The following is a 141631-nucleotide window of genomic DNA, read 5'->3' as shown; positions in this document are numbered from 1 at the left end:
AAGCCTGCAACCCAGGCATGTGCCCTGACTGGGAATCGAACCATCACCTCCTGGTTCAACCACAAAGCCACACCGGTGGGGCGTCTCAGATCTTGAATGAACTTGGGAATGGAGGCCTTGCAAAGTGGACCAACAAGACTGTAAGTCTGAGCTTCTGACACTATGGAGGGCCAATCCAGCCCTGAACCAACTGTTACTGGAACTTTTATGTGAGCAAGAAACAAACCCCTCTCTTGTTTGAGCTGTGGTCATGCTGCGTGTTGTCACTCACTAATCCTAATTGATACACCTGCCCACTCCCAGGTGAAGGATTATGATTGGTGTACACCAGTAATTCTCAACTCTGGTTGACTTTTAGATTCATCCAGGGAGCTTTTAAAGAACACTAGGATCTGGGACCCACTCCAGACCAATTACATCAAAACCTCTGGTGGTAGGATCCAGACGTAGGTATTTTTTAAAAGCTTCTCAGCTGGCCCGAATGTACAGCCAGGATGTGAAGAATTAATTTAGGCCGATCAGGACAAACCTCTTCCCCTCTTTCCCAGTTTTTCTTGCAGTAGGAGTGGTTGTGGACCTATTTCTGGCCTGTGATACCTAAGTGGAAATCTGTTGAGACTATTTCTGGGAACACTTAGATTTCTGATAAGAAGGAGAGGATATAGTTGGGACTGTTCATTCTCCCCCCTTCCAGCTTCGAATGCAGAAGCAATGTCCAGAGCTGCAGCAGCCATATGGGTAGTATGAGGCACCAAGGATGAGGATCTCAGACAACACACTAGGCTGGCAGAGTGGAAAGGGAGAGAGCCTCCATCTCAGGGGCATCTCCAAGCAGCTAAACGAATCCCAGGAACTCCTTAACTTCAGAAGCCAACAACTCTTATTTGTTTAATGAGTTTTCTGATTATTGCAGCAGAAAACATTCACGACTGAAACACACATGGGCACAGGTGCTTTGTCAGGGAGGGCACTTTCTAACATTTATCATGTGTACAAAGAATATTGAACAGGGATGTACACAGCAATATTGTTGGTAATGACCCAAACTAGAAACCACTTAAGTATCCATCGACTTGAGAAAGGCTCAATAAATTTAGCAAATTCACATTATAGAATACTATGCAGCAAAGTAAAACAATAAGTGCTCCTTCTCTAAGACATGTTATCTTAGCTCTGTAAGACACTGTTGAGTGAAAAAAGTAAATTATAGGACAGTAAATGTATAGAATATGAAACCATTTATTCTGAAGCACAAACCCATACTCTAAAAGCAGTATTGTATATCCCTGGCTGGTGAGGCTCAGTTGGTTGGGCATCACCCCATGCACCAAAAAAAAAACAACGTTGCTGGTTTTGCCCTGATCGGTTTGGCTCAGTGGATAGAGCATCAGCCTGCGGACTGAAAGGTCCCAGGTTCGATTCTGGTCAAGGGCATGTACCTTGGTTGCGGGCACATCCCCAGTGGGGGGTGTGCAGGAGGCAGCTGATCGATGTTTCTCTTTCATCGATGTTTCTAACTCTCTATCCCTCTCCCTTCCTCTCTGTAAAAAATCAATAAAATATATTTTAAAAACAAACAAACAAACAAACAAACAAAAAAACGTTGCTGGTTTGATTCCCAGTCAGGGCACATGCCCGGGTTGCAAGCTTGATCCTTGGTGGGGGGCATGCAGGAGGCAGCCGATGGATGTTTCACTCTCACATGATGTTTCTCTCTCTCCCGCTCCCTTCCCCTCTCTCTAAAACTCAATAAAATATTTTTTAAAAGCCTCTTCCTTATGCATGTACACACAGAGAGAATATACAATATTATTTTTTTAATCCTCACTCGAGGACCTGCTTATTGATTTTAGGGAAGGGGGAGAGGGAGAGGGAGAGAGAGAAAGAGAGAGAGAAACGTCGACTGGCTGCCTCCCATCATGCCCTGAAACTTAGGTATGTACCCTGACCAGGAATTAAACCAAAAACTTTTGGTGCATGGGACAACACTCCAAACAACTGAGCCACACCTGCAAGGGTAGAAAGAGGTTTTGAAGGAGACAGCTAAATGCCTCTGAAGATTGAGGGCTCTGGTTGGGGTGGTAGGAAACTTTGGCCTTATTTGTAATCTACTAATAAAAGAGAAAGATGCAAATTGACCGTACCTTCGTGATGCCCACCAGCCAATCAGGAGCGAGTATGCAAATTAACTCAACAAAGATGGCAGGTTTATTTGCATACACAGGCGCTGAGCAGCTGGGGGCGGGGCCATGGCGATGACACAGGTGTTCCGCACTGCCCCAGCAGCTCCAGGCCTCTGGGCAGCATGGGAAGGCGGAAAGGTGGCTCCGGGCTGGAGCGAAGATGGTGCCGGCAGCCAGGGGAAGGAAGGCCCATTCTTGCATGAATCTTCATGCATCGGGCCTCTAGTTTACAATATTTTTAAAAGAGAAATGTAATCATTTACTTACTGTCTAATTAAAAATACCCAAGCATAAAATAAAACAAATAGGATTACAAAGGAAACTCATTATGTAGATATATAATAATGATAAAGAACCTTGTAACATAGTACTATGTGTGCTATTTTATTAATGAATTAAATAATAAAATCTAACATTGGGTCAAATAATATCACAGTAGGGATTAGAGTAAATGATATTTCAGGATACCTACCTCAACTGAAATACAGTATGAAAAAGAATTTATATTAGTAACAAAGTCAAGGGTATTACAGGTAGCATTGTAATTTCATTCTACATTAATAATGAAATAAAATGCTAAATTTCAGTGAGGTGTTATGAGGATAAAGATATGATTTTTGGCCCTAGCTGGTTTGTCAGTGAATAGAGCATCCACCTGTGGACTGAAGGGTCCGGGTTCGATTCCAGTGAAGGGCACATGCCTGGGTTGCAGGTTTGATCCCCAGTAGGGGGGGTGCAGGAGGCAGCTGATCAATGATTTCTCTCTCATTATTGATGTTTCTATCTATCTCTCTCTCTTTCCCTTCCTCTCTGAAATCAATAAATCTATATATACTAAAAATATATATATATTTTTGGATTTTCTCCATCCAAGTTCATTGTACTGATTTGTATTCATGGTCACCTGAAGGCTCTTTGGACTCCAGGTTAGGACCCCTGTACTAGATGATGTGTAAGCCTAGGAGACTGACATTCAATTCACCCATCCTCACACTGAACACTCATATATGCTCCATAAGAGCTAGAAGGAACAATCAAGATGGTTTAAACTTCCTCCACAACCCAAAAGACTGGTTAAGGAACTTTTTAAGAGTTCTGACTAAATTTCCCCATTCTCAGGCAGTGTCAGTGAGTTCATCAAGGTCAGGAGAACTCACCAAGCTCACAGGGAGAACACAATGTCCTTCAATGATGGTCTTGTTACCGATTGGTGTTACTGGCTGGGACCTTGGTTCTTTTCATTGAGGCAGAACAGATTTTAAGGTCAACAAAAATAAAAGTAAAGCAACATGGGGTTTATGGAAGATACATTCCAAATGAGGAACAGGTCAGTGGAGAGGGCGTAGGAGCCAGAGGTGGCTGAGCTGCTTTAGCTCACTGGGAAGTCAGAGAAAAGGGGGCCTTGGACATAGGTTCAGGGGTTAGTCTGGGAGGAGCTGTAGCTATCCATTTCTCCCCTGCTTGCAAGTCTCATGGGGTCCCTCAGAGATTGGGGGATTCTGCCTGTGGAGGAAAGGAAGGGGAAAAGGAATGGCATGGGCCTGCCCCTTAGGGATAGAGTGTGAGAGAGCGCGAGATAAGCTCCAAATTTCTGGGCTTGACAGGGGTATTTTCTGGGTGGGGCCTTTCACACGCATTCAGGGGAGATTGACAGAAACTATCTTTCTTCTGGGCATGCCCTTATCTATAATGTCTACAGGAAAACCCACAGAGGGCGGGGTCAAAACCGAATGCAAATTTTATTGTAATTAGTCCAGGGCCCTCGAAAGGTCACATTGGCATTGAGGTCATGTCATTTTCCTCTGGGCTTGCGCCAAGAACCGCTGGCTCCGAACCTGCCGGCTGGCGGTCTGCTGGGCCGCCCGTAGAGAGGGGTCCGAAGGCAATGTTGGTCCGACCCCTGCTCAGGGGGCACACATACCAATGATGGCCACCTTGTTCTCCGTCATGGACCCCAGGGCAGGCCTCACCCCCGCCGCTCATGTCTAACTTCCTACCGAACAGTCATCTCCTCTGCTTGAGTCAATCAGTGCCCTTCATCAGTCCCTTTCACCCTGCTGAGAGCCGCATGTGTCTCACCTCGGTATTCAATTCAGGTCTTCGTTTGCTAAACATAAAATCTGATATTATCCTTTCAAGTTACGTTGAAGTTTCAATATAAATTAAATATAGTGGCTGAAAAAAAAGAAATAAAGAAAGCGGCTGTGTGTTCCGTCAGTCTCCTGGGGAGGGGATAAGTAGAAGAGAACGGAAGGGAAAGACGAGAAGTGTGTGGGGGAGCTGGCTGGAGGAACCCTCCAGGGTCCTGGGACTGACCGGAAGTCAGGGTGCCGAGCCGCTCAGGCTTCGGCGTCACTTCCCTCGCGACTTCCTGCGATGAACATGGCGGCTCTCAGCAGTGTCCGCTGGCTGACCCGAGTGAGGCGGGAAGCGGGCCAGGCCGGGCCGGGCGGGCGGGGGTCGGCGGGGTTTTACCCGGCTCACCGTAGATTTCCGGGCGAGGGTCCAGGCCGACCTCACACACAGGCTGTGTCTCTTCGCAGGCGCTGGTCGCCGCCCCGAACCCTGGGGCATGGAGGGGCCTGGGTACTTCGGCCGTTTCGCACTCCGTCTCGCGGAGCCAGGTAAGCGCAAGGCCCGCTCGGGCCTCGCCCCCTCCTGTCCCCTCCCCGATTCCCCAGCCCTCCCCTCTCCCGGACTCCTGCTCCTACTCTCGCACCATCTCTGATGGCCCCGGTCGCAGGCCGAGGACGTGAAGGTGGAGGGCGCCTTTCCTGTGACCATGGTGCCAGGAGACGGCGTGGGGCCCGAACTGATGCATGCTGTCAAGGAGGTGTTCAAGGCGAGTTGCCTGGGGGGATCAGCGGCAGGGACGATGGGGTGGGGGGCGGTTTGGAAAGAACTTATTTGATCCTGACCCTGTAATTTTTGGGACCTGTCTCTGAAGGCTGCCAGTGTCCCAGTGGAGTTTCAGGAGCATTACCTGAGCGAGGTGCAGAACATGGCTTCTGAGGAGAAGCTGGAGCAAGTTCTGAGTTCCATGAAGGAGAACAAGGTGGCCCTCATTGGTATGTGTGTCCTCTTGCCTATGTGTCATTTAAAATCAAATGAAAAAAATATTCATTCAGCTTCCCTCTACACATATGACTACATGAACTCTCCCTGAGCTCCCATCGGTTCATGACCATTGGTTCCTTCCAGCTGGAACACAGGAGTTGAGAGATCATGTGAGCTGTCTCCGCAGGAATTTGGTGTCCGTCATGGGGCTATATACCATGGGTCGTCAAGTCTTGTTAATTGTGTTTATAGAATGCTACTCTGGCCACCACTTTTCTGTCTTCCCTCTGCTTCCCTCCTTGAATCTCCTCATTCGATTTTTTGGTTGCCAGTTCTGTCCCTGCAGTCCATTATCTGCATCTCTTCTCTTGGAAAGAGCAGCATGACTTTGCCAGGCCCAGCCTTAGCATAGGACCGTAAGTTCTTTATACAGTGACTCTCAGCTTTTCTGCCTTCATTTCCACAGCACTTGTTCTGTGCTATGGACTAGGCTGTGTTAGTGTCCAAATGTATGTACTACCTTGATTTATGCTGTTCCTTCTGCCCAGAATGTTCTGATGCTACCTGTCAGAATCCTCCTCACTCACTGTATTGGTCTCCCAGGACTGTCATAACCAATTATCACACAACTGGTGGCTTAAAATAACAGAAATTTTATTCTTTCACAGTTCTGGAGGTCAGAATTCCAAAGTTGAGGTTTTGGCAGGGCTCTCTCTGAAGGCTTAGGGGAGAAATCTTCCAGCTCCTGGTGGCACCTGGAAGCTCCTGGTGTTCCTTGGCTTGTAGATGCATCACTCCAATCTCTGCCTCTATCTTCATCTGGCTTTTTCCTCTCTGTGTCTGTGTATCTATTTCTACTCCTTTTTTTTTGTATAAGGGCTTGTCATTGGATTTTGGGCCCACCCTAATCCAAGTTGATTCATCTCAAGATCCTTAATTATATCTGCAAACACTATTTCTTTTTTTTTTTTTCCTAACACTTTCTTAAATAAGGTCACATTTATAGGTTGAGGTATAGAATATCACTTTGGGGGTTACTGTTCAATCTACTACACTCACTTTACCTAAGGTCTGGCTGAAGTGCCAGTCATTCCGTGATATTTCCTGATATTACCGCAGGGAATTTCTTTCTGTGTTTCTATGTATGTCATTAAGATCCTTTCCCATGGTTATTTATTTATTTATTTTAAAATATACATTTTTTTAAAAAAACTGATTTAAGAGAGGAAGGGAGAGGGAGAAAGAGATAGAAACATCAATGATGAGAGAGTCATTGTTTGGCTGCCTCCTGCACGCCCCCTACTGGGGATGAAGCCTGCAACCCAAGCATGTGCCCTTGACTGGAATCAAACCTGGGACCCTTCAGACCACAGGCCGGCACTTTATCCACTGAGCCAAACTGTCTAGGGCTTCTCGCATGGTTTTTAAAAACCATGTCCTTTTTATTATCTGTCTTCCTTACAATATTGTTTGCCCCTTGGGGGCAGGAGGTATGTGTTGTGTTTTTGGTTGATATACCTAGTACCTTCCTTACACATAGTCCATACTCAATAATTGTTGGTTGAGAAAATGTCAAATAGGTAGACACAGAAACATCAAGAAAGGTCACAGATCCCTTAGCATTGTTTCTCAACATATTAAACCCAGGTTCTTTGATAACATGAAAAAATCTTCTGTCCTTCTTTTAGGTCACTTTGAGGTTTCAACATACATGTGACTAAAAATAAAAGTGTTAGACAAAATGTTTCTGGTTTTAACTGCATTATTCTCCTTTGCCCCATCCCTCCAGAGAAGTTTAAAGGTCACTGATCGGGAGTGGGAGATGGGAGTCTGGGTTGCATTCTGTCACTGAGGGGATTGGACAGTGATCTGAGTTTCCTTGGGTTTGGCTTGTGCCTGACATTTCCCCACGCCTGCAACTTTGTTTGTGCAGGAAAGATCCACACCCCGATGGAGTATAAGGGGGATCTAGCCTCCTATGATATGCGACTGAGGTAAGTGGTGGGGGCAATGTGTCAGAGGGATTCTGGGGCACCAGGCACAATGTTGATGGCTTTGTCCCACCCCCAGGCGTAAGTTGGACTTGTTTGCCAATGTAGTCCATGTGAAGTCACTTTCTGGGTACAAGACTCGACACAACAATCTAGATCTGGTGATCATTCGAGAGCAGACAGAAGGGGAGTACAGCTCTCTGGAACATGAGGTGAGGTCCCAGAAATTGGGGAGCGCAGGGGTGAAGGTGGGAGAGAGGCATAGCGCCTTCCTTTCTTTCCAGTATCACTCAGCTATTTCTCTCTTCCTACCCAGAGTGCAAAGGGTGTGATTGAGTGCTTGAAGATTATCACTCGAACCAAATCTCAACGGATTGCAAAATTCGCCTTTGACTATGCCACTAAGAAGGGGCGGAACAAGGTCACGGCTGTTCACAAGGCGAACATCATGTGAGGGACATGGCTTTGCGTGGGGTAGGTTCCTGGGAAGGTAGTCCCCTGCACTCTCTTGGCTGAATCTGTTCCTTTTGGCCCATGTACAGGAAACTTGGGGATGGGTTGTTTCTGCAGTGCTGTGAGGAAATTGCTGAACTGTACCCCAAAATCAAGTTTGAGACAATGATCATAGACAACTGTTGCATGCAGGTAAGGCTCTCCTTGTGTGTGTACTCTCTCAGTGCTGAGGGAGGGCAGGGAGTGGAATTTACTTCTCTTCTCCATGCCAACATTTCTCCCTGTCAGCTGGTGCAGAATCCTTACCAGTTTGATGTGCTGGTGATGCCCAATCTCTATGGGAACATTATTGACAATCTGGCTGCTGGCCTGGTTGGGGGAGCTGGTGTGGTACCTGGTGAGAGCTACAGTGCAGAGTATGCAGTCTTTGAGATGGTGAGTGAGGGCACCTCCTCTAGTTCTGGGTGCCCTTCTTCTGACCTCAGGTTCCCCCTGATAGTTTCATCCCATGCCTCCTTTCAGTGTACCTGGCCTAACCTCTTTTCCTTGATCTTAGTTTCTGCATAATGTCTGCTCCCAGTGACTCTGGTCTGCCCTTCTTTTTACAGGGTGCCCGGCACCCATTTGCCCAGGCAGTGGGCAGAAATATAGCCAACCCCACAGCCATGCTTCTGTCAGCTTCCAACATGCTGCGACACCTCAAGTAGGTTGTGGTGGGCGGGAGGAGGAGGCCAGGTGGTGAGAGGGAGCACAGGTGGTGAAATTGGGGCCTGATGAAGGGGGAAATCTCAAATTGTTCCTCTCTACATTGACAGTCTAGAGTATCACTCCAACATGATTGCAGATGCAGTGAAGAAGGTGATAAAAGTTGGCAAGGTGAGTTTGGAAAGGCTGTGGGGTTCAAGGCCTCAGAACTACTCTCTGGGTAACCTGAATTGGGGTCTCCTTTCCCTATAGGTCCCCAGAACATCTGCTCTCTGATCTTGCCCGTCCCTCTCAGGGCTGCTCTTCACCTCTCCTCTCTTGGCTGTTTCATCCTCTAGATCAGCGGTCACCAACCGGTGTCTGCGGACCACTGGTGGTCCGTGAGGTCCAAAAGGTTGGCGACCATTGCTCTAGATCTCTTTTGCCTTTCAGTTCCCATCTGCTATTCTCTTTCCTGCTCCATCCATTGGCTCTTTTGTGGACATCTTTTATTATTTTTTAATCCTCACCCGAGGACATGCCGAGAGAGAAAGATCGATTGCCCTCCTTACATGCCCCAACTGGGGATCAAACCTGCAACCCAGGTATGTGCCAATTGGGAATCAAACCGGCAACTTTTTCGTGCACAGGACAATGCTCAATCAACTGAGCCACTCCGGGCCAGGCTTATTGGGCATCTTAATGCTGAATTTGTAGCTCTCTATCTAGGGGGAGAGGATGGTGATGGAGGAGCAGAGGGAGATAGCAGGCAGGATGAGGCAAGGGTGTCAGTCACCTTTTCCACCCTGGAAGCCCATCCTCATTTGCATCCCCCTGCCATTTTCTTCCTTCTACTTGTCTACAAGGCTTCTCATCCTGTCTCCAGTCTACATTTCCTATCTTCTCTCCTGCTCAGCCTCCCATCCATTCTGTCCAGGTTGCAATATCGCTCTAGTGACTCTGGCCCTCAGAAGACCTGAGTGGACAAGTCCATGTTCTTGCAAACCTAGCAACCTTCTTGCATCTGCTGCATTGTCTTCTTTTTGGCTGTTATCCCATCTTGGACTCCCACTTCCATCACAGTGCCCTACCCCCCTTCATGGGCTCTCTTCTCTTCTTTCCCACGGCTTTTGCCGGTGGTGGCTGTAGGTGCGGACACGAGACATGGGCGGCTACAGCACCACAACTGACTTCATCCAGTCCGTCATCGGCCACCTGCACCCCTATGGGGGCTAGAGCCCCCTTATTCCCTTCAACCTCACGAGGACCATACTACCTACATCTCCCTTCAGTACAGTGGACCAGAGAAGAGCCCTTAAACCTCTAAACCATAATCACCTGGGCAGAGCCTAGGTTATCCTGGGGCTGGCTTCCTTAGGGAAACTATAATGGGGGGAGGGTAGGGATGGGCCCAGGTCACAGGGGTGATGACAATTCTCCCCCACAGGTTCGAACTCCTGACATGGGTGGCTATGCCACCTGCCGAGACTTCACTGAGGCTGTCATTGATGCCCTGTCCCAACCACACCCATGTAAAGGTGTCAAATAAAGCATAAATCAACTCTTGTGAATTTTCTTTTATTGGGACATAGGGGGTGGGTAACTTGGTGGTTATACCCTACCAGGGTACTGTCCATTCTAATCCTCCTGGGCTAGCTTTTGGAGCTTTTTCTTTTTCTTGGAGCTCTTGTTGCTAGCAGCCTCTTCAGGTCCACTACTGAGAGGTTCCTCCTTCAAAGAGAGTTTCCTCTTTTTCTTGAGAACACTCCTGTTTGCTGCCTCTTCAGGTTCACTAACTGGTTCCGGTTTGGTTAAAGATTTCTTCCTTTTGGGAAGATTTCCATTGTTAGCTGTCTCAAGATCATTAACAAACTCCTCTGTGGAAAAAGATTTCCTTTTCTTGGGTTTGGGTAAAGAAACAGGTGGGTCTTCTGTTCCATTCTCCTGAGGAATCTCCTGGAGCTTCTGCTTTTTCTTCTTTTTAGGTTTTTCATTTGTTTCCTAAAGGGGGAAATGGGCATGAAACGGTGTCACTCACTGTATCAACACTCCCAGCCCCCACCCCATTAGAGTTCCAGCAATTAAGTAGGGCAGAAAAACTGGTGGAAATGCCCTAAAGTTGTCCAATGTTTCTGGGATGGCTTTTATATGGATAGAATTCTGGAAATCCGCCCCAAAGGTGACTCCCACTTAAAGGTGGGGAGAGATGTAATTAAGCCCGTAAGAGAAAACCCCACCATGTTGGTCACAATAAAACCACCATGCCTAGTTCCATAGGGGACCCTGAAATACTGTTTGACAAACTGGGTGCTATGAAAATCCCAGGGAAGACACACAGCCGAGAACCAAGAACAAACAGCAGGAATTCACACTACCCCCAGTTGAGGACTCCTGGCAGGCAGCCGAGGACAGAACACACTTGCCCAGGGAACCAGTGTGCTACAACCAGCTCTCTGGGCTCTTGAACAAGTTCTCTCAGCACCTATCTCCTTCCTATAGAATCAAGAGGCAGTTTTAGAGGTTCAAGTCCTTGTTTCAGTCCAAAGGCCTGGACTCAAGACTATGACTTTGAGGTCACATCCTTTGTTCTACTGTTGAAAATCCTACAACCCAGGATTTTCACTCAGGATCTGCCTACTGACCTCACACTCCTCTGGTGTACTGCTGCTGTTTTCTGGAGATGCAAGGGCAATTGCAGCCAGCCGTTTCTTTTCCTTCTTCAAGCGTTTCTTCTCCTGTTTCTCCAGCTTTCTAGTAATCTCAGCAGCCGCTTCCTCTGCCTGGCCAAAGAAAAGTGCTGAAAGGCTCTGAAGACCCCTGACCTAACAGAGGTTTCCCTCCTGGTTTCATTGGATCAGGCTCATTAAATCAGTTTTTTGCCTCCACTCTACAAGGTCAGGCTAAGGCAATTCATCACCTCCAACAGCTAGCTATGCAAAGCCCCACCTAGCAAAGCCCAAACTGACCTGTACCATTGCCTCCTTCATGACCTCCAGATTCTTTCGTGGAATCACTCCAGTCTCATAGAAGGATAGCCGCTCTTCCACTTGTTCTCGAAGCTTCTCCCCAAATACACTTGTGGGTACCTCTGGGTGTGTGTGTGTGGGTAAACAAAGCCTGTCAGCTCCTAAAGGGTCAAACTACTCATTCCCAGTATTTCCTCTACCCTCAGCTTCACTCAGACCCAAAGTATCAACACTCACTAGGTGAACTGCTGTTGACGAAAAATGTTACCATCATTGTAGAAGCTAAGGTATTCAGTCCCCCACTCCCTCCCAGCCCCTTCTTCACAAATGCCACTCCCTCACCCATACCAGAGAAGCAATCAATTCTCGAGGCAATACTGCATTTGTTTGCCAGGTATCGAGAGATGCGGCCTTTGTTCTTGGCAGCTGCTCGGCCAATGAAGGTGGAGTGGAAAATGAGTCCATATTTTGGGGTGTTACCTCTTGTCTTCAGGGCTCTGGGAGAATAACATTCAGTGGAAAGTTTACAACCAGAAATTTCAACCCTATTAGCCAAGGCAGCTCCTCCCCTCCCCTTTCCCTCAATTTCCAGAGTGAGCCTTAGGCTGGGGTGGGTCTAACCACTTCATGCCAACCCACAGCTCCCAAGGCAGAAGGCATCCAATGTCGCTGACCTGGAAACTTGGTCCCTTTGCTGGGCCCTGGGAATCACTCAGACACCAGGACAGGCCATCACCCCCATAGCAGAGGCCTGTATAGGTCAGGATGCCCTGGTTAGCCATCACTGTGATTCCCCAAACAAGTAGTGGACACCAGAAGTGGCACCTGAGTGCGGGCAGGTGCCCTCACTGGTACCTGAACAGGGCCTTTTCAGCCCCAAGGATCTGCACTGTGGATGCTGGATACTTGGCCAGGTTGGTGAGGCTGCCAGCATGAGCAATGAGACGTGCGCCTACCTGGAGAAGGATTCAAGGAATTAGTCACAGAAGCTGGTTTTGCCAACCTACCAGCTGCATAATCCTGCCTTACCTCTTCCCATCAAGTGCACGGGGAAAACACGGTGGATCAAGAAACAGAGCAGTATGGATATATAACTGTAACAGTCCTTATCCCCCCATTTTTGTTTCCTATGACTCACCGCTTCCCCAATTAGGGCTGACAGGCTGGGGGCCACTTGGCTCATCTTGGATCGCAGGTAAGTGTGCAGACTCTGGCGGTACTCTGACAAAGACACCACACGACTGGAGAAGCTTTCAATGTTTATCAAGTCAATGGCTGATATGTCCATACCTGAAGGACACCAAGTAGGAATGTAAGGGCCAGATAGTCAGAGTCCCATACCTTATTTTGGCTGCCATGCTCTGTACTGACCCATGGAGGACCGTGAGGCATCCAGAATAGCCTTAGCCTTGGCCCCATCCATTGTTAGTTCCTCCAGCTCCTCCAACTTTTCTTCATTCAGCTCCCTTCTGTTTCCAATGAACTGAGCGACGCGGCAGTATGTAGCATTGTCATTGATTATCTTCACCAGCTCAGGAAAGTGATACCCATACCACTCCCTGCAAAGAGCCACAATCACTCCCTGGCTGAGCTGCCATGTCTCAAATAAAGCTATAGCCACCATCTACTCTTGGCCCAGAGGAAGTGAAAACAAGTCAGATTCCAAACCTCCTTGACTCAATGTCTCCCCATTCACAATACAGACCAGGCAAAGAGCCCGAGCTGAGGTGTATATGGGGTAGGTTTACTCTGCCTCCTATTTCTGTACAGTCAGTGTAAGCACACAGCCTGTGGTAAGCACCAGGAGGCCCAGCCCCACCCCACATTGTTCTGCCCATAGGAGCCAGTCCTCATCTCAGGATCCAAAATGAGCTAGGCCATTCCTCCCCTTACCTGACACGCATGGAGAAGGTATTGATGTCCTTATCCAGCTGGTCCAGGAGACTAATGGACTGTATAATCATATTGTCCACCCGGTTCACATTAAACTTAACTTTGGCCCGAGAATAGCTGTGTCCCAACCCCAGCTGGGCTTTACAAGCAGACACATCAGTCAGGCCCTTCACCAGGTTGTGGAAGTGCAGACGAACTCCTGGAGGAGGGTAAGACTATGAGCAAGGGAAGGCTCTGAGCTAGCTCCTGCACCCAAAGGCAACAGCCAAGCAGGACCGCTACCCAGAAGCAACCCTAGGCACCCTAATGTTTCCAGAACCCTCCTCAATTAGGTCAAAAATGGCATAAATGCTAACAGATGGTCTCACCTCGAAGAATCTCAGCTATCACACCTCCAGTCTGGCAGTTGTACCCTAACTCCTCTTGTATAGCAGCACCAATCTTGGGGTCACCAACCCCCAGGAGTACTTTCTTCTTTTTGGTTGGCAGGTAAGTTTCCAAGAACAGGCGGAGGTCCTCATGAACAATACCTCAGGGCAAAAAAACAGAGCTCCCACTAACAGACTGCTTAAATCACAAAAGGGATCCTGTCACTTCAACTGTCGGTTAACAGACCATTGGTGCACCAGAGCATGCTGGGACGGTGTGCCTAGATCCCTCCGCTTTTGGCTTTGCTCAGAAGCATAGAGACATCAGTGATTGCACTCAGGGGATTGACAGATTCAAGTCATCACTGCAAAGCCTGCATTAACCAGGGGAGGCACAGAACTCAGGTACAACAGTACAAGTGTGAAATGCATAACTGAAAGCTTAAAACATACCGTGGAGCACCATGAAAATATTTAGTTCCCAATCTGCCTTCTGGGACCAAAAGGTCTAAGACTGCACGCTGAACTATGTGCTTTAAATATTAACATTTAGCCTACCATATCCCCCAGATGTTGAGCTCTGTTAAGACTACTCTAAATTACATCCTGTACACACCAAATACTACCCAGAACATATCAGATTTGGAACAAATTAGCCGAGGAAAGGCAAATACTATCACAAGTTCCCTAGGAAAAGGAACTAGACAATGGCAGGACCTATATATTGGCTTATCTTACTGAACTACCTGGAAGTAGCGTACTCACCTTCAGACACAGCATTGACATTTTCTAAGGCAACCTGGGATGAGGCAAAGGGACAAAAGGCCACGAGACGAACGATGTTGTGGAACTTGCCCAGATTGAGCACGCACTCCTCCACCTGGGGGGATGGAGGGAGGGGAGAAAGGGTAAGTGCCTTCCTTCCTTCGCTCTTGCCTGTAGGGCGCAGTAAAGCGGCGGTTCTCAGCACTGGTCATACATAAGACCTGACTGAACGCTTAAGGGAATGAACCTATCATGGGCCCTAAATCCCGGTTCTGCTCGTCGGTACAGGGTGGGAGAATTCTAAGTGATCCTAAGGCGACTCTAATCACTAAGACAGGTAAGGACCCTCTGCAAAGGAGCTTTCCGGCACAGAGCATACCCCAACGCGCGCGGTCCGCCACGTGGGAGCGCGCGGTGCATGCTGGGGTCGTGGCGGCCCGCGAGCCCACCACTTCCACCCACCTGCGGCTGCAGCAGGCTGATCTCCTCCACCTCCTTCAGCGCCAGCAGCGTGTAGCCGACCGCGTGCTCGAACAGCACGTGCAGCAGCACCTGGAAAGGAAGCCGGGGCGTCAGCTTCAGTGCGGCCCTCGCGTCTACCCGGCCCCACCCCCACGGCAGGCCCAAGCTCAGGCCCGAACCAAGGCCCGAACCCAATCCCAAAACGCGGCCTTCACTGGGCTTGCACACCACAACCACTCCTCACCATGGCGCCCGCTCCTGGCCCGGCTCGCAATGCGGCGAGCGGGCTCTGGCGCGCGGAACCAGGCTCCGGAAGCCCCGCCCCTGATCCCCGCTGACCAATCAGATGTCGGGGACGATACCTTTCCGGGCTTCCGGAGGGGTCCGCCGTGTGGTATCTCCCGGCGGGCACGGGGGTGGCGCGAGTGCTGGCGAGTGGCTTTTTCCGGCCTCTGCGGCAGCGCTCGCGGGCAGGCGGGCTTGGTTGCTGGGGACGCGTGGGCCTGGGCCGAGCCTTGTAGGCTGTAAAACAGTTTGGAAAAACGCTTTTCTGGCTATTTAATAGTCCAGGCCTTCATGTTCTCATCATATAAATGACGGGCCGCAGAGCTAGGTGAAATCCGGACTGGAGGTCCTGCACAGGAAACCGATGCCGAGCTCGCTTTCCGCAGCGCAGGTGACCTCGGGCCCCAGACACCTCCCTGCGCCCCACACCCTTCTGAACCCCTTCATCCCTGCCTCCCACTAAGGGCCGACCCTCCTAGGAGGCCCGAGGGCCGCGCTCCCTTTCTTCACCGGAACGGAAGCGGGGCCTGGGGCATTCTGGCGCAGACCCTAAGCCTTAGGGCCTAAGGAAACGACACTTCTGGTGGCTGGTTTTATGCTTTTAAATAGTATTTTGTGTATTTCTTCTTTTTTTTAAAATGAGGGTGGCAGGCGATAAAGTAGGAAGGAAAGACAATCCCACCTTTTTCTAGGTCGGTTCTTATTCCCCTTGAGCAGAACACACCTCCTTTTGCTCCAACACGTGTTGCTTGCCCCGTTGAAGGGCCCTTAAGTCTTTTTTTTTTTAATTATTTTTTTATTGATTTCAGAGAGTAAGGGAGAGGGAGAGAGATAGAAACACCAATGACGAGAGAGAATCATTGATCGGTTGCCTCCTGCACGCTCCAGAGCCCACAACCCCAGCATGGTGCCCCAACCGAGAAATCAAAGGTGACCTCCTTCCTTGTTCATAGGTCTGGCTCAACCACTGAGCCACGCCCACCGGGTTAAAGGGATTTGTTTGTTTTTAAACTTTAAAAAAACATATATTTCAGAGAGGGAGAGAGAAACATAATGATGAGAGAGAATCATTGATCAGCTGCCTCCTACACCCTCCCTACTGGGGATGGAGCTTGCAACCCCCGCATGTTTCCTTGACTGGAATCGAACCCTGATCCTTCAGTCTGCAGGCGATGCTCTGTCCACTGAGCCAAACCAGCTAGGGCTAAAGGTGTGTATTTTTCTAAAGGTTTTTTTTTTTTTTTTAAATTCCCATACAGAAGTACATTTATAAATTTAATATATTTTATTTTCTTCTTAAGCAATTAAGTTACTTGACAAAATCCAATTACTGAGTTCACTCTTCCCCATCCCCCCACCCCAAATATTGGCCAGTTACCACATTTTAAAAAAAAATATATATATATACACATATATATATATACATATATATATATATATATATATATATATATATATATATATTATTGATTTCAGAGAGGAAGGGAGAGGGAGAGAGATATGAAAACATCAATGATGAGAATCATTGATCTGCTGCCTCTTGCATGCCCCTTACTAGGGATCGAGCCCACAACTCAGGATCGAACCCTGATCTGGTTCATAGGTCTAAGTTCAACCACTGGGCCCAAGCTCACTCTTGAAGCCAAGTATATTAAACTTAAAAATATGGATGGTAAATATTAAAATCTCAATATTGCTTGCAAACATTAAATTCTGTTACATATATCCATTTAAAATCATGGGTCTAAATCAGTTATTCCATTTCACATTTTAAAACGGAACTGCAAAGTTGTAATATTAAATTCTCTTAAACTTTGGTTATAAATACCAAATTAAATAGATGGTTTCAAAATGTAATGGAGAATATTAATGCTATGACTTTGTTTTACTTCATTCTTTCTATAGTTAATACTAAATATTCCTGGAGTTACAGGTGCTTATCTGCTAAGGTAAGGGCTTTCAAAGAAGTCAGAATCCATTAATGTATTGCAGGGTTTAGACATTCTTGACCAGCATTAAAAAGAAAGGATGAAAGAGAATAGGAAATAGTAATACGTCACATAGAGTAAGGGAAGGGGTATTGGTTTGTAGAACTTGTCTCAGCTAAACATACATCTGCATACAAATATGTATGCCCTAGTAAACATATACATAGTATATGTGTACATATAGAAATACATATGCACACACACAAATATGTATAATTTCTGTGGATTAGACTGAGAGTTACTAAGCTGAAAGCTAACATATTTTGGATAAATAAATCTGCCTCTGAGTCAAAGCATGAGGACCAGGAGCACTGATGTGCAAGGGGAGGAGGAGATGAATGTCTCAGCTCAAGCAGAGATAGAACTAATTTATATTTCCTTCGCCTTCTGTTTTTTTCTGCACTCAAAGGATCAGATGATGCCCATCCACATTTGGGAGGGCCAATTCACCAGTTCAAATGCCTATTGCATGCCAGGTATTTCTAGTTGCATGGATACAGTAGTAAGCAAACCAAGTCAGTATCATCGTGGAGTTTACATTCTATGGGGAAGTGAAAAATCAAATAAATAATGTTGATAAATGTTAAGGAATGTTGCATTGTTTTATAGAGGCCCTCAGCGAAGAGGTGACATTTGGACAGAGATCTTAATCAAGAGAGTAATGCAGAGATCTCAGAGAAAAATAAAAACATAACCCTTGACCTCTGACTTCAGAGACTTTATAATCCTGGAAGAATGAACATAACAAAGTGCTAAAATGAAGTAGTATGAGAGGCAGAGCAGAAGGTAATTTGGTGGTGGTGGTGGTGGCCAGTGCTCCCAAGGAAGACTTTATGGCCAGAGGGGTTTTAGGTATTAGAAGAATGTGTAGGTTGTTAAGAGATGAAGGAAAGAGAGTGGAAGCAAAAGCTAGAAACAAGAGAAGAATCTGCTAGAAGTGTAAGAGTCATCCTGGTCAGTAGTTGTAGAAAGACTGAACGATCTAGCATGTAAAATCTAAAACAAGCCTTAAATGAAGGCAGGATGGATTGCTTGATCTGATGAGACTCTTACTCTTCACTAAACAGTGTTTGGTTGGAGATTAATTTGGAGGTGATGTTCCAGCTGAGAAAATGTCCTTCATGGGCAGCAGGTCTGAGGGGCAGCTGTGTGTTTCTAGGCATGTTCCACACTCCAACTTTAGAGCCATGAGGCACCTGAGGCCTTTTCTTTCTCTGTGTAGATAGGACTGTGTATCCATGGGGAAGGATCATACACTGTAGCATCTATAACTCTTTTACTTAGCCTAGTCTATGGCTCACTGTGTCATTTTGGTATAAATTAACCCAGAGTTTTTACTTTGAGCAATGGGCAATGCTAATGGGGACCTATGGACATGGAATGTGCTGTAGTCATGTACCACACAAGGACTGACCTATATATGACAGTGGTATACCATATAGCCTAGGTGTGTATTAAGTTATACCATCTAGGTTTGTGTTAAGTACACTCTATAATGTTCTCACAATGACAAAATTGCCTAAAGTGCATTTCTCAGAACTATCCTTGTGGTTAAACTGAGGATGACTGTTTAAATTCCAGTGACTAGTTTCAGGCCTGGTGGCTCAGTTGGTTAGAGCATTATCCTGATAGGCCAAGGTTTTCGGTTTAATCCCTGGTCAGGGCACATACAAGAGTCAACCAATGAATGCATGAAAAAGTGGAACAACAAATCAATGTTTTCTCTCTTTCTTAAAAAAAAAAAAAAAAAAAAAAAAGTTCCTTCAAGAAAGGAAATTGCATGAAATAACCACAAGATGGCGGCAGTTTACACATTTTGTGAATGAGACAGTTAAAAGGCTTCTAGCAATTAATTCGTTTGCCCTTTTTTCAAATGTGAAAAGAAACCCTGCAAGTCTTTGATAATGAGTTACCCATATATGCAACATTTATTTTTTTAAAATATATTTTTTATTGATTTCAGGGAGGGAGAGAGAGATAGAAACATCAATGATGAGAGAGAATCATTGATTGGCTGTTTCCTGGCATGAGCAAATGGAACCATGACCTTCTGGTTCAGCCGCTGAGCCACACTGGCTGGGCCGCAACATTATTTCCATGGACACAAGAATGAAAGGCATCAAAGGAAGACCATCTACCCCAGTGTTCCTTTTTTTTTGGCTATAGCTTCTGAAGCTCAGAGTTGATTAGAATTGCCTAGGATATAAAGGGGGGGGGGGAATGGGAGATATCTGTAATACTATCAACAATAAAAATATATAAAAAAGGAGTTATAGGGTAAAAGTTTTGTTCAGTTGATGCTGTTTGTGTTCATAACCTGAGTTTGAGGATATTTGATCTTATCCACACCTGTGATAATATTTGTTATTTATTGATCACTTAGCATAATGCTTGGCACTTACTTTACATGTGTCAGCTGGTTGAATCGCCAACAGAATTTGGAGGTTGGGCTTATATGACCCTTATTCCAGATATGATTTGGTGATGGAGATATCTGTATGCTGTATTTACCTCATGTGCCCTAACCATGAGATTGGGCCTCTCTTTACATTTTTCAAACTAATACTACATTGAAGAATAAATTACCTGGTATAGTACTGCAGACAGCTGTCTTCAATAGAAATCCTCAGCACTCAAAAACAAGCCCAGTTTACAAAGTTGGTTGGTACTCATGTACCTGGTGATTTTGCTCTTAAAGATTGTATTTCAGTTTTTGTTCCCTAGGAACTAAAAGGGATAAAGTGCTTACTTGCCCTAGTCTTAGGTTTTAAAGGTATCACTTGGAAACTGTTGTATCACAAATCAGCGAGCTGGACAAGACACCTTAATGAGCCAATTAGGAGTCATCTTTATTGCACGCAGGTTCAGAGCAGATTACCTCTGTCAAATTCTGAACAAACACAGGAGGGAGTATTTCCTTTTTATATTCTTCTAGTTCTTTGTGTAAGTTATTTTTGTAGACAGCTTGTAACTTTGAGTACATACATCTAGCAAGCACCTGTCATATCTGTACAGACAACTTGTAACCTTGAGTATCATATCTATACAGACACCTGGCATCAATATCAGCGTATCAGTTAGATGGATAGCTTGCAAGGTCAGACAATTTATCTTTTCTATTCAAGCAAAAAACAAAGTTATTTTACAGTCTAAAAATAACAGAGTTGACCTACAGAATAAGAGACTGTCTAAGAATAACATAGTAGTTCAAACAGCAGTTTTCCAAAGGAAGGATTACTCTTCTTCAAAACAACACATGGGATTTTAAAATATTCATTTGATAATCTTTGTCTTTTATTGGGAGGTTTTATTACATTAGCATTTATTTGATTTTTAGAGAGAGAGGAGGGAGAAAGAATCATCGATGAGAGAAAGTCATCAATCGGTTGCTTCCTGCATGGCCTCTACTGGGGATCAAGCCTGCAACCCAGGCATGTGCCGTGATGGGGAATTGAACCAGTGACCTCTTGGTTCCTGGGTAGCTGCTCAACTGCTGAGCCACACCAGCTGGACAGCATTTATTTTGATTCCTGATATACTAGTATTTTAAATCCTCTTATATGCTTTCTATTTGGTGTAATTTTTGTTGTTTCTTTGACTTCCTCCCTCCCCATCCCCCTGCGCCCCCCCCCCCGCCCCCGCTTTCTTGGAGGTACAATGAACCTAAGATCACTTTAAAATTTTCCATTTGAGTTTTTTGGAACACACAGTTGGTATGGGAATTTAGATGCTTTGTGTGAGGACTGCCTTGTTAATATAAATTCTCAAGGGAGACCTTTCTCCTCTACTTATACCAAGATCAAGAGAAATAAATGTTCCTTTATGCATGCAGGTTTATTTCTTATTGTTCCTTACAGAGCCTGAGGAACTTTGATGCCTCAGCTTTGGGTGGGGTGCTACAGAGCATATTGGAAATGATTTTACTGAATTGAGGATCACCAGTGTAGTGGGTGCTGTTGGTACCCTGCCCAGGTCCCCTCCCTGGCTGGTGCATCACTCCCCAGTTTCTGTGAATGTGCAAGTCATGGGAAAATCAGGTGCCCAACTTGATCTTCACCAAAAGTATGTTCCTACTTATGTGATTCTGTATGCAATGGAGCTCTTTATGGACATTGAGCATGTAATTAGAAAGAAAGGGTCTGTCTGCAAAATAGCTTCTGACGGATAAAATTCAGTGTCTGTTTCATTTTTCCCCAGTAAGGAATACACAGAAAAACTAGGGTAATGTCACTAAGACACTAGTTATAATTCTCTGGGTAAATTGTTAAGTGGACTTTCTAATTCAAATCATTCTCAGGTGACCGAAAGAGAGAAGGAAGGGGTGAAAGAGAGGGAGAAAGGAAAGAGGGAAGAAAGGAAGGATGGGAGGAAGAAAGATGGTCTTCATGCTCGATGGTCCATGGACAGGCTGCATAGAGAAGTTTTAAGATGGAATGAACTGGAAGCTCAAACCCGAGAATACAGAGATGATAATCTTTAGAGTGTTCCCTAATAACATGTCCTACCTGTAAAGCCACACCACATCAACACCCTACTTCTCTTACCTATGCCTTCTTCCTCTACTCATCTCCCTAGCTCACTGGAAGTTTCCTGTTGCTTGAGGAGCCACCATTAACTAATCCTCTGATGGATGTCTTTGAAAAAACCTTTAGAGTTTTCTTGGTAGAGGTCTTGTAACTATTTGAATTAGGAAACATCCTGTTAAATATGTTCAAAAATTCTTTGTTAATCACCCCCTTCAAGAGATGCAGCCTAATCTTCCCTTTGAGTGTGGGCTAGACTTGCTGATTCAGTTCTAATGAGTAGAAAGTGGTAGAATCAACGGTGTAACTTCTGAAACTAGGTTATAGAGGAATTGTGGCTCCCCCCTTGCTCTCTCAGATTACTTGCTTTGGGGGAAACCAGCTGCTATGTTGTGAGGACACCCCATCAGCCCTATGGAGAGGTCCATGTGGAGAGTAATCAAAGTTTCCTGTTAATTGCAGCAAGGAACCAAAGCCTCTTGCCAACAGCCATGTGTGTGCGCCATCTTGTGAACATATCTTCCAGCCCCAGTCAAGTCTTCCAATGGCTACAGCCCTGCCTGAGATCTTAACTGCAATATCCAGCACCATAGCTGCCCAGGTAAGCCATTCCCAAATTATTATTTTTTTAAATATATTTTATTGATTTTTTACAGAGAGGAAGGGAGAGGGATAGAGAGCCAGAAACATTGATGAGAGAGAAACATCGATCAGCTGCCTCCTGCACACCCCCCACTGGGGATGTGCCCGCAACCAAGGTACATGCCCTTGACCGGAATCGAACCCGGGACCCTTCAGTCCGCAGGCGGACGCTCTATCCACTGAGCCAAACCGGTTTCGGCCCCAAATTATTTTTATTTTATTTTTGAATTGCAGTTGACATCCAGTATTATATTAGTTTCAGGTGTACAGCATAGTGGTTAGACAATTCTATAATTTATGAAGTGATTCTCCCAATAATTCAAGTACCTAGCTGAAACCCTACATTGTTATCACATTATTATTATCATTCCCAAATTCTTGATCCACAGGAAACTAACTGTAGGAGATAATAAATGTTTATTGTTTTAAGCTCTTAAGTTTTGGGGACAGTTTGTTGTGCAGCAATAGAAAGCAAGTATTCCCTCACATAAAATTATGCATCACCAGAACAGGATAATTTGTGTTTATGGTGGGTGTTTAGGTATATTGATAGCCATTAGAAGCCTGACAGTAGTCACTGCCAGGAGTGATGACTGAGGCCTCTCTTGTTCCCTTCCCCAGGGGCTGGCATTATCCCCAGGCAGGATGACTTGAAGGCCAGGTATCAGCGTGGTGGCCAATGTTGGGTCTTGCAGTCCTGATGGCTAGGATTAGATTCTGTTGATTCTTATGTTGAGGTCTCAGGTAGGTTAGTTCGAAACCGGGGTGTATTCTCCAGAAGAAGGGATATGATGCACAAACGTTTTTGGATTGGGGGGTTGGATCTCGGTTCCAGGAAGATGGGGCATCAGCCATACCTTATTTAGTCTTGCCTGGATATGAACTTGGGAGAAATAATTTATAATTTTTCTCACTCCATCCCAGGTTGTGTGTGAAGTTTTGGAGCTGGGCTGGGAAAGGGAAGGAAGTTGGAAATTATTTTAATTGTATAGCTTATGAAATCTCCATCAGGACTTTGCCTGACTTGCAGGGTGTGGGGATTCTCCTGAGAATCTCTGAGGACTTGATTGGGTGGTGGTTGAGGGACAGGACTACTTTTAGGACATGCAGAGACATGGAGTGAGAATGTCCTTTGATCCTGAAGCCGCATGCTCACCTGGGTCTGAGGGCACCAGATAGAAGAAAGGAGGGAACTGCCAGCAAGATAACCTGGCTATTGAAGAGTCTTGGATTGTGACTGTGCTGAGCCTTTGCCCTTGCTGGCAACACCTTCTCAATGGTCAGGCCTCCTGGCTTATGCCGCCAGGAGACATTTTGCATAGAACCCCGTGACACTAGTCAAGGGTGGGGAACTTCCAGCCTTCGGGCCATGTAAGGCCCGCATAATCATTTAGTGTGGACCTGTCAAGGCACTAGGGGTGAGTTAATTAAATGTTTGACCAAATATAGCAAGCTAATTTTAAAGTTGATGGTTTTGTATGGCCCTCGAATGATGTTATAGATACTTAAATGGCCCTGGGCAGAAAAAAGGTTCCCCACCCTTACATGAACACGATGGTCAAGGCAAGGCTCTGCATTGCACCCTTTGCAAAACTCCTCAGAGATTATCTTCAGCTTCTCCTACACCAGTGGTCGGCAAACTCATTAGTCAACAGAGCCAAATATCAACAGTACAATGGTTGAAATTTCTTTTGAGAGCCAAATTTTTTAAACTTAAACTTCTTCTAATGCCACTTCTTCAAAATAGACTCGCCCAGGCCGTGGTATTTTGTGGAAGAGCCACACTCAAGGGGCCAAAGAGCCGTAGTTTGCTGACCACTGTCCTATACAATAAACAGTCCTATACAATAAACACATTCCTTTTATAATTTGGTGCATGAGAAAGATTTTCTGCCCTGAGCAATCTTGCGTTTCCTTCAATTAGATAAGAAGGACTATGTTACTCCCTCATTGCCTTGCAGCTAGGAGGCTCCAGTGCATTTTTGGTGCTTAATGGCATTGGCTCCCCCTCAGACTAGGTTCTGGATCACCATCTTCCCACTCACCATGGCTGGACTTGGGTCCATTTAGTTTTATTTTCATTAGCTTCTTGTACCTTTTATTCTAACCATCTCACCTTCTTTGTATAGAGGTGATGGTCAGGATATGGCACCTGTGCACCCTCCTCCCAGTTGGTGGAGCTGGTAGAAACCAACATGGGTGCTAGGAATAAAGTCTATGATGGTGGTCGCAGCCCTGCCCCCTTCTCCCAAAGCCTGGAGCCAAGGGAAGCCACCATGAGTGCAAGGTCCAGAGCTACCTGCACCAAGATACTGAGAAGGACAATTATGGGGAGACAGGAGGCTCAGCTCCCCTAAAGGGCAGATGAAGCCATGGCCTGAGACTAAGTAATCGAAATCCCCACATTCAATAAGAGGAGAGAGAACGTGTGTGTGAGAGGAGAGAAAACACCGATTTGGGCATGTGAACTGGTGGGACTTGAGGTTCAGCCCCAGGAAAGGTCTCCTCTGAATCCCCGCTGTCAGTGGGGAGGTCTCTGAGCATTCTTTCTAGAGGCTGACCTCCCAGGATGAGTCTGAGGCCCGGGTTGGCTAGAATCTGGTCTGATGCCAGGAGGCCGAGATATAGGGAGGTGACTGGAGGCAGGCAGCATGGTCCTACTGGCAGAACTGGAGGTCCCAGGGCCCTGCGCCTTCTTGTCCAGGGTTTGGCTTTGGCTGCCAGAGTGAGGCATGGTCCCTGGGAAAAGAACCAAGACAAGGATGAGGATATGAGAGATTTTGCTACAGTTTTGTTTTTGTTTTTGTTTTTGTTTTTGTTTTGGTATGGAATAGAGCCCTCTGGAGCTGTCCTGCTCAGTATGTAGATTTCAGTCCTATTTGGTGATTTGAGAAAGGTCAGATCACCCCCAGGCCTCTGGGGACACCTTGGCCTAGCCTTTGCATGAACAGATCTGCTGGAGGAATATGATCTGCTGGCTGGAGGACTAGAATTTGAATGCTGGCCCTAGGCTAGACTCTCTGGACCTGGTTTTCTTGAGTATAAAATTGGGACAATAACAACAGCCTCACAGGTGGCTGCCAGGGTCAAATACGATGATGGAAGGGGCTGTGTAAACTGGAATCAAATCCAATTTCCAGCTCTTTCACGTACTTGTTTCCTTCCCTTCCCCTTACTCCAAGTTAGGGGCAGTTACTGGCTTGTTCTTTACCAGACCCAGTTTCCATTATGGATGGGCGTGGCCTTGACTGAAGTCTAGGCTTTGATGTGCGCCACTTCCAGGCGCGTGTTCTAGGCTCTTCCCCTTGCACTGGCTCGAGTCAGGCGGAGTCACAGGATGGAAGGAGCCAGGGTCCCCGCATCATCACTTGGGAAGAAAGTGGCCATCAAATCGAAATACCCAATTTGGACATTTTGAGTGAGAAGTAAACTTTTATTGTGTTTGAGCCATTAGCTATCTGGGGCCTGTTTGTTACAACAGCTGAGATCATTCTGGTGAATACTTCAAGAAGAGAAGCTAAGTGAAGGCGGGAATGAGACTATTGGAATTTTCAAGACTAAAGGTTGACCATCTTCTTAAGCTCCCATGGATATATTCAGATAACTTTTTTTAAAAAAATATATTTTATTGATTTTTTACAGAGAGGAAGGGAGAGGGATAGAGAGTTAGAAACATCGATGAGAGAGAAACATCGATCAGCTGCCTCCTGCACACCTCCCACTGGGGATGTGCCCGCAACCAAGGTACGTGCCCTTGACCGGAATCGAACCCAGGACCCTTCAGTCCGCAGGCTGACGCTCTATCCACCGAGCCAAACCGGTTTCGGCCAGATAACTTTTTTTTTAAAGAAAAGCAAAAACTGCAGTATTGATTTAATTAATATTAAATTAAAAAAACTTTAGACCTGTAATAAGAATTAAAATTTGAAGAAGGGCAAGCTTTAAAACAGCAGCCAGTAGAGAAAGGAGGGGAAAGAAGTGGGTTAGGAGGGCAGGCACGTTGAGATTCTGGAGACGTTTGACAACTGACAAACCAGGGTAAGTGTCTTGGCTTCTCATGGAAAACATTTTGCACACCTATTTTTCCTTCCATACATAAGTCTATCAGTGTCCAAAAACATCCACCCATTTTTTGTTTTGTTGGTGATATTACAACATAGTATTGCATTTGCTCCATTTTCTGACCTGTGTGGAAAAGTTAGGTGATTTCAGATATTTTCCTCAGCTTCACAATAATAAGCTGCCAGTCAGTCACTCTCCTGCACGCCATGCAACAGGCCATGAGGCCCTCGATGGGCTGCTGGTCTATCTGATGGACGAGGTCTGTAGCTCCACACATTTTGGGAGACTCACCAGGGATAGGTTCTATTGTGACACAGCCGCCTTGGCCTCTTTTTGCAGCATCCACTGGTTTACTTGTGACTTTTACTATTCAGTAGTAACTTGTCCCATTCCAATATCAACACTCAGTACTAGAATACTTGTTATTATCCATTAAAAAATGTATAATTGATTTTAGAGAGGAATGGAGAGGGAGAAAGAGAACCCACAACCTGGTGTGTGCCCTGACCGGGAATCAAACCAGTGACCTTTCGGTGCATGGGAATACGCTCAACTGAGCCCCACCAGCCGGGGCATTATTATTCTAATAACAGAATGTTTGCTAGGGATGTACATGGGTGCCCTGTTTCTCCTGACTAGAGGATCCGGAGAACTGAAAATAAACTGATGGAGGATTTTCATCTTGCAGGGAAATACTGCTATATGTTTAAATTCTTGTTTCTTTTTCTGATAGTCTTGCCTACATGTTCTAAAAGTATCAAATAATTTCTGCACTAAAAATTATAACTCATAAACTATCAGTCATCTCTTGTGCATCTTGTTCAATTCTCACACCAAAGGCCAAAATCACAGCATCCTGGCACTGTTTAATTTTAAAACAGGGACAATCCTTGGAAAATGGGATCACCTCAGAGATGGTCTCTTTCAATTTGACCTTTTCTTACTCCCAAGGTGGAGATGGCTTTTGATTAGTCTCCTCAGAAGCCCTGTGACACTTTGGAACATATGTGGCTGTTTCTTATCCTTTTATTCTAGATATTCTAGTGTTTTCTTTTTAAAGATAATACAAACATGTAGCTGCTAAGTGCAAATCTCCCTATGTGTCCTCCAAAGAAATAATTCAAAACAACATAGAAAACAAATACCTTCCTCATCCCCGGGCAGCTGTGACCCATGACAGCTGACACTTTGAGCATCTTAAAGCGGTGTGGTGGGGCCAATAGTTCTCAACGTTGGGTTAAGTAGCCAGACATTAGAAGGATGTGACATGGAAACTAAGAGACTCAGGAGAGAAAGTGAAGAAGACAAAAATCATTTCAGAAACAACTAAATTACGAGGAACAGAAAGAAGAAAAGTTACCACAGAAGACTTGGAGGGTAGAAATGAGTGAGACAACCCTACAAGATAAGCAGTGCTATTTCCCCATGTTACAGAGGCCGCTCGTTTTCATCAGTCCTATCTCTGTGCCAGGAATTCTGTAAAGCACTTTAACACATGATCCATCGCATTTTCACCGCTGCATGAGGTTGGCACTATAATTCATTCTTGTTCGGCTGCCTCCTGCACCCCCCGCCCCCACTGGGGATTGAACCCGCAACCCGGGCATGTGCCCTTGACCAGAATCAAACCCAGGACCCTTCAGTCCTCAGGCCAACGCTCTATCCACTGAGCCAAACCGGCTAGGACTATAATTCATTCTTATTTTCACTGACCCAACTTCATACAGCTAATAATCACCCTAATTCTGATTTCACTCCCAGATCTGATTTCACAACATATACTCTTTACACCTTTCCAATGTGGCCTTGTAAAAAGTAATCATGACATGGAATTTACCTGCTTTGGTGGTATTTTTGGAGCTGTCTTTAGCTGTGTCCTCGGAATCTCTGGCTGTGGCTCTGTCTTTGACAGATTTATGGCTCTTCTCAACTTCACGGAGCTGCAGGAAAACATTAATGTTGGTCTTGCCCAGGGAAATGGATGTTTGAGCTCAGGATGGTGAGATCTAGTTGGCAAGGACTCCATCTTCAGTTCTTGGGAACTACCTTAAATCGCCTGTTATTAGTCCTCATGACGGACTGCAGGGGGCAGCAGAGCTCAGCTTTGCACAGCGTTTGAAGGCGCACCTGGCCCTGGAGGCTGGAAGCCCTCAATGGAAGTTCAATGGTTTTCTTTATCTGGGCAAGAGACCAGTAAGATTAAGGAAATGGGGATGGGGATGGAGATGGGGAACTGGCTGTGAAGCAGATGAGATTCGTTCCCGTAGAGGCATGGAGGAAGTAAGGAGGACAGGGCCTAGAGAGGGTTTTCCATATGTAGGAGGTGAGGGTGGGGGAACTGGGAGAATGGAAGAGAGAAGTCTGAAGCCAGCTAATGTTGAGAGAGGCTGCCTGAGCTTGGAGGAAACTTCAAAGACCTCCTAGGCCACAGGTCACAGCAATATGTAGTTTTTTAATTTATTTTATTTTAAATCTTTATTGTTCAGATTATTACAGTTGTTCCCTTTTTTTTCCCTCCATAGCTCCCCTCCACCCAGTTCCCACCCCACCCCATACCCTTACCCCCCCCACTGTCCTCATCCATAGGTGTATGATTTTTGTCCAGTCTCTTCCCGCACCCTCCACACCCCTTTTCCCCCGAGAATTGTCATTCCACTCCCTTTCTATGCCCCTGATTCTATTATATTCACCAGTTTATTCTGTTCATCAGATTTTTAATTCACTTGTTGATAGATATGTATTTGTTGTTCATAATTATTTTTATATTCCATTTTAATTACATTGTTATTTCTTTTCTAAAAAAGATTTTAATTGATTTTTAGAGAGAGAGGGGAAGGGAGAGGGAGAGAGAAACATTGATTGGCTGCCTCCTGCACGTCCCCTACCAGGAATGGAGCCCACAACGGGGCATGTGCCCTGACCGGGAATTGAACCACCAACCTTTTTGTGCACGGAAGGATTACCAACCACTGAGCATACTGGCCAGGGTGGCTGTTAAATTCTTATCGTTAATGGAAAGCCACTAAACCACGGTTGCTAGTAACCTGACAGGTCCATCTGCAATCTCCGTGGTAGGCACCAGGGGCAAGAACCAGCGGCCCAGGGCCCACGGGAATGCATGGGCATGTTTCAGCTCCCCATGTGGCTGGGGCAGGTGTGGGCCAAAGTGGTATGAGGGTGCCTGGATGTGGTCAGAGAGGAGAGTGGGCATGGCGGACCCTCATGGAGATCCCTATGGGGTGCGGGGCTGCCGTGAGACCAGTGCGTCTGCCCCGTACTCTGGCCTTGGGAGCTGGTCGCCCGGGAGAGCACCCACAGTTACTGAGGGTGGGTGTTGGGGCTGCACCCACCGATCTGCCCATCTTGCAGATGACCTCCTGCACCAGCACACGTTCCAGTTGGAGATCCAGGCCATGAAGAAGCTTCGGCACAAGCACATCCTGGCGCTGTACGCTGTGGCGTCCGTGGGGGACCCCGTGTACGTCATCACAGAGCTCATGGCAGAGGGGAGCCTGCTGGAGCTCCTGCGGGGTGAGTGGCAGTGGTGGCCTGGGGGCTGCTTTCAGGGACCAAAGTGACACATGCTCGTTGAGGGAGGGGATCAGGAAGGACGCTGAAGAAAGAAAACCCTGACGGCGCACACCATGCACAGGATGCCAGGGGTCTCCTGATGCGTTGCCGGGCCTTTCCTGTGTAAGGAATGTGTACGATATCTGTGATAAATGTGCCATCTGTTCATTGTGAAGTTTGAGGAAATACAGAGAAGGACAAATACAAGGAAAGTCCCCCTCACTCCTGTGGCCATGGCCACCTGAGCGTCTTATCCTCTGATAAGCCCCAGGGTTTCATGTAACACCCAGCCGGATGGTGGCTGCTGCTGAGCTGAGGGCCACAGGGGGCAGGTGTGGCCGTGTCAGAGATGTTGAAACGGGAAGGAATGTAGGATGAGGCCCGGTATGTGATGTGTGCACCTGGGATCCAGTCTTCCTGACAAAGTCTGACTGTAGAGCTGCTCACAGAAGCAGTGCATTGCAGGCAGTCCCATGTCACTGACTGTTCTTCAGAAAGGACATTGTTGATGGTTGACAGGTGTGTTGCCTCCACTTGGCCAGTGGCCTGTGGGATCTTTCTAGGTTTTCCATCTGATGGGTGTCTGTGTACTTACACCCCGGAGTTCCCATCACCCTGCTTCAGATTCCCAGAAGCGAAGTACAAGGGTGTATGAACCTCTTTTGGGCCGACACAGAACGCCTTCTGGAAGGGCTGCGTGGGGGCCGCTGTCCCAGCTTTGTCAGGCCCCCGCCCTCCGCCAGCTCCTCCACTGAGCCAGAGAGGACACCCTGCTGACTCGGCCCCTGTGCCTCTGCAGTCTGATGAGAAAGCCCTGCCTGTCTTGGAGCTGGTAGACATTGCCTCCCAGGTGGCCGAGGGCATGTGCTACCTGGAGTCTCAGAATTACATCCACCGGGACCTGGCTGCCAGGAACATCCTCGTGGGAGAGAACATTTGCAAAGTGGGGGATTTTGGGCTGGCCAGGCTCATCAAGGTGGGGCCCCGGAGGGCCTGGGGCATAGCGGGGCATCCTCTGTGCTCAGAGCTGGGGATGCCCGTGGGACCCCTGAGGGGACAGGAGCTGAGGGCTGCGGCTCTGGGAGGTGGGACACAAGAAGCTGCTCACAGGGCCTTTCAGAGCTGGAGGTGGGGAGGGGGCAGCCGAGGCACTTGGCCAGTCCAGGAGCCACAGGAACCAAAGTCTCTGCTGAGTGGGAGAGCAGGGACCCAGCCTTCACTTGCTCATTCCTTCATTTGTGTTGCTGCCCCAGCTTCTGTGGTTCAGGTAGCAGAGGATGTGCATGGTGCATGAGCTCAGGGTAAACACCTCCCAACGCTTACCCCCCGAGACAAAGTTACTGTGAGACTGTGGAGGACACCTGGGTCAGAACCATGCGTGGGCCTCATGGTCCCTCGGCCGATAGCCACCCTGTTCCTTGCACGTGCCGGGGGTGCATTCTGTTGCTCCTTGCGTGGGCCGCTCGAGGAGCTGCTGCTTCTGTGTCCTTTCCTCATCGAGACGTTTGCCTCCTCACTAGGTGGCCAGCATGGGACAGATCACTTGAGAAGGCAGCTGACTGCGACTGCCAGCCTTTTCAAGTTTGTCCAGTGGTGGCCAGTCAGCCTTTCTTGGCACCTCTGAACTCGTGAACTTGAACCCATTGCAGGCTCCGCTGCAATGGCCATTGTGCTGCTGGGTCATGCTGCCCCATGTCTGGGCTCTGCTTTCCTGACCCTGACTTCCCAGCTCCGCCACCTGTCTGTCTGCTCTGCTCACAAGCTCTGGGTCAGCCTGTCTCCAAGGTGGGCAGCATCCCCCTCTAGTGGTGGCTGTGATGGCCTGTGTCCTAACTGCTCACACTCCAGGCAGGCAGCCACAACCCTGCTCACCATGCACGGGCTCCCCATGCCTGTCTGTGCTCTGGAGGTGCAGGCAGCCCCTGCCTCCCCCAGCGTGTCTGTCATTGTAGGAGGACATCTACCTTTCCCATGACCGCAACATCCCTTACAAGTGGACGGCCCCAGAGGCGCTCTCCCGAGGGCACTACTCCATCAAATCTGACGTCTGGTCCTTCGGGGTTCTCCTCCATGAGGTTTTCAGCAGGGGTCAGATGCCCTATCCAGGTACTGGGCCCAGGCAGTGTGGGAAGGAGCCATCACCTTGGACCTGTAACCTGGACACCATTCTGAGCACCTGGGTGCTGTCCAGAGTGAGGGCCTAAGAAATGGGTGTGGGAGGTGCAGAGGGTGAGAGCGTGGCCAAGGCGTCCTAGGAGGCACAGTAGCTGGTGGGCACTGGTCTCCCAGCCGCCCTGTCCCCCTCTCCACAGGCATGTCTAACCATGAGGCCTTCACGAGGGTGGACTCTGGCTACCGCATGCCCTGCCCCCCTGAGTGCCCGCCCAGTGCCCCCAGGCTGATGCTCGCGTGCTGGCACCGGGACCCTGAGCAGAGGCCCTGCTTCCAAGCCCTGCGGAAGAAGCTCTGCAGCTTCACCAGCTACGAGAACCCAATCTGAGTGCTGAGTGCGGGCCTCCCCACCGCCTGGAGGTGGCAAAGGGCACAACAGCGCCCAGATCCAGACTGTACACGCAGGGCAGGAAGCTGCACCAGCCACCAGCGTACCCTGCTCTGGCCAGAGATGTTCTCTGCGGCCTGGGGCTGAGACTGCCTCTTCTGAGCACCAGCATGTTGTTCATAATTTTTATCTTTACCTTTTTCTTCTTCCTCCTCTTCTTAAAGAATACAATTCAGCATTTCATTAATACTGATTTGGTGGTGATGAACTCCTTTAGCTTTTCTTATCTGTGAAGCTCTTTATCTGACCTTCAATTCTGAATGATAGCTTTGCTGGGTAGAGTAATCTTGGTTGTAGGTTCTTGCTATTTATCACTTTGAATATTTCTTGCCACTCCCGTTTGGCCTGCATAGTTTCTGTTGAGAAATCAGCTGACAGTCGTATGGGTGCTCCCTTGTAGGTAATTAACTGTTTTTCTCTTGATGCTTTTAATATTTTCTCTTTGTCTTTTGCTCTTGGCATTTTAATTATGATGTGTCTTGGTGTGATCCTCTTTGGATTCCTTTTATTTGGGGTTCTGTGGGCTTCCTGGACTTGTAAGTCTATTTCTTTCATCAGGTGGGGGAAGTTTTCTGTCATCATTTCTTCAAATAGGTTTTCAGTATTTTGCTCTCTCTCTTCTTCTGGCACCCCCATAATTCGGATATTGGTACACTTGAGGTTGTCCCAGAGGCTCCTTACACTATCTTCAAATATTTGGATTCTTTTTTCTTTCTGCTTTTCTGGCTGAGTGTTTTTTGCTTCTTTGTATTTCAACTCTTTGACTTGATTCTTGCGGTCCTCTAGTCTGCTGTTGGATCTCTGTATATTATTTTTTATTTCAGTCAGTGTATGTTTAATTTCTAGTTGGTCCTTTTTCATATCCTTGAGGGTCTTGCTAAATTTATCAGCCTTTTCTAAAAAATTCTTGAAAAACCTTATAACTGTGGTTTTGAACTCTATATCCAGTTGTTTGCTTTCCTCCATTTCTTTCATTTGTGACCTGTTTCTTTGTCTCTGCATTTTGGTTGTTTCCCTGAATTGATAGAGTGGCTTTGTGTGCTAGGTGTCCTATAGGACCCAGTGGCTCAGCCTCCCAGTTACCTGAGGTGGACACTCTTGGTGTACCCCTTTGTGGGCTGTGTGCACAGTCTTGTTGTAGTTAAGCCTTGATTGTTGTTGGTATCACTGGGAGGAATTGACCTCCAGGCCAATTGGCTGTGAGGATCAGCTATGTCTACAATGGGAGAACTTCTGTGCTGGAGACACCCTTATGTGGCAAGATTTGCTTCAGTGGGGCTTTGGTGCTCACTGAGTCTGCTTCCTGAGGGTGTCCCTTATGGATCTGAGGAGTTGTAATCTGGATGGTCCCACTCTGACCCCTGGGTACACTGGCTCTTGGATCTCCAAGGAGGTGCTAATTTAGCCTCTGCCTGAGGCCACCCATCAGGAGCTACAGAGAGATCTGCAGATTCCTCTTCTTTGTTTGGGTTTTGGAGGTGCCCAGATGAGGTCCAGCTGTGAAGCAATGCAAGCTGCTGTGGGGCCTTGGGCCTTCTTTTGTATGTTCTGGGTCCTATCAGCTGCAGTTTGATAGGTAAGTTTAGATTTCAAAGGACCAGGCCATTCATATGCAAAAGCCTCTGCGCACAGCTTGGATGGGGTGGAGTCTCAGGGCAGAGCAAACAGCAATGGCTTCCCATCAGCCCTGCCCTAAGAGGCCCCCAGGTCTCAGTGTTCCTTGGTAATCGCTGCAAGCACCTCTGAGAGAAAGCTGCCCTCGAGTTCCGCCTGCTGCCAGACAGTCCAGTTTCTCCCTGTATGAGTCTGGGTCCCCAGAGACTCGCCTGGAACTGGAGTTCAGAGCAGTTGGGAGCTTGTGTCTCCCTCCAGATTGAAAAAGTCAGCCGCGTACTCAGTTGCCAGCCCTCTTCGAGCACGCGCCTCCGTACCTCTGCACTTTACTTCTGCAGCTCCTCTGAGTCTCAGTGTGCTTTTCTCTTCCCTTCTAGTTGTAGAATTTCCACTTAGCCAGCTTTCCTGTGGTTCTGGATGATGTCCATTTTGTCTTTTAGTTGTAGTTTTGAAGTGGTTGTGCAAGGCAGCAAGTTCAGGTGTTTACCTATGCCGCCATCTTGGTTTCTCAGCAATATGTAGTTTTGACAACACTGTTTTCTTTAGTATTTATAGTATTAGTTTTAATCTATAGGAATTATCGTGGGTACTGGTTTTATGATATGTGAACATTGGTTGAATTCATTGAATTTCTCCTGTTCTTCAGCAACCTCTCAAAATGTAAGTAATTATTGTTATAGACACCCAAATATCCTGAGAATGCCAATGCATGCTGTTGAATCTGCTACCTGTCATACAGATATTTTTGGCTTTGATTCAGAAGAAAGCCATTTAGAGCACACAACTTGGTTCACAGAGCAAATCAGCAAAACACAAAAACATGACATCATTTTAACCTTCCAGAATGAAACTCTCAACAGAGTAATGAAACTCGAGACAGACTCACCGCTTGGATTTTCTTCCTCAGCTGGGCATTGGCGCGGGAAAGGGTTTTGGAAACCGAGTTCAGGTAGTAGATGGCCAGGCTGTAAGAGAAAAAAGCATGCCTCCTGTGGGACGGTGGCCTTGGAAAGTGACAAGAACTGGATGCCTTTCCCGAGAAATCAGGGCAGGCTTCCTGGAGTTGGTGCCAAGGCTTTGCCCCTGGGCAGGGTGGAGAGAGGCCCTACCATTCTAAATCCTCCACTTAACATGGAAAAAAGGTCCTGGATATCCCTGCTCTCTCTATCTGATGGAATGTGGACATGACCTACACATTTCTACCTCTCAGAGTGCTCAGTAAAAGGAGGCTAAAGGAATCATTCCTCTTATGGAAACCTGAAGAGGTGGGGGAGTAGCAGGGTTTCCTGTCTGCAAAAGAAGCTGCTTGTGTTTCCTGGGCACTGCCCCGTGCCAGGCTCTGTGCCCCCACTGGCTTTGATGAAACTTAATGAAGTAGAAATGATGATTCCCATCTTTACAAATCAGTATCCTGGGATTCAGAAATGTTAAGTAATTTGCCCAAGGCCAGCCCCTCTATTAGTGCTCCTCAGAGCCAACATTTGAAGCCAAAGCTCTTTTCACAATCGTCAAGTAAGGAGAGAGGCAGAGCTGCTAAGTATCTGCTCCAAGTTAGCCTAGAAATACAACTGCAGATGCCCTGAAAGTCCCCTGCTCAGTTGCACGGAAGAAATTTTTTTTCTGAGTTGCTGGATTTCAGCATCAGGCTCCCACTGGCTGACTTCAGGACTGGGTGTCCTTTGAGGTTATAATCTGGGCTTCCCTTTCACAGGACCTGCTGGGGGCTATGACCTGGACTGTACCACCTGAGAACAGAGAGGCCACTTGGGTTGGGTGCTCAGCCAGCCTGTTAGCTGAGAGCTTTTTAGGTTCATCCTAATTGCCACTTTTCTCCATGAATTTTAAGCCTTAGCTACTTCCCAACCTTCCTCTCATGTGGGCTGCCCATAGCCACTTGAGTAGAGTCTACAAGCTCTCTCCATACAGAGAAGGGAGGACGGGTAAAGGGACCACTCTCTGTTTTGGCACTTTCTTGGCACCAGGCCTTGCCCTTTCTCCTAATTAACAACCCATTTATAAGGGAGGAGCTGGAGGTTTAAAGTGTTTATGGGTGACTATGTTCCCCCTGAAGTTGCCTGCAAAGGTCAGGTTTGGTGTCTGGGTTTCAGAATCTTTTCAGGGGGTCCAGGGCAGTCCAGGTTGTTATAGCATGTCAGCCCTCTTTCATGCCAGGACTAGAGCAGATGTTTGGAATTGAGGTGTAAGGAAATACACCTATTTTGGAGAGCAGTTTAACACTATCTAAAGAGAACAAAGAACACATACCTATGACCCAACAGTTCCACTCCAAGAGATCTACTTTAGAGAAATTCTCACATGGAGACATATATGTACAAAGAGCACATTTGCAATAGCAAAAAAAAAAAAAAAAAAAAATAGAAACAACCTAACTATATCTATGCAGAGAAATGAATAAACTGGTTCATTCATTTATACAATGGAACATATAGCAATATTAGAATCTATACTCATGTATCTATACATGAATAAATCTCCTAAACATAATGTTGAGTGAAGAAAACTATGTAGCATGACCATTCATGAAAAATTTTTAAACTCAGAAAACAATAGTACATACACACATGATGAAAGTACCAAAATAAATATGAGAATGATTAAAGCTAATCAAAATAGCAGTTACCTTTGGAGAGGGAGGGAGAGAAAAGGATTGGGGAGAGCTTGAAGTGTATCTGTAACATTTTGCTTCTCTTAAAAAGACAGATCTGAAGCAAATATTGCTAGATGTTAACATCTAAATTTGTGATCACGTACATGGTTGTACTTTTCTGTATGTTAGTAATATTTCATAATTTAGAAAAAAAACACATATGAGGAGGAAAAAATGGTGGTGGAATAGATAGACGTGTCCCAAGCTTTGTCCTGGAGCAGACAGAAAGAACAGCTGAGGGTCACACAGGGAGTGTTTGTTGGTGAGTTGAGAAGGGACAGATATACTCCAGGAGATGGTGGGGGACTGCTGGATGGGGCTCCTCTGACCCGGCAGCCCCCACTGCTGCTAGGTTCCCTCCTGGAGTGACCGGCTCAAACGTGGAGACCGCACCATCTTGAAGGGGAAAGTGGTTGTTATCGGAAGCCTGAAAATCTACAACTGCGGCACCCACCAAAGAGCTGCAAACCTGAGAATATCAATCCTCAATTGGCGCAAACACGCGGATTCAGAGGAGCTCTACACCACAGAAAGGAGAGAGAGAACTACATAACCAGACACCCGGAGAAGAGAGACCATGGGGAGACAAAGAAACAGCCCACATAGGAAAGAAAAGCAGGCATCACCAGAAAAGAAAGTAAACGAAATGGAGGCAAGCAACCTGCCAGAGAAAGAATTCAGAGAAATGGTCTAAGGTGGCTGAAAAGAATGGAAGACAAATTCGACAATATGTGTAAGAACCAAGAGGAAATGAAGAAGAACCAAGAAGAAATGAAAAAGGACATCGCTGCTGTAAAGAACTCAATAGAAAGCATCAAGAGTAGACTAGAAGAAGCAGAGGACCACATGAGTGAGCTAGAAGACAAGGTAGGAAAAAAATACCCAAGTAGAGCAGCTTCTAGAAAAAAAATTAAAAAGCAGGAGAGCCTAAGGGAACTTTGGGACAACATGAAACAAAACAACATCTGCATAATAGGGGTTCCAGAAGGAATCTGAGCAAGGAATAGAAAACCTGTTTGAAGAAATAATGACAGAAAACTTCCCTGATATAGGGAAGAAAAAACCCACACAAATCCAAGAATCTCACAGAGTCCCAAGCAAAATGAACCCCAAAAGACCGACGCCAAGGCACATTATAATTAAATTGGCAAACACCAACGACAAAGTAAGAATCTTAAAAGTGGCCAGAGAGAGTCAGAAAGTTACCTACAAAGGAAACCCCATCAGACTAGCGACTGATTTCTCAACAGAAACTCATCAGAGCAGAAGGGAATTGAATGAAATATACAAAGTCATGCAAAGGAAGGGTCTGAATCCAAGAATACTGTACCCAGCAAGACTGTCAAACAAAATTGAAGGTGAAATCAGGAGCTTCACAGACAAAAAAGGACTAAGGGAATTTATTACCAACAAACCAGCAATTGAAGAAATGCTAAAGGGTCTGCTGTAAAAAAAAAGAAATAGGAAGCGAAGAAGGAACACAGGGGTAAAGAATAAAAATGGCGACAAATAAGCACCTATCAATAATAACTTTAAATGTAAATGGATTAAATGCACCAATCAAAAGACATAGGGTAACGGATTGGATAAGAAAATATGACCCATATATCTGCTGTCTACAAGAAACCCACCTCAGAAAAAAAGACGCACACAGACTGAGGGTGAAGGGATGGAAAAAGGTGTTACAGGTGAATGGAAATGAAAAAAAAGCTGGGGTAGCAATACTTATATCTGACAAATTAGATCTCAAAGTGAAGGACATAACAAGAGATAAGGAAGGCCACTTCATAATACTAAACGGAGCAATCCAACAAGAAGAAATAACTCTGGTAAACATATAGGCACCCAATACAGGAGCACCCAAATACATAAAAAAAAACTCCTGGAGGATATCAAGGGAGAGATTGACAGCAATACAATCATAGCAGGAGACTTTAATACCCCCCAACACCATTGGACAAATCCTCTAAACAAAAAATCAGCAAAGAAACATCAATCCTAAATGACTCACTAGACCAGGTAGAATTAATTGACATCTTCAGAACATTTCACCCCAAAGCCACAGAATATACATTCTTCTCAAGTGCACATGGGTCATTTTCAAAGATAGACTATATTGCCGAAACCAGTTTGGCTCAGTGGATAGAGCGTCGGCCTGCGGACTCAAGGGTCCCAGGTTCGATTCTGGTCAAGGGCATGTACCTTGGTTGCGGGCACATCCCCAGTGGGGGGTGTGCAGGAGGCAGCTGATCGATGTTTCTAACTCTCTATCCCTTTCCCTTCCTCTCTGTAAAAAATCAATAAAATATATATTTAAAAAAAAAAGATAGACTATATGTTGGGTCATAGGCAAAGTCTCTTCTAATTCAAGAAGATAGAAATCATATCAAGCATTTTCTCAGATCACAGTGGCATAAAACTGGAAATCAACTACAATAAAAACAATCCAAAAAAATCAAACACATAGAGACTAAACAGCATGCTATTAAACAATGACTGGGTTACCAGAGAGATCAAGGAAGAAATAAAAAACATCACAGCAACAAATGACAATGAAAACGCAACAATCCAAAATCTATGGGACACAGCGAAAGCGGTCTTGAGAGGGAAGTTCATAGCTCTACAAGCCTACTGCAAAAAGCAAGAAACAATGGTAATAAATTACCTAACCCTACAACTCAAAGAGTTAGAAAGAGAGCAACAAGAAAAGCCCAGTGTAAGCAGAAGGAAGGAAATAATAAAGATCAGAGTGGAGATAAATGACATTGAGACCAAAAAAAAAACAATACAAAAGATCAACAAAGCCAAGAGCTGGTTCTTTGAAAGGATAAACAAGATTGATGAACCTCTAGCCAGGCTCACCAAGGAGCAAAGAGAGAGGACCCAAATAAACAACATCAGAAATGAAAGAGGAGAAATAACAACAGACCCCACTGAAATAGAAAGGATTGTTAAAAAATACTATGAACAACTCTATTCCAACAAACTGGACAACCTGGAGGAAATGGACATATTCCTAGAAAAATATAACCTTCCAAAACTCAATCAGGAAGAATCTAAACATCACAATAGGCCAATAACTATGGAAGAAATTGAAGCAGTCATCAAAAAGCTTCCAGCAAACAAAAGCCCAGGGCCAGATGGCTTCACAGGGGAGTTTTATCAAACATTCAAGGAAGAACTAAAACCTATCCTCCTCAGACTATTCCAAAAGATTCAAGAGGAAGGAACACTTCCAAGCCCATTCTATGAAGACAGCATCACCCTAATATCAAAACAAGATAAAGACAACACAATGAAAGAGAATTACAGGCCAATATCCCTCATGAACATAGATGCCAAAATCCTCAACAAAATTCTAGCAAATCAGATCCAGCAGTATATCATAAAGATAATACACCATGACCAAGTAGGATTTATCTCAGGAATGCAAATGGTACAATATCCACAAATCAATAAATGTGATACATCACATAAACTGAGAGATAAAAATCACATAGTCATATCAATTGATGCAGAAAAAGCATTTGACAAAATCCCACACCCTTTCTTCATAAAAACTCTCAACAAGGTGGGAATAGAAGGATCATACCTCAACATAATAAAAGCCATATATGATAAACCCACAGCTAACATCATACTCAATGGGCAAAAACTAAAACCATTTCCTCTAAGAACAGGAACAAGACAGGGATGCCCACTCTCACCACTCCTGTTCGACATAGTACTGGAAGTATTAACCATTGCAATTAGACAAGAAGAAGAAATAAAAGACATCCAAATTGGAAAAGAAGTAAAGCTGTCCTTATTTGCAGATGACATGATATTGTACATAAAAAACCCGAAAGACTCCATTAAAAAACTAATAGACTTAATAAATGAATTTGGCAATGTAGCAGGATACAAAATTAATGCCAAGAAATCTATGGCATTTCTATACACCAATAGTGAACTTACAGAAAGAGAGACTAAAAAAGCAATCCCATTTACCATTGCACCAAAAAAATTAAGATACCTAGGAATAAACTTAACTAAGGAGGTAAAAGACCTATATGTGGAAAACTACAGGACACTGAAAAAAAGAGATAGAGGAAGACATAAACAGATGGAAGAACATACCATGTTCATGGATTGGGAGAATCAACATCATTAAAATGTCCATACTATCCAAAGCAATCTATAGATTCAATGCACTTCCCATTAAAATACCAACAGCATATTTCACAGACCTAGAAAGAACTCTCCAAAAATTCATCTGGAATAAAAAAGACCCCGATTAGCCACAGCAATCCTGAGAAAGAAGAACAAAGTAGGTGGGATCTCAATACCAGATTTCAAGCTGTACTACAAGGCCACTGTTCTCAAAACAGCCTGGTACTGGCACAAGAACAGACATATAGACCAATGGAATAGAATAGAGAGTCCAGATATCGACCCAAATCTCTATGCTCAATTAATATTTGACAAAGGAGGCATGAACATACAATGGAGTCAAGACAGTCTCTTCAATAAATGGTGTTGGGTAAATTGGACAGATACATGCAAAAAAATGAAACTAGACCACCAACTTACACCATACACAAAAATTAACTCAAAATGGATCAAGGACTTAAACATACGACGAGAAACCATAAAAATATTATAGGAATCCACAGGCAGAGAAATCTCAGACATATGCTGAAGCAATTTCTTCACCGATACTACTCCTAAGGTAATGAAAGCTAAAGAGAAAATAAACAAATGGGAATACATCAAAATAAAAAGCATTTGCACAGCAAAAGAAACCATCAACAAAACAACAAGAAAGCCCACTGTATGGGAGAACATATTTGCAAATGTTATCACTGATAAAGGTTTAATCTCCAACATCTATAGGGAACTTATACAACTTAATAAAAGGAAGATAAATGATCCAATAAAAAATGGGCAACGGACCTAAACAGAATCTTTTCAAAAGAAGACAGAAGGAAGGCCAAGAGACATATGAAAACATGCTCAAAGTCACTAATTATCCGAGAGATGCAAATCAAAACGACAATGTGGTGCCATCTCACACCTGTCAGAATGGCAACCATCAGCAAATCAACAAACGACAAGTGCTGGCAAGGATGTGGAGAAAAAAGAAACCTCGTGCACTGCTGGTGGGAATGCTGACTGGTACAGCCACTGTGGAGAACAGTACGGAGTTTCCTCAAAAAAACTAAAAATGGAGAGGATCCAAGATGGCGGTGTAGGTAAACACCTAAACTACTGCCTCGCACAACAATTTCAAAACTACAACTAAAAGAGAAAACGTCTATCACCCAGAACCACGGGAAAGCTGGCTGAGTGGAAGTTCTACAACTAGAAGGAAAGAGAAAAGAGCATTGAGATGTGCACAAGCGCTGAAAAGCTGAGGTACGGATGTGCGCGAATCGGGCTGGTGGCGGGCGACTGGGAGCGCTGCTTTTTTCAACCTGAAGGGAGACAAGCTCCCAATTACTCCGAACTCCAGTTTCTGGGGAGATGCGGGGGACCCAAACTCCTATGGGGAGAAGCGGGACTGTCTGCCATCGTGTCGGAAAGTGAGGGTGGCTTGCTTGCAGGGCTGCGCGCAGGAATAATTGTTTACTGCGCTGGGGTGTGGGATGCGGGGACGCGGTCGGAGACGCAGAGCTGGCTTACTGGCAGCCATTGCTGTTTGCCACGCCCTAGCCTAGTGATGCCCTGAGACCCCGCCCTGCACAACCTACAAACCCACCCAAGCTCCAAGCAGCGGCTTTAGCATATGAATGGCCTGCCCTAACGCAGCTTAACCTAGCAAACTTGCAGTCTGGGTCAGACAGCTCCAAAACCTCCAAACCCTAAGCAAAGAGGAGAAAACTGTAGCTCTCGCTGTAGCTCCTGCTGGGTGGCCTCAGACAGTAGCTGACCTGCACCCCATTGGAGATCCAGAAGCCAGTGTACCTAGTGGTCAGTGTGAGACACCAGATTTCAACTCCTCACATCCATAAGTGACACATTCAAGAGGCAGACTCAGTGAGCACCAAAGCCCCACTGAAACAAGTCCTGCACCATAAGTGTGTCTCCAGTGCAGCAGTTCTTCCATTATAGACACAGTGGGTCCTCACAGCCAATTGGCCTGGAGGTCAATTCCTCCCAGTGTACCAACAGCAATCAAGGCTTAACTACACCAAGACATTGCACTCAGCCCACAAAGGGGTGTACCAAGAGTGTCCACCTCAGGTGATTGGGGAGGCTGAGCTACTGGCCCCTATAGGTCACCTACCACACAAAGCCACTCCATCAACACAGGGAAGCAGCAAAATGCAGAGACAAAGAAACATGTCACGAATGAAAGAAATGGAGGAAAGCAAACTACTGGACGACATAGAGTTCAGAACCACATTTATAAGGTTACTCAAGAATCTTCTAAAAACCGCTGAGGAACTTAGTGAGACCTTTAAGGATCTTAATGAGAATGCCAAAAAAAAAAAAAAAAAAAAAAAAAAAAAAAAGGAAAAGGACCAGTCAGAAATTAAGCATACACTGTCTAAAATAAAGAATATACAGCCCTAACCGGTTTGGCTCGGTGGATAGAGCGTTGGCCTGCGGACTGAAAGGTCCCGGGTTCGATTCCGGCCAAGGGCATGTACCTTGGTTGCGGGCACATCCCCAGTGGGAGGTGTGCAGGAGGCAGCTGATTGATGTTTCTCTCCCATCAATGTTTCTAGCTCTCTGTCCCTCTTCCTTCCTCTCTGTAAAAAACCAATAAAATATATTAAAAAAAAAAAAAAAAGAATATACAGAAACTCAACTGTAAATCAGCGTACCCCAAGAATCAAACCAAAGATCTGAAATATGAGGAAACAAAAAACACCCAACCAGAAAAACAAAAAGAAAAAAGAATCCAAAAATATGAAGATAGTGTAAGGAGCCTCTGGGACAACTTTAAGCGTACCAACATCCGAATTTTTGGGGTGCCAGAAAAAGAGAGAGAGCAAAATATTGAAAACCTATTAGAAGAAATAATGACAGAAAACTTTCCCTACCTGGTGAAAGAAATAGACTTACAAGTTCAGGAAGCGCACAGAACCCCATACAAGAGGAATCCAAAGAGGACCACACCAAGACACATCATAATTAAAATGCCAAGGGCAAAAGACAAAGAGAGAATCTTGAAAGCAGCAAGAGAAAAATGGTTAGTTACCCTCAAGGGAGTACCCATACGACTGTCAGCTGATTTCTCGGCAGAAACTATGCAGGCCAGAAGGGAGTGGCAAGAAATATTCAAAGTGATGAACAGCAAGAACCTACAACCAAGATTACTCTACCCAGCAAAGCTATAATTCAGAGTTGAAGGTCAGATAAAGAGCTTCACAGACAAGAAAAAGCTAAAAACAAACCAGGATTACATGAAATGCTGAATTGTATTCTTTAAGAAGAGGAAGAAGAAAAAGGAAAAGATAAAAATTATGAACAAAATGACATCAAATACATATCTACCAACAAGTGAATCTAAAAATCAAGTGAATAAAAAATCTGAAGAACAGAATAGACTGGTGAATATAATAGAATCAGGGACATAGAAAGGGAGTGGACTGACAATTCTCAGGGGAACGGGGTGTGAGGGGTGCGGGAAGAGATTGGACAAAAATCTTACACCTATGGATGAAGACAGTGGCGGGGGGTAAGGGCATGGGGTGGGGTGGGGAATCAGGTGGAGGGGAGCTATGGGGGGGGGGAAGAGGAACACCTGTAATAATCTGAACAATAAAGATTTATTAAAAAAAAAAACAACAAAAAACCTAAAAGTGGAGCTCCCATTTGATCCAGTAACCTCACTTCTAGGAATATATCCCAAGAAACTAGAAACACCAATCAGAAAGGATATATGCACCCCTATGTTCATAGCAGCACAATTCACCATAGCTAAGATTTGGAAACAGCCTAAATGCCCATCAGCAGATGAGTGGATTAGAAAACTATGGTACATCTACACAATGGAATACTATGCTGCTATAAAAAAGAAGGAATTCTTACCATTTGCAGCAGCATGGATGGACCTGAAGAGCATTATGTTAAGTGAAATAAGCCAGGCAATGAAAGAAAAATACCACATGATCTCACTAATTTATGGAAAATAAAGAACATTATAACCTGATGAATAAAAAGATAGATACAGAGGCAGTAAAGCACCGAACAGACTGTCAAATTACAGTGGGAAGGCTGGGGAGTGTTGGGGAGGGGCGGAAAAAGATCAACCAAAGGACTTGGATGCATGCATATAAGCACACCAATGGACACATGACACTGGGGGGGCGGTGGGATAAGGGCATGTTACAGGGGTTAGGGGAGGCTGGGGAAGGTCAATGGGGGGAAAAAAAGGAGATATATGTACTAATATATGTAATATTTTAAACAATAAAAAAATTAAAAAAACACATGACAACAATAGATATTTATAAAGAAAAAACTAATACTTTCACTAGTATATTTTTGATGAGGTAATTCAAATTCAGGGCTCTAGCTTCCTGTCTTCTTTTTTCCTTCCTTCCCCTGGTCCTTCAAAGAGCTTTCATTGTTCTCCTACTATGCCCTAGGTGTGGGGCTGGTATTGTAGATACAGAAATCCTCAGACCCACCCACCATCCTCAGGGGTTTCTCAGCATTTGAGAGGGATAGTGATGAATGAAGGAGCCAGATGCTAGGGCACAGGATGCTCTGTGGAGAAGTCCCATGGGCCCTGCAGGGACAGGCTGAATCAGCCCCTAAGGTTTCTCAGAGACTCAGAGCCAGAGGTCTTTGATATTTCTAGTGAATGTTTAAGAGGGTGTTACAGACACTATCAGCACCCACCCATATTCCTTGGCCCCTATCTTTCAATATGCTCCCTGAAAACTTGCAGCTGCCAGTACCTTTACCTCTGTGCCTGGAGCTTCCCCTGCAGCCCCCTGCACAGAAACCATTCTCTCTGGGAATATTCCTGGCCTGTATTGCTGGTCAATGAACCAATGCCTCTCCCCTCCCGAGATTCCCAGCAGCATTCAACCAGTGACTGATGGGAGCTGGTGTGCAAATGCCCCAGATCCCTACCCTTGAGTGAGGTAACTCTGAAGCACACTGTTTCCAGAATTCTCCAGCAGGACCAACATCATCCCAATGATAATAAAGCAGCTTCCTGTTTGTCTACCCTACTCTCTTCCCCAAAAAACTACTTGCATTTGAATCATTGTCTCAGGATCTGCATCTGGGACATCCAGAAGAAGAGGGCAAGAAAGAAAGATCTGCTAAGGAAGTTTCAACTATGAAGGGGAGGTTTCAATGAGGCCGAGCCAGAGGTCTTGGCTAACTTACAACATCAGCAGGATGGCTGGAATAATCAGGCCTGGATTGGCGATGAACGCAAAGATCTTGCCCAGGAAGGTTGGAAAATCATTTTCAACCGTCTCTCGGATGACGTCATACATTCTGTTTTTCCCACTGGAAAGAAGAGGACACATTACAGCATGCTGCAAAGCTCACACGGCACACGACTGTGTGCATGCCCCTCCCAAAGCTGCTGCTCACCACTGAGCCGGAAGAACCACAGATCTGCCCCTAATGGACTGCAAATAAAAATGCCCCCCAAGGGGCTGCCCTTTTGGCTTGGGATTATAGCCAGGTCAGTGCCCTCACAACTTCTCAAACTACATTGGCCTCGTGCATCTGACATCTTATGGGTGCTCGCCTACACTTTCATGGGAGAAAATTGCCTGTAATATAGCTATGGGACTGACACAGAGCTTCCCATGCATGGGAATAGTTCTCTAAAGGCTGACGTGATGGATGACATCATGGTGCCTCTTGATTTTTTACTATCAGGCTCTTTACAGAAAAGGTTAGCTGATTCCTGGTGTAGATAATACTTCTTACCTCATAGCATTGTGATGAGTACCAGCTACCCTCAACTTGGGCAGGACTCAGGCTTAACAAACTTGCATATATGCCTTAGTATGGATTTGCACACTCCTCTAAGCACTTTACAAATAATAACACACTAAATCCTCAAAACAATCCTAGGCCCTACTGTTATTTCCCTCTTATAGGCATGAACCTGTGGTGTAGGGAGCTAAGAAAGCTGCTCAAGATGACCCAGCTGGCAAGCGACAGAGCTGGTTCTAGAATCTATGTACTCTAAATCAGAGGGCTGGCAATTCTTTTCTGAAAAGAGATAAATAATAAAGATTTTAGGTTTTGTGAGCCAGAAGGTCTCTGTTGGAATTACTCACTTCTGCTGTGGTATCGAGAAAGCAGCTGTAGACTATATGTAAGCAAACAGGTGTGGCCGTGTTCCAATAAAACTGTGTTTATAAAAGCAGGTTGGTGGTCTGGATTTGGTCCATGGGCTACAGTTTACCAACCCCTATTTTTAGCTATATGCTGTGCAACGCTGCCCATTTCATTCATTTATGTTGCTTGTCTGGAACGGATCTAAAGCCTGAGTCTCTCCATGTAAAAGTAAATTTCTATGAAGTGAAGGGTCTAGTTTAAGCATTGACCCAGTGTTCTTTTTTAGACAGTGGGTATAAAGCCACGAAAAAGGAAGCAAAAACCACACCCTCATGGAGCTTATGTCCTGGTGGAGGAGACAGACAACAAACAAGATAAATAGGCAGAAGGAATGGCATGTAGATGTTAGTAAGGAGATAGAATAAGCAGAAACAATGGTAAGTTTGTGTGTGTGTGTGTGTGTGTGTGTGTGTGTGTGTGATTTTAGTTAGGGTCTCCAGGGAAGGCCTCACTGACCTTTGAATAAAGACCTGAAACAAGTGAGAGGAAGCTATGAAAATATCTACGGAATGAATGTTCCAGCCATTGCTGGGTTTTGATCAGAGGAGTGACAGGAAGGAGGTGGCAACCATGTTTCCTGCTGAGTTCCATTTTCAGGTCCCTTCCCCTTCCATCTGGGTGGAGGCTGTCAGGGCCTCTCAGGGTAGCAGATGAAGCGGGGTAGGGCAGCTGGTGAGGGCCTGCATGGTACAGGCCCATTCACTGGCCTCCTGCCTGGGGACAGGCGGGCAGCCTCAGCAAAGGGGCACTGGCATTTGTACCCAGAGCCCAACCCTCCAAACCTTGCTCAGGAAGACTTCCACCACCCGTGCCATGTGGTTCTCCCTGCAGCCTGGCATTCAGGCTTTCTACACTACATCTAGCCCCCCACCTCTTTCCTTCTGTCTGAACCTCTGATCAGGCAGATTATAGTCTGTTGTGAGCACTCCTGCTACTCTCTCCTTTGAGCTCCCAAGACACTCACTGTGGGGCACTAACTACAGTGCTGTATCTAGCTAAGTCCTTTATAAACTGAGCAGCATTTCCCAAAGTGTGTTGATCCACACTGGTAGGCAGGGCACGGACTGGAGTGAGGCGGGTGAGGCTCTGGGGTGCACAATTTAAGGAGGTATTCACTCTGAGGCTCGTGCAAATGCAGGGTTGGCACCTCACCCTACTCCCGGCCCTGGATGGGTGTTACATGAAGGAAGGGTCTGTGGCCAATAAGGATAGAAACATTAGCTTGCACATCTTATCTTATTGCATGATTCCTCCAAGCCTTTAGTACAGGAGCTGCATCGAGCATTTCTGAGTGAGGAGGTGGCAGATAAGAGAGTCAGCATGTTCCAAATTGCTTTAACCACAGACTCCTTTTTATGGAGTAGAGAGAGGGCTTTGTTTCCAGAAGGTCTCACATTTGGAAAGAGAGCAGTAGAGGTACAGATTTCTCAATGTACCTCCTTATATAATTATTGATCTCTTTATACAATGTCCAGTCTCCCAAACTAGTCTGATGTATACCCTGAACCCACAGTGCTGGCAAATGCTCACAAAACATGGAGTACCAGTCAAGAGCCTTAGTAGCTGCTTCACATTTGAATGGCGCTTGTCAATACTGTATATGGTCATTTCATCTTCAGAATACCTCCTCCTCCCACTCCCCTACCCCCATCCCTGTTATGTTACTTATCCATATGTTAAAACGTAGAACTGTGCTATCCAATATGGTAGCCATTAACCATATGGGGTTATTAAAATTAATTCAAATGAAAGAAAATTAGCAAGTCAATTTCTCGGTCCTCACTTCAAGTATTCAACAGCCACATGGCTGGTGGCTACCATATTGGATTGTGCAGACATAGGACATTTCCATCCTGCAAAAAACTGCTGAGGAGCACTAATGATTTGCCCAAAGCTCCATGGCCTTTCGAAGGCTGATGTGACACCAGAACTGGAATTCTGAGCCACTGCTCTCTGAGCAGACTGCCTGGGGGCGGGGGAGCTTCTCTCATGCAACCAAGGCTGTGCACCTGAACGGCCCACAGTCAAAGGAGGGCGGGAGGGACATGATGGTGTAGGCCACTGGCAGGAGGCTGAGGAAGAGCACCAGCAGCAGGAGGCCCATGTAGAAGTTGTTGGATCGGGAGGCTTTGAACACGCGTTCGTGGGGCACGTTACTGCTCATCACCGCCCAGCACTGGAAATACATGGAGGTCAGCAGGCGCAGCACATTGATGCCCACCAGTCCTGGAGCATAGAAGGAGCCCATCCTGGAGGGGCAGAAACACACACCTGGTTGGTCTGGCAGCAGGAGAGGCCAGGGAAGCGTGACAGAAGGAAATGGGATTGATGGCTTAGGGAGGAGGCCCCACCTTCTCTGCAGGTCCCAAGGGAAGGGGCTTCCCATTTAACCAGGACATTTATCACCATACCATAGCCATTCATTCCTCAAAAGGAGACACTCTGAGCATTATTGCCTCAGCACCAGGCATCTAGCAAATTATACGGCCTCCTGTCTCTTTCTCCATGGTCTCCCTAAAATAACATTACTGCTCAGAAAAGTATTTGAAAATTCTCAAATTAAAAGAATTGGACATTGACTTGCACTGAGCCATTGGCATCTTGAAAGTCTTTGGCTGAAGTTATACAACCTCCTTTAACTCCCTCCTCAGAGGAAGAAGTTCCTTAGTTCATTTATCTCCCTCCTCTCCTTTCTTTCTTTCCTTCCCTTTCCTTCTCTCCCCACTTTTTCCTTTCTGCCTTCTTCCCTCTCTCCTTCCCCTGTCCCCCTCTTCTTTCTGTTTTCCTTCTCTCTCCACCTCTTCTCTTCTTCCCTCACTATGCCCACCATAGCACAGGGGTGGGCAGACACTGCTGGTTCTCATCTAGTCCCACGCCCTGTTTTTCAAGTGAAAGGAGGGAGCTCCAGCCTCTCCCAGCTAGTTGAGAGGCCAAGCCTGAGATTCCAGTTTTCGGACTCCCCAAATGAGGTGATCCCCAGATGAACAGGGTAACTCACCAGATCATGCCTTGGTTGAAGATCAAACCAAGCACATTTCCACTAATATCAAACTCAGCATATGAAGGCTGCCGAGAGATAAAGGGTAGGGAGATGGGGGGAGAAAAAGGAAACATGTTAGATGATGTCAGCCAGACACTACTACCAGCCACTGGCCAAGCCAGGGCCTCTCCATTCCAAAGAGAGAGGAACTGTTGATTCAGGGTTCTGCTTCTTTAACATACAGGGTGTACCCGCAAAGTGCATACACACTGTAACAGCTGATAGCTTAATTTTAAAAATGAAATGTACTTTAATAAACACTGCCTTTATAATTATTCAAAGTGTATGTATACATTTTTGAGGGGACACCCTTCAACTTTTAAAGAAATAGTTTGAAGTTCTCAAAGTGGAAACTTTTTTCAATGTCCTTTTCAAGAATAAAATGTGAGTTTTTACCGTTTAGGGCCTGTGGGCTAATTGTGTACTCTTGAGAGGACCCTGGCCCCCAAGAGAATATATTACCAATGCTCTTATCAGAAATGCACCTTGAAATTATAATCAAGGAGTAATTCTAATAAATAATGAAAATGCAAATGATTAAACGAGGACTTTGAGAAGGAAGCTTAAAAAAACAAAACAAAACAAAAAATAAGTAAATCACTCCCCTAATTCCCTTTTCTCCTTCTCATCATTCTCTAGTCTTAGAGCATTCATGGAAAAGAAAAAGCTTAGCTAGATACATATTTTCAGCCTGACTCAGATTTTCAGAGTTTGGGAGATTTGTGAAGTATTTGAAAGAATACAAATTTGTGAGCACTTGGGGATTTGTGAGCACTGGGGAGTCGGGGTCCTCATGAAACATGGTTAAAACTACTTCTCAATTTGCCTTCCAGGGGTGGAGATAACAGGTTACAGGAATGAGAGAAGGAGGAATGTGAAGTTAGGAGAAAGAAAAAGGAAGGTCAGGCAAGCATGAATCAAAGGAGGAAGTATGTACAAATCTAAACTCATGAAGGTTAAATCTTGGGAATTTACAATTTAATATTTTAAAATATTAAAAAAAACTTTTTTTATCTTCTGGGTTTTGTATTTGCTTAGAAAAATCTGCCTCATCACAACATTATATGCACACTGAAAGGAAATTAATTAGAAGAAATATTTTAGAGACCGGGAGGGACCAAGGGAGGTTGGCTCCAGGGCATGTCGGCCTTCTCACCCAGTCCTGATCTACTGGACCCCAGCAGCAAGCTAACCTACCAGTTGGAGAGTCTGCCCCCTGGTGGTCAGTGCGTGTTATAGTGATTGGTTGAACGGTCGAATACTTAGCATATTAGGCTTTTATGTATATAGACATGCTTTCTTTTAGAAAGTTACGACTTCATATTTTGATGTTTAAAACTTTGATTCTGCTGCAATTTATTTATTTAGGTAAAATAAGTGAGAGATATAGTTCTCTTTCCAATGGTTAACCAGTTGTCTCAACCCATTTGTTATATAATTCTTTGTTTTCCCACTGGTTTGAAAGACTCCCTGTATTGTTAATTAAATTCCCATATTGATTGTACCTATTTTTGGACTTTCTATCCTATCCATTGATATGTCTGTCCATTCCCTAGTACCAGTTTTAGTCTCTATAGCTTCAGAGGTGTTTTTTTTTTTAAGAAACAATTTTATTTGTTGATGTTGTTAATCCTCACCTGAGGATATTTTTCCATTGGTTTTTACAGAGAATGGAAGGAAAAGAGAGAGAGAGAGAGATAGAGAAACATCGATGTGAGAGAAACGCATTGATTGGTTGCCTCCCACACATGGGCTTGGGGATGGAGCCTGCAACCAATGTATGTGCCCTTGACCAGAATCAAACCCGGGATATTTCAGCCCTCAGGCTGAGGCTCTATCCACTGAGCAAAACTGGCTAGGACTAGAGTATCCTATCTAATAAAAGAGTAATATGCAAATTAACCACCACTCCACTACAACAACAAGCCATGCCCACAAAGCCACGCCCACCAGCCAATCAGGAGTGAATATGCAAATAAACCCAACCAAGATGGCTACAGCCACAGAGAGCAGGAGGGAGGCTTGGGTTTCACCGGCAATGGAGGAAGCCAAGCTTTCCGCCTGCCCTTGCCGGCCTAGGCCTCCACTCAAGGCTGCAAAGTTTCAATGATAGAAGATACATAAACCCAAACAGAAATGGCAGCAGCCACCGAGCTGGAAAGAGCAGGAGGCTAGGGTTGCCCCCGGCGATGGAGGAAGCCAAGCTTTCTGCACACCCTGGCCGGCCCAGGCCTTGCTTAAGGCTACAAAGTTTCAATTATAGAAGATACATAAATCCCAATAGAAATGGCTGCCACCATGGAGCAAGCAGAAGGCTTGGCTTCGCTCCAGGCTACAAAGTTTCAATTGTAGAAGATAAATAAACCCCAGATACCAGGGCCTCCGCTTGGGTCGCCAGGGGGCGTGGCCGGCCTGCAAACCACCACAGGCCCCTCGCCCAGGCCACCTCACGCCCCAAGGGAACCCCCACCCTGATCTGGGGCACCCTTCAGGGCAAACCAGCTGGCCCCCACCCGTGCACCAGGCCTCTATCCTATCTAATAAAAGAGTAATATGCAGATTGACCATCACTCCAACACACAAGATGGCTGCCCCCATGTGGACACAAGATGGCCACCACAAGATGGCCAGCAGGGGAGGGCAGTTAGGGGTGACCAGGCCTGCAGGGGAGGGCAGTTAGGGGCAAACAGGCTGGCAGGGGAGCAGTTAAGCATCAATCAGGCTGGCAGTGGAGTGGTTAGGGGGGTGATCAGGCTGGCAGGCAGAAGCAGTTAGGGGCAATCAGGAAGGCAGGCAGGCGAGCAGTTGGGAGCCAGCAGTCCTGGATTGTGAGAGGGATGTCCGACTGCCCGTTTAGGCCCAATCCCGGTGTGGGATCGGGCCTAAACGGGCAGTCGGACATCCCTCAAGGGGTCCCAGATTGGAGAGGGTGCAGGCTGGGCTGAGGGACACACACCCCCGTGCACGAATTTCGTTCCCCGGGCCTCTAGTATTTTAATATAAGGGTAGGTCTAGTCCCTTTCATTCTGCTGTTCTAATTATTTTCCAGGTTATTTTCACAAGATTATTTTTCAAATGAACCTTAGGATTATTTTGAGATTTTGTTGAACTTAATAAATTAATTTGAGAGCAATGACATCTTAGCAATGCCATGACATAAAGATGCCATCTTTTTTGAGCACGAGGTTCTTGCACCATTGTTCTCAGATAAGATATGAAGTTTTCCTCACTGAGGAGGAGTTGAGGAGGCCTGTGTAAACTGAGGCTGGTGACTAAAAGAAAAAATATGACAGTGACCTATACTTGGGCCCTTACCTGGGCCAGGTACCCTGCTGCCGGCGAGGATGAGGATGACATAGTAAACAAAAGTTGGAGCTTGGTTAAGGGGAGGTCCCTCCCAAGACCAGTGACCACTGGGTGGGCAAGTGAGATGTTTAGGTAGAGACTCACAGGAGAGATGGGGTCTTGGGTTCTGCCAGATCATAGAAGGCCACATGAGAGAGGAAATGACACACATTTAGAATGAGCAGTCTCCCAGGTAGATGGGGAAGAGGAGTAGCCAGGTGAGGAATAAGAACCAAAGAGGTTAGTCAAAGCACAATCCAGAAGACAGAACCAATGGTTACTGTGTTCGTGGCGTGTTTCAGGAATTTCTGAAACATTCATGTCCACATCTGCCCTGCTGCATTCTAGGATTTCATTAGCGTTTCATAAATTAGGAACTGCCATGCCCAGCCGGTGTGGCTCAGTGGTTGAGGGTCAACTTATGAACCAGGAGGTCAAGGTTCGATTCTTGGTCAAGGCACATGCCCGGGTTGTGGGCTCCATCCCCAGTGTGGGGTGTGCAGGAGGCAGCTGATTAATGATTCTCTCTCATCATTGAAGTTTCTATCTTTCTCTCCCTCTCCCTTCTTCTCTGAAATCAAGAAAAATATACTTTAAAAAATTAGGAGCTACCATTTCCTCTTATCACTTCACTCTGTTTCTGTAGCTTGCACAGTGTGGACTTCGAAGTCTAGTGTTCTTTGTCTTCCCTAGTGAGAATCGATGCTGCTTTGGCATTTCTCTGCTCAGCAATGAAGTGTGTGGTCCACCTTTCCCAAGGCCAAACGCCTCCATTTTCCAGATAAGAATGTCAATTGTTAATTTCATTGGGAAAAGGCAGATAAACACTTAAAGGAAATGCACATTAAATACTTTTCTACTTCACAGAGCAGAGACTGGCATTAAACATCTAAAGAAATGCACAAGATGCCTGTGACTCTATCAAAGGGGATGGTTCAAACAACTTTCTGCGGAATATCTGTGAAACGTACAAATCCAGCCTCCAGGTCCCAGCACCAGCAGTAGTTCATGAACCGGACAAAACAAGCCCTCAGGAAGTCCCCCAGAAGGATGGTGATGTACGTTACCAGCATGTCGGACACCGTCAACCTCACGAATTCCTGCAAGGAGGAGCACACGGGAAGGGTGGTCAGGGTTGGACCTTGCCCACCTCTCCCAACTGACTGCAGCCATGCAAACTCTCCCCCACCCACCTGCATTCTTCTCTGTGATCCTCTGAATTTGGAGGCACAGTGGTGGTGGTGCGGAGCAAAGATCCAGGCTTTGAAACATTCTTATATAGGTCTCAGCTCTATAATTACTAATGGTATTGCTTTGAAATAGTCCCTGAACCTCTTGTAGTTAATAATATTAACCTTGCAGGGTTAATGGGAAGCTTAGTGATTATGTATGCAAATTGCCTGGCACACCGGTAATGCCCAAAGCTTGGCAGTTATCAGCACAGATGCAGGATCTGAAGGCTCGCCCCTTACTTTCCCCACCTGCTTTAAAATACCAGCGGCCCCAGCTAAGGCTGAATCTGATCTTTGTCACCAGAGACAACAGCTGGCTTTCTTTACCTCTGGCTAAAGATTTTTTTCTTGTTATATAGAGAAAATAATGTAGGTTTTTCACAGAGGCACATGGCAAAAGAGGCAAAAATTTATTACTTTTGGGGGAAAATTTAAAGATCTACCAGATAATATCACAAACTTTAAGACATCTAGTGGACTTGGAATTCCTAGAAAGTCCAGGGTCTGCTTTATTCATTTTTATATTCTCCAAATTGATGAATGAATTATTTCTGGATGAACAGCTGATGAATTTTCAGGGTTATTCCTCAGTAAGAATTCAGGTTTATGTTCTAAGTAATAGACAACCCAACATGCGTCAGGTCTTCACTCTGTGCAAGGTGATGCTCTGGGGCTCGGGCTGGAGGTGGTGGACGACATAATGCCTCAAACCCATCATTATCAACTAGCTCAGAAAGATACAAACTTTTATCAGTGATGGGAACAATGATGGGCATTGAGGGAGGAGGGCAAGAGAGATACCTCCCAAGGATGTGGGTCAGGAAAAGAGAGGCTATATAGCAGAATATTTAAAAAGAATCATGTAGGTAATGAACTCTCTATGGCCTTCTAAAGAGAATTGGTTTTATTGACTTGAAGATTCTTTCTCTGTTACATATTGTGATGAGTTGAATGCAGGAGCTGGGGAAGCTCAGTGGCTCTACACCTTGAAGATGAGGAGGATTTGAAGAACATGGAAATCTGGACTGGAGGAGGAAGAAATGGTGAGTCTGAGCTCTCCATGAAGGAGGTGGGAAGAAAAGGCCCTCAGGACCTCCATGGGCAAGAACAGAACTTTTTACCTGTGGGATTTGCAGGTGGTGAACTTGCAGGCAGTATTCAATGGAGTGTGTGATGTAATTCCCTCTTTCATTGTACTTCATCACCCTCAGTTAATAGCACTGTTGTTTGATGCTCTATGTGAGTGGATTCTTCAGGGGACCCATGGAAAAGTAATAAACTCTGCATCTCAGTGGGGTGACTGATGAAGAGAAACCCCATGCAGAGAGATGGAATTGAGGAAGAGAAGGCAGCTGACCTGTGTGACCTGTGGATATTTTAAATTCTGCCTATGAAGGCCAAGAACACTAAGCTTTAAAGTCTGTCCTGTGCAAGTTACAGGAATGATGGTAAAAGTGGATAAAGGGAAATGGCAGTTGTTAATTTTTGAGTCTCTAATAAAAACCATTAATTCTCTTTACAGAAAAATGCACAGATGCACATACACACAAATTCCTGAATCCAATTTTTAGGAGTCGTCGTTCTCCAGGTGGAGAACCTTAGGTTTGCAGTGAAATCTACAGTAAAACTCTAAATAAAGAAAAAAAATTAGATTAATGAATGAAACAAACAGAGAAATATATGGATATTGAAAAAATGGGAAAGTGAAAAAGTGGAACTTTCCTAAGAAATACTGGCTGGACATTTTGATGGCTTAAAAATGGAAACATCAAGAAAAGAATAAAAATAATTGAGAACAGGGATGACTTTTCAAGAGAGCACAGCTACTCACAATGCCCACGGCTGTCTCCCAGCAAGAGCCGCGGGGCACGTCAGCAGGGTGCAGGGGTGGCCGAGGGACACTCTCGTTCCAACCCGAGGAGTTGTAATAGTTAAACAGAGTCCAGTGAGTGATGTTCTTTATTGTCTCTTCATTAGAAAGCTGGAACAGAAGATGGAGATGCAGGGTTGGAAGGAACCAGGTATGGCCCAACTGTTTCCATAGGAACAACAACTGAAGCCAGCACATGCCACAACCTTACCACCTCATATCTGCCCTACCCCTCAATGGAGTCTCCCCAAATCTAAACAGAAGAGGGGGGGCAATTGGCCAAAGTCCTTGGGTCTTTTCCATGAAGTTATCTTCCATCCATCCATCCATCCATCCATCCATCCAATCATTCATTCTTCTTTTGAGAATAATTGACTCAGGGTCTATTCTGGACATAGAGGCAGTGGTGACACAGAAGTGAACAAGAGATGGAGCATTCCTCAGAAAGTTCAGTCTCATAAGTGACAGAGATAAGCAAACAGTTATAGAATAGAGTGATAAGAGCTATGGAAAATTTTCTCTGCGGATCGAGAAAATTCACATCAGACAATGGCAGCCAGAGAAGACTTCCTGGGGAGAAAAAGAGATCTGAGCCTAAACCTCAGGGAGGATTAGTCAACTAGTCAAACATAGGGAGAGGGTGGAGAGAGAGAAGTTTGCCCTGAGGAGGAAATGTGAGGTTTAGGAGGGTGGAGCAGTCTATTGGAGTAGGAGGGAAGCCAGAGATGAGGATGGAGCGATGGGCAAGGGCCAGATCCAATTAGTTCCATGCTTAGAACCTTCTTATAGCTTCCCTGTTAACCTCAGGAAAAAATTCATGCAGCTCAATAATGAGGAGGGAGGGGTAAGGAGCAGGAGCCTCATCATCTGGGCCTTCCCCAGTTTCATTTTTCACTTCTCCCCCTCTACTCTGTTCAGCCATCTTGCAGTTCTCTATTTGCATTCTGCAGTTCTCTATTTGCACCAGTTCTCTGCTTTTTCCAGTCTCTGCAAAGATTCCTCGGGGAGTGCTGGAGCCCCTCGAATGCACTGCAATGCTGCCCTGGGCTTGCCCCATTGAAGCATATCCTGCAGCATCTGTAATGGATGAGCCTGTCTCCTGGCCCAGAGTGTGAACACCCTTGGAACAGGACTGTGTTTCACTCTCTGCTGTCCCCCGAGGACCTGACACAGAGGGCTCCATAACCATTCGGTGAGCAATGAGGAAAGGTTAAGTCAATTATGACATATCATCTCCGTGGACACTTACTCGGCTGGTAAACACTCACGGCAGCTATGAAACCATATGGGAAAGGCTGCAGATAAAATATTGAGTACCAATTGACATGTTCAAGATGGGAATAAAGACAACCTAAGAAAAAGACAGCAAAGAACTGCAGCAAAATGGTTAATGGTGGTTGTCTTGGGTCATATTCTGGGATTATTTGTTGTTCATTTTATTTTTCTGAGCTTTCTAGAATGTACTTAACTGATATGACGCATGCATCAGGACAGTATTATACTAAACAAGGGAATTTGGTGGGCACCAGGGGCTGGGGGGAGTCTGTGGTCTTTACCTTGAGGTGGACGTCATCCATCAGGGCCAAGAGGAACGTGTAGAGATTCCCCAGGAAGAGTGCAAAGATACGTCCCAGCTGCCACTTCAGCCCAATGCGTGGGTGGTACTTCTCCAGGGCAGCGATCGTTTCAAACAGAGGGGGACAAAACATCCCAAGCAGGGACATCACAATTTCAACCTGAGAGAGCAGCAAAACCTGGGTTACTTGCTTCATCAACATCACTTGGTTGGTCACCATCTCTGCACCCTGAGGGCCCTGCATCTCCCTCTCCTTGTTGTTCCCTACTCTGCCTCTGGAGATGCCCTGGGGTCTCCACAACTTGCTGTGTGACCCTGGCGAAGGCACCAACATGCCCTGAGCAGTTAGCATATGTTCCACACATCATAATTGCTCTGCAACTGGTTGCCATCATGGTTGTTGCTTATTAGTATTGATAAAAAAAAAAGAGCAAACTTTCTTTGAGAAGTAAATGAGTTAACCTAGGGGGCACTGCTATGTGTTCTGTAAAGCTGTGAACTAGGTAAGAGTCACCTTGATAGCTGTCATCATCTCAGGAGACTGGAAGACAGGAAGCTTATGATTCTGTGGGTCAGTATTTGTTTCTGGGCTTAGCTAGATGGTTCTGCTGTCTCACCTGGATTCATTCATGAATCTATGGTCAACTGATGGTTGTTGGCTTCATTCACATGTCTGGTGGTTGGTTAGCTATCACCTGGGGTGATGAGATAACTGGGCCATGTCTCATTATTCAGGAGGCTAGTCTGGACTTATTTATTTATTTTTTTAATTTAAAAGAAAATGTTTTTTATTGATATCAGAGAGAGGAAGGGAGGGGGAGAAAGAAACATCAATGATGAGAGACAATAATTGATTGGCTGCCTCCTGCACACCCCCTACTGGGGATCAAGCCCACAACCTGGGCATGTGCCATGACCTGGAATCAAACCGTGACCTCCTGGTTCATAGGTCGACGCTTAACCACTGAGCAACTCCAGCCGGGCTGGAATTGTTTAAATCATGGAGGTCTCAGGATTCCCAAGAGAGTAAGTTCCAATTCACAAGCACTTTTCAAGTCTGCTTGTATCATGGTAGCTACTGTCCCATTGGCTAAAGCAAGTCACATGGCCAAACCCAGCTGGATTCAAGGGATGGGGAAAAAGATGCCACCTCTTCGTGGAGGAGCTAGAAAATCACATTGCAAAGAAATATGTATACAAGGGTGGGAAGAATTTGTAACCATTTTGCCAACTACCACAGATGTCAAATTTCCAAAAGAGATTTATAGATTCAATATAATCACAATAAAACTTTAATGTGTTTTATTGTGGATCTCCATGAGAAAATCACTCTACCAGATATCAAGACATACTATAAAGCTATGATTTATGAGTGTGTTATTGATGCAGGAATAGATAAATAGATAATGGAATAGAAAAGGAAGCCCAGAAACCTAGCCATGTATTAATAAACATATGATTTATGACATATGGCACTATAGAGCTGTGAGAAAAGGATCACCTTTTTAACAACTGTGTTTAAAAGCTATCCTGTCTGACATGCTAATTAAATCCAGCTCTATCCAGCTACAGAAGCCTAATGGGTGACTCTTTGTTCAAGATGTTTGCACTACTAAACTAGAAAGAGATGTAATTTCACTTTCTAAATCAAGTCTTTAGCTGAATGGCACAGGAACCAGTGTAATTTCAGTATTTGCCCCTAATATTCACTTCCATAGAGATGCCCTCCTCACCTCATTCCTTTCATACCAGCTGACGTTCTGCATTTTGGAGAATTCCTGGGATCGCTTCACCACAAAGTAAATGAGGTACCCACTCCCACACAAACAGCAGATGATGAGGAAGTTGGCCAGGACACGGAGAAATCTTGTCAGGTGGATATTTTCTTCTTTGTTACTTTCTTGTTCATCCACTATTGATTCCTTAATGTGTGAAAATAAGATGCGAGTAATGTAAGGCCAGGAGCCAACAGGAACCACTGTTGGGTTCCTGGGATGACTCCTTTCTGTATTTCTATAAGTGAAATAATATGGAGTGGTGATATTAAGCACTGTTGCCTTATGGAGAATTAGTTCTTTCCTTTAAGAAAACCCTGGCCAGTGTGGGTCAGTTGACTGAGCTTCGTCGGGAGCACCAAAGGCTTGCCAGTTCAATTCCCAGTCAGGGCACATGCCCAGGGTGGGGTTCAGTCCCTACTTGAGGTGTGTATAAGAGGCAACCAGTTGATGTTTCTCTCACATTGATGTTTCTCTCTCTCTCTCTCTCCCTCTGCCTTCCCTTCTCTCTAAAACCAATAAAACCATTTAAAAAAGAAAGGAAACACATTTTGCTGTTACTGTTATTCTGGTCCACGTAAAGACAGAAGCTTAGATTTATTAAATAATTACCACGTACCAGATGTGGTGCTAAACACTTCCCATGCATTTCCCCTGTTAATCTCAACAACGAACCAATAGAGAAATTACTACTGTATTATTACCCATATCCCAGATACTAAGGATCAGAGAAATTCCAGTAACTGATTGGGATTGTTTTAAATCTATAGATCACATAGATTAAAATAGATTCTTATTTTTTAAAATATATTTTATTGATTTGATTGATTTGTTACAGAGAGGAAGGAAGAGAGATAGAGAGTTAGAAACATCGATGGGAGAGAAACATCGATCAGCTGCCTCTTGCACACCTCCTACTGGGGATGTGCCCGCAACCAAGGTACATGCCCTTGACCGGAATCAAACCTGGGACCCTTCAGTCCGCAGGCCGACGCTCTATCCACTGAGCCAAACCGGTCAGGGCAAAAATAGATTCTTATTATTGAGTCTTCTAATCTAGAGGCTGGCTTTTTCTATAAAAAAGTTCTGGCCAAACTTTCTATAATAATAAAAGCATAATATGCTAATTAGACCGGACGACCTTCCAGACGAAGCCAGGGCTGCGAGGGAAGCCCAGGTCCCTGGAGTCTGAGGGAAGCTGGTGCCGACAGCTGGGGGAAGGAAGACTTCCTCTTGCATGAATTTCGTGCATTGAGCCTCTAGTTTTTAAATAAAAAGCCAGATAGGAAATCCTTTGGGCTTTGCAGGCCATGTGGTCTCTTTCACAACTATTCAGCTATGCTTTGTAGCATGAAAGCAACCACAGAGACAATATAAATATATGAGCATGATTTTGTTTCAATAAAATTTTATTTACAAAAATAGGCAGCAGGCTGGATTTGAACCCTGGGCCGTAGTTTGGTGACCCCTGTCCTAATCCATGAGGATGGTATATCTCTCCATTTATTTAGAGTTTTCAAATCTCTTTCAGCAATATTTTATACTTTTAGTGTAGCAATCTTCATTTTTTTTTGGTTAAACCTATTCTTAGGAATTTTTATAATTTATATATTATTAAAAATGGAATTTAAAATTATTTTTAATTGTTTGCTGTTAGTGTATAAAAATATAATAGATTTTTTTATTATTAACCTTTTCTCCTGTAATCATAACTTTATGAAGACGCAATTAGTATATGGCAGACCAGGATGAAGAATGAAGTCTCTTAGATACAAAAGTACCTGGAAGGAGATTTTGGCAACTAATTTACATTTACTGTGTTCAGATTCAGGTTTAACTAACGCTTCAGTCAGTTAATATACATTAACACACACCATTCTCACAACATGTGCCCTGTTATATAAGTGTATTATCTTGTTTTTCAATAGACTCAGAAGAGAAACCTTCTCTTTCCTAGATGTTCAAAGTGCTTCATAAGCATTTTATTTTATTATTTAAACATTTTTTAAAAACATATTTTTATTGACTTTAGAAAGGAAGGGAGAAGGAGAGATAGAAACATCAACAATGAGAAAGAATCATTGATCGACTGCCTTCTGCACGCCCCCTACTGGGGATCGAGCCTACAACCTGGGCATGTGCCCTTGACCAGAATCGAACCAGGGACCCTTCAGTCTGTAGGCTGACATTCTATCCACTGAGCAAAACCGGCTAGGGTGGCATTGACCTTCTTTGTCTCTTGCTGGTAGGCCAGGAGGAAGAGACAAAGGCCCCGTTGACTCCTACCCTGTCCTTGGATGCTCCATCAGAGGCTTCCCATTGCTGTGAGAAGAAGTGGGGGTGGGGTGGGCGGGGTGGACTGAGTCAGCTCCCTCCTCTACCCACTGCCAAGCGGACAGGACTCTGGGGTTCACGAAACCCATGTAAGTGAGTTGCTGAGCCCAAGCCCTATCCCTGATGGGTGTATCTGCCATCTGTAGGCATTGGTCAGCGGGCAGCAGCTCACTTCTCCTCCCAGGAAGGGTCAGGAGAGAGGAGACGGAAGAAGACAAAAAAACAGAGACAAAAACAAACAAAAAAACAAGCACAGTTGTGTTATAAATATGATTTCTGCCAGGCCCTGGGGGAAAGTTTGACTGATCAGACAGGAGAAATATTGAACTATCAATAACTCTGAATGGTTTTTACAGTCATGGAGAAAAAAATAAGATGTACAGTGCTTCAGTGTTACAGCTTCTGCCATTGTTAATTTAGTTATCCCCTGGTTTATTTTTATATCTATAACTAGAGGCCAGGTGCACGAAATTCGTACATTGGGGCGGGGGGGGGGGGGAGAGAGGGTTGTCCCTCAGCCCAGCCTGTACCCTCTCCAATCTGGGAGCCCTCTCACAATCTGAGACTGCTGACTCCTAACCGCTCACCCACCTGCCTGCCTGATCACCCCCTAACCACTCTCCTGCCAGCCTGATCGATGCCTAACTGCTCCCCTGCTGGCCCAATCGCCCCCAACTGCCCTCCCCTGCTGGTCTGATTGCCCACAACTACCCTCCCCTGCTGGCCATCTTGTGGCGGCCATCTTTGACCACATGGGGGCAACCATCTTGTGCGAGGGCATGAGGGTCAATTTGTATATTACCTCTTTATTATATAGGATAATAAAAGCATAATATGCAAATCGACCAAATGGCCTAACAGCGGACCGTCCAGACAACCTTCCAGACGAAGCTGGGGCTGCCAGGGCCTACTCTTGCACGAATTTCATGCATCGGGACTCTAGTTATAAAATAAAAAGAAATGTGTAGGTCATCTCACATCTTCTTGTGAACCAGTTAAGGTGATAATTAAGTGTGGAGTTGTACACATAACTGTTTCCTTTATTCCCATACTTCCAAACCAGGGTTCTTAACTCTTTCTGGGTGTTCTAATCACTTAAGGAACTTTAAAAAAAAGTCCAATGCCAGGACCCCACCCCACACTTATCACACCAGAATCTCTATGGGTGGGACTGAGAAGATTTTTAAAGCTCCTTAGGTGATTCAAACATGTGTAAAAGGTTGAGAAAGTCCACCCCAAACACAGCCTTTCATGTCCCTAAGCCAAAAGCACATCCACAGGGATATAGGCAGGACCAGGACCCAACAAACATGATTCTGTGACATGTTAAGAAACAGATGGTGGGTACCAGCTGTGAGCACTTTTTTCTTGAAGGCTTGACAGCTGGGCTCCTGCTGCTAGCAAAGTTCTTGCCACAGGTTACTTGGCGATCTTACTTGCCATGCCCCAGCTGGGAGAAGTCTCCCAATGACTGGAGGTATGCAAAGTCCCCCCAGGAAGTGGGAACTGCCCGGGGTGGCTACCTTGAAGCTGGTGGTGATGGAGGCATATTTGTTGTCGGCCGTCTCTGAATTGCCGATCAGGTAGTCCCAGCTGGTGAACATCTTGAAGCTGAATGTGAAGTTATCACTCTCCCCCTCGCTGGTGCTGCCTTGGGTGTTGCTGGCCATCCTGTAGGGTGCACAGCACTGATGTTATATCTGCCCTGTCTTTACTGCGTCAGCCCAAGGGAACCGTGGCCTGAGCCATCCATGGGCACAGGTAGCAGACATCCGAGGAAGGGAATGAACCATGCAGGTACTCGGGCCAAGAGAGATTGGATTTGGGGCACTTTCCCTTCAAATTCAGAGTCCCCTGCGAGCATCTACGGTGTCAGTTGTGTAATAAGAAGCCTGCAAGACACTGAACCATGCCTTTTACCCCAATGTCCGATTTCCTGTGGCTTGATTTGCCTGCAAATGTTTTAGAGCTCTGTTCTCACAGAGAAACAGCCTCTTCTAATTTGTCTGTTTTCTTCAAGAGAAAATGTATTTTTTTCTGATGTAAAATCCAATAAGCCTTGAGACAGCTGGTACTGCACCCAGGTAACACAGACATCCTTTTCTTAAAGCACCTTGGACCTGCCTTGTTACCCACATATTTCATCCCACCCTATCCGCAACTGCTCTTTGTGGAGTCTCTCTGGAGGTCAGCTCTGTGGGAATCCAAAATTCAGAGCGGGGGCTCTATCAGACACTGTTTGCGTGTGTGTAAGGGGGTGGGAGTGGTGGGGGTTAGGGTGCACTCTCTCTAATTCTATCTTACGTGTTGGCTTTTGGGATTTGCTATTCCAGGGGCTTGGTCGGCTTAGTTAGCTTTTTGGTTCATCAGGGAAACATTTCATATCCTTATACTTATCTGGGATAATTGCAGGGAAAAACGTAACCACATGAGGCCAGGAATAAACCCAAGTCTGTCTCCTTGTTTTTTGTATTTCTCCTCCCTGTTGCTTGATAGAGCTGGGCAGCCAAGTGTTACCTCATGGTCACTGTGGTGTGCTGGGCAGGCTCTCATGAAGGGTAGCATTTCCCCTTTAAGGATTCTAATTAGGCTTTGAGAGTTCTCTACTCCTCTTTGCAGACTCAGCTGCCCTTGCTCTTCCGGGAGAAGTGACCCTTTGTGGCCCTGCCGAAGGCGGTGAGTCCTGGTGGTCAGGTGTACGTGGGAGACTGTGACACCCCACCCTGCACCTGCCTTTACTGATTGGGTCCCCTGACTAAGAAGAAGGCAGTTCATGGGATGGGTCAAAATTTCTTTAGAGAGTATGAATTGAGAACCACAGACATAATTAAGACAAAATTAAGAACCAAGTCCACTTCTGAACATGGAGACAGGTAGAGTTGGGGCCAGTGAGGACACCATGCATTCATTTAGGCATATTTATATCACCATAAGTACCAGGCTGGATTGCCACATGCAAGCTAGAGGTATAGAGGAACAGAAGAGTTTTTTAGAAAAAGCTGAGCTCTGGGGAAAGCAAAAACAGGTCTTGCAAACTTCTCTAGTCTTACCTTACTCAGTACCATACAACCCACAGTGGCCTTTGGCAGTTCCTGGACTTCACTGGCTATTTCCTACCTCAGGGCCTTTGCACATGCTCCTCTTTTGTCTAAAATGCTGTGCCCCAGATTTCCAGCATGAATGGCAGTTCTCAGCCTCATCTAAAGGAGTTTCTATCCCATTTCACAGAACTTCCTACATTACCCTGTTTATCTTTTATACTACATACGACAATCTGCCTTTGCTTTGTTTATTTGTTTTTTTTCTGCCCAAATCCCCCATAAGAAGGTAAGTGGGCACAGAGTAGCCGTGCGAGTAGAATGTCTGTATGAAGAAAATTAAAAACCTGTAAATAAGACGGTCATACTTACGATCTAATGACAATCATCAGGCTATAGCCGAACACGCTGACCCCCACCATAAAGTAAGCCATGGGCAGTCTGTACCTCAGCCACCCGATGGTCCTCTGGTCGTTGTAGTAGCCGTAGAAGAGAGCAGAGTATTTAATGTAGCCCTGTGGGACAGCAAACCCAAATGCTCTGGGTTTGTAAGCTCGGCGCAGTCATCAGACACTTCCATTCTACCAGGCATTTCTTTCTCAGGGGTTTAGCGGGAGTCTGAGGGGAGGAAGGAAGAGTTCTGGACACTCTTGTTCTTCCCTTCACTTCCCCCAATTGCTCTCAAGTCTATCCATGTCTCCATGTCTCCCCCTCTTTTCTTTCTTCATTCTCTCTATTTCTCCATTATACAGAGTGCAGAGATACAGGACAGAGAGGAGAGTGTGGTTAACATTCAGGATAAAACTAGGAATAAGGTGTGTGTGTGTGTGTGTGTGTGTGTACGCACGTGCACATACACAAATAGCTCCAAATTCTTAACCTGAGCACAAGACCCTGAGCAAAGGCAGGGAGGCACCAAAAGTGTGTGATGCATCCAGGACTTCCCCCAAACTTGATAACATTGGGGCATAAAGTGTGAGGTCTTAGGTAGAAAAGGGGCTGAAGAAGTAGGAAACAGCCAAGCTAGGCCATGAATAGTTCTTTTGTAAACCCAATTCAGAACACTGGGTTTTATTTCATTTGGGAGTGGGAATAAGTGAATATTGGAGGTAGGGAGTATGGGGTCAGGTTTGCATTGTAAAAAGATCGCTCTGGCAACAGAGGGAATGGAGATTGAAGGAGTCAAGCCAAGGCAGGGAGCAGAGGAAGACGATTCCGACAGTGGTCCTGGTGTCTGGATGGCAGATGCAAAGTAAGGGGTACCAACAAGGACTCATCCATGCCCATGGCAGGGCGTAGAGATGTAGTGGGGTGTTATTCAAAGGAGAGGTAAGGGGGATGGAAAAAAGTGGACCGATTCTAGAAATATTTAGTAGATAGGCTCAGACATAGTGATTGATTGCATGTGTGTGTGTGTGTGGTGGGGAGAGGGGGGTAAGAGAGAGAAGTGTAGGGTGATTTAATGATTGGATGAACCATGGTTCCAATAAAGGAGATGGGGAAAAGGTGGAATTTATGGAACAATAGGACATTCACTTGAAGATGCCATGTCACACTTGGGGGAAGGCTGCAATAGCAATAGACTTGGGGTCTTCATGTGGGCACAAGGAGAGAAAACCATATTGTAGATCAGCTTACACTGATCTAGCAGAATGAGGGGAGCAGTGTTCGAATGGGGGATCATATCCATCAGCATGTGTGCCTGCACAGAGGAACCTATGAAGGGGACCGAGGAGGACATAGTTGGCAGACTCATTTTGCATAGTGCTGGAATTCTATTTGAATAAAGCACTGGGTTTTCAATAATTAAATGCAACATGTCTTGTGTATTCATGCAGTTTTTAGACCTCACAATCACAAAACAGAAGTTCATTGGCATGTTGGCAATGGTACCTCAAAATCCCAAAGGACGGAAAAATCCATGGCTCTTTCTTCCTCAGCCCGCGGCACTGTCTTTCTGGGTATACTCCCATAGGGCATGCCCATCAGTACCTTGTAAGGACAGGACGACACAATTATATGTGGAGAAAATACAAACACACCGAGACTTCCCTTCTCAGAACAGGCACACCCATTTTCTTCTTTAAATGACATCAATCATGTTCCTGATTTTACAAGTAACACACACTTATTGTGGAAAATGTGAAAAAGCCCGACCACTTGGGTGAGCATCGAATTATGAACCAGGATGTCACGGTTCAACTCCCGGTCAGGCCACATGCCTGGGTTGTGGGCTGGATCCCCAGCATGGGCCATGCAGGAGGCAGCCAATCAATGATTCCCTCTCCTCATGGATGCTTCTGTCTCTCTCCCACTCCCTTCCTCTCTGACATCAATAAAAATAGGTTAAAAAATGTGAAAAAGTAAAGAAGAGCATTTTATCTACCACCTCCCCATCTTATTAGGAAAAAAAACCTACCTCAGTGTCCTTAAACTTATTCAACTTCTTTCTGAACCACTGCATTGCCAGTGATGTCTTATAGGCCCACAGCATTTTTAAAAAATATATATTTTATTGATTTTTTACAGAGAGGAAGAGAGAGGGATAGAGAGTTAGAAACATCGATGAGAGAGAAACATTGATCAGCTGCCTCTTGCACAACTCCCACTGGGGATGTGCCCTGAGCCAAACCGGTTTTGGCGGCCCACAGCATTTTTATGTGCTCTCTTCTCATGGGAATAAATTCATTTGGAATAAAAAAACTCCCAGGAAGAAAGCAAAAGCTCTGTGGAGGTAAATTTCCCCAGTGGCTTCTGGGAAAACTGACACTTCCTTGGCTATGGAGGCGACAAATGAAACTTCTGGTTGGCCTCTGGCAATATTTCTCCCCTGGGGGAACCAGGCCTGGTGGAAGCGCATTTGTACACACTCGCCAGAAAGTTTAAAATCCTTATTTCTAGGTTGGAGAGTGATACTGGCTTAAGGATATACATAGGACTAAGTCGACTCATAATCCTGGGTTTCCAGGTATGTGTATAAAAGAGTATAAAGGCTAGTTAATGACATATTTGTCAGTACACTTTGTAAGTTATGTAGATAAGAATTCAGTGGTTTTATAAATAATGTAACACTTCTTTGCTACCAAGCACTATTATAATACACCATCAACCACTTCCAACTAATCTGGTTTAATTCACATTACATGGAAGTCCTTTTAATTTCCTAGTAAACAGACATGCAGAGAAGTTAGAATTGACTTCATATACTCATGGAACCAGTTATAACAAAACAGGGATCAATAAACCACTAATAAACCTGGAAGGAAGAAAGAACTAAATGCAGACAGATAGTTACATGAAAGTTTCTGAAGTGAATCCACATGTGTACCCAGCACCAGCACCAAACAGCTCAGGCAGGACCATAGCAATTCGGGTGTTTGATGCTTAATGGACCAGAGGCATTGTTGGAAAAGATCCGAGGTCCACACTCTGAAGACCTGGGATCTCATCACCCCAAATTTACTGTGTAGCTTTGCACAAGGCACTTATTTCTTTTTTTGTTTCTCAGTTGCTCATTGATAGGCAAGGATCTACCTATATTCACAATAGGATGATATTTGAAAGAATAGTGAGGAGCACTAATCAAATCCAATGGGGTTTTTTTGTAATAAATTATTATATAATGCATTCTATCCCTCTTTCTTTCTCTCTTTTTTTTCAGGGTAAAAGAAAAAAACCCTCACTGAGATATTAATTATCCACTGATCTTAAAGTAAAATGAGAGGTAGAAAAATATAGAGTCCACATCTTAATTCAGAAGTATTTTGGTTCCTTTTTTTTTTTTTTTTTTTAACTGAGCTATCTGGGCAATTGATGTGAGTATAGAATCTAAAATGAATGACCGATTCTTTGTAAAACAGAAAGTATTTAATATAAATGAAGATGGTGGTGATGATAAGCCTGAACACTACCCAAAGATGTATGAAGTTCTTTCTTACCTCTGGGATTATGACTAGCCCAAATATTAAGCCAAAAAGGACAAGGTTAACACCATACATCCATCGGAGAAAGATGAAATATGATGCCACTGAAGAACCAAAGTGACCTGGAGAGGGAAACGATGGTGGGGTTTAAGTGTTGCAGGAGGAGGACGTTAACGCTATTGAGCACTTTTTGTGTGCGATGGATCCAATTTTCACATCAGTCTGTGACATGGACATCCTGACGTCCATTTTCTTTTTCTAAATAAGTAATGTGAGGCTCTATGAGCTTAACGGATCTCCCAGAATCAGAAAGTGAAGAAACACATTTTAAATCTTTGTCTAGCTAGTCCATAGCCTGTTCTTTTCCCCAGTACAACAGGATCTACAATAATCTAATCAGATGGACAAGAACACAATCCCAGCCCTTGAAAAACTCTTCAGTAAACCAGCTAAAAACAGTGACACCAAGATACTCACTTTCAATGTCCTTGATCTTCATTTCCCAGGGAATACACTGAGTCTTGAAATTATCAAAGTCTCTCTTAAACTTGATCCATTTCTGAAATTAGACAGTTAATACCCTCAGTTCATTAACATGCTGCCTTGTGCCTTGGAGGGGCATGCTGGAGGTGCACGTTGATGTTCACATGTCAACATGGGGTTGGCCTGTGGGTGAGGCACCACCTTGGAGTTGGTGAGCCCAGGCTGCCAGAGGTGGATGCTAAGTCTTCACTTTAAGTCGGGTGTGGAGTGAGAGAGAAGCCAGGGCAACACAATACCTTGCATTTGTCTACAGGGCTGATAAAGGTTTGAACAGTTTATATAGGAATTTAGAAATTTTGTATGGAATTTCTAATTTGGGGAATCAAATGGGTTAGCAACCTTTAGATACAACTTCCTTTACCTTAAAACAGAAATTCAGTGGAAAAAAGAAATCTTACAACTCTCACAGCACATTTCGCAGACAGCCAAGTGCCTAAATCTGATAAGAATTGTTGCTAAACCACAATGCTGATGGGACTGGTAGAGGCCTCAGCCCATGGCTTCCCATTCTTCTTCTGGTGAAACAATAGCCTGTTTTTTGTTTTTTGTTTTTTCTGAAGAAAAGGAAAGCATCACACCCCTTTTCACAGTCTCTTCCCAGCTCCAATACTCAGAGTTTGTACCAGTCAGAAACCTCAGTAGCTGCCTGTCTGCTGGCTGGGTGAAAAGTTGTCAACTCTTCAAGGGGCTGCTTTCCAACAACCCCAGCCCCTGGAAATAAATCCATTTGGAATTTTTAAAATTCATAGAAAACAGCAAAGAGGTACTAGGGAGAAGCTCCTCAGATCAGTGTCTATTATTACAAAGGTTTCCTAAGAACTTGTCCATGAAGGAAATGAGATTTTCCTTTGTAAATTCACTGAGGATGAAGGGAAATTTTGTCTGAAGGAATCAGACAGGCTTCCAGACCTGAAGGCTTTGACCATATCCTAATTGGATGACTACTTAATAAAGAAGGAAGCCATCCGTCAGAAGAGAGAGAGGAGAGGGGGGCTCATAGAGATAAGACTGGTGGATAATGCAAAGATATCCCTAAGATGTGAAGGGAGGGCTGTGGGGAATGGCCGGTGGTGGACATTGGGCACTTCAGTCCCATTGCTTCATCTACTTTTCTTAGTTCTGATTCTGTGCTCAAAAATCATCTTTGGCTTATTTGGCTTCCTGTGTAGGTCTGTCTATAAGAAAAGCATTATTCCACCACCTGGGCTCTGAGTATTTTGTTTCTATGGCAGTAATTTTTCATTGCAAATTAATAGATTGGAATTGGAATTATGGTTTAGCTTTCCATAGAACTAACTCTACTGGAAAAAAAAAAAAGGCATTGCTGATGTGGACTTCAGGTTTTTCAGTTCTTGTATCAGTTATTTCTCCTTGTGAATTAATAATCCAGTATCTGGTTTTATATGTCAGTCTCATAAGCTTTATTAACGTGAGTCCTTCCTTAAGATGGATATCCTGTCAGGGTGCTGATAAAATCAGTACAAAATATAGGCTTGCAAGGCTGAGGCCAATAGGGGTAATGAACGCTGCCAAGCGAGGCCCCTGGAGACACAGCCTGCCAGTTGGTCTTTTTGCAACCATCCGACAGCCCCTCCAGGCTGTAGGCATCTTGGCCTGAAAAGTGATGCCCTAGAGGTGGAGCAGAGGCAGAGGGAGGCCCGGAGAAACTCTGCATCGAAGCTCTCTATCCTACATTGGCTTAGAGAATGAGAAAACTGGGCTGGGGGGTGGGCAGGAGAAGACCTCACACACCCTTCCTCAGAGCTCCGTGAGATGGCAGCTGCTGCCCCGTGACTGGGTTATTCATTGGGCCTGTCATCTTCCTCACCAGCTATATAGTCAACTGGACCTCACGCTCAGGATTCTGGGGGAGTGGACACAAATGGTGAGGCTGGGAGGTGCCTGGGATAGTCACCCAAGTTCAGAAGTTTGCAGCCTCTGCATCACACACCTTAGTCATCAGCATCTTATAGGCGTAGAGTCGCTTGCCTTTCCCTTTTCCCAAGGCTCCTTCATACTTCTCCACAAATTCTTGGGCCTCCCTGGTTGGAAAAAAAGAGGTGGGGGCAGGAATTAACACCCAACCAAAAGAAATCTGAACTATGAGGGTGTCTATGTGGCTGAAAGCTGTGTTTTTATACTGCTTGTGGAGTATAATGTAAGTTTCATGAATGAAAGGTATTTTTTCTGTTTAGTCGCTGAAATTTTCCAAATGCAAGCATAGTGGGCACCTGTAGGCAGAGTTTTGGCCTCCGTGACCTTCATCCCCTGGTGGTACATTCATGAGTGGCAAAAGGGATTTTGCAGGTATAATATTACTGACTTTAAAATAGGAACATAGCTGCCCTCGCTGGTTTGGCTCAGTGGACAGAGCGTTGGCCTGTGGACTCTAGGGTCCTGGGTTTGATTCTGGTCAAGGGCACATGCCCGGGTTGCGGGCTCCATCCCCAATAGGGGGCATGCAGGAGGCAGCCAACCAATGATTCTTTCTCATCATTGATGTTTCTCTCTCTCCTTCTCCCTTCCTCTCTGAAATCAATTAAAAAATATCCTATATAATATAAGCCTAATATGCTAAGTGTCCGGTTGGCCATTCAACCAATCAAAGCATAATATGCTAATGATATGCTAAGGCTGCTCAACTGCTTGCTATGATGTGCACTGACCACAAGGGGGCAGGCAGTCGACCAGTCAACCAGTCACTATGACATGCACTGACCACCAGGGGGCAGACGCTCTGACCGGTAGGTTAGCTTGCTGCTGGGTTCTGGCCAATAGGGACTGAGCAAGATGGGCCGGACACACCCTGGAGCCCTCCCTTGGTCCCTCCCTGGCTGGCCAACCTGCCGTGCCCCTCCCTAGCCCCGATTGTCCTCACCAGCTCCAGCACACCACCCCAGAATATTTAATGTATCCAACCTTCCCTGGATGTTCACTCACTCATTCAACATTCATGCACTTCACAAATATCTCCTGATCGCTGTATTGTTTTCTATTGCGGCTGTAACAAATGACTACAAGCTTAACAGTTTCAAACAGCATTCATTTGTTAGCTCACACTTGTCAGTCAGAGGCCCAGCACAGCGTGGCTGGATTCTCTGCTCAGGGTCTCACTGGACTAAAATCAAGGTATCAGTAGGGCTGCAGTTCCCATCTCAGGCTCTGAGTCCTCTTCCAAGCTCACTGGTTTTTGGCAGATTCATTTCCTTCTCTTGCTTTTCATGTGGGGCCCCAGCAACAGAGAATCAGAAATTCTTCTGCTTCTAATTTCCTTGACTTTCCCTCTGCCACATCTCTCTCTGACTCTTCTACCTTCCTCCTCTGTTTTTAAGGGCTCACATGATTACATTGGATCCTTCCAGATAATCCAAAATCATGTCCTTATTTTTTTTTAAAAAAATATTTTATTGATTTCAGAAAGCAAGGGAGAAGGAGAGAAAGATAGAAACATCAGTGATGAGAGAAAATCCTTGATCAGCTGCCTCCTTCATGTCCCTCCTCCCACCCCGCACTGGGGATTGAGCCTGCAACCCAGGCATGTGCCCTGACAAGGAAGGGAATAGAATCATAACCTCCTGGTTCATAGGTCAAGGCTCAACCTCTGAGCCACACCGGCTGGGCTATGTTCCTTTTATATACTAGTATACTAATATATATATATATATATATATATATATATATATATATATATATATACTAGAGGACCGGTGCACGAAATTTGTGCACTCGGGGCAGTGGGGAGGGAGTCCCTCAGCCTGGATTGCGAGAGGGCACAGGCCAGGCCGAGGGACCCCACCAGTGCATGATCAGGGATGGTGAGGGGCCACGGGAGGGCTCCAGGGCGTGTCTGGCCCATCTTACCCAGTCCTGATCAGTCGGACCTGAGCTGCAAGCTAACCTAACGATTGGAGCATCTGCCCTCTGGTGGTCAGTGTGTGTCATAGCGACTGGTTGAACAGTTGAACCAACGGTTGGACACTTAGCACATTAGGCTTTTATTATATAGGATTTTGGTTAATCCTCACCAGAGAATATTTTTTCCATTGACTTTTTAGAGCAAATGGAAGGGAGGGACAGAGAGAAACATTGATGTGAGAGAGACACATCAACTGTTGCTTCCCGCACACATCCTGACTGGGGCCAGGGATTGAGCCTGCAACTGAGGTACATGCCCTTGACTGGAATTGAACCTGCAACCCTTCAGTCTGTAGCCTGACGCCCCAACCACTGAGCCAAACCAGCTAAGGCCCCCACTTGACTTTTGTTGCTAGGGTTGGGGGTGGGGCTGCTGTTTTTTTTGTGGGGTTTGGCTGGAATAGGGTTGTTATTGTCTGTTTTCTGTCTTGCCAGGCTGTCCCTTTTCTGGTCCTTTGGCCAGAGAGAGCAGGCTTTTCTTCAGGAATTTTTTGTATATGTTGGTGTTGCTGGGTTTCCAACCTCTTCAGCCTGGTACATAGGCAAAAAGAAAGAAAGAAATCCTGGAACTCAATGCCCTGGCATTTCTTTGGTCCTGAGGTCCTTAGCCTGTCTGCTTTCATCTCTGCACCTCACAGAGTCTCTTAAGTTTGCTTTACATGCAAACATCCAAGGTTTTAGTTGTACTGAGTGGTTATGTCTACTCCATCCTCCTGGAAGGGGAATTCTTCATCTCTCAGAAGAAAGCAAGCAGTTTGGATAACTTTCTAATCACCCGGCTCCTGACAAAGCTGAGCGACACATCTGATAAATTTTACTATGATTAAAGCAAACATCCATGACTTGTGGGCACTAGGCGTTCTTTTGCCAACATCACAGCCCACCGTGTGTCATTATTAACCAAGTCCGTTCATAATGCCTTTTCTCATTCATCTTTGTTCTCATCCTCAAGTTGCAGGGCTCAACATAGTGTCTGGCACAAAAGCCATTCAAGTTTTAATAATAATAATAATAATAATAATAATAATAATAACTCTTAATTAATTGCATATTATGTGCTGGGCATTTTAAATAAATATTTTGAATTTGTCAGAAAAACTCTATGAGGTAGATATTATTATTCCTATTTTACAAATGAAGAGTGTGAGGCTCAGAGAGGTTAAGGAAAGGAAACCAGACTGAAAGGGATTAACCAGATGTGGCAGAGGTGTGAATGCAGGCTGGCTCCAATTCACTGCTATTGCTCCTCATACTTTGCCATTCTTTTTTGGTGATCTACAACAACTATGCCCAGGTCAGCCAGCTGCCTGAGTGGGCCAGGGGCTGTGGCCCCTACACCATTGCTTCTAAAAAAAAGAGAATATAGTCTGGGAATGCTATCTGCTGTTGAAGTGTTCACCACCAGAAGAGGAAACCATACAGGAAGCAAAGGGGTGCATTCTAGAATGTCTAGTAATTCTGGAGAGGTGATTACGAAGTAAGAACGCAGGTTCTAGAGCCAGGATGCCTGAGTTCAAATCCTGATCAGGCCACTTAACTCACTATGTGACTTTAGGAAAATTACTCAGTTGCTCTGTGTCTCAGTTTGCTCATCAGTAAAATGGGGACAATGATAGTAGTCCCCTACACCACAGGGTGGTTCTGACGATTAAATGAATTGGGACACATATAGCACTCAGACCAGTGCCTGGCACATAGAGAGTGCTCAGCACATGTTGGCTATATATAAAAGAAAGAACAATAGAAGATGAATCAGATTTGGTTCTGCAAACAAGAGCATCGAGTCAAATGAGAGGCAGTGCCTGGGCATCAGAGCAACAGTAAATACCTCAGCTTGAATGTGGGGAGGGGCAATGGGGACTTTGCTGCACAGGAGACAGTTGGTCTGAGTCTTACAGGTGTGTAGAGGTAGCCGTGGGCTGGTAGAAAGCAGAAACCTGGAAGAGGCACTGGCTGGAGTGGAGCCCCAGAGGCTGGAGCCTTAGACGTGAGTCAGAGATAAGGAGTCTTGCAAGAGGGAAGAGAAAGGAAGGAGGTCTGGAGGGAGGAGACCACTGTTCGCTGGGGAGACCTGCCCCAGTGAGCAAGTGAGAGAGACAATTCTTTCCAGCTTTTCAGGACTTCACCTCCCACCCCCACCAAGGGCGGGATGTCAGACTTCTCCTGGGGCAGCTGAGCAGCCCTGGGGGATTTTCATGGCCCCTGAGACATCCAGCCAGCTGGGGATCTCATTTCCATAAGCATCAAGGTGCTCTTTTCCACTGTTAATAAAAGATGTGTTCAGCTGACACCTGAGTGGGGGTGAGGCTCCGTTGGAGTGACAGATGGCTGTGTTGCTCTGGCTAAGGAAGAACCCAGCCTGAGGGAACAGGGAGAAGAGACTCAGACAAACAAGAGCCACTGCCTGGAGGGTACCTACAGCCCCAATCATAGCCACTTAATCCGATACATTAAAAATTCACAATTCCTATGTGTAATCAATATGAAATATTAATCACTTATTTCACATTCTTTTTGTATTGTCTTCAAATCCGGTGTTCATCTTGCACCATGTGTGATGATTTATAAATTTAAATAAATTAATATAAAAAAATTCAGTTTCTCAGTCACATTGATGGGGAAAATAAGACATTTTGGGGGGGCTTTTTTCGGCCGCCTGGTATTCTATAACAACATGAACTGCTTTTCAAGTGCTCAGGAGCCACATGTGGCTATGTTGTTAGTGCAGATTTAGAGCACTTCCAGCCCAGAAGGTTCTGTGGGCCAGCCCTGGCCTGGAGGCACCCCGGGGAGCCATTTTCCTGCAGCTGCGTAGGAGACAATGTAATAATTTGCAGGACAGTGAGTAAGCTCTGCCAGGATCCTTGTAAGGGTCTGTAAGGGTTTGTGCAGCCAGCATCTTTACTATGCCTGCGGGAGGCAAACAGAATTAAAATAAAACTGCCACATTTTTCTACATAATAGAGGGGGAGGCAGTTGACTTGAGCCATGAAGAAACTCAGGTGTGAAAGATATCAACCAAAGAACTTGTATGCATGTATGCATGACCCATGGACACAGACAAAGGAGTGGAGAGGGCCTGAGGTGGGGGGCAGGGGTGGGCTGGAAGGGGTCGATGCAGGGGGAGGGAGGAAGGGACATATGTAATACTTTCAACAATAAAGGTTTTAAAACAGAAAAACTCAGGTGTGAGAGGAGCTGGGGAAAATGTCTTTATAGAGAGGAATGGGGAAGGGGAGTGTCACCCCAACCCCATGGCAGAAACATGGAAGAAAGACTTTGGGGAAATGTTAACTGTGGATGGGAATTTTTTATTTTTTTATTTTTTTTTTATTTTTTTTTTTAAATATATTTTATTGATTTTTTACAGAGAGGAAGGAAGAGGGATAGAGAGTTAGAAACATCGATGAGAGAGAGAAACATCGATCAGCTGCCTCCTGCACACCCCCTACTGGGGACATGCCCGCAACCAAGGTACATGCCCTTGACCGGAATCGAACCTGGGACCCTTCAGTCCGCAGGCCGACGCTCTATCCACTGAGCCAAACCGGTTTCGGCAAGGATGGGAATTTTTCAGAAGAAAACCAGAAGTGAGGCAATGTGACTCCTGTTCTTATCTCAACACTGCAGTAGACACTCAAGCATCATAAAATGCTGGTGTGCCAGCCGTCATATGGACACCGGAGAAGCGGCTGAGTAGAAAATAGGACCCAGGAGTGTGTGTAGAAGGCTGGAGCAATGTTCACGGAGCATCCTCGAAAGCTTGGCCCTGTGTTAGGCATTTGCGGCACGTGAGTAGCTGAGACAGGCCCCCCTTCCTGCTCTCCGCAGGGTGTGTGCTACACATGGAGGGATTCTGGGTGTTTAAAACACAAGAGAGGTCTGAATCTATTGAGATGGGGGTGCATCACAGAAAGCCTCCCAAGGAAGGCATGTCTATGTTGGGTTGCAAGGGAAACACAGAAGCCACCAGAAGGGGTGGGGGTGAGACAGAAGGGGCAGCCAGGCAGTGGAAGGGTGGGGCGCAGACAGGAGCACCAGGATTCTGTCTCTCTGGCCTGGCCCAGTTCCTTGCTGGCCTAACAGCAGAGTCTTAGTCAACAGTCCCAGCTCATGCCTGTCTTGGCTGTAAGGGCAACTCCCCTGCCCCTCAGCACTGTGCTTGTGCTGGGGACAGAGGGGACCAAGAAGAGTGGGAGGGTGAATCCCCCTTCCTGTGAAGCCCCCTTGGGGTGGAGAGGAGGAAGGGACTTGGAGCCCATCAGAAGGAGCAGAGCTTTTTAGACATTGAGAGGCCCTGGCCGACCACCTGCTCACCTGAGCTCCGTAAGCTTCTTCGCCATGGGCCAGGGCTTGTTGCGCATGTGGGTGATGAGCTTCTTCTTCTCTTCCACCTGCTCCAGGATCCTGGCCAGTTCCTCCTCAGACAGAGACTCCCCAGCAGAGGCGCTGGAGGCCACGGAGGGCGATCTGGAGGAGAGCCAGGGTAGAGCAGAGAGTGAAAAGGAGGCGAGCTTGGGATCAGAGGAGCCCAAAGCAAGACAAATGGGCTATGCACCAGACACTCACAGCTCTGACCACCCCTAGCAGGCCTGCGCCTGCTGAGAACCCCTCAGTGGCTCCCACCTCCTGTAGAAGAGGCCTGTAGCTCTGTCCTGTAGCTCAAGGCACTGGGAGGAAGGCCTCCCCAAATTCCACTTCTCTGAGTTCTCCCCACATACCAGACTCTAGCACCGTGCTGCCCAGTAGAAATACAATACGTGCCACATACTATAATTTTAAATTTTTTAGTGGCGCCATTAAAGTAGTAGAAGGAAATGGGTAAAATTAATTTTAATAATGCCTTTCATTTAATCTAATATGTTAAAAATTCTAATTTCAACGTGTAATCAATATAAAAATTATTAATGAGATATTTTTCATTTTTTTGTACTGTCTTCAAACTTTGGTGTTCATTTTGCACTCATAGTGTCTGTCAATTCAGACATTACATTTTCATTAAACATATCAGATCTGTATTTGAATTTAATAAAATTTATAATTGAAAAAAGTAGATTCACGTACCTCAATTTTTTGAGACATAAAAGTTTCCCGATAAATGAAGCAAGTAGCAGAATGTCATTTTCTTTTGACATTTGCATCTGCATTGACAAAAGTTTGTCTTTTTTAAAGAAATGCTTTGGCTTTAAAGTAAAATTGATTTCAAAACTATATCTGTCTTTCCAAGTTAAGTAAATTTACTAACTCTTGGGTCAGCTCCATATTAACATCAAATTAAAATTAAATTGAATGGGAAATTCAGTCCCTTGGTCACACTAGCCACATTTCAAGTGCCCAGCATGTGGCTGGTTGCTGTTGTATTGGACGACACAGCATCTCATGGAGAGGACTATGTGCTCAGCTGCCACAAACCCCAGATTCTTGTGTGTTCTCCTCACCGCCTCCTTCTGTCATAAGAACAGTGACTCTCAGGTGAGTTGATTTAATCTGATCAACTTGATTGAATTGGATCAGAAGGTCACAGTTTGATTCCCAGTCAAGGCACATACCCAAGTTGTGGGCTTAATCCCCCAGTAGGGGGCATGCAGGAGGCAGCCAATCAATGATTCTCTACCTCTCCCTATCTCTCTTAAATAAATTAAATATATATATATATTTATAGTGAATGAATGTGTGCATATGAGAGATAAGATAACCTCTTGACTGGATAGTCAACTCACATCATCCGTGAGGAGCAGATAGATATCAGGTGTCTCCAGATGTGATACCTTGAGAGGGACACAGTATTGCTTATATGGTATTCAAGCTGGGATGCATAATCTAGCCATGAAGAAACATCAGAAAACCCCCAAAATGAGGAACTTTCTATTAAACACAAAAACAGGATTGTACCCTCAAAAGTGTCATAAAAGAAAGGCTGCAAAATATCCCAGATGAAAGGAGACTAAAGAGATGTGACAACTAAATGAAATACTTGAACCTACATGTGTTCGTATACTAGAGGAAGAAAAAGAAATGCTATAAAGAACACTATCGAGTCAACTGTCAAAATTGGAATGTGCATGGTAGACTAGATACAATATTGTATTGATGCTAAATTACAAGGGCGGGGCTGGAGAAGAGTTCTGCCAGGGCAGCCTTCTTAGCAGGTTCATTAACGGAAACATCAGGATATGCGCTTGGGTTACTGCAGGCTTTAGAGACCAGTTTGCAGCAGTCTCCGCGAGCTTTAGCTTCTCATGAACTCCTGAGGAGCAATAGAGAATCATAGGAGGAAGGTGGAGAGGAGGGGGCCCTAGCCCTTGAACACCCGAAAGCCTGGAGCAGAGGGATTTTTTTTTATACCCCATGATATCTGCCTTTGGGTCTTTGCATGGGGTGTTCCCTTGGTATGGGGGGCATTCAATCATTGCTCATTCCAAATCCACCTTTGCTTTCTGCCTTGTCTAAAGGTGACTGATGCTTATGTCCTATCTCCCCTACTAGTCTGTCAGCATCTGGGGAACAAAGCTGAGGCTTTTTCATCTCTCTGTGCCCTGACATGAGCATGGATGAGTCCTTGTCTGTACCCCTTACTTTGCATCTGCCATCCAGACACTGGTGGTCTGTTTAGGATGGTACAACTTCCCTCTAAAATTTGGAACACTCCAAGGCCCACTGACAATGCATTCAAGTTCTCTTTAAGTTGTTAAGGGCACTACTCATCCTTTACCTCCTTAGCTCATGTCCAGGGAGAACCAGACAGTAGACAAAAGCCCTAACAGCCAAGGAAGGCTGACATGGGTGACAAGAGAAATCAGTGGCCGGTTTGAGGGCCTGAGTTCCATCTCTGTAAAGGTGGAAAGGCACCATGGACAATGAGTGGGGGTGTGGGTGAAGAGGGTTTGTTGGAACCCAGTGGGAAGGAGCGCCAACTTCATTATAATCCTAATACCTCCACTGTTTCAAAAGCCTCCCCACCCATTACCAACAGGGATTCTTCAAACATCCTGAGAAGTGAACAATGCAAAAAAGGGAGGCGAAGAGAGGGAGCTGTCCATTCAAACTTGGGAGCAAAACATGGAACTAAAGTTTTGACTTGTTAATTCTGTATGCTGGTTCTGTTCATCAACCCACATGTGGTAGTGCTAATGAACAACGGAAACAAAACAGATAAAGCAAACCTCAGATCCTCGAACTTCAGAGCTGGTGGAACCCTTGAAGATCTTTTAGCTCAATGCTGTGTTTTACAGAAGAGGACACAGGTCCAGATCAGGGAAATGGTGCACTTAAAGCCCTCCTATGAGTCCTAAATCCAATTTTGTTCATTTATATCAGCTCCTCTGCAAGAGCTGTGGCGAGTCACCAGCTGGAATCAGGAGACTTGGAGTCTTGTCCCACCCTGCAGCCACCTCCCCTCCCCACGCGGAGCTTCCACTTGCTCTGGTGTGATATGAGGTGTTGAGTGGAGAGTGCCCGGTGACCACTCCACCTGGATGGCCATGATTTCCCTACAGGTTCTGCCCCAGATTCGGAGAGGCAAATAGAAGCAGGAGAAGAGAGCAGGGGGCGCCTATTTATAAGGTTGGGGGGTGGGTCCTCATCAGGAGAGGGAGAAAGATCAGCAGAAGAGGGAAAGCACGATTAAAAACACACCTGAATCAGAGTCACAACACACCTTTGTTTCTTCAGTTGCTTCCACATCTCCTTCTTCGGCACCTCCTTTTCCTTCTTTGAGGATGCTCTCTGCTCCTTAAGGGAAGCCCTCCCATCCCTCTTCTTCCTCCCCTCTCGGGTCCTCTGGGCTGTGCTCCGCTTCTGTTCCCCCAGCTCCTCTCGGTGTCTCCTGTGCTCTACCTGCTTCCTTTGGGGGGAGTCTGGCCTTGGGCTGCCCTTGGCCCGCTCCTTCTGGCCAGCAGGGCCTCCACACCTGCCTGTCACACCCTCTGCTTTGGGGGCCGGCTTCCTGGAGGGTCTCCTCCCAGATCTGTCACCTGCAGGGGCAGGAAAAAGACAGGTCCCAGCTCTGAGAAATCAGGTGTTCAAGATGCTTCCTGGAGCTTGTTGGCTCCAAAGGCCTCTTTTGGAGCCTCTGGTCTTGGGTAAAAATTAATGTCTCCCTCCTTTGACCAGTTGGCACTCCTACATACTCTTGCCTGTCCTCAGGTAGAGATCCAGGCACGTGCCTTTCTTCTTTCTCGGTGTGCAGTCCCTTGGTCTCAGAGCTGAATCTTCTCCTGACTCCCAGGGTCAAGGCCAAGTCTGGGCCTCTGTTTGGTAAGGCTGGACCACTGAGACAGGAAGGACCCAGCTGGCTCCATTTTCCAGGGCTTTTTCCCCCTCATGTCCCCTGCCTAGCATGAGGAAAAGGATAGAAGGTGAGAGCAGCAGCTCCTGTTCCTCAGCACGACCGTGCAGGCCACAGGTTCAGTCAGGAGGCAGAGGGAGAGGGGAAATGTGGGCAAGAGCCTTCGTTGTAGTTCCAGAGGGAAGGAATGGATGAGGTAGAGTAAGCAAGGTTAGGGATGGCTGGTTGGAATAATTTCAAAAAGACCCAGAATAGCCTACATAACATTGAAGGAGGAGAACAAAGTTGGTCAACAGACATTATCTAACATCAAGATTTACTATAAACCTATAATAATCAAGACAGTGTGGTATTAGTGAAAGAATAGACAAATACACTAATAGAGCAGAATAGAGAGGCCAGAAGAAGACTCACATAAATATAGCCAACTAAGCATGGACAAAAGCAATTTAATAGAGATAGTATGTTTCACCAGATGGTGCTGGAAAACTGGACATTGCATCACATGCAAAATGATAATAATCATCATCATCATCATAATCATCATCATCTAGACACAGACCTTATACCTTTCACAAAAATTAACTGAAAATAGACCATAGATCTAAATGTAAAATGCAACAGATAAAACTCAAAGATAACAGAAGAGGATACGTAGGTGATCTTGGGTTTTGCAATGTCATTTTGAATCCAACATCTAAAGCAGAATCCATGAAAGAAGAAATGAATAAGTTGGACTTCATTAAAATTAAAGAGTTCTGTTCTGCAAAGTCACTGTTAAAAAAATGAAAAACAAAACAAAACAACAACAACAACAAAATCTATATATAAAAGTCTAAGCAACCATTCGACCGTTCAACTGGTAGCTATGACGTACACTGACCACCAGGGGGAAGATGCTCAACACACAGGCATGGAAACATGGAACAGACTGATGAATCTCAGAGGGAAAGGGAAAAGGGGGAGGGCGGGAAGAATTAACCGAAGATCTTATATGCATGCTAGAAGCCCCATGCACAGATTCATGCACTGGTGGGGTCCCTTGGCCTGGCCTGCAGGGACCTGGCTGAAACTGGCAGTCCAACATCCCCCAAGGGGTCCTGGATTGCGAGAGGGTGCAGGCCAGGCCGGGGGACTCCACCGGTGCACAAATCCATGTACCGGGCCTCTACTAAAAATATAAAAAAGAAAATGAAAAGACAAGTCACAGGCTGGAAGAAAACATTTGCAAAATGCATGTCTGAAAAGAATTTGTACCTAAAGTCTACAAAGAACTACTAAAACTCCACAATAAAAAAACAACTCAATTTAAAAATGGGCAATGGATCTCAACAGGTACCTCTCCAAAGAAATACACAGATGGCAGATAGGTATAAAAAAGAAGCCAGCATCATATGTCTTCAGGGAACTATGAATGAAAACAAGAATGACTTATTAGATGACTAACAACATTAATTGCTAGTGAGGATGTGGAGTAACAGGAACTCTCATTTATTGCTAGCAGGAATGCAAAATGTTACAGCCACTTTGGAAAACAATTTGGCAGTTTCTTACAATGCTAAATACAGCTTTCCCCTAGAATTCAGCAGTCACACTTGTAGGGGTTTATCCAAATGAATTGAAAACTTAGGTCCACATAAAAGCCTACACACAAATGTTTACAGCAGCTTTACTTATAATTGCCAAAAACTGGATGCAAACAAGACGTCCTTTAATAAGCGAATGGATAAGTAAACTGTGGTGCATCCAGACAACAGAATATTATGCAGTGATAAAATGAGCTACGGAGCCATGAAAACACATGGAGGGACCGACCTTAAGTGCATATTCCTAAGGGAAAGAAGACAGTCTGAAAAGGCTATGTACTGTTTGATCTCAACTATATGGCATATGGGAAAGGCAAAACTGTAGAGACAGTGCCCTGGCTGGTGTGGCTCAGCTGGTTGGAGCGTCATCCCGCACACCAAAAGGTGGCAGGTTGCGGGGTTCGATTCCCATTTGGGCACATACCCAGGTTGTGGGTTCCATCTCCGATTGGAGTACATATAGGAGGCAACCAATTGATGTTTCTCTCTCACATTGACGTTTCTTTCTCTCTCCCTCTTTCTCTTCCCTCCTCTCTCTCTCAAATCAATCAGAAAAAAGCGTGTCCTTGGGTGAGGATTTAAAAAATATTTTTTGAAACACTCATGGAGACAATAAAAAAGATCAGTGGTTGCCAGGAGGGGAAGAGGAAGGGAGAAGGGATGTAGGTGGAGCACAGAGCATCTTTTTCAGGGTGTGCTAGTCTGTATGATAATGTAATGGTGGATGCATGACATTATGCATTTGTCAAAATTTGTACAGACTACACAAAGAGTGACTCCTAATGTAAACTGTGGACTTTAGCTAATAATAATGTATTAATATTGATCCATCAGTGGTAACAAATGCACCACACTGATGCAAGATGCTAAAAATAGACGAATCTGGGGGAGAGATGGGGAAGGAAAGAAGATTGTATATGGGAGCTTTTTCTGTTTTCTGTGCATCTGAAACTGATCCCCTCGGGCTTGAAGAGTGACCACAAGGTGAGAATGAGAACTGAAACCATGTACCCCACGCTAGCCTGGGTGTAGAACCCAAACTACACTTTAGTGTCTATATTAAGATGACTTTGTGCTATGCCTTTCTTCATTAGCATGACTTTATTTTTCCAGGAATTTCCTGCCCAGGCAAATGGCTCATGACAGGATATTCCCACAGATCCATCACCTCCTCAATGAAGAGCATCACAGACAATTTGCACCCTTAGATTCTTTGAATGCTTTGCCTCCTGGCCTTGCTATTTATTGTGGACTGGTATATCATAATTCGTACCCAATCCTAAACAAGCCCCCACTTTGAAAGACCTGCCTTGAATCAAATTTCCAATTCTCAATAAATTCTGACTTCCCTTCCCCTCTGAGACAGTGCCAAAGCCTGCCTGTAAGCAACACATCAGCTTTGTCTTATCAATAGGCTGTGTTCTCCATACTTAGGGAGCCAGCTTTTCACAATAAATTAGATCAACATATTTTGCTTTTTTTAAAAAAGAAAGAAATGGCGTACTAAAGAAAAAGGCCATGGAAGTAGAGTGATACATTATAATTGGGATGGTTGAAAATGCCTCTCAAAGAACTGATGTTTATGCTGAATCTTGAAGGATGAACAGGACTTTGCCAAGAGAAGAAAGGGGTAGAGATATAGAGGGGGTGGTGGTCAAAGGTGGAGGGATTGTGAGCAGAGGAAGCGGGATTGAGGGCACCCGGTGGAAATGCCAAGGGGTCTGGGCATGGGTTACCAAGGCAGAGCTGAGTCTCAGGTAAGATCTGGTGCTGGGGTGGAGAATGTGGAGAGAAGGGGTTACGCAGAAAACAGTACATGCCCATAGGCAGTTGGATTGAAATCTGAAGGGTGAGGTGTGAAACTGGCGTGTGTTCTGCAGGATGTGGCCTGCATCAATGCGTCATGCTAGCTGCATTGAAGAGGCTGTTGTGGGGCGGGGACACTGGTTCCCAGTCGCTGCAGGGCAGGCCCTGTGAGCATGTTTGCTTCACTTTCTGCGAAGGCAAGAAGAGGCATCAAGCAGGACAGCCATCTCCACTGGGACTTGGTTCCCAATTGCTGCAAGTACTTCAGGGACCTAGGAGATCACTGGTGTAAACAAGCACATTGGAAAGTATTGAGTGCTATTTACAGACTCAAAGACAGGAAGGACATGGTGTGTGTGGCAGGACAGGCTTTCTTCGCCCAGTCCTTCCCTAACCTTTCCCTTCTCCTTCTCACCTCCTGGGGGAAAGGGGGTTTTGGTAAGACAAGGTAAAAAAAGATAACTTGGACATGATAATAATTCATCCACGTTGGGAAGCTGGTCAGTGTCAGCCAGTGAGAGATGGGTTGTCTTGTAGATGCTCTTCCATGGCCCTGGAAGGCTCGGCTCCCTCTTGGAGGAGAGATGGAGCCAGAAACAAATCCTCTTCTTCCAAAGACATGGGAGGAGGGTGAGACTTTGTGTCAGCGCAGCTGCAACCCTGGGAGAGCCCTAGAACTGAGCTAGGTGGAGGGGAGCGGAATGGGTGCAGAAGGGGGTGGACTGTGGAGAACCAGACCCAAGTATCCCCCAGACAAGGATCAACAGTGGAGCTGGCCCTCCCTCATCCGGCCACACCGAGACACACTTTCTCATGCTCACTCTCATGTCTCTGCAGGGAGGTATGGGCTGGATGGGGCGGCAGGTGGGGTAGGGAGGAGAGACAGTGACCAAGGGGCAGCTGGAGTGTGGAGATGCCAGTGGTGCCTTCACACCAGCTCCCTCCTGCCCAGAGCCCGGGCTCCCCTGCACATCCCCTTGTCACGGAGCTGCCTCACCAAGGACTCAGGCCCCGGGCAGTGGGGGGCAGCGGGGGACAAGAGGGAAGAACTTGGCAGAGGAGACAGAGGAGGTGGACCTTGGAGCCAGCTCCCCCACATACTGTGCACCAGGGTGGGGGCCAGAACAAGTCCCTTCCCTTCAAAATGGGGGGAAGATCTCTTCCACCCCCCAAAGTCCATCGCTCCCCAAGATTTTGCTTCTTCACCTATAAGGGGGGCCCTGACTGGGATGTGAGGAGGAGAAAATGGCATCGGATCCACAGCACGTCTCGTGATATGAAGTGAAGGATGGCCACCTGTGGGCATGGTTCTGCCCTCCTAATGGCAGCGGGGGGTCTTCTCTCCAGCCTATGAGGTCCTCCGGAGCAGGCCACCCCCTCTGGGTAAGCCCTCATGGCTCACATTCTGGATGAGAAGAGGATGAGCACCCACTACTGCTGGGATTTGTGGAGGTTAAGAGTGTGCGGCTGGAGTCCGTGGCCTGGGTGGGAGTCCTGACGCTACCCTACCCACAGGCTGGTGAGTGTTCACTGCTTCCCAAGACTCATCTCAAAGTGTCATAACTCTGGGCATCTTCCTGATCCCTGGGGTGAGGGCAGGCCCTCCCCGTGCAGCATCCGCCCCCTCTCCAGTTAAAACTCCTGCTTGGGAGGGTTCCTTACAAAGACAGGGAGGGAGAGAGGGAGGAAGGAGGATGGAAGAGATGGTGGCGGGGCTGCCAGGCTGAGTGGGCACTGCAGGCTCCCCAGGAACGAATCACCACCTCACCTGTGCCTGGAGAACCGCTCCTCGACCTTCCTCTCACTCCACTTCCTGCTGTAAGAGATGGACAGATAGATGGATGGCCTCTGGACAGTCCCCCTCCCTGGGCCACCCCCATTTCACTGTGGGAATCCTCCACTGGTTCACAGCTGCCTCAGCCCAGAACCTGGCTCCCATTATTTTACTAACAAACCCCAGTCTTGACATTTCTCTGACACCATGGAACAATCATGAGGTCAGAACATCCCCACAGCTCCCTGCCCCAGGCAGGCAGACAGACAGACAGACAGACAGACAGAGGAATCGACTGAGGGGATTGCCATGGAGAGGCAACTCTAACCAAGACAGCAGGAGACTGAAAGACCCTGGAGGGCTCTGCCTTCCTCTGCCGCTCAGCGCTCAGCGGTAGCACAGGTGTTGTGCGTGGCACTCTGCACCTGTCATTTTAAATCCCTCCAACAGTCCTGCCAGGAACGGTGGCTGCCTTCACCTCCCCAATGAGGCAGGGAGAGGTTGTATAACCAGACTGAGGTTGCTCAGCAAGCAGGCGGCAGGCCCTGAACTCAAACCCAGGTCCCTGTGTCTTGAAAGATCCTTTCTGCTTCCCTGTCCCCTGCTGCTACCCAGGAACCCTGGGGGTGGGGGTGGGGGCCGCAGAGATGAGGACAGACTCACCTTTCTCCCCCAAGCCCTTTGGCTGGTGGCTCATGGTCAGCAGGGCTGGCTGGGCCCCCACTCGGCTCAGGGGGCTTGCTGGTCCACACACACCTGTAGCCTGGGGTGATTTCCTGTCCTCATGGTGGCTGACCTCCCTCCCTAGGCCCAAGGGCAGCCAGGGCTCTGCGGCTTGATTGAGATTGAATGTGGAGGTAGGTGAAGTGTGGGAGAGAGCAGGAAGGAGCCGAGGTGGTGAGCTCCCAGCCCTTCAATCCGGCCACACACTCCTCAGTTCAGGTTTCCCTGGAGAGAGGCGGCGTGGCCTCACCTTTCAGGCATCACTTACAGCAGAGGGGCCAGGAGCTACTGCTCATCTCCACTTGCACTGGGCCAGCGGAGGTGTGCAGAGCATCCCAGGGCCCTTCCCTCTATCGCATCCCTGGTTGGAACAGGCAAGTTCTAGGACGTTTGTGAAAATGATCACCAGGGCTCTGTTTAAAACACGATTCCCAGGACCACCCCTGGGCTTTGCATCAGGGAGTCAGGCAGGGCCCAGGATCCTGCACGCTGAATCCTGATGTAAGGAGTCCTGAGCCCACAGTGAACCGTTCCCACCTGGCCTCCTGCTCACCCAATCGATTGCAGCTCTGCCCGCGGCTGCCCCGTTCAAAAACGGCAGCTTCGGCTGCTTTGAAAACCATGACCAGAGCCTGGAGTAGACTGTCTGGAGGACAGTCACAGGCCCCGAAGTGCGGGATCCCTAACCCGGGGTCCCTGGAACTCTGAGAGTCGTGGATGGAATGTTGTGGGTCTGTAACATCACATTTTTATTTTTCCTATCCTTTAACTGAAATTTAGCATTTCCCTAAGAACGTGTGATTCTGTCCCCAGTAGAAGCCAGATTTTTTTTTTTTTTTCATAGCACATTAAGCTGTTGGGACTATCTCAAAATATCATGTATGCTGATCACTGCTTTGAAATTATGATAGTCACAGACCTGCCACTAGATCTTGCTGATTATTAGGAAGCACGTGAGTCATTATCTGACAGATTTTTAAAAACAATTTGATACCTATTTCAGGATCCTTGGTCTCCTTTGTAATCTCAGTATTTTATCTTACGGATTTAAAATCAATGTTCTGACCAATGTCTATGGATCTCACCAGGCTTCTGTGACACAATAGGATTAAGAACCTGCCCCAAGGCAAGTCTCCGGTGGGTGTCACAGAGAGCCCCAGCCTCGAACCCTCCGGAGACCTTGGTGAAGGGGGCGGGGGAGGGGGGGAAGGAACCTCCACATGTGGTGTCCTCTGAAATGCACTCACAACACTCCAGCTTTAAAACTTTTCTCTTTGTCACCTGCCTTTCTCTCTGATCTGATGGCTCCTGCCCCAGGGTGCAAGGACAGTGAGGGACTCTCACTCTCTGTCCTCTCCCTCTACAACCGGGGCCCTGGGGTGCCTGCAGCTGGCCCCTCTCCCAGCTGGACAATCCCACTGCAGGGCCCCAGACAGGGCAGCAGCAGGCAGCCTGCCCAGAGCAATGAGGAGCGGCTTCCTGTGGAGGGCGCTCCCAGCTCTCCTGCCCCCTCCCCGGTCTCCTGATGAGTGAGGACCCTCACAGCAGCTCTTGGCCCTGCCCTTCCTGGCTCTCTCTTGTCAAAGGAGGAAGGCTTCCTACCCACCTTCGTCTCCGGAGGATTCCATTGTGTTCCAACCCCAGCCCTGTCTGCGCAAAGGAATACACCACTTCTCTGCTTCCTACAGAGAATAAGGAGCACCCACAGGGCCAGAGCCAGTGGTAGGCACAGGGCACCCATCAGGGAGAAAAGCAGAGAACCCTGGTGGGTTTATAATCTCTAAGGCTGCTAGGCTTAGTCTGTGGTGCCTGAAGGGGGAGATCTGGGAACTGAAAAATTTCTTCTCTCGCCCTAGCCAGTTTGGCTCAGTGGATAGAGCGTTGGCCTGCGGACTGAAGGGTCCAGGGTTCGATTCCGGCCAAGGGCACATGCCCAAGTTGCAGGCTCGATCCCCAGTAGGGGGCATACAGGAGGCAGCCAATCAATGATTCTCTCTCATCATTGATGTGTCTATCTTTCCCTCTCCCTTCCCCTCTGAAATTAATAAAAATATTTTAAAAATTTCTTCTCTCTCACAACAAAGCCTGTATGGGACTCCAAACACTGGACACAGAGTACTTTGCTCTGTTTGTTGCACAGCATTTATATAAATTCCAATGCTTCCAGAGCTACGTACACGTTCAGGGGAGCATGAGGTCTCGGGACGTGGGAGGCAAATGAGTCTGTCCTCATCTTGGTGGGGCCCATCTGCAGGGTTCCGGGGCAGCAGCGGATGGAGAGGACCGGGTCTTGCAAGGCACAGGGACCCGGGTTTGAGCTATTTGCTCAAGGAGTGAGAAAAGAGAATGATATTGATATTTTAAAACTCTTTTCCTGCCCTGGCCGGTTGCTCAGTTGGTTGGAACATCCTCCTGTACACCAAAAGTTTGCAGGTTCCATTCCTGGTCTGGGCACACACCTGGGTGGTGGGTAAGATGCCCCACAGCCTATGGAAGCAATTTGGAACATGAGCTTTGAAATCAGAGTCTCATTTTGCATGATCTTATGCGTGTTATTGAAATGGGGATAAGAGGTTCCTCTTGGGACTTGTGAGGGATTGGAATGTATGAAGGCAGGTAAAGGAGCCTGCACAGGCCAGAGAACACCAGTAATGGAGATCTTGTCACTTGCCTACCCTTGAGGGCGGGGGGGCAGCTGCATGCTCCGGGTCCTCCAGGACCTGGTTTATCTCCCCTCGCTCCATGTTCTCCATCCCTACCTCTGTGGCCTGTGGTAGCCATGCAGAGGCCTTGCCTCTTCTTTGTCAGGAAGACCCCAAGGCTAGTGCCGTGCCAGCCAAGAAACTCTGCTTACCTGTCAGCAGGGAAGCACCTGCTCTCAACCCAAGCCAGAATCCACGAACAGCTCTTTTTTTTTTTTTTTTTTTTTTTTTTTAATATATTGATTTTTTACAGAGCGGAAGGGAGAGGGATAGAGAGTTAGAAACATCGATGAGAGAGAAACATCGATCAGCTGCCTCCTGCACACCTCCCAATGGGAATGTGCCCGCAACCAAGGTACATGCCCTTGACCAGAATCAAACCTGGGACCCTTCAGTCTGCAGGCCGACGCTCCATCCACTGAGCCAAACCGGTCAGGGCAAAATAGTGAAGAGCCCTTTCAGAAGGCTGTGGCTGGGCAGCTGAGCCCATTCAGACTGGCTTTTCTACTCTGAAGTGATACTTTTTAAGGCTTTGGGCAGCATCTTCCCAACCAGAGCGGGGGACCTTGTCTGAGAGGAATAACCACACAGGGTGTCTTGGGGTCATCGGCAGCCCACCTCCTGCTTCTCTTGCTGCACTGGTGTCACATCCCTGCACACCGTATTGCCTTCTCCTTGCAACCCTCCGGCTAGAGGACCGCGGGGGTCTCACCGGCAGGAATCCAATACCTCCAGGGATGGGCTGCTTACTCCCTCGTTAAGCTGCTCTTTTCACTGACATACACACTGGCGTGTGGATGGTTCATTCTGGTGCCTAATTATGAAAGAGTCACAAGCACAGAAAACTCGTCATTGGAAGCACCCAGAGCTCTCCTTCCAGGTGGCTGGGCACACACACAAGGTTTGGTTGTTTGGATCCATGGGACCTAAGCCAGCCCCCAACCCACTTCCCAGGACTCATTCATTGTGTTGAACACACTTGACATTTTGAATCTCTCTCTCCCTCCTCTGTGTTCCTTTAAGTGTGGAACAGGCCTTGACCCTCCACAACGCCAGGAAAAGGGGTGCCCAGTTTTGTTTGTGGAAAGGGATCAGGGAGACCTCCAGGAAACAGTGTGCTGAGTTGAGGTTTAAAAAATGAGAGGAGGCCAGGGCAGGGCTTCTGGGGCTGAGGCAACAGCAGGAACAGGGCAATGTGTCCTTTGGTGTTGCTGGTGGGTAAGTTTGAAGGGTGAGGCCGATGGGCCAGCTGGAAAGATTGTGGAGACTTGCAACTGTCTTTTAAGGACACAGAACCCTTGTTTCCTTCCTTCCTTCCTTCCTTCCTTCCTTCCTTCCTTCCTTTCTCCCCCACCCCTCTCTCTCTCCCTTCCTCCCTTCCTTCCTTCCTTTCTTCCTTCCTTCCTTCCTTCCTTCCTTCCTTCCTTCCTTCCTTCCTTCCTTCCTTTCTTTCTTTCTTTCTTTCTTTCTTTCTTTCTTTCTTTCTTTCTTTTAACTTTCATTAATCCTCTGAGGATATTTTCCCATTGTTTTTTAGAGAGAGTAGAAGGGAGGAGGAGAGACACACAGAGAGAAACATCAGTGTGAGAGAGACACATTGTGTGGTTGTCTTCTGCACACACCCTGATGAGAGCCAGGTATCGAGCCTACAACCTAGGTACGTGCCCTTCACCAGAATCAAACCCGAGACCCTTCAGTACGAGGGTCAACACTATCCACTTAGCCAAACCGGCTCGGGCCAGAACCCTTGATTCTTGAAGGATAAAAATCATCTTTCAAGGATACAAAACTCTGAAGGGTTTTGATCCATGGCACAACAGGTCTCAAACGAACAGAGGGTTAGAAGCAGGTGAGTCTTAACCTCTGCAATGCTGAGTCACTGAATCCTAAAGGTTTTGCCGTCCTTACGGAACTCCAGCCATTGGATATGGAGAGTCAGAACACAATATCCAATTGCGACCACAGGCAGGAGAGAACAGGTATCCTGCCTGTGGCCTCCGGTGGGTCCAGGGCAGGTGGGGTAGCCACAGCTGTGCAAGGTCTTTTCGGGAGGCTGGCTTGAGTATCACAGTTAGAGTGATGTCTGTATTTATCCGACTTCTTTCCTGTGGAACTCCGAGCCCACTGGGGGTGACTCAGCACTTCGACAAATGTCTGATTCTGCTTACATTCTCCTTGCATCAGTGCTGTCTGCTCTAGGGTGGGGGGATCCATAGGGATTCGGACACACCGCTTCCCCTGGGGCAGGTGGCAGATCCCTTTTAGAGGATGGGGACTTTCCGTTAGATGACAAGCTCTGCTTCTTATTTGGGGGCGGCGCAGCAAGGTCAATAGTTCATTTCTGAGAATAAACTATATCCCATATAATTGTCAGGTGGGGCCTGGTGTCTGAGGAGATCCATCAAGCCTCTGGGACAATTCCTTCTCTGCTTTGCCCTGGAGTTTTGCCTCATCAAGATTTGCCTTTTCTTTTGTGGTGATTTCACCACATCTGTAATGTGAAACCTCTTGACTTCACACATTTGCAAGTTTTAAGAAACATAATCTAGTTTGAGGGCCGTGAAACCAAATCAGGTGGCACAAAAAGATGTCTTTTAACTTTTCATAAAATATTCTTGTTTTTATTCTGCTTACCACCGGCATTAGCTAATTCACACTTGAGTTAAATTTATTGGGCATTCAACTCAAACATGGTTTCAGAGTCATAATATTGGAGTGGTGTGCTCTTAATATTTCATCAGGATGGTGAACATTTCTATTGCTAGGGTTGAGGCTGGTAAGTACTGCAGTAATTCTCTCCCAGGGGTGTGGCTTGGTCTTAGAAAACAAAACCCTAAAATTTAATATGACAATGACAAAATCACATGTGTGATTTCAAAACCAGGAGTAACAGGGTGTTCAAATCTAATGGCCCTTTTGTCTCAAAACCCCTTGTTAAGGGGAAAGCATCTTGGGCCATCTTGTTAATTTATCTATCCAATTAAAAATGCATATGTATAATTAGCTATGGGTATCTGCTTACAAAACATCCAGTGTCGCTCTCAGAACCTTGTAAACCAGCACAATGGAGAAGATCCGGTGACAGGAGGTAACACTCTCGCTGGGCTAACGTGAGCTGGTGCTGTGGCCAGGTCGCTGCCCTTCACCTGCTGCTCACTCACACCAGGGAGCTCCCTGCTGGGGCCGTTTGTGGTGCAGGGCAGCGGAGGGGCCGTGGAGAGCAGGGAGGCAGCCGTGTGCCCCTGCCAGCCTTGGGGTGTGTATGTGTTATGAACAGGGTGTGTTTGAGGCTCCTTTGGGCAGTGTCTGAGTTCCTCTGCTTTACTCTGTCATCATTGAAGGTGGAGCAGAGGGGACTTGTTGGCAAGGAACTGCTGGGGTTGTGTCTGCCATGTCAGGAAGGGAGACCTACACCCAGGGATTTGGGACCTGAGGAAACATTATCACCAGGCAAGGGGCGATTCCTGCCAGAGATAAGTCAGACAGACCAAGAGATTGGCTGGGCATGAGGAAAAAGGCAGCCGGGCAGTGTCTAGGGGCTGTGACTTTATGTGTCTGCCTCTGCCCCCTCTCCCCCACCCCAGGAGGCGGAGTGTGGACAAAAGACCTAGGGAGCCAGGACTCAGTAATTTCTTTCTCTAGGGGATAAGTTCAATTAATAACTGGAATGCTCCTCACAAGCGAATGTGTTGAATGAATAAAGTCAAACTGCATTTATAGATCTCACCTGAATCATGGGTGACAAGTCCGCTTCCGTCCCCCACTATGTACAGACCATAAGGAAGATCCTGAAGACTTCTACACCTTCGTGTTTTCATCTGTTCGGTGGAGGTAATTCTGCTCCGACTCCTGTAAGGGTCCTGGGGACTGAGTGAGCTGACGGCTATAACCGGAACACCCCAAAGCCCTGAAGAGTTCAGAGGGGTCTCTGGAATACTGTTGTCACTGCTCATAGTCCTGGAGCTTGGGCCTGTGGTGTATCTGAAGCCCCATTTTTACCAGGGCACAGTCCAGCCTCCTTTCCTCTGCTCCTCCACACACCTGCCACAAAGCTCTTTATTTTTTTAACTTTTTGTTGTTGTTGTTAATCCTCACCCAAGGATATTTTTTTTCCATTAATTTTTAGAGAAAGTGGAAGGGAGGGACAGAGGGAGAGAGAGAGAGAAAGAGAGAAACATCAATGTGAGAGAGACATATTGATTGGTTGCCTCCCGCACGAGCCCTGACTGGGGTGGGGATGGAACCTGAGACCCTTTGGTGCACAGGCGGACGCTCTAGTAACCACTGGGCAACAACAGCAGAGGCCAGAGGTGGGACAGCTGCAGGGCGAGTTTGACCCCCCTGCCATCAAGTGGGCACACCTTGGAGAAGTAGTTACACACCATCAAGAGCTTTGTGGTCCTGGCAGGTAACCCAGGGTGGTTGTAGCAGAGCCCGGGGCTGGAAATACCAAACAGGGACAACTGAACAGCCTGATGTTTCTTGGCCACTTCTGCCACAGGACTAACGCCCCACCCCAACCTCTACCCAGAAGTTTGGACTTCCACCTGCCACCTTGTTTCTAGCGCTCACTCTTCCCAGCAAGACACTTACTCATCTGATAAACTAGGCTGACCACGCACAGTTTGAGAGGTGAAAAAGTCCTTAGCTGCAGGTTCCCTGTGTTTTAAGGCCCCGTGGATGGAAGGCTGCGGTTGGACATGGACCAGGGAAAGGGAGCTGGAAAAGATGCAGGGGACTTCACTTACTGAGAGGTGTATGTCTATCCGGGATATTTCTCTCCCTGTCATTTGGGTCAACTCTCATAGGTCCTTCTATGGGACTGTTTGTTTTTCGGGTGCATATGTCTATTGGCCTCTGTTATGTCCTCTTTGGAGAGTCCTCACTCTTTTGATGTTTATAATGCCTGTGCCTCCTTCATCTTAGTCTCTGGAGCCGAAGGGCGGGACTTAGACCTTGGGTCAAAAATTCCGGACCCAGCTTCGGGAGTGAACAATTTGGGACTCCTGGGAGAACAGTGGGGCCTCAGCCTCTGGAGGGGAGAGGGGACTGAGCAACCGGCGTGGACATCAGGGATCTAGGTAAACTTTGAGAGAGGGACTCAGCTTCTGAATTGAGAACCGGACCTTGGTTTCTGGGCCAGTTGTGCGAAAGTTCCCCATAAAAAGCCTCCCTTCCCCCCAGCGCTCTGCATATTGCTCTCCATCCTCCCTGCCTTACTCCAGGGGCCAGGAAAGGACCGGGTGATGGAGGGCGCAGGCCGGCTGCTGTCGGCAGGATCCGGGGCGACCCGCCTGAAAGGCCTCACACCCTCCGAACAGGCCCTTGGGGGCTCCCCCGCGGTTCTCATGGCCCGGGACGAGAGATTGTGCGGGGGAAGCTGGCTCCTTCTCTTGGTCCCGGCAGTTCTGTCGGGCGCCCTCTGTCGGCCAGGCCATCACTTGGCCATTGTGGCAAACCCGGGGACAGACTCAAACATCAGCAGAACCACCAGCCTTTGCGGTGGCTGGCGAGGGGAGGCTGACCCAGTGGGCAGCAGCACCGGTCTAGCCAGTGTAAGTGGAAAAAAACAAACGACAACAAAACAAACCACACGTTCTTTTCCAAAGTAAGCCTTTGTCGTGGTTTAGAGCAACTTTACATGAATCTCAGTATAATTAAAAGTGACTCTTGCCGAAACCGGTTTGGCTCAGCGGATAGAGCGTCGGCCTGCGGACTGAAGGGTCCCGGGTTCGATTCCGGTCAGGGGCATGTACCTTGGTTGCGGGCACATCCCCGGTGGGAGGTGTGCAGGAGGCAGCTGATCGATGTTTCTCCCTCATCGATGTTTCTGGCTCTCTATCCCTCTCCCTTCCTCTCTGTGAAATATCAATAAAATATATTTAAAAAAAAAAAAGTGACTCTTGGAGGCAGTCAATGGGAGGAAAAAGGGGACATATGTAATACTTTCAACAATAAAGATTAAAAAATACATTTTTTCAAAAAGTGACTCAATTCTTTGATCTCAAAAGTAACTTCCTGTGAATTAGAGCGAATATAAATGTAAATAAGGAGTTTACCTCAAAATGAAAACTAAGCTCTATCGACTTCTTATTGTGAGCTAGAGCACGTTAGTTCAGAAAGGCAACTGAAGTAAACTCAGAAAGACACACCTCAATCTCAATGTCTTGTTGCAAGTTAGAGCAAATTAAGATAAATCTAAGTATTAGTCCTAATCCTAACTTCATATGGGAAATGAGGACAAATTGAGTTTATGGGAAATCAAGCTCTAAATCACTCATTTAAAATAAAATGTGTGAGCTTTAAGGTGCTATAGAAACTTTCCCTTTGCAAACAAGCTCAGAAACACAGTCACCTCAAATGTACTATCTTCATGCAAATTAACTAGGTTGAGTAAAAACAATGTAAACAGGGTGTCCCAAAAATGTAACACACTTTGAATAATTATAAAGGCAGTGTTTATTAAAATACATTTCATTTTCAAAATAGAGCTATCAGCTGTTAAAGTGTGTATACATTTCTTTGGGACACCCTGTATATAAGATAAATTAAAAGTACCTTATTATGTTGAGTTAGTGAATATGAAGATGAGATTAAACCATGTGTCAAACAAGCAGTATGTTGGCAAACAAGCTAAGATGCAGATATTCCCCTCTAAGAAAACTTCTAGTAGTGAAGAAAGAGCAAATAAAAATGAGTTAGAACCAATTTAGATAAATCTAAGCAGTATCAGGGAAGATGTCATTATTCCTTCATCTATCTTGTTATGAGGAATGAGAGTAACTATAGTCAGTGCTAAGCATTTTAAGTGCAATCAAGCTCCAGATAACTCCATTATTTTAGAGGGAACTGTTTATTTCTCTTTAGAAAGAATTCATATGTAACAGTTGATACTGAAACAAGTACAGACTCAAGTACTCTCTAGGTAACTAAGAGTTTAATCTAAGAGTTTTTTTTTTATGTGAAATCAAGCTCAAAATCACTCATTCATTTCAAATAGATCTTACAAGCTTCCGAAGTACTTTGTAAACTTTAAGTGTGCACACAAGCTCAGAAACATACATTCATCTCAAAATTTCCTGCTTCCTTCACTGGCTAGGGGGCTTCACAGAGACCACCGCAACTGTGCTCCTGCTCCCCCTCCAGAGGCTATTCAGGGTTTTGGCTCCATAGGAAGTCCCTGCCTCTCACTCTAGAGGCTACACCCCTGTTTCTCTCTCCAGAATATATTAGTAAGAACCCACTGCAGGCTCCAGAGCCCAAGTCCCAATCCCCCTTCTAGAGCTGGAGTCTCCATTTAAGCAAGTTTTTTCTATATGGATTCCTTTAGGCAGGTAAGGGGAAGGGTCAAAGTTCCTTTCTGAGTCTTTCATATCCTACAAATAACCAGCTTAGAATAATCAGTATCCCAAGAGGCACATTTTGGGGTGGAAAACTCTGCTTCCCCTCACTAGTAATAAGAAGGTTCTTTTAAGAGCATGCATGATAGTGAACTTATTTTCACAAATACTGCTTTGATTCATTATAATTGCTTATAACTCTCCAAAGAGAAATTCTGAGATCTTTGAAGGTTTGAGGACTTTCTAGTACTTTTGAATCCTTTTGAAGGTTCGTTTGAGAACAGTACGTGATTAAAGTTCATTATCATAAACACTGCTTAGCTACGCTGAGTATGGTTTCATATGCAGGAAGAAAGTGCAGTGGAGGTAAATGTGTTTTCCTTAGTGTTTTGTATTTTTTTTTTTAAGGTCAGGTCTTTTCTGAACATGTGTCCTGTCCTTGGCATATTCATAGTTTTAAAAATTACCCAGTATTTACAGGAGCTTTTTGTTTTGTTTTTATTGATTTTTAGAGGCAGAGGAAAGAAGAGAGAAACATTGATGTGAGAAACATTGATCAGCTGCTTCCTGCATGCCCCCTACTTGGGATGGAGTCCACAACCTGGGGCATGTGCCCTGACTGGGAATTGAATCTATAACCTTTGGGTGCGTGGATGATGCTCAACCAACTGAGCTACACTGGCCAGGGCAGGAGCTTTTTAATGCCCTAAATTCCCAACTCTCTCCTCAGCTTTTCCTACCAGGCTCTCGGCATTCTGTTGTTTGCCTCAACTGTGATCTTTTGCTCCAGATGGCAATTGGTTGGCCGTTTGCTTTCCAGTGTTTTTGGGGGAATGCTCTCTTCACAACTCCTTTTCTGTTCTAAATGAGTTCATTCGGCAAAACAAAGGGCAGGTGCCTGTGTCAGTCCTTTAAGCAGTCTCCAGACAGGTTAGAACAAAATTCCTAGAGAGACCCTCTAACAACTGGCCAGGGCTCCCACTTTTTATATAGTTGAGCAGGTAAAACCCATCACAAACATTTCAAGATTAATGATAAGTAGTCCTCTTTTAAGAGGATTGTAATGTTAACGGAAAAAAACCCCACATTGAAACCTGTAAAGAATTTTTGTGAGTTTATTTGAGCCAAACTGTCGACATATGCCGGGAAGCAGAACCTCAATGAATTAAGATAATGCTCCGGGAGAATGGAGGGTTATATCTGTATTTATACATTGCAATGAAAGGAAAGGGACGTAGGTGAGTTACATGAAATCCATTGGTGATAGATTAGGGAGGTGGGATAAAGCAAAGCGGGGAAACCTCTGGGATAGGGTAAAAAGTGAAATGATGGACATGTGCTTCTTTTACAGAGATGGATACAGGATACTTTAACGTAATTAACAGTTGACAATTAACTTGATAACAATAACAATGAGGGAATGTCCTCGTGCCATTTGTTGTGCCCTGAGGGGTCCGGGGTAAAAAGGAAGTTACAAGTTACCCAGACATCTCACAGATATGTTATCTTAGAGGCAAAAAGGCAAATGGCTCAGTAAAGATCTAAGTTGATCTTTGTCAGGGAAAATATCGGCCTAGGACATGACTACCCACTATAACCTGTTTGTAGTTAAATATTTAATTTTCAGACCATCTTTTGTGGTTACTTTAGGTCTCTGAGTTTGCAAGACTGCCACGCAGGCCTCCCCTGAGCTTGTCAGGTCAGCATGTGGCTCCTTTGGCCCACATTACAAACATTGTTGGCTGTACAGTTCATCCCAAAGTCGCCTGGTAATTGGGGTAGCCATGTGCTAGTTAATTGCCTTTATTTGAAAGAAAAACGAAACTTCTCTTATCTCTGTGATGAGCAGGTATTTATAGTTTGGAGCAAGGCATCTAGGCTAAGCTCCCCAAGTGACAAAGATAAGGAGCAATATCATCGGCAATGTTTACATTTCAGAGTTGACTCCCAGGTCTTTAAGAAAAACATTCCTAGATTATAAAATGGTCAACATACTTTTCAGCCTTTAAAAAATTTTACATAGATATCAAAGAAGCACATTTACAAATAGGTTTCTCAATAAAGACACTCTCAGAAAATGGAGGGAGGAAACGACGTATTTCCTTTGTGGCAAAGGTGAAAACTAAAGTTACATTTCATTTACCATTACTATTTAAACGCTCTTCCTAGGAGCTGAACTAGGTCTGCTTTGCAGAGCCCCTGTTAAAAAAGAGACAACAGGCCACCAAGAGAGTTGCTTGTGCTAAGCCCATGTCAGCAAACCGAAACCTAATACTTTAATTTTGTAGCAGGACAGTAAATAAGAAGCTAGGAAAATCCCCGGGCAAGTGGAATTGTTATGGGGCGACCCGCAAGAGACGACCACCAGAGACAGAGATCAAAATTTGTGAGCCTTTATTAAGCTGGCCAGCGACTACAGTTGCAGCACTTCACCGCGGTAAAGGCCGAACTGCAGTGCAGACCACAGGTGTTACTGCAAATTTATACTCGGGAACCACAAGAGGGAGTTAGGACAGTTACAATGACAACCCAAAGGTTACAAAAGCTATTTCAGCCGTTCCCAAGAAACTCAGGGCACAGGTCCAACGCCTGGGCATGCTTGGCCGGAGCGTGAACCACCACCTCCCTCCAAACTCCAACTGATCCATTGTTCGGTGACCTACTGCATCTCCCTCTGTCTTAAGGCATCCTGCCCCCAGGCAACAGGGGAGCTGTGCAATGTTTGCAGCCCAGAACAGAATGGAGAAACAAGAAAATTAAACAAGACCAAACAGTGGGCAGCTTGCAGCCAGCTTGTGAATTCCAAGACTTTATCTTCCCTAACCAAGGACACGTGAGAGCAAATGGTTTATATCCTCCCCACTAACCAGAAAATACATAGCTGAAGTCACCCTGGCCTGGGAAAATAGAGAACAAAGACCCAATTAATGCACCTGTACCAGCTAATCCCAAGGACAGATGAAGATGGGGAACAAATAACAAAAACCACATTAAAGCCAGATGGACCTAAGATAAAAGTAAAACAGTACAACAGATCAAAGAATAATCCAAAACTCCCCTATACGCTCATTTTAATGCATCAGCATATTAAAAATATGTTGGAAAGCTGATGAATATTCTACTGACCCCCCCGGACCCCCCGCCAAGATTCTCACCTGCAGAAAAAAAAAAAAGGATAAAAAGCCCCTCAGGACAAAGACTTAATGTGGGCTCTCGTGGTTCTCAACCTTTCTAATGCCGAGACCCTTTAACACAGTTCCTTATGTTGTGGTGACCCCCAACCATAAGATTATTTTCGTTGCTACTTCATAACTGTAATTTTGCTACTGTTAATGAATCGTAATGTAAATATCTGTGTTTTCCGATGGTCTTAGGCTCTACAGCAGCGGTTCTCAACCTGTGGGTTGAGAACCGCTAGCAGGGTTGCCTAAGACCATCGGAAAACACAGATATTTACATTACGATTCATTAACAGTCGACCGCAAGAGACTACCACCAGAGACAGAGATCAAAATTTATGAGCCTGAAAGAATCCACTCTTTGTCAATAGCTTCCTTGTCCCCCTGAACCCTTCTGCCTATAAAAATCCATTTTGTATAGCTCCTCTGGAGCTCCTTTCTCTTTGCTAGATCTTCAAATGCACTCAGTTGATTTTTTTTTTTTAATGCCCTTTACCGGAATCAAACCCAGGACCCTTCGGTCTGCAGGCTGATGCTCTATCCACTGAGCCAGACCGGTTTCGGCATGAATTTTGTTTTTTTAAACACCCAGATCCTAGATAATAGGCCAGAGAGCCAAGCTCCAGCCTGTGTGAGGCTTCTGTCCTCCAGGAACTGGATGAGAATTTGTCACTAACTTTGAAGACTTGGACAAGAGGATACCCACTACGTAGCATCCAAAGTGGGCAACTGCTTTGCCTTCCTGTTTCTCCTGCCAGTAAAGTGGGGATGCCCACAGGGGTGCGCGGGTGGCACGAAGCCACACTTAGATGGCGCTCATGAAAGGTGGTGTGCATGCTATACAGCTTAAGTCCAGGGAAATTAGCGGGGCCTGGGAGTAAAAAGACAAGGCTAAGCGCAGAAAAGGATCCCAGCCTGCACTCAGTACCAGCCAGACCGTCAACCGGAAATGCCTCTATTGCACAGAACTCTTCACCCCCAGGGCGGGGACGGGGTGCCGAAACCTTCCGCAGAAGCTGCCGTAGAGATTTCTGGGAAATGTAGTCTTTCCAGCGAATGAGTAGAAGCAACAGACTTCACTCCGGAATCACTGCCTGTCTTGTTTTTCGGTTATTTAAAAAAATTAATTATAGAGAGAGGTCTGCCTCAGGCCAGTTTGTTGTTCCACTTACTTATGCATTTATTGGTTGATTTTTTTTTTTTTTTCATTGGTTGGTTCTTGTATGTGCCCGGACGCGGGATTGAAGCTGCAACCTTGGCGTGTGAAAGGACGCTCTAACCCACTGAGCACCCCCGCCAAGGCCATCACTGCCTGTTTTATGCGTGGGCATCTTCATAAAAGAGACAGATAGGCTGTCACTACAATAGACATTGTCCAGGTAAATTAACCTCGTGGCCGCAAGCCTCTCCCCTGGCGGCCATTGGGGGCGGAGCCTACGGGGATTCTGGGAGTTGTTCTGGCGCAGTTGATCGGCGGAGGGCTGGGTGGACCTATCCTGCTGACTCTGGTGAGCGCCCTGCCGAGGCCCTTTACCGTGCTGGACGGGGTAGCGAGGCCCCGCAGGGTTGGGGACCTGGTAGAGTGAGGCTGGTGGAAGAGTGGCCCCAAGTTCGGGAGGTTTCGTTTTGGAAATGGGGCGCGGCCCCAGATGCGCCTTTGGGGGCGGGGGATGGGCTGGGAATCTCCGAGTTGGTGGGCGCTAGCGGACCCTTCTTCTCGGGCTGGGGCGAGTGAGCTGGAACTGTGATTTCTTTTTTGAAGGAGGTGAGATTATTCTGGGCTAGACAATTAACGAAGAGGGAGGCGGCTGCAGTCGAGCATCCCCGGGGTTTATTTGGGCCGTGCACACGAGTTCAGCCAGGCATCCCCTGTGATGGGGTTGGGGCGCGGATCCGGCCCTATAGCCCCCCCGTCTTTCTAGCAAGGGAACCCTTACCTGAGTCCTGCGTGTCCGAATGGTTGTGGGAACCTAGGATTGATCTTGAATATGAAAACTAGAGGCCCGGTGCACGAATTCATGCTGGGGTGGGGTCCCTTGGCCTGCAGTGATCTGGGCCGTTTGGGGCTGATCAGGGCCGGCTAGCCTGGGGGAGGGACTGCGGGAGGTTGGCCAGCCACAGGAGGTTGGCTGTGAGAGCGCACTGACTACCATGGGGCAGCTCCTGCATTGAGCTTCTTCCCCTGGTGGTCAGTGCACGTCATAGTGACTGGTCTCACAGGTTGTTTGGTCCACTGGGCGTAATAGTCACTTAGGCTTTTATATATAGATTGGGTTATTGCTTGTTTGCTTGTTTTGGTGGGGCTGAATGTGGCTCAAGTAGTGATTGGGTGGGGACAGGGTTGGGGTGGGGAATCTCAGGACCCGCGTGCTTAGGTTTGTTGGGGGTGGTGAGCTTCATGTGGGCAGATATACCTAGGGGGTCGTGGGAGTGCCTTGGGTCTGGAGTCCTGGGGCTTTAGGGGTGGTGGAGGTTTGGGCCTAGGACAAACATCTGGTGATGGTGGGTACCACCCGACCTTGACCTGCATTTGGGCAGTTTTTTGAGTGGGGATGAGACTACTTCAGTGGCACCTGTTGTCCCAGGGCTTGTCATGAGGCAGGGGCTCACTCTGCTTTGTGGCAAAGATCCCAGTTTGGCTGTAAATGTCTGTGGCCAGTTTTACTGATTCTCCCTCTCCTTGTCTGCTTTTCTCTCGTGTGTTGGGGTCAAACCTCCGGATTAGGGTTTAGGGAATTAACCTCTGGATTAGGGTTTAGGGAATTTAGGTAGGGTAGGAACTTCTGAAGGCTGTTGGCTGACTATCCAAATCACTTCTTGCATCTGGTGAGGCCTAGATATCAGGACTTAAATTTTTATTTTATTTTTATTTTTGGTAAGGACAGATTTTAATCCTACCCAGTACGTGAACCCCATGAACCTATCACCAGATCCAGCATTTATTAATTCACTGCTAATCTTTACACCTCCTCAACCCTATGTGTGAATATACTTTGAGACTAGTCACACCCCACAGGGGTTGGCCACTACTAACCTTAACCACTGACAATTGGCTAAGGACATGGGACTTCACGGCTAGAGTTCAAATCTAGGCACTTTCTAGCTCTTCAAAATGAGCAAGACTCATAACTCTGCCTCATTTTATCATAAGACCTAACTCATAGGGCCTTTGGGAGGTAAAAATTGTACAGAGCCTGGTATATAGTAAGAGTTTTTAGTAATTGTTAAATATCCTATATAATAAAGAGGTAATATGCAAACTGACCATCACTCCAACACACAAGATGGCCACCTCCATGTGGTCAAAGATGGCCACCACAAGATGGCCAGCAGGGAGGGGGATTGGGAAGGACCAGGCCTGCAAGGGAGGGCAGTTGGAGGTAATCAGGCCTGCAGGGGAGGGCAGTTAGGGGTGACCGGGCCAGCAGAGGAGGGCAGTTGGGGGGGCCAGGCCTGCAGGGGAGGGCAGTTGCGGGGAGGGACCAGGCCTGCAGGGGAGGGCAGTTAGAGGGGAGACCAGGCCTGCAGGGGAGGGCTGTTGGGGGGACCAGGCATGCAGGGGAGGGCAGTTGGGGGGGACCAGGCATGCAGGGGAGGGCAGTTAGGGGCAATTGGGCTGGCAGGGGAGCAGTTAGGCGTCAATCAGGCTGGCAGGGAAGTGGTTAGGGGGTGATCAGGCTGGCAGGCAGAAGCGGTTAGGGGCAATCAGGCAGGCAGGCAGGCGGGCAAGTGATTGGGAGCCAACAATCCTGGATTGTGAGAGGGATCCCAGATTGGAGAGGGTGCAGGCTGGGCTGAGGGATGCAAACTTCGTGCACCCGGCCTCTGGTTACTAATAATATTACAACTTGAGGCCCATAGACACCGAAGGGTTCAAACAGGCCTGAGTTGCTTCTGTCCCTAAGATGTGCTACTTTGGCATGTGAATGGATAATTTTGAGGTGAAGGCAATTGAGACCCTGCGGGCTCACAAGAAACTTTTATCTCTCCCTTAAAGAATTTAAATTTGGGACCTTGTCTATTCAGAGTTATCACCAGAAATAACTTTTTATGATCTATGGAGCAGGGCAAAGCTGTGATTACTGAACATCTGCTCTTCTTATCGTACTGCAAATGATCTTCCTCCCTTTGAAGCCCACGATGCCTTACCTCAGTGGTCAGCAAACTGCGGCTCGTGAGCCGTGGTTTGCCGCTCTGTTGACTAATGAGTTTGCCGACCACTGCCTTACCTTATCCTGAGCTCAGAATGCCATACGTACCTCATTTTTTTATTTTTTTGTCTCTGAACCTCTGCTGTGCGTGTGTGGGTGTGGGTGTCTCTGACTTGCTCATACATTCGGGGTTTCCATATGTATGTATGTAATTAAATTTAGTTATTTTCTCTTATTAATCTAATCTGCCCCTGTGAATTTAATTATTAGGCCAGCCAGAAGAACCTAGAAAGATAGAGGAGCGTTTCTTTCTCCCCACAGTGCAAAAAAGATTCCTTACTTCATAGCAGCATATCAGGGCAGGCTGTGTTCTGATGCCCATTCTTGACTCTGTCCGCAGAAGCTGTCTACTTCCTTCTCTGGCAGATCTGAGGCTTTTTTTTAAAGGAAGAGGAGCACCCCTTATTTTAGACTTGGTGATTTCTAGCCTGGTATCTGGGGCTGAGAGACAGTCCTGAAGTTCACAGTTCCTGTTTTATCCTCAGGTTCACCTTCTCATATCCGTGCTGCCCAGAGAGGATTGCATAGAGAAAATGGGCTCCTGACAGCCCCGTTAAGGTGGGCACCACACACTTTTCACGTTCTTAGGGTGTTTTCTTTGCTCCAAACTGTGGGTGAATTTCCTTTGCTCATTCTGACATTTTGAGTCCTGCAATGTTCCATGTGAGGCTTTTTGGTTCTTGTGAGGGCTGCACTTTTTTACACTTTTGTGTGGCCCTTGATTAAGCCATAAAAAGGCTTATTGGTTTGAGTGGCTAAGTTTCTACATGTCAAGATCAGATGATGATGATGGATCTTTTTTAAAAAATATATTTTTATTGATTTCAGAGAGGAAGGGAGAGGGAGAGAAATAGAACATCAATAATGAGAGAGAATCATTGATTGGCTGCTTCCTGCACGCCCCAACTGGCGATCGAGCCTGAAATCCGGGCATATGCCCTGACTGGGAATCGAACCATGACCTTCTGGTTCATAGGTAGACACTTAACCACTAAGCCACGCCAGTCAGCTGATGATGGATCTTTTGAACTGGAAAAACTTGTAAATTGAAAAAAAAAAAAAGACTTTTTTTTTTTTTTTTAAGAGAGCTCTCATATTGTTATACTGGTGAGTCATTATAGTCCCCCATTCTGTATATCTGATTTGGAAGTCCTTGCTTTTAAGTGTACTTTTAAATGGTCTAATCTAATTGGAATGTTCTTCATAGTAGCCACTGTAATTTCTTAGGTTATAATTTCCTTGAGGGTTGGCAGCAGTTTGGTAGGACCTTGGCCAAAAATGGAGTTTGGCCTACATTTCTTTTTGGCCATATTTTGAAGCTTCCAGTCCAATAGCTACCAAGATAAGGTCTTAGGACATAAAATTTTTAGATTGTCTTTAATAGGATTTTGCCAGTTTTTTCTTTCCTTTCTCTTATATGCAGAATGATTGTACGTATAATGTCCTGATTTTTGAAAATAATATCTGTAAACGTCTGAAGGTATTTGCTCACTGGGCATTATTTTAGGGAATGGTGAAGAAAAAGGGCTTTGGAATGAAAATTTTGGATTCTAGACTTGGGTTTGACTCTGGGTCGCTGTGTGGTCTTAAGACAAGTCAATGGATCTTTTATGCCTTAGTTTCCTCCTCTGTGAGGTGGAAAGGATAGAAGTGTCTACCTCTTGGCTGTGTTGTGAAGATTCATAGTACTCTGCGCTTAGTACAATACCTGTTTTATAAATACTAACTATAAATGCTAGCATTAATGGGAGGAAAAGGGCTATATTTATCAGCTTAGGCTAAGTTGTTCTCCAGTAACACATGACTCCCAAATCTCAGTGACCCACAATCTAACCTTAAACCTAGTCTGATCCCTCATCCTTTGTAGGTTGGCGCAGCACCATGGCCTTTTATAGTAGAAGGAAGGCCACTTCTTGGGAATGTGCTGCTCTCAGAACATGAGAGATGGTTGAATCATGCAATGCTCAGAGGTGGCATGTCACCTTCTCTCACATTTCATTGTCTAAGGCAAGACCTGATGTCACAGGCAGGAAGTACAGTCCTTTAAGAGAGAAGCAAATAATTGGGAACAATGATCAAATCTACCACAAAGGATTGTTTTATTCTAATCACTAGGAGTAGCAAAACCCCGGAGACGCGTTTCTTCTTAGAGGAAGCTTGAATTCTAGTAAGGAGAGTCATAGAAATAGAAAAATTGTAAGATGGTGTGATTAAGGTGGGATGCCCAGATTGGACAGAAGAGTGAGTGACCATCTCTACCTGTGTTGTTAGGGGATGAATCAAAAGGGCTTCTTAGAGCAGTGGTTCTCAACCTTTCTAATGCTGCGACCCTTTAATACAGTTCCTCATGTTGTGGTGACCCCCAACCATAAAATTATTTTCGTTGCTACTTCATAACTGTAATTTTGCTACTGTTGTGAATCGTAATGTAAATATCTGTGTTTTCCAATGGTCTTAGGCGACCCTGCTAGCAGTTCTCAACCTGTGGGTCGCGACTGTAGAGCCTAAGACCATCGGAAAACACAGATATTTACGATTCATTAACATGAGGAACTGTATTAAAGGGTCGCGGCATTAGAAAGGTTGAGAACCACTGTCTTCGAGGAACCCTAGCTAGTCTCAGAAGGGAGCTTGGCAACACCAGAACTTCGGTCACTTGGACTGAGATTCTGGGCAGGGTGTCTGAGTTGCATCTGAAGGTGGTATAGCTCCTAACATCACCTGCCCCCTTTGGGACCACGTGGGTGGAGGACTTCAGATTGTGCCCATCAGGAGACATCCATGCACATCACTGATAAGGCCTTGTGGCATACATGGGCAGAAAAGAAAGGTGTGTGTGTGTGGGAGGGTATCTTTACAGAGTCACTGTGAGATTTGGAGCTCTTACCTAATGTAAGAAGGATTCAGTTTAGACACCGCCCCCTCCCCCCCCCCCCCTCGCCCCGCGTCCCCCTCAGAGTACTGGGACGTAGGGGATGGAATACATTCAGAACAGCCAGGAGCCAAGTTCTAAATGCCCCAGTTGGTCTGGAAGGAGACATTCCACAGGCATTATGCTATGTCTTCTCTCTGACTCAGGCTCCAAGTGGCAGAGATTGTATATAACACATGGAGCTTGAATCTGAGGTGTGGGGACGGGAGGGAAATTGTAAATTTTGTCACATAAGGGAGAGTGGCAGGGAACAGACTTGAGAGCTGGAAAGAAATGAGGTAAAAAAAATCCAAGGAGCCCGGCCAGTGTGGCTCTGTGGTTGAGCATCGACGTGTGAACCAGAAGGTCACAGTTCTGATTCCTGGTCGGGGCACATGCCTGGGCTCAGTCCCCATTGGGGAGCGTGCAGGAGGCAGCCAATCAATGATTCTCTCTCATCATTGATGTTTCTATCTCTCTGAAATATATAAAAATATATTTGGGGGGAAAAAATCCAAGGAACCCTCACCTCCCCGCCCCGGTGGACTGAGACTCCATATTTGTTGGGGAGGATGTGAGAGGACAGGATCCCCGTGAGGAGGCATGGGCTTAGGGCCTCCGTTAAAGATCCTGGCAACATCAAGTTTCTTCTCCATCCCACAGGTCCTGGCTTCATGGAAACAAGATGGGCTTTTATAAGTAAGGTTCAGAGAAGTCACTTCAGGCAGCAGAAATCGGTCTTGCGATGAAATGGCTTCTACCTGGATTTCTGGTAGAATTGCAAGGCAAACACGGGGCTGACTCTGGGGCCCTGACATTGCCTGACCCTCTGCCTGGGGAGGGCAGGACAGGGAAGAGGTTTTGCTTTGGAGAGCAGGGAAGCTACGAAGACTATGAAGAAATTGACTCAGAATCATAAGGCAAAAGGTGAGAGTTGTTGAGAGTGTGGAGATGAAGAGGGAGAGTAAGGCTCCAGGTTTAGCTGAGCTCTAGTGGCCTCAGCTGAGTAAAGGGACTGCTTCCTCCATCACAAGGCTTAGAAGAGCTACTCCCGTGAGCATCATGGGAGATCTGCTTTCTCACAGCTTCTTTTTCTTCCCCGAGGTTTGCCTTCTAATGATACTGACTCGCTCCAGAAAACAGAGGGAAAGCCTGAAATACTGGTGAGTTTGGATTACTGTTTTTTTTTTTATAAAATGCTGGCTTGTTTTTCAGAGCATAGGCATATTGTGTATTCTCTTTATTGGGAAGGGAACAGGCAATCAACAAGTCACTTTATAATGATTCCTGTTTATTTCCCTTTATTTTATTGTCAAGATTAATAGTTAGAGTCCAGGAAACTTTAAAGCATAAGAGACATATTTTAAAAAATTGTTTTAAATTCTTACCTGAGGATATGTTTTTCATTTATTTATTTATTTTTTTTTTGTTTGAGAATGGGAGGGAGGGAGAGAGAGAGAGAGAGAGAGAGAGAGAGAGAGAGAGACAGAGACAGACTGATGTGAGAGAGAAACATCGATTGGTTGCCTCCTGTACATATCCCGACTGGGGACTGAACCTGTAACCTAGGTGTGTGCCCTGACCGGGAATGGAATCTGCCACCTTTTGGTGTTGTCGACACAGCAACCAACTGAGCTACTGGCCAGGACAGCGTAAGAGATCTTTTTGAAAAACTGAGATTATTAAAAATTATAAATGTACTATTAAATTTCACTTTACATCCACACTACTTAACGATAATATCTCTTGCACTGGACATCTTTTACTAATGAAATTTTGAACATATATAGAAGTAGAGAGCATAGTAATAATAGGGCCTCAGGTGCCATCACATAGCTTCAATAGTCATCCACAATGGCCAGTTTTGTTTAATTTCTACCTTTCTCATGTCTCTCACTGGATTACTTTTGACAAATTTCAGACATTTCATAACAATGTCTCTATAATTTTTAAAAATAGTGGTAAGAGGGTAGTAGTGGTGGTGATTCTATTTATTCCAGAAAGAGGAACTATGGCTTAAAGGGGTTTGTGATTTGTGCATGGCCATACCATCAGTTGATGGTAGAGCCAGGATTTGAACTTGGTTTTCTCTGACTCTCAAGCTCTGCAGCTTCCAGTGTGTTGTATTTTGGACTCTTTCTGCGACATAAATCCTCATTTAATAATATGGGAGCATATTTTCCAGCCCTAGGAAATGGGCCTGGATTATTTGATGAATGACTCATATAGAATGCTCTCTGTAGTTAACAGTGCTTCACCCCTACTCCACCTTTCCTTCCATCTTCTTTCCTTTACCAGAAATTTGATGTATTCTTTCATGTGAATGGTGTGTGTGTGATTCTACAAGCCAAATTAATAGGTTTATAAGTAGACTGTCCTTATCTTCAAGGAACATTCCAGTTCTTTGGGAAAATAATGTATAAAAAAAAGAAATTATGACAATAATTAGTAATCTATACTAATAAAAGGGTAATATGCTAATTAGACCTGATGTCTTCTGGACGTCCTTCTGGACAAAGCCACGGTGGTGGGGCCAAGGCAGAGGTGGTTAGGGGTGATCAGGTTGGCAGGGGAGAGCAGTTAGGGGGATCAGGCCGGCAGGGGAGAGCGGTTAGGGGGATCAGGCTGGCAGGGGAGCAGCTGAGGGCATCAGGCAGGCAGAGTGGTTAGGGGCGATCAGGCAGGCAGGCAGGTGAGTGGTTAGGAGCCATTGGTCCCAGATTGGAGAGGATGCAGGCCAGGCTGAGGGACCGCTTCTCCGCGCTCCCCCCCATGCATGAATTTTGTGCACTGGGGCCTCTAGTTTTTACAATAATAGTTGAGATGGTTACATAACTGCCAGCCTAAAGCTTTCAAACCAATGTGCAGCTGCTCACGGTTTATTGACAATCAGGCTCACAGGACATGTGAGCACTTTTGGAATGCTGGAGTGAGGAGCTCCACAGACACTTTCCCCAGTGAAACAACATAGATCAGCCTTGGGCAAACTACGGCCCGCGGGCCGGATCCGGCTGTTCTATCCGGTTCTCTTGCTCTCCCCTCTGCTCCTTTACTTTGAATTTATATTAGTTCACACAAACACTCCATCCATGCTTTTGTTCCGGCCCTCCGGTCCAGTTTAAGAACCCATTGTGGCCCTCGAGTCAAAAAGTTTGTCCACCCCTGACATAGATGATTTAAAAAACTCCACCATTAAACCCAACCATTTGAAGTCTCTGGAAATTGTCCTAAGGACGTATAGCAAGTGGAGAAATACTTAATTAAAAAAAATCTGTGTTTTAGCCCTGGCCGGGTAGCTCATTTAGTTAGCTCATCTTCCCAATATGCCAAGGTTTCCAGTTCGATCCCCAATGAATGCATAAATAAGTGGAATAACTAATCGATGTTTCTCAAATCAATAAATTTTTTTTAAAAGAGAAAATTTAAGTCTCAGTGAAAACAGCAAGTCTATGGCATTTGTCCCACAATCTGCTTTGTCTGCCCACCCTTTAGCTCACCATAATGGGATCTCTACTCCAAGTGGGTACAGCCAAGACAATGGGGCTCTTTCTCCTTCCAGTTCCCAGTCTAGGACTGTACTTTTTCCCTGGGGAGATAGGCCACCAGCAATTCTCATTCCCTCCAGATCAGTGTTGCAGGCAAGGTGGCCGAGAGGTCTGGGGTTTTCTTTCTCCACCAGCTCCTGTTGGTAGGATAGAAGCTCTGTCCCAGGCATCAGAGATCAAGAATCAGTAAGAACCCTCTTGCCTTCTCCCCTTCCTCAGAGGGCAGAGATTCTTTGCCAGGAGAGGCAAGCTGAGAAGAAAGGAGCTTCCACCCCCACAGCATCCCATCCCCCAGGGTACCACTCTTAGAGTAGGAATGTCACTCTGAGAGAAGTGGCTGCCAATTCTGCTCCCAGCTCTAAGCACTGGTGCAGAGATCCTGCCCAGGGGGAGCGGCAGGTTGGAAGAACAAAGGACAGTGTAGCACTCCTTAACAGCACTGGCTTTATTTGGAACAGAGCAAAAGGATATTGAAACCTAAGAGTGCTCTTGAGAACAATGGAGATTTTTGTGGTGAGCAATTAAGAGGCAGCTTCAAGATCCATGATATCAACAAGCAAAATGGCAAATCAGCTAAAAGTTTAATGGAGAGAACCAGGGAAAGAGAGAGGTGAGAAGAACCCTGCTGGAGCCTCAAATACTGGCCTTAAAACTACCTCTGTAGCCCAGTTGGCATGGCTCAGTGGTTGAGCGTGGACCTATGAACCAGGAGGTCATGGTTCAATTCCCGGTCTGGGCACCTGCCCGGGTTGTAGGCTTGATCCCCAATGGGGGACGTGCAGGAGGCAGCCAATCAGTGATTCTCTCTGATCATTGATCTTGCTCTCTCTCTCTCCCTTCATCTCTGAAATCAATAAAAATATATTAAAAAAACACACACAAATACCCCTGTAAAAGGGACAGGGCCTGACTTTAATTGGGTCATACAGTGGAGTCATTTATTCCCTAAGACATTGTTGAAAACAGTAATCAGCTAGCTATTGGTGGAGGCTAGCTGGGTGCGATACCAATATAGGCAGGCTGGAGAGAGACACAAGAGAATCCTGCTAAAGACTATCATTTCTGGAGGGGGAGGATCAGGGTGTGCATGTCCAAGGCTTCATCTGCTGAGAAGCCACAGTTTAAGGGATAATAGCCTTTCTTGAACTAGTCCACACCAGTCAGAAAACATGAACAAGTGACCATAGCAGCCACCTGGGGAGGGAGCAGGGTTGGTATCCAGAGTTGCTACAGTATTTTACTAAAATGGCCAGTATTCAACAAAAAATTAAATAGGTAGGGAGAGAGGCATGGAGAGAAAGAATACATTCATATGAGAATGAGAGAAAGTTTAAATAAATTTTCCTGATACGTAAAATGAAAACAACTTTTCAGTTCTGTGTTAAATTATAATCTCACTTGGATTGTAAATTTATTCTCCTCTTACTGGTTATGAGTTGTTTGTTGGGCCCAGAGTTCCTTTTAAAGATGTTTTTAATTGAATTTTTTAGAGAGAGGAAGGGAGAGGGAGAGAGAGAAAAAAAATTCATGTGAGAGTGAAACATTGATGGGATCAGCTACTTCCTGCATGCTCCCTAGATGGAGCCTGTAACCCGGGCATGTGCCCTGACTGGGAATGGAACTGGCAACCTTTTGGTGCACTGCACAACGCCCAACCAACTGAGCCTCTTGGGCTGGGCACAAAGCTTCTTTTAAATGGGAGTTTTCCAGCCCATCCTGAACTCTTCCATCTCAGAATTCTTCCATAATGAATCCTCAGGGTCACTTTTCTGAGCTCTGCTTCATGTTTCAAATTGATTCACAAATCATTTCTCCAAAGAAATCGTAAGTGTCCAAGGACCAGGAATGTGTTGTATACCTCAGTTATGCTACCCTCAGATTTTTAAAAATATATATTTTTACTAGAGGCCTGGTGCATGAAATTTGTGCACGGGGCGGGGGGAGGGTGTATGTGTCCCTCAGCCCAGCCTGCACCCTCTCCAATCTGGGACATCCCTCTCACAACCCAGGACTGATGGCTCCCAACCACTTGCCTGCCTGCCTGCCTGATTGCCCCTAACCGCTTCTGCCTGCTAGCCTGATCACCCCTAACCACTCCCCTGCCAGCCTGATTGACACCTAACTGCGCCCCTGCTGGCCTGATTGCCCCAATTGCCCTCCCTTACCAGCCTGCTCACCCCTAACTGCCCGCCCTTGCCAGCCTGGTCGCCCCTAATTGCCCTCCCCTGCCGGCCTGGTACCCCCAACTACCCTCCGCTGCAGGCCTGGTACCCCCCAACTGTCCTCCCCTGCAGGCCTGGTCCCCCCCAGCTGCCCTCCCCTGCAGGCCTGGTCACCCCTCACTGCCCTCCCCTGCAGGCCTGGTCACCCCTAACTGCCCTCCCCTGCCGGCCTGATCTCCCCTAACTGCTCTCCCCTGCTGGCCTGGTCGCCCCCAGTTGCCCTCCTTTGCCGGCTTGATCACCCCTAACTGCCCTCCCCTGCAGGCCTGGTCCCACCAAACTGCCCTCCCCTGCAGGCCATCTTGTGGCAGCCATCTTTGACCACATGGGGGCGGCCATCTTGTGTGTTGGAGTGATGGTCAATTTGCATATTGCCCTTTTATTAGATAGGATTGATTTCAGAGAGGAAAGGAGAGAGAGAGAGATAGAAACATCAATAATGAGAGAGGATCATTGATCAGCTACCTCCTGCATGTGCTACACTGGTGATTGAGCCCACAACCGGGGCATATGCCCTGACTGGGAATCGAATGAACTGTGACCTCCTGGTTCATAGGTCAATGCTCAAGCACTGAACCACGCCAGCCGGGTACTATCCTCAGATTTTAACACACAGCCATAGTAATGGCTAGAAGAATTTGATATGGAGAACTGAATCCTGAAAAGAATTAGACCAACTCTTACATATCAAGACTCTCCAGGGCCACTAGATAGACTCCTCACACTGGGAAAATTGACGGTGACGTGCTATTCATTAATTGTTGCTTGTTTATAGGTACCAGTTACATTCAGGGATGTGGCTGTGGTCTTCACACAGGCAGAATGGAAGCTCCTGAGTTCTAAGCAGAGGATCCTGTACAAAGAAGTGATGCTGGAGAATTACAGGAATCTACTTTCATTGGGTGAGGCTATGTTCTTTCCTTCATTAATTCAGGAGAGATTTATGGACCACCTATCATGTGCCAGAAAAAATTCTAGACACTTAGAATACATTAGTAAATGAAATAGTAACCCCTGCCCATGGGGGCTTTTTCTAGTGTATGGAGACAGACAACAAATAGCTTCATATACAGGGATGTTATGTTAGAAAGGGATAAGTACTACCTAGTAAAAAATAATAAAATGAAGCAGGATAAAGGAGTATTGAGTGTGACAGAGTGGCTGGCTAAATTTTGAAATTAGTTATTTGAAATCAGCGAGGAGGGAACATTTGACTAAAGGCATAAAGTGGTGAGGGAGTTAGAACTCTGGCTCTAGGGCAAAAGCATTTCAGATGGAGACTTACTTGGTGCTAAGACCTTAAGGAAGGTATGTGCCTGTGGGTAGAAGGAATTGAGACTGGAAGCACAGTTAGCAAGGGGGAAAGAAATGCCTTCTGCGACAGAAGTTGAAATTAAATGTCAGACTTTGAATGGCTTTTGAGTTTCATAAGTCAGATTATTTCTTTTATTTAAAAACATACATTTATTCTTTAAGTCTAGGTTGATAAATACTTTTGATTGCAAAGTTACTCTGATTCAGGGGTTGGCCACTTTTTCTACAAAGGGCCAGATGGTAACTATTTTAGGTTTTGTGGGTGATATGATCTCTAACCACTCTCAACTCTGCCCTTGTAGTGCTAAAGTAGCCACAGGTGGTGTGTAAATGAGTATGACTGTGTTCCAATAAGACTTTATTTGTGGACATTGAATTTTGAATTCCATATAATTTTTATATATCATAAACTATTACTCTTTTGACTTATTTTCAACTCTTTAAAAATTTAAAAACCATTCTTAGCTTTAGACTGTACAAAATCAGAGGGCAGTATGGTGGTTTTAGGCTGTAGTTCCCTCCCCCCCCACCTTTGTTCTAGATCAGCGCTATGTAGTAGAAATATTATGCGAGCCACATGGATAATTTTAGATTTCCTAGTAACCACCTTTAGAAAAGTAGACATAAATGGGTAAAATTAGTAATCTTAATCTGATATATCAAAATATTATTTCAACATGTAATCAGTATAAAAATTATTTTACTTTTTTGTACTAAGTGTTCAAAATCTGGTGTGTACTTTATGCTTAGAGTACATTTCAGTTCAGACTAGCCACAGTTCAAGTGCTCGGTAAACATGCATGGCTAGTGGCTATCATATTGGATAATGCAGTTCTGGATATTTCCATATTTCTAGATAAAGCATCTAGAGAGTCACATTTTTGGAAACACAAACTAGTTTCAGGCAGGAGTTTCTTCAGGAGTTTCCTCAAATGGCCTGGCTTTTTCCATGATACCAGTTAATCAGATTTTATTTGTTCCATTTTCATCTGCTTTGATATGCTTTAGTCTGGTTCTATCTAGTTTGTGCTCTCTTTAAGTTGGATTCATCCATTTCAGTCTGGTTTTGTGTGTTTTGATTTGGCCTTAGCTATTCAACCTAACTAGATTTTATTTTGATTTTTATTTTCCTCTGATCATATTATTCTCTTTCTCTATGTTAATACATTGGATGGGTTCAATGTTAAAATGACCTGATTCAAATTAGGCTCGATATGGAAAAACTGGATTTTCTGAAATTGTTTCCTTTGTCTTGCTCGACACCACAGTATTCTGCAGTTCCCTAGCCTCTTATACCTCTCTTTGTGGTTTTCTCTCTTTCTTTTCTTTGGATTAGTGTCACATGCTCTTTTTTTTTTTTTTTTTTTTGTCGTCTGTATTCAAACTCTTAAACAATTTGTGAACTTTAACGATTTTTCTCATCACATATTATGATGAACCCATTTTCTCTGTCACTATCTCACCTGTGCTTTTCTGTTTGATTACAAGAATATAAGTTTATTCTCAAACTTATCAAAAATTAAGGTCATACTCTTTTCCCTCCTAACCTCATCTCTTGTTCTCTAATTCTTCACATATTCATGTTCCAATGTCTCTTCTTCAAGGGTACTGTTAGAAATAAGTGAAATTTTCCCTGAAATAATCTTTAAAGCTTTCATAGGTGAGATATTTCAGTTAGTATAGGTTAGGTATTGCTGTGATAACAACACAGAACTTTAGCAAATGTTCATTTCTTATAATACCTCTTATGTACAGTTCAGGTAGGGGTTCTGTATTCCAAGCAAAAGAACCAGTCTTTGTCTGGGTCATGGAATTCTTAAAAGGAGAAAAATGGAATGAAGAAACCACATTGTGGCTCTTAAAATGTGTTTGAGCCCATCCTGGGTGGTTCAGTGGTTGAGTGTTGACCTATGAACCAAGAGGTCCCCAGTTTGATTCCTGGTTGGGGCACATGCCTGGGTTGCTGGCTCAATCCTCAGTAGGGGGCGTGCAGGAGGCGCCAATCAAACATCTCTCATCATTGACGTTTCTCTCTCTTGCTCCCTCTTCCTTCCTCTCTGAAATCAATAAAAACATTAAAAAAATATATTTGAAAGTAGCACTAACTTTTCACCAATCTCCCATTGGCCTAAGCAAATCCCATAGCCAGTGTGATGTCATTGTAATGGGATTAGTTTGGGCACAAGGTGCCAAAATCCTGAAATCATGGGTCATGCATTTCTTGTCCACTGCAGAATCCACAATACTTAGTAGAGAACCAAGCACTTAAAATTTCTAGTAAGTATTTGTTTGTGGGTTGACAACCTGAAATTCAGATTTATTTCATATGCAATCTCTTTAACCCCTGTTTCATGTACATACTCCTATGTTTGGAAGCCCTCCAGATCAAGTAACTTTTTTATGTTTATTAGTCTTTTTGTTTCCTGGAATAAGAAAAGTCATGAAGGAGATTTTCATATCGGTCATAGAGTCTGTTACCTCCAAGTACAACAGAATTGTGAACAGTATATCAGTGTGAGTGTCGATGGCTTAGATGATTTACTAGAAAGAAATGGCTGACACTATTGAAGCTGTTTACAAAGCAGAATGCTTACCTGAAAGGCTCCTACTCTGAGTGACATGTAGAGGATGTTTCTGGTGTGGTTTTACTGGATTGTCATAGAAAATGGAATGTATAGAAATGGAATATAAAGGAATTTTTGATGGAAAATGAACTTTGTTGTACATTTATTATCAATAGTAGGTGTGGCAGGAAGATACTCTGTCCTAAGACAAGGCGGAACAGTCAGCTGCCCACTTAGGGCTTCTCTAACTGAACACTCTTTCTCCGGCAGAATCAAAGCCAGAAACAGACTCCTATTCCTCTTGCCTTCTGGCCTTCTCCCATCAGCCACTCCTCAGCCAACATGTGCTTCCGATCTTCTTGGACTTACGTGACTTCCATCCAGGGGATTCTGGCCCAGGGCATCAGGAGCAGAAGTTTTCTTCTCAGAGCTGCTGGAGTGAAAACACAAAAGGTCAAGAGAGAGAAGGTGGCTTCAGATCCTTGTTTGTGAGGTCTGAGGAGAGAGAAACCTCAGGCGCTGTTCCCAGCCCACCCCGAAGACAATCAGCAAGTCCTAGAGAAGGCAACACAGTGGTAGAAATAGAGCCCAAGTCAGCCCAGAGGCTACGCCCTGTGCAAACAGGCAGAGGAGCGAAGGAGTTAGGAACCCTGAGATCCGGAGTAGTCGGCTGTAACGAGCTTGAACTAGACTGTAGTCTGAAATCAAACTTAGCTATAAACCAGGTGACCCTCTCAGAGGAGAAGCCCTATGTTTGCAGGGAGTGTGGGCGAGGCTTTAACAATAAGTCAAACCTCAACAGACACCATCGGACACACTCAATGGAGAAGCCTTATGTGTGTGGTGAGTGTGGCCGAGGCTTTAGCCTGATGGCAATCCTTGTTCATCACCAGAGGACACACTCAGGAGAGAAGCCGTATGTGTGCAAGGAGTGTGGGCGAGGCTTTAGCAAGAAGTCCAATCTGAACAGACACGCAGAAACACATTCAGAAGAGAAGCCTTATTCATGCAGGGAATGTGGGCAGAGCTTTAGAAATAATTCAGTCCTCATTAGACATCAGTGGACTCACTCTGGGGAGAAGCCCTATGTGTGCCCGGAGTGTGGACGGGGATTTGCTTATAAGTCCACCCTCAGAAAACACCAGAGGACTCATTCAGGAGAGAAGCCCTATATTTGTCAGGAGTGTGGGCATGGCTTCAGCGAGAAGTCATCTTTCATCAGACACCAGAGGACACACTCAGGGGAGAAACCCTTTGTGTGCCTGGAGTGTGGACGAGGATTTGGTGATAAGTCAACCCTCAGAAAACACCAGAGGACACACTCGGGAGAGAAGCCTTACATGTGCAGTGAATGTGGCCGAAGCTTTACCCAGAAGTCATTCCTCCTTATTCACCAGGGGACACACTCGGGAGAGAAGCATGTGTGCAGGGAGTGTGGGCGAAGCTTTAGCTACAAGTCAAATCTCATCAGACACCAGAAGACACACTCAGACGTGAAGCCATATATATGTAGGGAGTGTGGACGAGGCTTTTTCTATAAGTCGGACCTCATCATACATGAAAGGACACACTCCGGGGAGAAGCCTTATGTGTGCAGTGAGTGTGGCCGAAGCTTTAGCCAGAAGTCATTCCTCGTTATTCACCAGGGGACACACTCGGGGAAGAAGCATGTTTGCAGTGACTGTGGGCGAAGCTTTATCTACAGGTCAAATCTCATTACACACCAGAGGAAACACTTGGGGAAAAGCATGTTTCCAGGGATCATGGACAAGACTCAGCCATCAGTCGAATCTCATCTGACACCAGAGAGACACCTGGGGTCTGTGTGTGGAGTGAGTGTACCTTCAGAGATATGTTGACTCTCATCAGGCACCGAGGACACATTCAGCAGAGAAGCCTAAGTGTGGGTAACTCTAGCCACACTTAAGTGGGAGGTGTTGTGTGTGCAGGGACTGTGGATGAGGTGGTAGCCGAGGCTTTAGCCTGATGGCAATCCTTGTTCATTAGAGTATACCCTGTTCATTAATTTTAATCTGGACATTATTTTGGAGAATAGCAATAAGTCAATGTTTATCGAATATCCAATGGCAGGCAGGCACAAGATGGCACACTCGGAGAGTGTGTTTGTAGGGATTGTGGGCCAAACTCTTGTGATCAGCCAGCCTTCTCATGCCATAGAGAGATCCTTATGTGGGGATACTGTGGAACTCTGCCCAGATAACCTTATCAGGACCAACACCCCTGCAGCTCCTGATAACTGCTGCTGATGCTGCAGAGACGAATGCTTTTCTAGGACCTGCTCTCAGCCACAGGGAACTGCACCTTCCTAAGGGCTGGCTCCTGGCCAATGATTGATTGCTGTGGGGAGACAAAACCTGAACCCTGGACTCAAGAGATGCCCATCAGATCTCAGTTGTGAACACATTGCAGGCCTGCTTCTTCCTCTGCCCAGTCCAGCCCTCATTCACTAATAAGCCACTGTTCCATCTCATTGTCTCTGCAGGGACTCCACTCTAAGACATTTTAAGTGTACAAGGAGCGTGGACATGGTTGTGGCCATAGTCACCCCTCACAAACCTCAGCGTTTGCATAGAAACTGTGTGTGGGCAGAATGGGCATGGATTTAGGAAAAGTGCATCTCAGGATACATCAGAGAATAGCTATATTGTGGGAAGCTTTACTAGTATATAGGCAGGGAGGAAGCCTGTAAGATGCTTTAGCAATCAGTCATATTAGTTATCAGAGGTCACTCAGAGAGAAGATCTGTGTGGGCAGGGTTTGTGGGTGAAGCCTTATCCGGATGCTCCTCCTCAACAGACTAAGAGGACATTCTTGGCACCACAAACCACTACCTCACTCACCTTTGAAGGGGTTTCACAAGTCTTGACACCACCCCCCCCCCCCCCCCGCCACATTCTCTGTATGAGAGTGAAGATGGCACTAGCCACTAAATAGACATGGTTTTCCCCCACTTTTTGTAATCAGATGGAATAAAAAAGTAAAAGGTTTTATTTAAGTAACCTAAGAATGATAACTTGTTTTGTTTTCGTACACCAGTTCCTTCCCATGTTTTGTCCTTTTGTTATAGTAAAATATAAGCTCAAGCTGCACACCTTAGTCTCTCATCCAAGTGGAAAGGAATTCACATTCACAACCTGGATTTCCTGCATGACTTCAACCCTTGAGAAAAAATAAGTCCAAATAAATCTGAGGGTATCTGAGCCTTTGCATGGGGAGGATGATCGGGGTTCTGGAGACATGCCAGCCGAGGGGAGAACTTCCCAGGTCTCCAAGGCCTGGATTGCCTCTTCTAACTGATCACTCCCTTTGGCTTTTGTAAAGGCTCCCTTCCCTGAATTTTTTTCCTTCTAATCTCTACTCAGGTCTCTGCTGAATCCTTCTCATCGCCATCAAACCATCACTGGTCCTTAATGGTCTGTTCACATCCTGCATTTTCAGGGATTCTGTAAGCACACTCCCTATGCAGCCTTCCATAGTCTAAGCTCAAGTCCTTTAACCATGCCCTGTTCTCCAGTCATGAATGAATGCTTTGGGCCTCTTAGCTACTCATAGGTCTAAAAACCCCTAAATACACCTTCAAGGCCATGTCCCCACAGCCCTCCAAGAGTCCTGCTAAAGACATCCCACATCATCCTTCTACTAACTGGTCCAAGACAGACTAGTCATACACCAGCCATTGTTTTTCAGCCCAAGGACCTGGCCCTTAGGCCACACCCTTTCCTGGTCCCCCTCCCTCAGAGCCCAAATTGCTCATTTTGACAACTCTAGACTCCCTGGCTCTGATTTCTATGTCCTGGGCCAATGACTGTTCACTGCAGAGGGAGGGTCTGCCTAGACTCCAGCAAATTTGCTTGCTTAGTTGGAGTTTACCAGGTCACAAATTGGACATCCGGCTTTGAAAATCAAAAGCACAGAGTGGTTTTAACACCCCATGAAAGGAGGGGGCAGTAAAAGAGTCTGAAGGAGTCCTGGGTCAGCTCTGGTGAGGGGGTGTCAGCATCGGAGTGTTCCCCTAGTGTTCCTTTCCCAGACCTACCCCTATAACATCAACACTTTGCTTCTGGTCAGAACTAGAAGCCACAGAGGGAAGAATGTATATGGCTATGTAATCTCTAGGGTTTGAAGAGTGATGTGATGAGCCCTTTGCATTCCCAATAAGCCCAAGGCCCCTCCCTTCATGTCCTGCTATTGGGAGAGAAAAATGCAAACAAGAAAACCATCACCTTCCTTTTAAAAAAAAGAGTATACCCTGTTCATTAATTTTATTTTATTTTTTTAATATATTTTATTGATTTTTTTACAGAGAGGAAGGGAGAGGGATAGAGAGTTAGAAACATCGATGAGAGAGAAACATCGATCAGCTGCCTCCTGCACACCTCCTACTGGGAATGTGCCCGCAACCAAGGTACATGCCCTTGACCGGAATCGAACCCGGGACCCTTCAGTCCGCAGGCCGACGCTCTATCCACTGAGCCAAACCGGTTTCGGCACCTGTTCATTAATTTTAATCTGGACATCATTTTGGAGAATAGCCAGGCACTCAGCTGACTTTTAATTAAAGAAAATTACTTGGGATAGGTTGGAACCTGACATTCTAGGACCCTAAAAAAAGGAAACAAGATTCCTAGAGTTCCATCCACCAGTGTTCTGAAGAGGATATAAGCACCCCTGCTCCAGCTGAGGAGGGGAAAATCTCACAAAGGCAGGTTGCCCTGGGACAGGCTTCGCCCTCGTCTGCTGCTGATGTAGACAGACCACAGGGCGGGTCTCAGCTTACCCTGCTCACCGCCTTGAAGGAGGAGTTGGTTCTGCAGAATCTTCACTGCTGCTGGCCATCAGTTCCCCTTTTCCCGACCCCTCGCTTCCTTTGGGAACTAGGTTATTTTTTTGTCAGGAAGAGAGCTTAATGTGAATTTTAACACTATTTACAATAGTTTTTGTCTGAATTGCCTCTTTGCAGTGTCTGATCCAATAATCTAGAGTGAAAGCAGGCCTGTACCTTTCCCTGAGCCTAGTAGGCTGCCGTTAACAGAGGCTTATTTGTCTTTTTTTAAAAAATGTATATATTTTTTTTATTTCAGAGAGGAAGAGAGAGAAACATCAACGATGAGAATCACTGATCAGCTGCCTTCTGCACGCCCCCTACTGGGGATCGAGCTTGCAACCCAGGCATGTGCCCTTCATCAGAATCGAACCTGGAACCCTTCAGTCTGTAGGCCGATGCTCTATCCACTGAGCCAAACCGGCTACGGCAAAGCTTACTTGTTTTTTGAGAGAGGGGCCCAAGCTGTGAAAATCTTAGTGTAAATAAATTTGGCAGTATTGGAGGTGTGCCTGATTAATAAAATTGTGAAAACACTTCAGATCAGGTTTTCTGCCGAACAGGGGTGAGAATCTGGAAGAGATGATATAGGGAAACAGAAAAATTTAGAGAAAGAGAAGGCACGATGGACTTGAGACTAGGATAAATTTGGGAAGTCAGAAGTGTTGGCATTGCCCAGACAAAATTTACAGGACAACTATGGCGATGGTAATGTGGACTAAAAGAGAAGACAGGCATCGTAGGGTTTGTTTTGAAAGTCCTTGGTGTTGCAGCTTTCCAACGTGAGAAATATTTGCAAAAGATAAAAGTTCTCATCACTCCCGGAATCCAAGCAGAAAGCCAACATCATCTTATCTGTGCTTATCATAAGAATAGTTCCTTTTCTAGAGGGTAGGTTGAACTGGCTATCCTCTTTCCCCATCTAAGTCTTGCATTTTGCTGACCTATGCGGTAGAATATGTTTGTGTATGTGTGTGTGGAATGGTGCCACTTATTAATATGTTGTCTCAGCTCTAAATTCACCTCTTGTAGCCTGATCTGTGAAAATGGATCTGGGCCCTAACCGGTTTGGCTCAGTGGATGGGACGTCGGCCTGCAGACTGAAGGGTCCCAGGTTCGATTCTGGTCAAGGTCATGTACATTGGTTGCGGGCACATCCCCAGTAGGAGGTGTGCAGGAGGCAGCTGATCGATGTTTCTCTCTCATCAATGTTTCTAACTCTCTATCCCTCTCCCTTCCTCTCTGTAAAAAATCAATAAAAAATATTAAAAAAAAAAAAAGAAAATGGATCTGGGCCCTTGAAGTCCTTTTCCTTTGTCAGCTGGCATGAGGTTTATTAGTAGTGGGCTCTGGAGCAACATAGGAAGGAAGGAGCTTCTTTCCTGGCTCAGTTCACCAGGCTCCGGGGAGTACCCTTTCCCCCCACTTCTCGACCAGACCAGCGCAGTTTCTTCATGCTAAATGCCTGCAGGACCCAGCTTTCTCCACTGATTGGGCATGCTTTGTTTTCTTCAGCTCTCCACTCAGGCAGTGATGGTTTAGCCAGGAGCCCAAACAGCTCAGGTCACTGCTCCTGCACCTTCTCTTCATCTCCATGGGCATACAGTCTAGGGCTGGACTGGCTTTCTGGCAAGCAGATCACCACCTGACTTTCACTCATGCTGAGGCCCAGAACTTCCCTCCCTGGTTACTACTCCCCAGACCCTCTCTTCAGCTCTTATGTGCATGTACACCAGGGTCCTGGCAGTTACCTTTAGCTGCCCCAGCTCAAGCTGTGTACAGAAGTACCCTATGTTCTTGCAGCTTTCCAGTCTCCATTTCTGGCAGCGCCTATAGCAGTGTTCTGACTGTCTTTGCTCACCTGCCCATCAGCCTCGGCTCGCTTGTGCCTCATAGGTTTGTTTGATGTAGCCCTTCAGATGCACACACTGTGTGGTCCAGGTTTTGTATCAACATCAACATCTTGGTTCTCTGTCCACATCCAGCTCCCTCTGTGTACCTGCCTACCACTTTTGGCTGGCCTGCATTCCAGAGGGTGATTCCTGCTTGCCAGCTCTGACGTGTGCAACCCCCAACCCCTACCCCAACTTCTCTACCATCAGTGGGCTCCAGCGAGGGCTGATCCCCAGTCTTGGGGAGGGAACTCTCCTTCCCTGTTTATCCTTTCTTAGAACTCTACCTCAGCTGAGTTTTTCTTTCAATATTTATAGTTACTCTCCTATCATTGTATAATATATACTTTAAAAATCTTTACCCAGTAAGCCCTAGCTGGTTTGGTTCAGTGGACACGGCATCAGTCTGCGGACTGAAAGGTCCCAGGTTCGATTCCGGCCAAGGACACATGCCCGGGTTGTAGGCTTGATCCCCACTGTGGGGAGCGCAGGAGGCGGCCGATCAGTGTTTCTCATCATTGATGTTTCTATTTCTCTCTCCCTCTCCCTTACTCTCTGAAATCAATTAAAAAAATTAAAAAAAAATCTTTACCCGAGAATATGTTTTACTAATCTTAGAGAGAGGGGAAGAAAGAGCAAGAGAGAGAGAGACATCAGTGTATGAGAGAAATATTGGTTGCCTCCCCACGCGCCCCAACCAGAGATTGAACATGCAAACTAGGTATGTGCCCTGACCAGGAATCTAACTGGCAACCTTTCAGTGCATGGGACGACAGTCCAACCAATTGAGCAATACTGCCCAGTGCTGTATAATAATTCTTTATGTTAAATTTCCTACTTAAATTACCATGTGGTTTATGTCTCTTCATTTTACCCAAACTAATACAGGTGTGAATTGTGTATGTAGTTTTTATATGAGCGCAAAGACATGAACTTTTGATGGCATTTATTCAAAGAAACAATGCTAGTCAAAGTTACTACTAATACTAGCTGGGGCTCTGGACCTGAACCCAAACACAAAATCTAATGGTCTAGACCTGGGGATAGCACATTATAGCCTGAAGACTGACTCTAGTCTGTATTTGTGAGGCTTACGAACTAAGAATGGTTTTTACATTTTAAATGGTTGAAAATAATCAAAAGAAGAATAATATTTTGTGGCACATATCCATGTCCATAAATAGTTTTACTGTAACACAGCCACACATTTGTTTTGTGTTGTTTGTAGCTGCTTTCATGCTAAGATGGTTGAGTTGAGTAATTGAATCAGACACCATAATGGCCCATAAACTCTAAAATACTATCTGACCCTCAACAGAAAAAGTTTGCTGACCTGCAATTTTCAATCATTGTGCCACAAGAATTTCTAAAACATGCAATACCTGACTATTTAGTCAGGGGCACTGACCTCTTTTCCTTTAGATTGTCAATAAGAAAATGACAACTGCTAATAGAACAATAGCCATCCAGTGTGAATGAATAAAAAATATACCTATTTTTTGTCAGATCGGTAAAAAATACATTTTTTAGTTTGCTGAAGAATTTTAGTTTATGTGTGCCATGAGATGAAAAAGGTTGAAAATTGCTGATCTAGACTGAAGCTTGGGAACACTTTACCAAAGGCCAAATGAATAGCCTATTTAACCCCATGCTCTGGAATTCATGACCTCTTTTTTTCTTATTTGTAGATATCGACAAGCTGATTCTAAAATTTATGTGAAATTACAAGGGATCTGGAATGCCAAAACAATCTTGTGAAAGAAAAACAAATTAGGTGGACTCACATTTTTTTATTTCAAGACTTACTATAAAGCAATGGTACTGACATAAGGATAGACATACATATCAATGGAATAGAATTGAAAAGTCAGAAATAAAACCATGTGTCTATGGTCAACTGATTTTCCACAAGGGTGCCAAGACCATTCAGTGGGCAAAGAATAGTTTTTTCAACAAATGGTGCTGTGGCAACTGAATATTTACCTGCAAAAGAATAAAGTTTAACCCTTATCTTATGCCAGACATAAAAATTAATTAAAAATATATCAAAGATCCAAATGTAAGAAACTAAAACTATAAAAGTCTTAGAAGAAAGCATAGGACCAAATTTTTATGATCTTGGACTTGGCAACGATTCTTAGATACGCCACCAAGAGCATGAGCAAAAAACAAAACAACAAAAAAGATAATAGATAAATGGGACTTTATCAAAATTAAAAACTAAGGTGAAAAGACAATCCATAGAGTTAGAGAAAATGTCTATAAATCATATATCTGATATGGGACTTGTATCTAGAATACATAAAGAATTCTTACAACTCAATAAGAAAAGACAATCCAAGGATGATATACAAATGGGCAGTAAGTACATGAAAAGATGCTCAACATCATTAGTCATCAGGGAAATGCAAATCAAATCCACAATGAGATAGATACCAGTCCACACACCTTACGATGGTCAATCCAAGTCACATAGTAACAAGTGTTGATGTGGAGAAATCAGAACCCTCATATACTACTGGTGGGAGTATAAAACAGTGCAGCCACTTTGGAAAATAGTCTGGCAGGGCTTTTATATCTGCCCACCTCCCATTTTTGAACTGTCGTCACTAAATGAGTGCCCATGCATTTCTTGAATTGGATGGAGATGGAGGACAGTGACTTTTGATCAGGGAGCACCGCTACAGCAGATCAGGAACCGGAGCCTGGGCTGAGTTCACAAAAAGGATCTGGACAGTGGCTTCAGATGGAGGAGCCAGAGGAACCTGTGGACAGTGGGCAGTCACTGCCCCCGGTTTACATCTACAGTCCCGAGTATGTCAGCATGTGCGATTCCCTGGCCAAAGTCCCCAAACGGGCCAGTATGGTACATTCTTTGATTGAAGCATATGCACTGCATAAGCAAATGAGAATAGTCAAGCCCAAAGTGGCCTCCATGGAGGAGATGGCCACCTTCCACACCGATGCCTATCTGCAGCATCTCCAGATGGTCAGCCAAGAAGGAGATGACGATCATCCGGACTCTACGGAATATGGCCTAGGTTATGACTGTCCAGCTACCGAAGGGATATTTGACTATGCAGCAGCTGTGGGAGGAGCTACAATCACAGCTGCCCAATGCCTGATTGATGGAATGTGCAAAGTAGCCATTAACTGGTCCGGAGGGTGGCATCACGCAAAGAAAGATGAAGCATCTGGATTTTGTTATCTCAATGATGTTGTCCTGGGAATATTACGATTGCGACGGAAATTTGACCGTATTCTCTATGTGGATTTGGATCTGCACCATGGAGATGGTGTAGAAGATGCCTTCAGTTTCACCTCCAAAGTCATGACGGTGTCCCTGCACAAATTCTCCCCGGGATTTTTCCCAGGTACAGGTGATGTGTCTGATGTTGGCCTAGGGAAGGGACGGTACTACAGTGTGAATGTGCCCATTCAAGATGGCATACAGGATGAGAGGTATTACCACATCTGTGAAAGTGTACTAAAGGAGGTATACATGGCCTTTAATCCCAAAGCGGTGGTCTTACAGCTGGGAGCTGATACAATAGCTGGGGATCCTATGTGCTCCTTTAACATGACTCCAGTGGGAATTGGCAGGTGTCTTAAGTACATCCTTCAGTGGCAATTGGCAACGCTCATTTTGGGAGGAGGAGGCTATAACCTTGCCAACACAGCTCGATGCTGGACATACTTGACTGGGGTCATCCTAGGGAAAACACTATCCTCTGAGATCCCAGATCATGAATTTTTTACAGCATATGGTCCTGATTATGTGCTGGAAATTACGCCAAGCTGCCGGCCAGACCGCAATGAGCCCCACCGAGTCCAGCAAATCCTCAACCACATCAAAGGGAATCTGAAGCATGTGGTCTAGTGGACAAAAAGGGATCAGGTTTCCAGAGCTGAAGAGCAGTGCCTATAATGAAGGCAGCATGTTTTTGCGAGCAGTGTGTGGAATTTGTGACTTCAGGGGAAATTTGGAAGAAATTAATTCTTGAAAATTTCCAAGGGGCACCAAGTGTCTGCTGGCCTCCTGGGGTGAGGCAGGGAGGCACCCCAGAGGCTCAACTAGGCCTAGAGGAAGAGTGCGGTTTCCAACATTAAAAGTGTTTATTTTTGAAACAAACATAAATACCATTTTTAATCTTTGAAAATTATTTTTAAGCAAGTTGGGGAGGGGGGTATTTTTATTTTCTTAAAGGAGACAGATCAGAAGCTGGGAGAAACCATGGATGTGTAGTGGGTTAGCGGGGAGCTGAGAGGTAGGGTTTGGGCTTCAGGACCATCCAGGTGATGCCTTGGTGAAGGGAAATGATAGTAGATTGGGAGGTGGGAAGAAGTCCACCTCTGTTTTTAGGATTATTGATCTATTTTTTAAAAATATTTTTTTATTGATATTTAGAGAGGAAGAGAGAGAGAGGAACATCCATGAGAGAGAAGCATCAGTTGGCTGCCTCCTGCACGCCTCATACTGGGGATCTAGCCCAAAACCTGGGCATGTGTCCTGACTGGGAATTAAATCAGCGACTTCTTGGTGCATGGGATGATGCTCAACCAACTGAGCCACACCAGCCAGGCGAGCTGTTTTGTTTTTTTTTAAAACCTAAAAAGGAAAGAAAAGAAAAGAGTATGGTAGTTCCTCAAACAATTAAACAGAGTTACCATATGACCCAACAGTTCTACTCCTAGGTATATGCACAAGAGAAATGAAAGCATGAGTCAACATGAAAATTTGCACACAAATGTTTAAATGCAGAATTATTCATAATAGCCAAAGGGCAGAAACTGCTGAATGTCTGTCAACTAATGAATGGGTAAACAATGTTATATCCATACAATGAAATATTATTCAGCCATAAAAAAGAAATGAAGTACTGATATGTGCCATAACATGGATGAACTTTGAAAACATGATGCTAAGTGAAAGAAGGCAGTCACCAAAGACCACATATCATATGAGTTCCTTTGTAAGGAATGTCTGGAATGTCCTTCATTCAGGTCTTTGTTCACATGCACGCCTCAGAGAGGTTTTCCCAGAGCATCTAACCAAAGTTACAACCCATCACTCTCAACCCCCCTACCCTACTTTATTTTTCATATCACCCTGATGTTACTCTTTATACCTATCCATGTGGTTTACTGTCTGTCTGTCTCACTAGAACATAAAAGTCCTTCAAGGAAGGGACTTTGTATCTCACTAACAGTGAGATGTTAGTAAGTACGAAATAAATAATTTAAAATGCAGGCATGAGTGATATGTTAGGAGGCAGGGTAACTTGGAAGCAGCTGAGGAACCAGATGGTACTATATTCCTGGTCTTGCCACCTTGAGCAAGATAATCTCTCTCTCTGAGCCTCCATCTCTTGTCCTCCACATGTTGACAAAAATGGGACAGAACATACATTTTAGGGTGTGAGAATTAAATTACAAAGGCCTTGTTGGTGTGACTCAGTTGTTTGAACATCGACCCATACACTGAACGATTGCTGGATCGATTCCTAGTCAGGGCACATACCCAGGTTTCAGGTTCAATCCCTGTTTGCATACAGGAGGCAACCGATCAATGGATGTTTCTCACATTGATGTTTCTCCCTCTCAAAAAAAAAAAAAAATCAATAAAAACATTAAAATTACAAAACCCTGAGGTAGAAACTTTTCTTGCTGGGTTTTGAGGAACAACAAGGAGACTAGTATGGCTGGAGGATGATGAATGAGGGGAATGTTGAAGGAGATGAGGTTGGAGAGGGATGCAGGGCTGGATTTTATTCTGCGTGTGCTGGGAAGTTATTGGGAAGTGGAGAGCAGGGCAATGACATCATCTAATATAATCCCACTACATGATAGAAGGATCCCTCTGGCTGCTGTGAGAGCAAGAGAGGAAGCAAAGAGACTAGTTAGCGATTCAGTGATCCAAGGCAAAGATGATGGTGGCTAGGACTAGCATGGTAGTAGTGGGGCAGGCGACAGTCAGATTTAAGACATTTTGAAGGTGAGGTCCATAGGATTTGCTGATTGATTGAGATGGGAGAGAATGAGAGGGATCAAGGATGCTACCAAGTTTGTCGTTTTTATTTTTAACCTGAGAAACTTCTGAGATGGGAAATGCTGGTAAGAAGTGGTTTTGGGAAGAAGAGTGATTAGACTCAAGAATTTAGTTTTCATCGTTAAATTTATTAGCTGTTTAGACATTCATGTCCAGCAGGTGGCTGGATATTAAAGCCAAGAGTTAAATGAAGAGCCCAGGTTTAAAGGAACAAATTTGAAAAACCTGAACATGTAGAACTTTAAAAAGTCCTGGTCCTAGCTGGTTTGGCTCAGTGGATAGTATTGGACTGCGGATTGAAGAGTCCCTGGGTTCGATTAGGGCACATGCTCCAGGCTGGATCCCCAGTAAAGGGGAACGCAGGAGGCAGCCAATCGATGATTCTCATCATTGATGTTTCTCTCTCTCTCTCTCTTCCTCTCTGAAATCAATAAAAATGTATTTTAAAGTCACTGGACTGGATGGGGATTGATTCATTCAAGTATTTATTAACTCCTTGTTTTGTGCTTAGCAGTGACCTAGGCACTGCAGCCATGAACAATACACAAACATCCTTATTGTTGCAATTTACGTTCTAATGGGGAGGGATAGCAAAATAACTAACAAAAGCATATAGTACATTAGCTATTAATATTAAAGAGAAAGGGCAGGTTGCGGTTTTAAACAGATGACCAGGGAAGTCCTGAGTGGGAAAATGTGATGAGTCTTGAAGGTGAGGGCATGAGCGGTGCACACACCCGGATGCCCAGAATTTCAGGCAGAGGCTATAGCAAATACGTAGGCGCTGGGGCAGGAGCACTTCGAGCAAGTTCACGGAAAAACCGAAAAACCGGACCAGTGGCTGTAGGGGAGAGAGCCCAGGGCAGAGCTGGTGGCGGAGTTCACAGGCCCGCGCTGGGGCGGGGCGGGGGCAGGGAATGAGGAGGAGGAGGAGCAGCAGCTCTGGCGGTTCCGTTTGCTGTTAGCTCCGCCCGAAGCCCCGCCCCTCTCTGAAATCACAGCTTTACGTCGGGGACGGAACTCCAGGGCCGGGCTCTGAGACCGGAAGTAGTTTTCTGCCGGACTCCATTTTGCCTGGGTCTACATTTCCGGTAGCAGCGGCGGGAAGCGGGCTACAGGAGGGGTAGGCCTCGGTGCGGGCGAATCCGGCGGGAATCAGCGCCATCAGAACCGCCACCATGGTGAGGAGGCACAGGCCAGCGGCGCGGGCGCTCCCGAGTCTGTTGTGGAGGGAAGGGGCGCGACCAATTGGGGAGGAGGCCATGGTTGGCCGCTCGTTGGTCGGCGATGAAGGCCCGGCCGCGGCCGCTCCGTCCGGGCACGAGAGACCGGGACCTTGGACGCTCGGCGGGTTGGGGGAGGGGAAAGCGGGAACTGAGGGGCAGAGGCCGGGTCGCTCGGTGGGCGCGGGGGTAGGACCGCGGCTCTTCACGCCCCTGTGGCCACGGTATTTGGGGTCCTGGAGGCACGAAGTAAAACTTCTGCGGAAGAAATGTGTGTTTGTGTGTCGAGAGCAGGCGCTAGAGCCGCAGGAGGACTAGGGAGGCCCGGTGAGACTAGTGAGAAGGCCTTGGGGCAGGAGGTGGAAAAGCTTCTGGCTGAAACTGGCGAGTGTTTAGTAGATGAGGCGGAGGGTGAAGGAGCAAGAGTGGAGGAAGAGTTGAACTCACTTTTTCAGCATATATATGTGTGTGTTTGAATACGTTCGACTCTTCAGGCGCTGGGGCTGCACAAGGAAACGTTTCCTTCCTTCATCGAGTTTACTTTCTAGCTGGGGACCCGGGCAGCATTAACTCAGAGCGGCAGTTCAGCATTAAGTAACAGTAACGGCGGCGAGGGGGCGGGGACGCACGCTTTCAGGAGTAGATGGTTCCTGCGCGGAGTCATGTTCCCGCGAAAATGGGAGGGGATGTTATCGATCCGAGGGATGTAAGTGCAAAGCATAGAAAGTTCTGGAGGGGGTTAGGGAGGAATTGGGGGGAGCCTGGTTACTAACGGCCTCAGGTGCACTTAATCTTGCTGGTGATGCGGCAGGCCACTGAAGGAATTTAACCCCCCAAATGATAGGAACTTTGTGTTTAGAAAGCTCACTTTGTTCAGTAGGTGTTGTGTTGGGTGAAGTGAAAGCAGGGGAACCTGGTAGGATGTTGTTTGAGGAATTGGTTAGAGGCGTAGACACTGGGTTCACGCTGATGAGGTTCCTGGCTCCGAGACAGGGCAACCTTCCTCGCCTCTCCCAGCTTCAGTGGCCTCATCTGTAAAAGAGCAAAAATAAAAGAGCTGATTTTGAGAATTAAATGAGACATACAGTGCTTATCACAGTGCCTGGTATGAAGTGAACACTCAGTAAGTGTTGGCTCTTACTGAGAAGCCCAAAAAATGTTGCCATAAAGATTGAGGTCTGTGTGGCTAGATTCCAAGCTGTCTGATTACAAGGCAGTTAAAGAGTCATCTGAGGGAGACTGAGCCACATAACCTGGGTCTCCCGGTGGAATTCAAGGTTCTGATTCACACATTTGTAGGTTCAGAAGCCTTGACCAAGCTCACAGAGATGAACAGCATGCACAGTTAGGACTGGCCAGTCAGATTGATGCTAGGCTGATGCACAGATCAACTGCCAGGTCATTTATTTCTAGAGAGAAATATAACTGCCAAGGGCACCCAACATTGTAGTGGTGTCTCTGTAGTCTATTTTAGCAAGCCAGACTATATAAAACAGAAAATGTTGGGTTAATTAAGAAGGATAGCAAGTTATATATTCTTAAAGACCATTATGTGTTCAAACTAATTAGTATCCTGGCTACCAGGAAATTTCCCTGCCAAAGGTAGTCTTGAAGACTAACAAATTCTCCTTTGGGGCATTCTACTCTCACCTCCAAGGTGATCAGCTCCTTTCTGATAAGCTTCTGGCTGATTGGATTTTAGTGCCAGTCCCATTCCAGTTCATTTACTGGCTTTTTAATGGAATGTGGGTGTATTACAGTACTGGAGTCACACACCTGTAATCATCACAGTGGTAGGTATGGATGGATTGGATTAGTTCACTGAAACTTACCCAGCCTTAACAAAGGCAATTGTAATATGAGATGATTTGAAGGGAAAGGGCAAAAACAGTAGTGGGCAGAGGTCAGGACTGAACACAGGGTAACATGGGAGAATTCCTGGGAAAGGACTGTGGCTGTACTAAGAAAGACAGGTACATGGAAAAGAAGGCTGCAGCAGAAGATTTAAGGAAGGACTAAGGGATATGTGGTTCCACCCTGGCTGGGTTGCTCAGTTGCTTAGAGTGTAGTCCTGATACGCTAAGGTTGCGGGTGCAATCTCCAGTCAGGGCACATATAGGAACCAACCAGTGGATGCATGAATGAGTGGAACAAATCCATGTTTCTCTCTCTTCCCTGCTGATTTCTTCCTGCAGACTGTGGGCAAGAGCAGCAAGATGCTGCAGCACATCGACTACAGGATGAGGTGCATCCTGCAAGATGGTCGTATCTTCATTGGCACCTTCAAGGCTTTCGACAAGCATATGAATTTGATCCTATGTGATTGTGATGAATTCAGGAAGATCAAGTGAGGAATGGGCTGTGGGGGAGGAATTTGGATGAGGGGGATAAATTGGGGGGGTGCCCGGGGGGGCCAAGTGATAGGTGGTGATATAGCTAGCTGATTCCTGTTGGTTTGCTCTCCTGTTTTAGAGGGCAGATTTAAATGGAGAATTGGACACTTAAATTGCTTTCTTTAGCCCAGCAATCTTTGCTCTGTAGTTCTAGCACATTACAAGCTGTAAGAAGGGCTGCTAAGCTTTTTGTTTCACTTCTTTTCTCATGCCCCTGGGTATTGGGGTAAAGGGCTGTCATGTTCTCCCCACAGGTGTATGAGGGGGGAGAGCTTGATTTTCTGGCCTCATTACCTATTTGTAAAGCTGTAGCCTAAAAGGCTCTCCCAATGCAGCCTGGTCTGAAACTGCTTTAAGAAGCCTCTGACCCTCTTCAGGGTAAGTGCTCAGCTTCCCCTGTGGGTTTGGGCCAGTGATTTTTGTTGGCATTTATAGAAACAGAGATATCTTTTACTGTCCTACAGTTCCATAAGTTATTGGATGACTCCTTTATATTAAGAGTCACAGATCTTAAGTTTCTGACCTAAAATATGTGGTCTAGCTTTTTGTCCTATTTTTCCATTCAAGGCAACTTGAGGCCCAGAGAGGTTATGTAATTTTCATGGTCATTCAGGTCTCTTTTGACCACGTCCAGTGGCCATGTTTTGTTGTCAGCAGCTGTGAAATCCCTTTGATTACCTTTGGGGCCGTTGTTTTCTTTGTGGCATGAGGTTAAGAAGTATAGGACAAAAAATTTGGTAGCATGGCCGATTGCCAGGTATGCACGTTAGAGAAGGGCCAGCAGATCAATGTAGAATTATTCCAAACAGTTCTCTTTTTCAAATGAAACTAACTTTATTCTGACAATAAAAAAGTTTATTAGAAAATCTTTTTTAAAATAAAGAAAAATATATGAGAAAAAATTAAAATGCTCAGAAAAGCTTTTTTAAGATTGTGAAAGGCAGTATATATTTTAATTAAAAATAAGAAAATATAGATAAGCATAAAAAGGGGAAAAATGTCCACCCACAAAAAACCAGTGTTATTTTATTATAAAATAGCATTAAAATGAAACCTTTACCTGGGCCTACATGGCTCAGTGTCAACCTGTGAACCAGGAGGTCATGGTTCAATTCCCGGTCAGGGCATATGCCGGGATTGTGGGCCCCATCCCCAGTGTGAGGTGTGCAGGAGGCAGCCAATCAAGGATTCTCTCCCATCATTGATGTTCCTCTCTCTCCCTTGCCCTTCCTCTCTGAAATCAGTAACTATATTAAAAAGAAAGAAACCTTTAAGTTGATTTTTACATTGATCAGGTATTTTTCTTTCTTTTTAGCATATTGGCTTTGGGATTTTCTTTTCTTCCCTGCCTTGTTATTTTTCCCAGGTTGCATTCATATTTTGTTCATCTTTTCTGGCTGTGGTTGTTTGGAGATTTCTGTTTTTGTGCTTTGAGGACAGAGGTGTAGTTCCTATGTAGTTAACCTCTTACTTTTCCTTTATGGTTTCTATTTCTGATGTGAGGTAAGGGACCCACTTGTAAGTGGTGCTGAGAGGGATTCAGTTGACCTGGGAACTGTTTTAGCTGCCTTCTGACACTGGCAAGACCTTAAGTTGAAGGGAGGGAACACAGTGATAGAGAGCAGAGAAGATTGACTGAGGGAAGATGACTTGATGGTTGTTACGGAATAACATTGAGCCAGGGCTGGGCTTTCTTGACTGTTGTCCTGTCTATTGTTCTGTGTGTCCTCTTGGCATAGGAATCAACCACCTTGGGGTTACAGATACATCCTGTGAAAACTATCTAGAAGAGCTGTCTTAGGGAAAGTTTAAGTACCATTTGTCATGGGATAGAGTGTAAAACAAATCTTAGAGGCCGCTAGGTAGGTGAACATGAACTTTACCGTCTTTCTAATGCTTGCTTTTTTGTTTCTTCTAAACCTGTCTTTAGGCCAAAGAACTCAAAACAAGCTGAAAGAGAAGAGAAGCGAGTCCTTGGGCTGGTGCTACTTCGAGGGGAGAACCTGGTCTCAATGACAGTAGAAGGACCTCCTCCCAAAGATGTAAGTCAGAGCAGAGTGCCAGTAAAAAGCCATATTGAGCATGTGCTGTGTGCCGAGCACTTTAGTATTTTATTTAATCTTTGCAGCCATCTTTGAGATAAATAACTCCCACTTCATAGGTTTTAGTAACTTGCTCAAGGTGTCACAGAAAGCCCAGCCCTACCTCAATGCTATTCTGTAGTAAGATGTGACATTGGCATTTGATCCCAAGCATTCTTGATTCTGTAAACACCAACCTACATTTAGAAGTAGAGCAGATTTTAGAGAATCTAACCAAATTTATTTTCCCTTTTTTATTTTAAGACATTTTTCATCAAAGGAATATTTCTCTTATACTGTTTATTGTCCATATATATATACATATACTAGTACATATATATATATATATATATATATATATATATATATATATATATTAGTATTTAACACATAATATGCATGTAATATTTTGTTTTGCTTTTTCACTTAATCTAAATATTTTTCTACTTCCTGTATATGTCATGTTAGTGGAATAATTTAAGATATTTTCTCAAGTGAGTATAGAGTACTTTATCCTAGTAATTTCCTTATTTTTGGACTTCAGTTGAAGCTTTTTTTCAGTATAAATGACTGCAAGTGATGTTACCATATTTTTTGGTTCAAAGAATATGTACCAGTATATAACTCTTGGTATCTATTTCCAGTAGAATTTACTACTCTAATGTAGCCCATTGTAAACTTTCATGACCACAAGCAATTTTGTCATAACTCCATCATTTGCAGATGAGGAAACAGTTCCAAAATCGTGGGATTACTTCCCCACTGTCACCCACCAGGTGAGATTCAGAGCTGGGACTGAACCTCATGTTTCTTTGATGCCAGGTCAAGTGCTCTTGTCTACTGCATCCTCCTGAATGGAGCCCTGGCCCTTTGTTAGTTTAATTTCCATTGGAATGCATATAGGTGGTTGTGTTGTGGCATGTTTCTCTAGACTTACCCTTAAACACTTCTAGCCTGCTGCAGGGTGACAGATAGGCATATAATCTTAGGTGGAGGAGTAATGGTGTTACCACATACCGGTGGACAGTGTCTGTAAGTTGTTTTGATGCCCTATAAGTCTGAGAGGCTCTCTTGGCAATGGCATTCCAAAATGTACATCTGATTCTTTAGGCCACAAGCATTTTAACTTCTTTATTTTTTAGACGGGCATTGCCCGAGTGCCACTTGCTGGAGCTGCTGGGGGCCCGGGGATCGGCAGGGCTGCTGGCAGAGGAATCCCAGCTGGTGTTCCCATGCCCCAGGCCCCTGCAGGACTTGCTGGGCCAGTTCGTGGGGTTGGTGGACCATCCCAACAGGTGAGGAGTTGGGGAAAGGCTCCAGTGTCTGGTGGTTAAAGGATAGAGGGAGGGTCTACAGTTTGGAGGAGTCCAGAATGACCAACCTATGACTGTCAGGCTATCAGTGTTTCATGGTGCTTTGTGTATGTGTTCCTAGAATCAAGGGAAAGGAAAACCTGTCATTGTAAACTATATGATGGCACTAGTAAAGACATTCATGAAAGGTATATTAGCCGAATGTATTGTAGCAAAAGGTTTCTATGACAACATTTGAAGTATACTCTCATAACTTAATAGTTATTTGAAAATGCAGGTGCCTTCTCTAATTTGTGTTGGGCATCCTGGGGATTGGACATTCAAGCTTGATCGTCTCTGAAAAATGGCTTTTTGTTTCTTTTTGGTTAATACTCACCCGAGGATATTTTTCCCATTGCTTTCTATTTTATATTTATTTTAAAATATATATCTTTATTGATTTCAGAGAGAAAGGAAGAGGGAGAGATAGAAACATCAATGATGAGAGAGAATCATTGATTGGCTGCCTCCTGCACGCCCCCTACTGGGGATCGAGCCCACAACCCGGGATGTGCCCTTGACCGGAATCGAATCTGGGACCTTTCAGTTCACTGGCTGCCAGCTATGGCTCCCATTGATTTTTAGAGTGGAAGAGGAGGAGAGACATAGAAGAGACATTGATGTGAGAGTGACACATCGATTGATTGCCTCCTACATGTGCCTCAACCGGCGCCAGGGATTGAGCCTGCAACTGAGATATATGCCCTTGACAGGAATCGATACTGCGACCCTTCAGTCTGTGGGCCGATGCTCTACCCACTGAGCCAAACTGTCTAGGGCTAGAAGGTGGTTTTGAATACAAAGTCTTAAGGCCTGAGTGGTAGTTTAGGGGATTTGGTGTCTGTTGCTTCTTTACCAAGTTGGGGAGGAGAGTAGGATGCTGCATTGCACTGGACTGTTCTGCGTAATTCTCTTCCTGTGTTCTCTTAGGTGATGACCCCACAAGCAAGAGGCACTGTTGCAGCTGCTGCGGCTGCTGCCACAGCTAGTATTGCAGGGGCCCCAACCCAGTACCCACCAGGCCGTGGAGGTCCTCCCCCACCTATGGGCCGAGGGGCACCCCCTCCAGGTAAGAAACCCATAAGGAGAGCATTGCTGATTGCTAAAAGATGCCTGAGCTGGATTTATGATGAGACATACCTTGACCGAAACTGATGATGAGTTTTTATAGTTAAGCAGGATTACTCTGAGATCCAGCCTGGCTGACTGACCATGGAACAAGAGCCATTGGGAGTTCCCACCTCTTTGGCTCAAGTCCCAGTTTGCTAGGAGATGCTGGGAGAGTGGAATGGTCTATCTGTCTCAGAACTTGGTAGACAGCTTTGTATGGTTTTTTTTGCTACCTTTTGACAGACACTTGAGCTATCTTTTGGGGGCTTTTATCTTTCAGGCATGATGGGCCCACCTCCTGGTATGAGGCCTCCCATGGGTCCCCCAATGGGGATCCCCCCTGGACGAGGAACTCCAATGGGCATGCCCCCTCCAGGAATGCGGCCCCCTCCACCAGGAATGCGAGGTAATGTTCACAGCAGTGATTTAGACTTCCTTCCCTAGAGCCATATTCGGGATGGGAAGTGGAGGGAAGGTGAGATTTTGACCATTCCTCTGGACTTTCAGGCCTTCAGCCTAGTAAACTCTTTCTTTAGAGGACAACTTAATCCAGAAAGGAAAGAGGGAACAGCATTTCTTTAATTGACCTAACTCCCTCTGCACCCAGGTACTTCTCAATGTCCAAGGCAGTGTTCTTAGGGCACTGTGAAATAATGCATTCTGAGGGTCCCCAATAAAGGTCATGGAATTAATTATCTTTGGTTTGGTAGTGTTTAGTAATTAAGAAAGGGCTCTGGGCTTTGCTCTATAGTATTTAGTATGTATATCTTTTTAACTCCAGTTTGAGAAATGGTGACATAGATCGCCCTCATGTTATAGGTGAGAAAACAGGCCCAGAGAAAGTTCAGTGTCTAGAGTCTAGACCAGGGGTGGGCAAACTTTTTGACTCGAGGGCCACAATGGGTTCTTAAACTGGACCGGAGGGCCGGAACAAAAGCATGGATGGAGTGTTTGTGTGAACTAATATAAATTCAAAGTAAAGGAGCGGAGGGGAGAGCAAGAGAACCAGATAGAACAGCCGGATCTGGCCCGTGGGCCGTAGTTTGCCCAAGGCTGGTCTAGACGCTCACACTAGTGTTCTTTTCACCAAGCCATAGTGGTTTCTAAGCTAACCCACAGATGTCACACTAGGTGATTCCTATGTCTGTAGTCCGAGTTTTCTGCTTTTGGGTTTTGTAAGTATGGGAATCTAATTAGCCCCAGAGATGTCACCAGTCAACACATACATCCCTCCAATCGATTGATAACTGCAGGATGTAGGAGCCTGGGCAGGAATGGGGATTTGACTTGCAGATCAGGCACTGACTAAACTCCTTACTCTTACTTCAGGCCTTCTTTGATCCTTGGCCACAGAGTTACGGAAGTAGCTCCACAGAGGCGTGGTCCCGGTTCACCAGGGCCACACTACCACAGACCGGTTTGTTTGTTATGCTGTTGTATTTGGAGTCTCACCAGATTGTCTGGTTTCCTTACAGGGCCCCCTCCCCCAGGAATGCACCCACCAAGGCCCTAGACTCATCTTGGCCCTCCTCAGCTCCCTGCCTGTTTCCTGAAAGCCTGTACATAGTCCTTTTATTTCTGTGTGGCCTGTGAAACAAGATTTCTTAATAAACTCTTAATAGGATATTATAAGTGCGCCTGGTGTTTCTGTTCATTTTTAGAAAAATCTTAGATTATATCAGGTGCTTAATCGAGTCAAGAAGGGGGTGCCTTGGAAAAATTAGCCCTAATCTTAACTGTTTGCCTTTTAAAATACTTTTCTACACATTTGCAGAGATCCACAACCTCATATCAAGAGAGTTACAGAATTGAACTACAATGCGACATTTTAACCTATCAAACTGGCAAAGATGGGTTTGTTGAAATAAACATACACTGTTAGAGAGGGTTGGGACTTTGTGTATCCTCTGGAAGGAACTCATCGAAATAGCTTCTTGAGCAGTACTTTATTTTTGTACAATAAAGTATGAAGTTAATACTAAAAATGAAAATCCTATTGATAGGAATAATTTAACTTTCTTCTAGGGTTATACATACACATGTAACCTCATCCAACTTTTGAATTGTGGGGCCTCCGTGATTTCTTCTACCCAAAGTCTGTGTTTAGTTGATAAAATGGTAATTGAGCAGTAGTAATCTAGTACTTGGGTACAGGTATAAGAGATCACCGCTATTTTTTTTTTTTTGTTCTCGTTAATCCTCACCCAAGGATATTTTTCCATTGAGTTTTAGAGAGTGGAAAGGAGGGGGAGAGACACACAGAGAAACATTAATGTCAGAGAAACATCAATTGCTTGCCTCCTGCATGTATCCAACCAGAGCCAGGGATATAGCCTGCAACTGAAGTATATGCCCTTGACCAGAATCGAACCTGGGACCCTTCAGCCTGCAGTCTGATGCTCTATCCACTGAGCCAAATCATCTAGGGCTCACCACTGTTCTCACCACTGAAGATAATTCTAAATCTAAAGGAGAAGTTAATGAAAAAAAGAAAAAGATGTGCAGTAGGGGGGTTTTGTCCAGGCATGTAAGTTTGGTTCAACATAACCCATATAATAGAAGGAAAAAGACATTATGTGGTCATTTCAATAGATGCAGAAAAAGCATTTGGCAATATTTCCCAACCCTTTTATTAAAGAAACACTCAGCAAATTAAAATAGAAGGGAACTTTCTAAACATAAAGGGACTTACGAAAACGTTTCCTCTTAAGATGAGCAAGGCAAGGTTGTCGCTTTGAGCACTGTATTAAACATTGTACTGTAAGTTCTAGCTAGAGCAATTACACAAAGAAAAAAAAGACCCAAATTAGGAAGAAGCAAAACTATATATATATAGACAATCCCAAAGAATTCATAAGAGCTGCTAGAACTGATAAGTGAATTTAGCA

The 141631-nt window shown here is 45.6% G+C and overlaps 6 protein-coding genes and 1 pseudogene across 16 annotated transcripts; 5 read left to right on the top strand and 2 right to left on the bottom strand.

Annotated features, from left to right (window-relative positions):
- The first annotated feature begins 4497 nt into the window (after window positions 1-4497).
- IDH3B (isocitrate dehydrogenase (NAD(+)) 3 non-catalytic subunit beta) lies at window positions 4498-9930 on the top strand. 3 transcript variants are annotated; one of them, XR_013961488.1, is made up of 13 exons: window positions 4528-4601; window positions 4727-4807; window positions 4927-5025; window positions 5131-5251; window positions 7174-7234; window positions 7311-7443; window positions 7548-7681; window positions 7774-7876; window positions 7973-8119; window positions 8293-8387; window positions 8500-8560; window positions 9518-9721; window positions 9816-9930. XR_013961488.1 is itself a non-coding variant. In XM_080685586.1 (12 exons), the coding sequence occupies exons 1-12, from the start codon at window positions 4560-4562 to the stop codon at window positions 9602-9604; spliced, it is 1164 nt and encodes a 387-aa protein (XP_080541712.1). In that variant the 5' UTR covers window positions 4498-4559; the 3' UTR covers window positions 9605-9930. The 3 variants fall into 3 exon arrangements, 2 of the variants coding, with proteins under 2 accessions (XP_080541712.1, XP_080541711.1); XM_080685586.1 differs by having other exon boundaries at window positions 4498-4601; window positions 9518-9930; XM_080685585.1 differs by lacking the exon at window positions 9518-9721 and having other exon boundaries at window positions 4527-4601.
- On the bottom strand, window positions 9931-15149 carry NOP56 (NOP56 ribonucleoprotein). 3 transcript variants are annotated; one of them, XR_013961487.1, is made up of 13 exons: window positions 15067-15149; window positions 14823-14912; window positions 14361-14475; window positions 13596-13757; window positions 13228-13426; window positions 12706-12893; window positions 12473-12624; window positions 12190-12290; window positions 11683-11831; window positions 11335-11456; window positions 11011-11148; window positions 10744-10861; window positions 9931-10369 (listed from the first exon to the last, which is right to left on the bottom strand). XR_013961487.1 is itself a non-coding variant. In XM_080685584.1 (12 exons), the coding sequence occupies exons 1-12, from the start codon at window positions 15067-15069 to the stop codon at window positions 10844-10846; spliced, it is 1437 nt and encodes a 478-aa protein (XP_080541710.1). In that variant the 5' UTR covers window positions 15070-15147; the 3' UTR covers window positions 9931-10843. The 3 variants fall into 3 exon arrangements, 2 of the variants coding, with proteins under 2 accessions (XP_080541710.1, XP_080541709.1); XM_080685584.1 differs by having other exon boundaries at window positions 9931-10861; window positions 15067-15147; XM_080685583.1 differs by lacking the exon at window positions 10744-10861 and having other exon boundaries at window positions 15067-15147.
- Window positions 15150-24781: 9632 nt separating this feature from the next.
- TMC2 (transmembrane channel like 2) lies at window positions 24782-87786 on the bottom strand (the record flags this gene model as incomplete). The annotated part of the gene is made up of 20 exons (XM_080684607.1): window positions 24782-24999; window positions 28160-28262; window positions 34953-35031; window positions 46071-46196; window positions 49055-49294; window positions 50044-50111; window positions 54402-54530; window positions 56494-56643; window positions 58089-58268; window positions 59842-60030; window positions 63741-63888; window positions 65628-65770; window positions 67149-67247; window positions 69194-69300; window positions 69656-69737; window positions 71673-71763; window positions 77954-78106; window positions 81294-81609; window positions 87084-87131; window positions 87753-87786. The coding sequence occupies 20 exons, from the start codon at window positions 87784-87786 to the stop codon at window positions 24782-24784; spliced, it is 2703 nt and encodes a 900-aa protein (XP_080540733.1).
- On the top strand, window positions 29532-32392 carry LOC308255830 (protein-tyrosine kinase 6-like; annotated as a pseudogene). The gene is made up of 5 exons: window positions 29532-29583; window positions 29692-29853; window positions 30692-30868; window positions 31845-31998; window positions 32205-32392. The product of its transcript is annotated as a protein-tyrosine kinase 6-like (transcript).
- Window positions 87787-102481: 14695 nt separating the features above from the next.
- SNRPB (small nuclear ribonucleoprotein polypeptides B and B1) lies at window positions 102482-140379 on the top strand. 5 transcript variants are annotated; one of them, XM_080683318.1, is made up of 10 exons: window positions 102496-102541; window positions 108819-109082; window positions 109260-109318; window positions 114698-114824; window positions 134003-134154; window positions 136131-136242; window positions 137424-137576; window positions 138564-138702; window positions 139024-139149; window positions 140219-140379. In XM_080683318.1, exons 5-10 carry the CDS (start codon window positions 134024-134026, stop codon window positions 140254-140256), a joined length of 699 nt encoding a protein of 232 aa, XP_080539444.1. In that variant the 5' UTR covers window positions 102496-102541; window positions 108819-109082; window positions 109260-109318; window positions 114698-114824; window positions 134003-134023; the 3' UTR covers window positions 140257-140379. The 5 variants fall into 5 exon arrangements, with proteins under 5 accessions (XP_080539445.1, XP_080539444.1, XP_080539447.1 ...); XM_080683319.1 differs by lacking the exon at window positions 109260-109318 and having other exon boundaries at window positions 102482-102541; window positions 114740-114824; XM_080683321.1 differs by lacking the exons at window positions 102496-102541; window positions 108819-109082; window positions 109260-109318 and having other exon boundaries at window positions 114697-114824; window positions 140073-140379.
- ZNF343 (zinc finger protein 343) lies at window positions 108819-130138 on the top strand. 2 transcript variants are annotated; one of them, XM_080683315.1, is made up of 4 exons: window positions 108819-109082; window positions 109260-109318; window positions 114698-114824; window positions 126224-130138. In XM_080683315.1, the coding sequence occupies exons 1-4, from the start codon at window positions 109049-109051 to the stop codon at window positions 126253-126255; spliced, it is 252 nt and encodes an 83-aa protein (XP_080539441.1). In that variant the 5' UTR covers window positions 108819-109048; the 3' UTR covers window positions 126256-130138. The 2 variants fall into 2 exon arrangements, with proteins under 2 accessions (XP_080539441.1, XP_080539440.1); XM_080683314.1 differs by lacking the exon at window positions 126224-130138 and adding an exon at window positions 118071-120817 and having other exon boundaries at window positions 108945-109082.
- LOC308255608 (histone deacetylase 8) lies at window positions 127282-128415 on the top strand (the record flags this gene model as incomplete). The annotated part of the gene is made up of 1 exon (XM_080683316.1): window positions 127282-128415. One exon carries the CDS (start codon window positions 127282-127284, stop codon window positions 128413-128415), a length of 1134 nt encoding a protein of 377 aa, XP_080539442.1.
- Window positions 140380-141631: the final 1252 nt, after the last annotated feature.

This window comes from Plecotus auritus (assembly GCF_963455305.1).
Source record: "Plecotus auritus genome assembly, chromosome: 8".
Classification (NCBI taxonomy): domain Eukaryota; kingdom Metazoa; phylum Chordata; class Mammalia; order Chiroptera; family Vespertilionidae; genus Plecotus; species Plecotus auritus.
Note: the sequence above shows the minus strand (reverse complement) of the source record. Positions and strands in the feature narration are given on the sequence as shown.

Bases quoted from the DNA above. Each gene is read 5' to 3' on its own strand.
- IDH3B (XM_080685585.1), top strand. From the start codon at position 4,560: ATGAACATGGCGGCTCTCAGCAGTGTCCGCTGGCTGACCCGA. The intron at 7,877-7,972 runs GTAAGGCTCTCC...TCTCCCTGTCAG, and splicing joins TAGACAACTGTTGCATGCAG to CTGGTGCAGAATCCTTACCA. The intron at 8,388-8,499 runs GTAGGTTGTGGT...CTACATTGACAG, and splicing joins AACATGCTGCGACACCTCAA to TCTAGAGTATCACTCCAACA.
- NOP56 (XM_080685583.1), bottom strand. The intron at 11,457-11,682 runs GTATGGGTGAGG...ACACACACCCAG, and splicing joins GAGAATTGATTGCTTCTCTG to AGGTACCCACAAGTGTATTT. The intron at 11,149-11,334 runs GTCAGTTTGGGC...TTCTTTGGCCAG, and splicing joins TGAAGGAGGCAATGGTACAG to GCAGAGGAAGCGGCTGCTGA.
- ZNF343 (XM_080683314.1), top strand. From the start codon at position 109,049: ATGAAGAAATTGACTCAGAATCATAAGGCAAAAG. The intron at 109,319-114,697 runs GTGAGTTTGGAT...GCTTGTTTATAG, and splicing joins AGGGAAAGCCTGAAATACTG to GTACCAGTTACATTCAGGGA. The intron at 114,825-118,070 runs GTGAGGCTATGT...TTTCTCCGGCAG, and splicing joins CAGGAATCTACTTTCATTGG to AATCAAAGCCAGAAACAGAC.
- SNRPB (XM_080683317.1), top strand. The intron at 134,155-136,130 runs GTGAGGAATGGG...ACCTGTCTTTAG, and splicing joins GATGAATTCAGGAAGATCAA to GCCAAAGAACTCAAAACAAG. The intron at 136,243-137,423 runs GTAAGTCAGAGC...TTTATTTTTTAG, and splicing joins AAGGACCTCCTCCCAAAGAT to ACGGGCATTGCCCGAGTGCC.